Raw genomic sequence first — 117,787 nt, forward strand, 5'->3', positions numbered from 1 at the left:
TCCTCGCAAGGGTCGTGGGGGACTGGAGCTAATCCCAGGTGTCATCGGGCGGAAGGCGGGGTACACCCTGGACAGGTTGCCAGACTATCGCAGGGCCGACGTATCGACAGACAACCTTTCATGCACACAATCACACCTAAGGGCAATTCAGAGTCACCAATCAACGTGACCTGCATGTCTTTGAAAAGTGGGAGGAAGCTGGAGACCCTGGAGAGAACCGGGCCAGATTGAACCTGTCACATCCACACAGCATACCACAGGATGGTGCCAGGTTGAAATGCTGCCAGTCACGCCTTGATGTAAGGAGCACGAGGGTGTCTATATGTGGGCAGAAGGGGCAGAGGATGGGTCCAACAATCCCCAGACTTACATGTGGGAGTCTGGTGTTAATTTCCCATCTGATTGTGATATTTTTTCTGCACCTTACCATGAGCCTCCTTTCCCTAAACTGAAACCATCTGTGCCAGCATGTGCGTTTGTTTGCATTGGTTGCCATGTGCTTTTGTTATCTTAACATAACCATGTGCAGAGTAATCCCATCATGTCTTTGTCTTGATATCACAGTAGCAGCATCCTGGAATGTACAGAGCAGATGCAGAAGGATACCCCATTAAGCACCTTCATAATACAGAAAACTGAAAATGACAGGTCAACCAGATGTACAACCCAAGGAGACACTGTTTGCAAGAAGGAATGGCTCAATCAGCCAATTAGCTTCAGTGTTGCCAACTTGGCGATTTTGTCGCTATATCTAGCAACTTTTCCGACCCCCTTGGCTGCTTAATTAGTCAAAAGTGACCAGCGACCACAGGATAGATGGCTGAAAATTCTGTCGGATTGTGGAAAACATATCAAGGAGGCTCGAGCAAAGTTCATACAATATAAGATCTTGCACAGGTACTACCACACCCCATCGAGACTTTATAGAATGAAACTGTTAAAGGACAACTTTTGTTGGAATTGTAAAACAGAGGTTGGAACTTTCCTTCACTGTATCTGGGAGTGTTCTCTGGTGGCACCTTTTTGGAGTAAAGTTGTTCAAGTTTTGAGTAGCTGGTTCGGGTCAACAATCCCCCTGACCCCAGATCTTTATCTTCTGGGTGATAAAACTCAAGTGCAGAATGTCTCAAAGAGTGCCTTTTCCGTCATTAGCCTCTCGGGAGCATTCCTGCTCCCTTGTTTCCTAGTTTCCCTGGATCCTGGCCGTAACCTTGACTGTGCCTGACCGTGGTGATAGCTGTGCTGATGCCGCGACCCTGCCTTTGGTTGTGCTCGTGCTGTGGCTGTACTGATTCTGTGCCCCCCGCTCGCCCTGATCGTGGTCTGGTCCTGGTTGCGCCAATGCTGTGATCTTGCCTTTGGACACTTCCCTTTCAACATATGCATGAGACTGTTATCATCTCTATCAACATCATCATAGAGAGCAATTACTAATTCCACACCTACCATTATTGTAATATGACATGCATCTGTTTCTATTATTGCTGTGCCCCCCCCCCTCTCTCCCCCACCCTCTCTCCCCCTCTCTCTCTCTCTTTCCTTTTTTTCCATTATTGTATTTCATTTGCTATTTACGACATCTATTGCTCGTCTGTCCGTCCTGGAAGAGGGATCCCTCACTATCCTCTACCGCTCTTCCTGAGGTTTCTTCCTCTTTTTTTTCCCCGTTACAGGGGTTCTTTTTGGGGAGTTTTTCCTTGGGTGATGTGAGGGTCTAAGGGCAGAGGGATGTCGTACACTGTAAAGCCCTCTGAGGCAAACCATGTTTTGTGATAATGGGCTATATAAATAAAACTGACTTGACTTGACTTGACATTATGGTTGGTTTGATCACTGCATCCAGAATTATCTTAAGACTCTGGAAAACGGACAGAAGCCCAAGCCTGAAAGACTGGGTAGATGTAATGATAGAGACAGCATCTCACGAATCTATGCTGTATAGATTAAAGGAGAATACAGAAAATGGGACCACTTCCTGGGACTGCTTTTGGGCCCACATAAGAACGGACCAAGACACTGTGCAGACCCCAACATTACCAGGATCTCCTGTATAACTATATCATAATAATATTGTATTATCCCAGTCACAACATATGGTGTTTTGTGTTTGCTTATTTTTCTCGCTGATTGGATGCCCTGTCTATTTATGTGTCTTTATCCTGTGTTTGTAATTGTTTGTCTGGCCTGTGCAATGTATCCCAGTATTCTCTGCTTTTGTTTTGTTTTGTTTTGTTTCTTTGCATTATTTTTTTCATTTGAAAAGTTAATAAAAACTTTAATGACAAAAAAAAAAAGTGACCAGCGACAAATCTAGCGACTTTTTCTGGTCATTAGGGGAATGATTATGTTGACAAAGCTCTGCAAAAAGCATCTAACACATTCTGTTCCACAGTTCACGATACAACTGAGCTCACAAGAGCCAAGTACACCGAGGGCGGCTGCCATCTCTTCCTCCTCTCCCCTCACACAGCACTCATGCAGCCAGTCTGACCAGCAGCCCCGCAGTCCCAACCTGCAGCGCACTCTGTGACTGCTTTGAGAGCTGCCCTGCAAATAAATCACGCGTGTGCAGCTAACAACCAATCACAGATGATGATTTTGTACGGTTACAGCAGAGACGTTATGTTTCTGTTTAAATATTTACTCTTTTTTAGTGTCACACCCCAAAATCCTTCAAATGGTTCACTCTGTCTCAGTCAGTCTCACTCACACAGACAGTGAGTTTCATGTCCCTCTCGTCCTCTGGCCAAATATAAGCTACAAGACCCATGTTTTTGTTTTGCTCTTCATTCATTAGGTCACTAAAAAAAGAAACGAAAAAAGCTAACATTATAGTTATATGGCAACAAAAAAAGTTTGTAAATACATTAATAGTTAGTTTGTAAACTATCTGGTCAGCCTTTTCTATTAATTTTGCCTCTCTCAGAATTTCATATTATGCAAATTAGTTGATTACATCATCTAGTTACTTCTAGCTACTTTTGGGAGAGCCAATAGCTACTACTACAATAGCAACACTAATTAGCTTTTACAAGGACAGCCTCCCTGACAAGGAACACACTTCGGTACATATAAGCAACCAGATGTGTCATCATACATAGCCTCCACATGTCTTTCTGTCTTTCCTCATCTGTCTGGCTGTCTAATTATCTGTGTGTGTTCTTAGTCTTCGCTATAATACATGTTTTTACATTTGCTCTGCATGGACTAAAACTGTTTTATTGCTGACTGTGAGATAGACTTGCTTCTGTCTTAACTGTGTCCTGTCTGCTGATGCTTATGTCTTGTTGTCTATAACTGCCTTGTTAACTAATGCTGATATCTTTTGCATAACTGTTTCTTGCCTGCTAATTTTTATATCTTGTTGTACATACCTTGTCTGTTGCCTGATTGCTTATGTTCTGTCATGTAGTATTGTCGTTTTCGTGTGCTTTTGATGTACTATATATTTGGTTTAATTTATATTCATGTTTTCATTCATGCTTTGAATTGTTTGCATGCTTTTTTGCCTCTATGTTTCAGTGGCTATTCTGGTTCCAAAAGATATGGCTATATATTGCCACTACAATCATCCTCATCACTACTTATATTTTCCGCTGCCACGATCTCTTCTTTGTCTTTATTTAGTCATCCAAAGTTTTGTATTTATTGAATTATATTCATGTAACATTAGCTAGGCATACTGTTAGCTGACTGTCACAACATGTACAGAATTCCTTTCCTGGATTTCTCCATTCCAGTGGATTTCTCAGTTCTGAGGGACAGGTCTTTCATAAGCTACAACTACTGGAAGACTAAAGAAGTTAGAAAAGGAGTACAAGAATTCCCTGTCTTATGAGTGTTAACTGTTTACATGAAATCCATTTTGAAAGTGGCTGCATGTTTATTTACATTGCAAATGTTGTTTAAATTCTGTGCCCAATTCACATCAGCACTCGCTGGCAGCTTCTGTTTACCACAATGATGCTGCCACCTAGTGGTTTCTTGGCACGCCCTGGCAATATTCATGAGCAGCTTGTAGTATTTTTTTCCATAATGTTATATATCCTCTTGAATTGTTCCCCTTAAATAAAAAAAAATTGAATAAAGAATTTTAATTTGTAATAGAGTATTTCTATATTGTGGTATTACTACTAGTACTTCCTCCAGCACTGCTGCTGTGGAACCCTGGCAGTGAGAGCAGCCACAAAGAGGCACCGGCTTTACTACTCAGTCTCTGACCCACAAGTCAAGTCAGATTACATGTGATTGGATCGTTGATGGCACGTCTGACCTACAATATGCTGCATTCCCATCGCCATCTCCCTGGGCAAAGGTTTCCATGGGAACAAGCCCTTTGCTTCTCTAATCTGTTGTTTTGCAACCCTCACTCATCTGGAGGCAGGCTGGATTCCTTTTTGTCAGGCCCATATTCTTCTGCTCTATTTCCTCACTGAGCTCTCTCTCTCTCTCTCTCTCTCTCCCTTGCTCACTGCCAGTATTTCCTCCTCTCCCTGATTCTCTTCATCCATTCCTGTCTTGAAATAGCTCAGACAGGTCAGCAGAAGATTCTCTGTGGACATGTTAGCAAGTAAATTATAAGCCACAGATCATGGATCATGTGATGTGCAGCTATGTTTTCTTTTTAAAACAACCAGATCTCGCCAGAACCAGTTTCCCACAGGCATTGTTCAAGAAATAGAGACACCTCAAAGTCAACTAATGTTGCAAGGTTTTAATGCCCTTTTTGAGTTATTTAATAGATGATTTATATGATTATGATATGATTTAATAATGAATCTGAAGTTTTACATGTACATTCCTATAATTTTATACCACAACACCCAAACATCAAAGCCATAGGTGGGATCTGAAAAAATGGTTCCAACAACATGAGCATGAATGTGCTATCTCTTCTGCTTTCAGTCTTTCAACCAGATGCTGCAGGGATTTGCTTACATGCTGACACAGGAACATCAATGAGGCTGACACTGATGTGGGCTGATCTTGCTTGCAGTCAGTGTTCGAGTTCATCCCAAAAATACTGAATGTGTTTGAGGTCAGGGTTCTGTGCAGGCCAGACAACTTCTTTCATACCAAACTGTAAAACCAATTTTTTTTATGTACTCAGGGATATCGTCATATTGAAAAAGGAAAAAGACAAAAAAATATGTAGACACCCTGTGTCAGATAGAGAAAGATCAAAGAGGACATTCACATCAGTTGTTAAAAATGTATAAATAATATGGAAAATGGCCAGTAAGTGGAACTTGATTTAAGATTAATTTGACAAACTACATCTGCATTCAATTTAATTTGACTTTAAAAGTAAACTATGCAGGAATGTTTGGGTACTTTTTGTAAACAAAACACTCAGATTAGGCCCCTCCTCCCTACACTGCAAGCCACTGTAACTACTCTTGTCATAGGAACGTTATATATGTTTGTGATGGAAAAGCTGATACTTCAGTAAGCTAAGCTAATCGCCAGCACCTACCTGTTAAATAGATGTAACGTCACTCTTTATTTTCATCTTCTCCTTCAATGCTCACGAGTAAAAGTCAAAATGATCCACTCTCATTTTGTGAACAGCTTTGTTCGCTTGATATTTTGTCTCACTTTATTTGCAGTTTTTCTGCAGTGTTTTCATAGCTCCCTCTTGGATGCATTCTGTTACTAAGTTGGTGTTATCCCTTTATAAAGTCCTGAACTCACCTGCATGCTGTTGTTGGCTGGTAGCTACCCACCACTGCCCAAAGGCTGCAGCCCAGGAACATTCCTCTCTTTTCAAATGTCACTGGGCTTTTTTGCCCAGTGAGAAAGAGGCTTTATGGAGTTTTTCAGGTCACAGTGCACTTTTACTCTGCCTCTGTTACAAATAAAAATGTTCTCATCCTACAGTATGTGATCACATATTGCTGCTTTGCAGTGGACGTACACATCTACAAATCACACTCTTGGTATCCTTCTGCATTGCTCATTACACTCTAAGATGACATTAGTGTGATGTTAGCACAAGCACATAGTGGAATTACGCTACACATGGCTATGTTCAGGCAAAAAAAGCACATGACAACTGACACCGAGACATCAACAAACACACATGCTGCGATGGATGGTTAGGTTTAGAGGAAGGAGGCACATGGTGAAGGTATAGAGTGTGAGAGGTGTAAGGTATGGAAAAAAAGCATCACATTCAGATGGGAAGCGAACGCTAGACTACCCCAATAAAGTCCAGGGTTTGTTGGACTCATCCATCGCCCTTCACACGCACCCAATAGGCACCCTTGCACTTCTTATATTGCTTGATTGCTGGCAGCATGGCAGCATTTTCAATCTGAAGCCATTCTGCAGCATATAATGCTGACGTGACAGGTTCTCAGCTGAAGCTGCCTGTCCATGTCATGCTGTTGCAGTAGTGCTGTCCAGACGTGTTCTCAGTTGACAGCATCCAGCAGTGTACCAAGTGGATGTGAAAGTTTGCTTTTGGAATCAGGATCTCGCGGCAAAAGCACTGTCAAAAGTGACGGATTTGGACAAGCAGGAAATCTGAAAAAAAAAAAAAAAAGTGCTTTCTACTTCTTGTTCCTAAACAAGTGCCTCACTCAATGTTCAAGGACAGGACATGATAAAACTTCCTGAATCGCTTTGTTTTCTCGCTAAGGGACTGTTTTTACACCAAAAGAAGATCATATGTAACTAAGTCCCTGACTGCACAGCTGTCAGTATTTGTAAACAACTGGCATCTCCTGTGTTCTGAAGTCATTCAGTAATTTATTGTGAGTCCATCTGCAGATGCTGAACTAAACTTAAAAAAAGACAAGACTTGATGTGTTTTATTCAGCAGAAATTACCACCACAAGTTCCGTCTGTATAAGGGCTGTAAATATGGTCTGAATAACTGTAGGCCAATTTCCAAAATGTCCTTTCTTTCTTAATTCCTGGAGTCTCTAGTTGATAATCAGCTCCAATTATTCTTTTCAATAAATTTTGTGTTAAGTCCACATCAATCAAGTTTAAAAGTTACACATAAAACTGTCACTTTTATTACTTAAGTTGCAAACTAAACTGTTGACAAAGTCATATGTTGTGCTGCATAAACATGCTAATTTTGGGTGGAAAAGGGGTCATATACAGCAATGTGCAATTTTGGGTAAACAATCGATCTTGTTAGCACTGACAAAGGGGGTTCCACAAGGTTCCATTTTGGGTCCTGTCTTATTCACTATTAACTTATTTATTAACAATATTTCATCCTCTATAAGAAATTGTAATGGCCAACTTTATGTAGATGATACAGTTCTGTATTGCTTTCAAAAACTGCAGACTTGGCTACTAAAATCCTACAACAAGACTTTGACAAATTCTAAGATGTGCTTTTTTAAATTTGAAATTAGTCCTCAATATATGTTATTCTTTAAAGCCAGAGACAGTGTGGACAGTGGTTTGCATATTATCACTCTGCATGGTCATAGACTGAAAGGGTCTCAGACTGCAAATATCTTTTGCATCTAGGATAAACTGTATGTTTATATTTCACACTGACACAGCAAGATATGGCAAATGGTTTGATATCTGTGAAACAGAGCTTATTTTCCTCCTGCTCAGAAGGAGGCAGATATCTGAGATGGTGTTGGGCTATGGTGATATTATCTATAGCCTCTGCATCCATTCATTAACCCTCAGATTTAGTTTCAAACAATATGATGTGACATTATATTTATTCACGAAGCCCTGAATGGCAACATGCCTTTATATGTCACTTCATTATTAAGCTGGTCCCATGGTCTTTCTTCCACTCATAAATAAAAGTTGAATTCAATGTATGACATTATTTTCATTGCGTAACAAACATTTGAATGATGTAGCAGCCTAATACAGTGGCCCTGAAGGCAAATAGTAACAAATATTTCAAAAGCGCAAAATATATTTCACAAAACACAAATAAATTTCACAAAACACAAAAACATTTCACAAAACACAAATACATTTCACAGAACAGAAATAAATTTCACAAAACACAAATACATTTCACAGAACAAAAGTAAATTTCACAGACCACAAATACATTTCACAGAACAAAAACAAATTTCACAGAACACAAATACATTTCACAAAACACAAAAACATTTCACAGATCACAAAATACATTTCACGAAACCGGAAAGGGTAGGACCATGGTACTTGTTTGTGATTGGCTAAACCCAAGTCTGTCCGACATCAGTCATTTATTTCCTGTTTACACTGGATACCGCAATATACATATACGTATGCATACCTATTTATTTATTATCTACATATTTCCACAACCCTTTGCCCATAATGCATACTCTGTATGCTTGCATATAGATTACCTTCAGCTAACAATATATATATGGTGTCTTTTTTCTTTGATATCTTTATTTTTAAATTGCTGTATATAATGCTACTCTTCTTATTTATATCTCTTTTAAATTGCTGTTTTCCTTCTGTCATCTGTGTCTGAGCTGCGGTAATGCACAAATTTCCCCAATGTGGGATCAATAAAGTTTTGTCTATCTATCTATCTAATAGCAGAGCCAGCACAAAATTTCAAGTGTTTACCAGGATGGAAGAAGAGCTTGAGTTAATAGCGCTATACTTCAACAAGGGACATACATATAGTGTGATTCGTGAAGTACTCTCCTGGTATCATGAAATACACATATCAATAGGAACCCTTAAATCAACTGTTTGGATACCGAACAATGTGGATAACTCTTAAGCAGAAACATGGTCTGCGTGTCAAAAGGGAGACTGTCATGAGAATGCTCCGGCAGCTGAATCCACACGGGACCCTGTTGCGGGCAGGTCGCTGGTTTATTAAATTAAAACCTTTAGGATGTGCTGTATCTGGTTGTATGGATGGTTTCTGAGAATAATGTGGCTCAAATGTGGACCAACCAACAACAAAGTGATAAAAAACAACTTTACTGACTGCATCAGAAGTGTTGGTGTGGTTTCCATGAGTCTCCGCACAGACTGTGGGACTAGAAAGGGGCTATGGCAGCTGTACAGTGCACTCTTCGCCATCATTGTAGCGATTATCATGCCGGTGCCAGAAGCCATTTGTTTGGGTCCTCGATGAGTAATCAACGTATAAAGTCTTGGTGGTCTCTATTCAGAAAACAGAGGTTTGTTTTTTCCCAAATGTAAAATATAAGTCAGCTATCCCTTATTATAATGACATCAATTTTGTGCATAACCAGTGAGGTGCTGAAGTTTACTGAATGCAGATTTCACTAATTAAGTTTTATTTTACAATGCACCAAAAGTGAAGCTTTTTTCAATTTCAGGAGCAGGATCACACCTCAACCGCACCTCAATCGTGCCTCTTCCGGCTTAAATATGCTCCTAACCCGATCTTCCCCTTTCGTTCTCGTTATTCTGCACGAGCGCGAACCGACATGCCACAGAGCTGTCCTCTCTCTGTCGACTGCGATTTGCTCACTCACTCATTCCGTATTATGGATTCCATCTCTCTGTCCCCGTCGGATGATGACCTGTTTGGACAAAGCTGGGATGATTATCCTCACCGTCTCTATCACGGTCACCTCAGTGCAGCCCTGTGCCGCCGCGGTTCTCCTGCTCCATCGCCGCAGAGGATGGTGTCCCGACTCCGCCGGCTCGGCGGCTTGCAGTCGGTCGCAGCGTCACCACACTCCAGCGAGGTCTCCTGATTGCCGGCTGCCTTTGAAGATGTCTGACTGGATGGTAGCCAACCTTCAACGGGCATTGAGGGACCGTGGAATACCATTTCGAAGAACTGACAACAAAGCTAAGCGTTTTTGACATTCTGACATCTGAGTGCCATGGCCGCTCTGTCAACATCGGCGCTCTTCCGGGTGACATCATCGCGGCGGCTCCCGGCGTGCGCCATGACGTCAGCACCTCTATTAAAGGGCCAGTTCGTCTTCAACCACCTCTGCATGACCAGCAGACTGTGGTGAATGGGAAGCGGGGACGTGCTGCCTTGGGCAAGTCACGCCCAGGGCTGCGGCAGGCACTTCACCTCGGTCCCGCCAGCTGCGGCGGTCGGGTTTGCCTGAGGCGTCGGCTGTGTCGGCGGTGCCCTCCCACTCCCACCAGCTCACCTCACCTGGGATTCACGATGCTGCGTTGCCTGACTTTTCTCCCTCCTCAATTTGAGCGGCCCGCTCATGGGGCTGGGATGCCGGTGCCACTTCCTGCTCTTCCTGGCCATTCGCAGCAGCTCCGTCCCCTTGGGGCATCTGGCACCGGGGTTCGCCAGCCACTGCACCAGTTCAGTGTCGCTGGGGCATCTGGCGTGGGTTGTCAGTGCCCCCACCGTACCTCCGCACGACCCACGGCAGCCGGCCTTTGTTGAGACTCCTGCCCACGCCTCCCAACCTGTCTCGGCGGGATAATTGGCACCGGGTTGCCATCAAATTTTCCCTCTGATCCCGTGCACCATGTCATTCTGTCCAACGGTTCTGGTCTCCTTTCCAATAGTTTTCCATTGCAGCGGCCTTCGCCTGCTTTCACCCTGGCCACGGCTAATCCTCCCGTCCACCCTCCTGGCACTTTCGTTTCCCGTCCATCTCCGGTTCTCTCCAATCTTCGTACCCAGATTCTTGACGGCACCTTGTCTACAGCAGCCATTTCTCCTTGTCTGACCACAGCCATTTCTACTGTGGTCAGGTTTGCCCGGGGTGTCAGCAATGTTGGCAGCACCCTCCCACTCCCACCGGCTGGCATTGGGATGCCATTGCCCCCGGCTGTACACGCTCGGCAACCACACCACTTCACTCTTGCTGGGGCATCTGGCGCCGGGATGCCGTTGCCCCGAGTTGTACATCTGCAGTGACCTCGACAGTTCGCTCTCGTTGGGGCATGTGGCACCGAGATGCCCAGGCCCCCGGCTGTACGACATTGGCTACTGCACCGGTTCACTCTCCTTGGGGCATCTGGCACCGGGCTGCCAGTGCCCTCTACTGCTTAACCTTGAAGCCTGCAGCGGTTCACTTTTGCCAAGGCATTGGGATGCCATTGCCCCCGGCTGTACATGCTCGGCAACCACACCACTTCACTCTCGCAGGGGCATCTGGCGCCGGAATGCCTTACCCCCTGTTGTACTCCCGCGGCATCCTCAAAAGCTCGCTCTCATTGAGCGATGCCGGTGCCCCTGGCTGTACAGCCTCGGCTACCGCATTGGTTCACTCTCGCTGGGGCATCCGGCATTGGGATGTCTGTGCCCCCTACCGTTCGTCCATGCCACCTACTGTTCATCTACAACACCCGCGGCAGCCAGCCTTGACTGGGGCTCTTGCCTTTGCCTCCCAACCCGTCTCGGCCAGGGCTGTTGGCACTGGGATGCCACCGACTTTTCCCTCTCATACTGTGCACTGCGTAGTTTCTTCCCAGGGTTCTGGTCCCTTTTCTGATCATTTAACGTCACGGCTGGCATCACCTGCCTTCAACACTGTTTCAAGCCTCGCTTCAGGCTGAGAAGCTTAACTGCATATCTTGAACTGATCTCAAATTTTCTCCCTGCCCGGCGTTGCACCAAGCGTCAGCTCCTTTTCCTTGGGTCAACTCAATTTTGCTCTCCGCATCATTCCCTGGGGGTGGGCCTTCCTTTCTCACCTGTTGTGCATCACTTCTTCTGTCCCATCACTCTTAACCTCCATCTCTCTTGTCACGCCAAGCCATGCCAAGCTCTGCTTCTGGCTCTTTCTCCTTTCTGATTGGAACGGGATCTCCTTCTTTTATGACGACCACCTGGCTCTTCCTCAGGACATCGACCTGTTCACTGATGTGGCTCCATCTGTCGGTTGTAAAACCTTACGATGGAAGATGGTTTGTAGGCAAATGGCCCCCAGAGTTGGAAGGACACTGCCAGGTCATATCATCTGCTCTCTTTGAGATCTACCCCATCATTGTCGCCATCATGTTATGGGGCCATGAATGGAGTTGCAAATCTGTCCTCATCTACTCAGACAATCTCGCAGTATTTGATATCATAAATAAAGGTTGCTCCAACTCCCCATCTATCATGCCTTTCTTGTGTTGGTTAACCTGGCACTCTTTCAATCACCAGTACATCCTCCATGCAGCTCACGTCCCGGGCCACTTCAACGCCATAGCTGACTCACTGTCTTGTTTCTCTTTTCAGAAGTTCAGAAGCTAGGCTCCTCATGCAGACGCACACCCGACTCCGGTTCCTTCATATTCAGCCTTGACTTTCAACATCTAAACCCAGCTTTCATGCCCCTGATCTTGGAATCTCAGAACACCATCATCAATAGCCTGTCCCCCGCAACTCTCTCTTCATATTGGTCTGCTTGGAATTGTTTCCACAACTTTCGCGACATGCATAACATAATTTTTCCTTCATTTGATCTCATCACCAAAACCTGCTTTATCATCCACACCCATTCTGTCTTGGGAATTAAACCCAGACAATCAAAGTCTACCTGAGCGGCATTTCGTTTATCTCTAAACTCCTAACCGGTAGTCCTGGCCAGCTCATGGTCACCCCCAGATCACCTCACTGCTCAGAGGCCTCTCATGCCAAGAACGAGCTCAAAATCCTCGTAGACTCCCATTAACCACGCTGCATCCACACCATCCACTCCGGATATAGCATACCTCACGTCAACCAAACTCTAGAGGCAATGTTCATTCTTGTCTTCTTCGGTTTTCTCAGATGCTCAGAATTCACTGCTTCGACCCTTCGATATGATCCACGTCAGCACGCCTGCCTTTCGGACCTTTCTTTTTTCTCCAACGACACCATAGTTTTTTATTTGAAAAGAACCAAAACCAACCAATCTAGCCAACCCACTCCCGTCGTCTACTTCAACATTCAATCAGTTCTAAACCCCTTCCTTATTCTCTCCAACTACTTACATTTCCGGACATCACAAAGCAAATCCCAAGATGACCCACTGTTTGCATCTGAATCCGGCCAGGTGGTTACCCGCTTCTGGTTCCACCAACACTTCCGTCAGGTTCTGTCATTGTCAGGCATCTCTCTCATGCATTACTCCGGACATTCTTTCAGAATCGGAGCCGCCACCTCAGCTTCCCGCAGCGGTATACCGGAACACTTTATTCAGATCATGGACAGATGGTCCTCCCAAGCTTATCACCGTTACATCCGTTCCGACCTAATAGATCTCAAATCGGCTTTGTTCTCTCTCATATAATGCACGCTTTTGGGGGTCTGTCGTGCCCAGGAGCCATGGTGTATTCCCACTGAAGCTTCCCCACTCGCACTCAACCATCCATCCCACAATAATTCAACATCAATATTTATACCAAATTTACATTCATGTCAATAAATTGTCAAAATGATTTCCTATTGAGGTCTGGTCCTTGCTAGTGAAATGCCTATTTAAAGAGAGGTAAACAAGAAACCTGAGGGTCTGTTTGCCACAATAGGGACAGAACATGTTGAAAAGTTTAATAATAATTTGTGATTTTTTTTTTTTTGTTCTGTGAAATGTATTTTTGTTCTATGAAATTTACTTTTGTTATGTGAAATGTATTTGTGTTCTGTGAAATGTATTTTTGCTCTGTGAAATTTATTTATTTATTTATTCGTGTTTTGTAAAATATATTTGTGTTTTGTGAAATATATTTATGCTGTGTGAAATGTTTTTGTGTTTTGTGAAATGTTTTTGTGTTTTGAAAAAATGTTTTTGTGTTTTGTGAACTGTTTTTGTGTTTTGTGAAATGTATTTGTGTTTTGTGAAATATATTTTGCGCTTTTGAAATATTTATTACTATTGGCCTTCAGGGCCACCATAGTCTAAGGTGGAGCACAAAGTAAAATGCTAAAATAATATACCTAAAAATTGGATATTAGCATAGTTGACTAGTTGACTTTTTAAATATATATATATATATATATAAACAATTACATTACAAAAAAGTAAGTAAATATAACTATTAATCTTAATTTATGTTAACATCATATCTAATTGTTAAATTGACTTAAACTGTATTTATATTTATTTAATTTTGTTTTTTTGTTTTTGTATCTTAAAAGTGACAAGTTTAATCAAATGATTCTTTCTAAGTTGTAGACATAACAATAAAATATGACGTAAACATACATTAATAGTTTTATTTTTTCAAGGTAATCGGTTTCCTAGATTTTTCTAAGTAAGATCAACCTGTAACATTTTACAGTGCAATAATAACTCGTTTGATAGACTCGTTGATTCACTTGCAACTCATCCTAAACAAGCAGTTCATTAATAATGGCTTTTTAAGATTACACACAAGGAAGAGCTCTGCAAGTTAACCCCTTCATCAGCATCGAGCCAGCGGCAGTGTGAAGCCGGCGTTGTGCCGTTTTTCCGGCGTGTTTCCGCCCCCTGCCTTTTGGTTTCGTCCAAACTGGTCTGGACAGCAGCTCCTCAACCTTTATCCCTGTACTGCTGCTACTGCTACTGCTGCTGACGATGACGATGATGATGATGATGATGATGATGACGATGTTGCTCTGCAGCTCTGAATGAATCCACAGTCCATGGCGCGCTGCTGCACGGCTGCGAGATGAATGCATTGGCTTTGTACAGTCCAGTGCCCGGAATGACTGTGATAATGGACATCTTATATTTTCTCTGGATACTGCCAACTGTGTGGGCTGTCGAAGGTAAGCCGGTGTTCAACTCTTGTTTGAACGTGAATGGTTGAAGTGTGGTGACGGCACGGCGCGGCGCGCGGAGAGGGACGGGGACACCACAGCTCCATCATCAGTATAAAAGAACAAAAAAATACTATAGTGTGTTTTAAAAGCATTTTACAGCAGAGATGACTCGTGTGGAAAACCGTGAAGCTCTGACAAATCTCGCTGTGCTGTGAGAGAATATGGTTGCATGTTTGTAGGCTCGGCTGAAATAAATCTGCTTCTTTGGCTTTTACTCTTTAATTGACATCATGAAAAGCCGCCGGGGATAGTCATCAGTGGGCTACAGTCGCTACAGTCTCGACTAGCATGAATATGAGGCTTTTATAATAATAATAATAATAACAACAACAACAACAACAATAATATTAATAATAATGATATAATTTCATAATTATTGTTTTAGCTATGCCTTCTGTTATCACTCATTTCGAGTTGGTTATGATCAGTCTTAGGACTATATTATTTTTTTAAATTGACAACATATAGCCTATAAATGCGGAATACAGATAAGCTTATGAACATGATACTGACAAATCTGCAGATTATGTTTGCAACATGCCTATTATGTACGCACCACGTGTTTGTAAAATAAAAGCCAAATAGTGAAGAACAGCAAAGAGAGTCAGTGGCTCTGGTTTGATTTTGGACTGGTGAACCTCCAGGAGTCAAGTACAGTGAAGACACCAGCCTGGCACTGAGCGCGCAGAGACGTGAGAACTGGATATGAAATTTGAGTGGAGATCCCAAAGTTTCCAAAGATAGGCCTGACACATACTAGGGACGTGTATCATACATAATGTCTCTAGAATATTTCCATTTGATGGCATGATGCAGCCAAGAAACCTTTGAATTTGAAAATTTCACTTATTTTTAGCATAATCCTAAATAAAGAGCTGCAACAAGTTGATACAAATATATGTGACTGTTAGACAGTGGAATGGGGTAGGTAACAGTGTTTAAGCCTCCTCAAATGGGCAAAAGGAAAAATGGATGTTAAGAGGCTGTGATGACTGAGACATGCGTGTAAAGGGGCAGCATAACACAGCTCCTCAAATCATCAGCTGACTGAAAAGACTGAAAAATATCTTTCCTGTCTTTTATTTTTGTTTTTTGTTCAGTTTCAATACAATTTTTTTTTCGATTCAAGTGATTGAGTGCCTATGTTTTTTTTATTTTAAGTTTAGTTTTCAATACCCTTTCTTTTTTATGCCATAATGGACTGTCATTGTTTTAGCTCCATGCTTTTGTGATTTCTTTATCTTTCATATCCTTATGGAAAAGCAATACTACATGTACTACTGGAGTAGACCTTTCCATGAAGACCCTGCAGTGTAGGGAACTAAATTTGAGACATATTAATGCAACATAAAAATGTAAGAAACAGCTGGCAATGTTGCTAACTTATTTCCTCGTGAACACTGAACAAAATGAGGGCAGGATATGAAACCTTCAGTGAACCTTCATGTTACTTACACCTGAATAATTGGAAGGAAGTACTGTCATTTAAAATAAAATGAGAAAAAAATAAAAAACAACTTTACTGGTAGTGCTGGTTTCAGACAGAAGTGAACTTCATTTACATTTTCAAACTCTCAATGGCACATTACGCTTTACAGAAAATGAAACACGAAAAGACAAAGCTCTTTATGGCTATATTCAAGACACCGAAGGACTTAAACAGGGTGTGTGGACGGTTCTCTGATTATGTGAGACTGTTCACAGCTTCTCTTTCAGGCTCAGAGCCAAATTGTTTATTTGCCATCATCCGAGGACAGGCTGCTCCAGTGATGATGAATTGCTGCAGGGCTGGAAAGTTTTCTCCATCTTTCACAGCCAATGAGTGTCATGTTATAGTGGTGCTAACAGTGTTGGAGCAGTTAAATGTGCTCATATGCGTCTAAGCACATCAGAGCTGTACTGAATGTCATTTTTTAACTTCAAACCTTCTATTTAGGACTTCAAAAGCCTCAAATGCCTGTCGCCATATTTAATGATGTCATCACCCTGAAAAAAAACAAAATCCTTAATTTGGATGAAGTGATTCATTTGATTAAAATAGGGAGTCTTTTTTATTTAATCAACTCTCTTTAATCATCAGTAAGTCATCAGTTTTGTTGACATAAATACGTGTAGACAGTGGACTGCAACAGTAAGGACATGAAATAATGAAATAAGAAGCAGGCCCCTTGGGCTTATAGTAACAAGAACAGAAATGTCATAAAAATAAATCATAACATTTCAAATAAAATGATTTGCATTTGTTTTAAAACAAATTTGGAATCTGGAATAGTCTGGTACAGACGTTTGGTGTGGCAAACACTCACTGGTTGTGTTAAGAGCGGGGCCGGTACTCAAGATATCAGTGTTAAAATGTTTAGATCACAGGAGTCAGAAACAATCCTGACAAACATGTTACTTGTTGTAAGAGTGGCTTTGGTCATCTGTAAAACAGCAGGGCCGGGATGTAGTGCAGAAATACCAACTTTAAACAGAAACTACAGACATGCAAACACAAAAAAAAAACATAACAATGCAACATTTGAATGTTGATTTACAATTTTACCATTAATGATATAAAGTAAGCTTTGGAGCTTTAAACCATGTGGTACAGCCCTAAAGCACATGTAACACCCCATCATTCTCAAACTTGATCTACATTCTCTGCCAGAAGAAGGCCAAAAATATGTGGACACATATGTTACTAGGGCTGGGTCTAGTCTGAATGAACATAAATCTCAATTCTCCCACATACAAAGATATATTGGACAGAGGTGTTCTTAAGTTTGTGGTAACAAAGTGGAACTCCAATAAGCCAGATAATTCAAAATGCAACACCAGAAGGGTAGAGGCTGTTATCAAAGCACACTGATGCTCATGTGGTCACAATCATATGATCAGGTCCCACCTATGGCTGGAATGTTATGATGTCCACCTCCTTTTGGCCATTTCGTGGGTAAATTTAATGAAGAGTTGGAACAAGCTGATACAGACTCCGGAAAGAAAATATATGACAGACGTCTACTGCTGTGGGTCTTTTGCCATCAATATAGCACATAAACACAAAAAAAAATCATCTTAAAAAAATCACACAAAAAAATCAGAAGGAAATGGGACCAGTTCACCACAGACCCCAAGGTGACAAATGACTGTACACTGTTAATGATGCAGTTTGAGGGTGAAGTGTTCTAAATGTGCCAACAAGCCAGCTGTTATCCAGATTATAGACTGATGGACAGACAGACAGACCGACAGACACATAAATATCGCAGAATAAAGATTATACAACAAGTAGTAAGGTAGTAACAGCTAAGAAATCTGATTGGTCAACAAGACATTTAGAATGTGCTCAAATTAGCATGCCTTCCTCATCACTGTAAAAATTACTCTGCCCCCCCTAATGCACTGCACTAGCAAAAATTACTTAATGGTAGAAATGTTCATCATCTGGGTGACAAGAAGCATTTCAGGGCAGTATCATAATGTAAGGACAACACATTGTCAAGAAAATCTCTGCAGCTTAAGTGAATGTCAAGATTTAATTTTATTGTCATTTCACTGCATAGTCGCATACACAGAATGAAACGAAATGCCGATCCTCACCAGCTCATTGCAGTGTATTTGAATTCTGTGCAAATTAAAAAGGCAGTAATAAATATACTAAAAACAACATAAATATACTAAAAAACCTCAATGCATAAAAACAAACAATATCAGAGTCCAAAGCAAACAGACATTACAGACACACTAGATAGCAACTGAGCTAACAAACATAAAACATACAGCAACACAAAAGTCAGTAACAGATGCAGTTGAGAAAAAAAAAAGTGCAGGTGTTCCATTTTAGCCCATTGACGGTCTAACTTAACGGCGACTAGCCGCCAAGCTGATTCTGTATTGATGGGGGGATGGATCTGAGCATGAGTGTGTGAGTCGGGAGGGGAGGGGACAAAGTCTAGTGGGGAGAGGACAAAGTGTTACGGATGTTAAAGCACACCTCGGATGTAATACCGCTTTATTAGTCAGCAGACAGGGTCTGTCCCCTCCTGATTCAAACTTGCCTGTGTCCACACCTTTGAATCCGCCCATTTCATTGAGTTTGAGTTGACTGATTGTGAAGATAGAGATAGAGAATGTAGCGAGTTGACAGTTGTGTCCGCTATCAGGCGAGATGTAAACAGCTGATCCGTGGTAACAATAACATTGGTTCAGCCTCTCTCTGCCTCTCTTATGTAAGCTTCCACAGACCTGACAGTTTTAACCACATCTCAGGCCATCCAATCAGCACCAGCCTTTCTCTGATCTGTTTCCACTCTCATTCATACACACGGGCTGTTTTTACCTGGAAGGGCACATTTGCAGCAGCAGAGCACAGATGTGGTCATCCAGCAGAGTATCCTGCCTGAGAGTATCCTCCTGGCTGCCTCACAGCTGGAGCTGTACTGCATATAATTGCAATGTCTTGTACCAGTGAGTGCTGTTGCTGCCATTCACACTGTTGTCTCTCCTTGAGACATTTGCACGGAGACGGTGCTGTTGTTGCATGACAGTTGTTTCCTTAATACCAGGAAGACTTGTGATTACATACAGTGAATGGTTTTGAGTGGAAACAGTCATCACCCTCCTGGAGTAATAATAGAAACTTATTAATGGATGCCTATTTTCATTAAATTCTTATTCTAGGGTCTGATGTTACCTAGTTTGAGATATATCTTTACATAGATTAATTTTTCTCATCTTATTTTTTTAAAATAATGTTAGTATTTTAGATTGTTCCAGCAATCTTAACATGCTGGTTAGGTACGCAAAGCATACAGTCTTTTACAACTATAACTATTTCAATTCCCACTGACATCATCACTCATTGATAAGACAAATCTCTTGTAACGACCAAAGGAAATATGTTTAAATGTTATTGATTTTCTGCACGTACAGCAGCCCTAATATTTTCATTCGTGTGGGTCTGCATTTTTGGGACCATCTTATCTCAGTACTGTCATTTGGTTGATGTCATATCATTTGTGATTGTTATATTGCAACCCAACATTCAGTTCTGAGCGCCGTATTGCATATATTTGAACCAGCTTTTATACTGTATTCTATATAATATAACCTTCTCCAGTCAGCAGGCTGTGGCTCTGCAGTAGAGTTGCATCGATTTGTGGTGTTTCCAGTCCAGTCTGCTTTACAAAATTAAACTGGTTTGATTCATGCAAACCGGCTGAACCAGTCACGTTCTGGCAAATTTTAAAGTAGCCTCAGTCATAGCGCTGAATCTAGGGCTGAAACAATTAGTTGAGTAAATCAAATAATTTGATTATTAAAAACCATTAACACTAAAATTGTTTGTCTTCGTTTAATCCAGGGGGATCATAGAGTGCACCATGTTTAGTATGGATGGTTATTTCAGTTCTATTCCTGCTCAAGCATCTTAACTGAAAGCACCCAATCTATGGGAGCGGTCAAAGCAAACCCGACACAACAAAGTAACATTAATATCAACAATAGCATTTAGCATAAATCAGTTTGAGAGCTATAGTGTTTCCCTACAGTGTTACAGGCCTGATGGTGCGCCAGGTTTTTTTTGCCTTGTTTTTGCATGTTTTGTATTTTAGCACTTAAATGCACTAAATTGGCTTTGTTTAGATAAATATAATGTCTTTTGCATTTCAAAAAATCTTTGTCTTATTAAAACCCAGAATGCAATATGGCAGACATTAAATGCACGAAATGGATTTAGTTTTGAGGTTTAGTTTACTATTTTAGTACCAACTGCCCAGGGACCTCTGCAATTAAAGTATAGATTTTTCTAAAGCAAAAGACAATTAGCTGCTTGTTCATTATAAGGGACCTTAGATTGTCATATTTTCTCAACTGCAGCACAGGGCCAAGGCTGGAATCGAACCCGCGATCGCTGCAGCGAGGACACAGCCTCTATACATGGGGTGCCCGCTCTATCCAGTGAGCCACCAGGTGCCCCAGTTGTGTAGCGGTTATTAATAACTACGTTAGAATTTGGATTTTGCACTCGTTAAAGTAAAAGGGGCACCACTCTGCATTTAAGAGAGAATTCAATTTTAAATTATGACAGTTTCAATACATCATCACTTTAATCTCACAATCTGTACCATTTATCCTGTATACATTGACAGTGTTTCCTCTACACTCATTTAGGAGTGGCAGCCCGCCACTCCTAAATCCTACCCGCCGCTCCTTCAAATGTCGGTTTTTTTTTGGTTTTTTTTTTTTTTTTTAATTGCAAATACACCACCGCCGCATCACAGCACAGTCCTGCACTGCGTTGGGTGTCGCGAGTGTTGAGGCAGATAACTATCTTGCTCCGTATCTACTCTTTGGCGTAGATACCACCGCCCCCTCCCACCCCCCAACAGAACTAACTGGTGCCGACGTTAATTAGCTACTCGCATCCAGGCATCAGGTGGGAGAGTCAGAGGAGTGTCGGCTTGAAAATAGCATGCAACTTACCGGAGAAAAGGTAGACTTATTAGCTTAAGAAAACTTATAATAGATTTTATTAGTTAAATAAACATTCGCAAAATATTGATGGCCACCTAAGGTTACGTAGCTTAAGTTAATTGGGCCCGGTGCCAACTCAACTCAGGTTCGCTAACGTGAGTAAACTAATTGATAGCATTATGCGATATACACGCCATGATGTAACTGCTGACTTCATTTTCAGATGAGCTTGTTCAAATATTTTTCAAAGAAGAGAAAGACACCTGATGAGGATGGCGCTAGTCAGGTATCATTAGCCTTTTTACTGACTCAAATTATGATGGTTAGGTAAAAAATTATGTTCACACTTGTAATCAAATGTGACGTGAGTGTAAATTATCTAACGTTAATGTTTTATGTAATCGTATAAGACAAGTAACAGACAGGGAGGAGCAGTGGAACAAAGTGAAGGAGAGCAGAGTACAGGAGGGGGAGTGCCGAGTGAAGGAGCAGGAGAGCAAAGTGATGGTGCAGGAGAGAGAGATGAGAGGAGAGGAGAAAAACATAAAGGGAAACACAGGCTATCAGGCTGGGACCCTAAATGGGTTGAAAAAAAAAAAAAATGATTGTTTCTATTTGTAGGTGAAGACTGACTTGAGAAACAGGCTGCAGGGGGATCACCTTGCAGCATGTATGCTGCTGAGCATCAACGGGCCACCTCTTGGGGAATTTCCGTACAACAGAGCCTTAGAGCTGTTCTACAAAAAAACAAGAAAAATCCATTGTTCTGAGCCTGGGTGCAAACTTTGCCACTGATTACAGCCCCATCAAGAAATTATTATTTATTGTTTTTATTATTTTATTGTTGAATTTTTGCTATTATTTTTTATTTTTACATTCAGCCTTTAAAAAGCGTCATTTGTTTACGCCGCCACGTAAAGAGGAAACACTGATTGATCTTGTTTCTCTCATGAAATAATATCCACAGACAACGACTTGGCGATAAATGAAAATATTTTATTTAGGCTAAAAAAATGATGAGTAAATAGAGGAAGTAGTATGACATACAAAGGACAATGAACAAATGAAAGGGAACCTAAGTGATGTATGTTCAGGTGATGTAAATGATTAATTATGGATGATAATGGGTGGAAATTCGTGACTGTCTAAAGCATGGATGCGTACTGAACGGTAAATTAGACTTTAAAATTCGGCGTTAAAGCTTAGCTATACGACATCAACTCTGATCACTAGAAGATGTTATTCTGCCTACTTTTACCGACATGATTAGACTTCTCCTGGGAGGTCCAGGTCGTCACTTCACTCCAGGGGAGAGCTGTGGCGCGTCTTCCAGACGAGGTGACCTGCTGAAAGGCGGCAGCGGCGGCGGCCGGGCAGGTGGAGTCGGTGTGCGGCGGTCTTTAACTAGCCTCAGTGTCCGCCTCGGCGAACCGGTAAAAGTCTTTAAACAAAGTCCTTAAGGGCAGGCAACGGATGCTGATAGTTTGTGCAGCAGGTGTTGCTTCTAGATCTATGACAGAGTTGACGGCGAATGGCGGAGTGTCTGGAAGAGACCCCATGAGACTGTTATCTCTAATGGCATCTTGAGCAGGAAAGCTTGAAAGGGTGACACTTTTAGTGGCTTAAAAGCAGAACGTGTTTTGCAGATGTCCACAGGGAGTCTCAGTAAAGTTAATTAACAACCCTCTGTTGGATGCTTTGGGTTTGTAAAACAGTGTCTCTTGACGTGTCCCCCACTTGCGTAGGGAAAGTTGAGCTCTGGAGTTCCTCAGAAATTGCATTTTATTTTAAGTACAATTTTGGCTTCCCTTGATTTTCGAAACAAGATAATCGCAATAAAATGATTTTGTGCCACATGATGGGCCTACCAATGTTGCTTTTGCTTTGTCTCTTATTTTTTAAATAAAGTGCTGTCTTGCTTAGTGAATGGGCTTGGCCTGTCCTTCCAAAGTCCATAAAGAAGTTTCAGTGCAGGTTGATAACAGCAAGCCATGACGTACTGCCTCTGCAGTTGCTTTAAAAACCGGATCTCATTTGGGTTCCAGATTGTGTGCACAGTGAGAGAGTGCATGAGTGACAACGAGCGTGAGCAGGGAGAGCAAAATGTGACGGTGACGGTGAGGTTAAAGCAACCACAGCAGAGAGAATGAACAATGCAGTGTGTGATAGTTTGAGGCTGTTAGTCAGTGAATAAATGCTAAAACTTCTTAAGCCCTGAGCCAAGCTTCCCTGTCTAACTTACCACCTGCTGATTAGAGTGATGGGACTTAGGCTCCAAATTATGCAAGCAAGGTTTGCCTCCCATTGGAAACTGACCAGGCTCACTTAAGTTGGACTGTTAAGTGGGGTTGGGAAATTAATCTAAAAATAATCAAAACTGACATTCAGAACATCTAACCGATATGATCTTGCCCATGTCGGTTATTTCGTTGTTTTTTTTTTTAAATTCTGTTAATTGTTTAGACTTAGACAACTTTATTGATCCCCGGAGGGAAATTTAGTTGTCACATCAGCTTGGCACGTAAGACATACAGAGACATACACAGAAAAATAAGAAGAATAATAGAAGATAGAAATAAACATAAATATATAAAAATAGAATAAATAGAATGTTGAGGTAGTGCAAAAGAGTACTGAGGTAGTGCAAATGCAGTGGTAAGGTGCAATCTGATGATGGCAAGGATACACATGAGCATGGTAATGATGACAGCAGAATAGGGGGAATATTTAGAGGTGTACATATAATACTAATAATGGTAATAACATCAGTTTGAAGGCATCGCACACATAATAGTAGTGATAGTATTAATAATAGTAGTAATAATAATAATAATAGTAGTAATAATATCCATAATACTAATATTAATAATAGTATCAGCAACATGACATTAGCACTTGACATTTTTATGTCTGATGACCAATGTTATGTATAATATAATATAATAATAATGATAGAATAATTATAATGGTATATATATATATATATATATATATATATATATATATATATATATATATATATATATATATATATATATATATATATATAGTGATGTATAATATAATATTTATAATACAATACAGGCAACGATCCGATGTTATATATTTGTACATATATATACATGATATGCATACACACATACTGCAGTCTGTACTGTTTGGATGTGGAGTGACAGAGTTTAGTCCAGTTCAGTGAGAGTGACCACAGGTCTGACAGAGGTGGATGTGTTGAACAGTCTGATGGCAGCAGGCAGGAATGATTTCCTGTATCGCTCCCTCAGACAGCGGGGTTGGAGGAGTCTGTTGCTGAAGCTACTCTTCAGCTTGTCCAGTGTCTTATGGAGGGGATGGGTGACATTGTCCGTTATTGCCAGCAGTTTTGCCAGCATTCTGTCCTCAGCCACCTCCTCCAGGGAGACAAGCTTAGAGCCAACAACAGACTCTGCCTTCCTGATCAGTTTGTTCAGTCTGTTTGCATCCTTTGCCTTGATGCCTGCCCCCCAGCACACCACAGCAAAGAAGATGGTGCTCGCAACAACAGACTGATAAAACATCAGGAGCATCCTGTTGCAGACATTGAAGGACCTGAGTCTCCTCAGGAAGTAAAGCCGACTCAGGCCCTTCTTGTAGGCTGCCTCAGTGTTGGTGGACCACTCCAGTTTGTTGTCCAGAAGGACGCCCAGGTACTTGTATTTCGCCACCAGGTTGCCAACTCCCACTCCTCTGGCGTGAGTCTCATGCTTTTGGGCTCTGTCTCATGCTCTCAAGACACAGAGGAAAACCTCAAGCCAAAACACTGCAAGAGCAGAAGTTTTGAACAATCATGTAATGCAGTGAACGCCTTTGACTCTAGAGTACAGCTGAGTATTTAATAACCGAGTGGTGTTTCATTATGGCAGATCAAACAGCTGTTGGTCTGACAGCAGCGAAGTGAGACACACTGGCAAACAGAGCGGAACTTCTCCCCACAGCACCAAAGTGTCTGAATGAACAAACAGATAAATATTAAGTGGTGGAAAGTGACTTCTTTAGACTTCTACAGACTACTTTGTTTTAATATCAGGTTTAATCAGACTTTGGATAGAATTATAAGAACCACCAGGACACATTGCTCCGTGTCTCATCAGCCGCCTCGCGCAGGGACAGATATAGTGATTTGGGGGCCTGGGGCCACAGGCACTTTGCCTTATTTTCAACCTTTCTCTAACTGAGAATGTTGGCAGGCTGTTAGCAGCTATAGAAGAAGTAGGCCAAATCAAAACTTTTTTTCCCCAGTAAAATGATGAATGGCATTCAGCAGAAGTTCAAGTCAGAGTCCTGCAGTCAGGAGAGGTTGGCCTATTAGCAGGATATGGTACCTAAATTAACCTTAAGTTTGTTTAAGATGGAGCTTTTAATTTTTATATAATACTGGATAGTATAATAAATCATAATGCATCATATCACACACCATGGTCAAATGAAACTGTGTCAGTGAACTATGTGGGCCAAAACAAACCAAAAAGAAAAAGAAAAAATAAACTAAATAATTGTTCATTAATCGTAATCAGTGTAAAATGTTCAGTGTTACATGGTCTTGGCTGCACCACAAAGCTTTCATTGTTTTTCAGTTCACTTGTATTCAAAGTCAAAAAAAGATATCCAGTGTTAAAAAGAAACATAAGTGTTAATGTTCAGTAAATGTGTAATATGTTAAAAAATACTAAAAAATTACTAAGATAAATACTAAGATTTCAGTTTCAATCAAAATATGTGATTATTAATTTAGCCATAATTGAGCAGCCCTATGAGAAACAGCTGATTCATGAAGTTAAAATAAAGAATTATTTTTTATGAAACCAACTTGTCTGTTGAGACACAGTGTCGTTAAGTTTCACTCTGGATTAATTGCTGAGTCATGTGGGACACCTGGTAAAATTCAGTAAACCAGTCTGGTCTGGTGTTGGGTTAAATCAAACCAGTTTTAATATTTTCACACAAGCCCAAGCCTCCCAGGAGGTAGAGCAGTCGTCCACTTATCATAGGGTTTGTGGTTTGATCCCTGACCCCAGCAGTCTACATGTTCCCAGCAGTCAACTGATACCCAAGGATTAGATCATATCATATAATTGATATTACCTCACACAAACATGAGAAGACTTGACATTTTACTTTGATCATAAACTATAATTTGAACTTATTAAACCTAACATATGTCCTCATTCCTCTGAGATGACACTTTTTGTTGTCCTTGGAAAGGAGCCAGCCTGGCCTCAGTGGCCTTTGCTGACATTTGTCAGTGGAAGGCAGCTATATAATCCAATCAATATTCTGTGGTAGGAGCAGCAAAATGCCCTTTGGCCTCTGGGAGCAGTCATAGAAAACATTGAGCATCACAACAGCCCATGACCCAGTTCTTCACTGGCCCATGGTTGCTTCGCCAAACTTGGGAAGTAGGTTAATGTTTTATTTGTGTCTAGTCTGTTTCCAACTTGTCTAGTTACCTCTCAGTTCAGTTCCTAAGACAATAACCACAGGCCATCTACTATTATTTATTAAACATGGAATCCACACAGGTAGTTGTGATGGTAAGACATGCAATAGTCCTGCCCGTTCTTTGACCATGTTTCCTTGTTTTAACACTAACCTTGCACATTGTTAAGTTGTGGCATTTGCTCCTCCTGCTGAATCCTAATAAAATTAAGTATAAATAGATAAAATGATAACCCAAGATTTGCATCACAATAATAAGGTGAACAGAATATTTATTATTTCATTTTGCATGTGTATTATTTTATGTAGTTGCTAAAAAAAAGTTCTCCAAGAATAATGCATTATAGTTTTTTCATGTTCATGCGACCAGTTTCTAAGTCACCTTCACCTTTTCGCTCTCAGGAGATCAACCACTGTGACGTTCATCTCAGCATTCCAGAGTTATATTTTCCCCTCACAACATTATTTGTAAAATTAACTGATACATATGCTGGGATGTGATTTTGGGGAAAAGAATTAGATAACCTCCTACCTTTATTCTCACCTCTGGTTGGCATTATATTTCCCCAAACGTAAAAGGCTTGAGTACTTCAGTGCCTTTCCCCAACAAGACACTGAAACAGTGAATCTACTGAAGTAAAACTTTTAATGAAGCATAAATCCACTGAAGCATGTTGTCTTTCCCCAGGAGAGCAGTGTACTTGGTCCATGTGACATTTGCCCAGTCAGTCTCTGCACCGATTGTGCTTTCCAGAAGTCCAATGCCATGGGCAGGAGAGAATGGATAGTTAGAATTGGTTATTACAAGGGCTGGGTATTGTCAAGAACCTCACAATTCAATTCAATTTTTTATTTTTGGGTCACGATTCGATTCGATTCGATTCCGATTTCGATTTCGATTTCGATTCGATTCGATATTGATCCAGTTGCTTCGATATCAATTCAGTTATGTGTGTTGATGTCAAAAATACCCAGATAATTTATTCGAATACCTTCTGATATGTGTTCAATAAAGCAAGCATTATCTGTATTGATTTAGAACAAACTGACACCAAACATTATTTTCCCATTACATTATACTTTATTAAATAAAAATTAAAACTCAAATAAATTTTAAGTACAGAAAAGTGCACATTTTTGCCTGAGCTGAACTTAACATAAGTAATAAACATTTATGCAGGATTTGTCAGCCTGTATTTGTGTGTGATCCACAGCTTTAGCGTTAGCAACAGGACAACATCTGCGTGGTGCTGGCTCAAACGGCTACGTAGGTTCGTCGTATTGTTGCAGTGTTTTAATACTTACTCATGAGGCTCACACACGACATAACTACTATCGACTTCGTCTATCCAAACGTCGGCTTTTAATGTTGTTGGCGCTGATTTTAACACATTGCTACTTTGCACCACTGTCGCCATTTTACTGAATAAACAACAGATGTTGTTTGGGGGTCAAGCGGGGCCTCTAAACAACGTCACTTACACTCTGGTGGCACTCACTGTACCCCCGTGGGAGCGGGGCATCATTACAATGGAAATAATAGAGGATAAGGATTTTATGAATTGATATTGAATTGGTGACATATTGCAATGCACTGATGAATCAATTTTTTTTACCCAGCCCTAGTTATTACACTATTAGACAACAGAGAAAACATTGTTTTAGAATGTCCTTACTATGACTTGAGTTGTTAAAAGCTTTTTAAGTTAAGGCCCTTACACACCAAACCTACATTAAAGAATTAGAGGCGACGAAGGCCGACTACATCTCAGCCAAAAAGTGTCATCAGAACACATGTGCACAAAGACTACAACCGATGGCAAACTTGCACATATCCTCTTTGCCTGCGTGAGAGGAAATTAAATTTCAATTCAGTTCAATTCAATTTGATTTAAAAAGCCCATTATCGCAAAACACAGTTTGCCTCAGAGGGCTTTACAGCATAACTCTAAAGCAGCAGGTCGCAGGCTTCTGTAATTGTCATTCAAAAACAGAAACTGGAAGACAGGATGGATTCAAAGTATGTACCTAGCAAAGAATTACGGCATTTGTTCGCTTTCCTAAATTTGTTTCTCTTTTACACTGAGCTGAACTGCCAATCAGAGTGATTTGATTCACTGGTGGGCGGGCTGTCTCTGCCACCAGTTCAACATGAACTGGCCAAAAGAAAGCCACCAAGAGCTGACTAGTGTCAACAGTGCAAACACACTGCAAAAACTGGCACTCCCCAACAGCCTGACATTGACCAAAGGAAGACTGTCAGCTTGATGTGTCAGGGCCCACAAAATACATGTAATTTCAACTTACTGACAGGAGTTAGAAAAACATTCAATCATTTTAGCAAAGTGAAGTTCAATCCAACACAGACCAATGGAAGTTTAAAGATACAAAGGATCAAAACCTCTGAAAGTTTTTAACACCTGCATTAAAAAAAATAAAGATGTTTTATGATGAATCAACAGACACTTGTTCATTTACAACCAAATCTGTGGTGGGCCATGCTCATCTTTGGCAAGTGTCACCCATTAAAGCTTTGTTAATTAACTCATAAAGAGCCTAATTAAAAATATCCAACTTGGTTTGGGCAGTATGTGATATTTTACACCTTTATACCTTCCTGAAATTTCACCAAGGTATACAGTATATGACCATGCAAATGTGCAACGCTAACCCCACTCCCCACCCCACATTAATAAACCCACAATAGAAACCCACAAAACACTAAGGAATGTAATATTCTCTCACCCATTTTCCTTATTAAACATGGAAATACAACTGTATACCTTTGGACACACTTAATTCAAACTCGACAGAAACAAAATAAAACTCACCCAAAGCATCTTGGTTACTCTTGTTACTAATCTAGTTAGTAAGTCAACCGTCCCAATAATCACCATCTCTAGTTTGGTTGAAATAATTCCTAATTTACCAAGTTAGGTGTAAAACACATGTTGTTATTCCCCACGTTCTCTCTCTGCTTGCTGGCTGCTGGCTGTTTACAGTCCTGTAACTTCCTCCTCCACCACTGGGTGTTGCTGTGTCTTTCAGCTCAGCTGTCTGTTTCACCAGTAGAGACCACAGACTGAGCTCTGGTGGTGCATGCTGTGCACTACATACAATGAGTTTAACAATGTAGGGACCAAAACCCATTTTGGACAGATGAAAGTTAATTATCTATAATAAAGGTTTTCTCACCGGAAAATGGCAGGGTAGAGCAGGACACTCAGTGATTGCTTTGAAATACGTTTACTCTTTTAATCATGACACATAGTAAACCTACTGTACGTTGCTTTAATCGGTGGAACAGCTGATAGCATTGAGGATAGCAGGCAGCTGGAGGCTCAAATGCTACAGTATCTTGTCTGTTAGAGAAGAGTACATCATGCCCGTGTAGGCACTGAACATCTTAGCTTCTCCTTAAAGCGCTCTCTCATCTGGTTAAGTCACAGAAAAATAGTAAAACTGTATTTTTGTCAATATGGATCAGGCCTCATGTGGTGATGGACCAAGCCAGAGACAGTACACACTGTGCTCAACTTAGACAATTCTGCAGGACATAGTGTATGTTAGAATGTTTAGAACCCTAACCCTAACTGAATAGCTGCCCAACTATTCTGTAGTCAACAAACTGTTGAAATAAGTCATTTTTAAAAAAACTTTGGAATCATGGCTCTGAATTGCATGTCCAGAAAAATCATCACCGAATACCATCTATAGTTTTTATTGTCCTCAGTTGGTGTTAACAAACATCATCTCTCTTTATTCACATTGCAGAACTGTCCGGAATGTCCAGTGCAGACACTGAGGCTGAACAGGGCACTGAACACTGAGGGTCAAGCTCATTATGTACTAGTTGGTTTATGCTAAATATAAAACAGAGTTTTATTTATCCACTAAAAGGTGAAGAACACTGACTGAAGTGTCTGGTCTTAACCTCTGTACAGAGTGGAGTTTAGACATAGAAAACAGACTTTGTGATTCCAGTGTTAAATATTCCAAACTTTGGAAAGTTCCCATGTTATCAAAAGAGAAAAGCTCTATAGCGAGAAAGTCCTGGGTATTAAGCAGCTGTGGTCTGTTTCTTTCCACAGTTCAAAGACATGCAGGTTAGTTTATAATATCTCAGTAATGGTGAATATGAGTGTGTATGTGTTTCTCTGGTGTATCCTGCCTCTCTCCTGTGCATGCTGGCTCCAGTGACCGGTTGCACCAACGGGCCTTACTGCTGGTCTTGTTGCACCATCTAGGCTTAAGCCTTCCTCTGGCTAAGAGCAGGCGTAAGATTTGAAAGGTTTGAAGTGAAAATCTCAACTGTTTCTACTTATCAGCAGCCTGATACACAAGAGCCACAAACAGCTACCCCTGTCAGCTGTCCTGCTGAAGTCCAGCTGTCAGTCAAACTTAGATATGTCTCTCTTGTGCAGTTCCATTATGTAGAAGGTAGATTTATTGAAATTACATTTGTCCTTGACCCTGCTAAATCTCTGGAGTTGAAGGATGAGTTGATTAAAATCAGCAGCTACATGTTGCTGCTGATGGCATCATGCCATTACTGCAGTGCATTTTTTGATTTTGCATCAGAGTTTTGAGTCCTTTTGGCTGCCGACAAAGTCCACCCATCCAGTGCAACAACTTGGTCCCGGATGTTTGGGGTTAACCATGGCTCTGTGAAGATGTGTGCAGTGCAGTCTCGGATTTCCCGTTGCTGAGTGAGCCTCAATCACATCTCATCCACTTTCCTTTCCTGCAACGGGACATTAACCTGAAGAAGGCTTGGTAGAGGAGCAGCTCTCGGTCCAAGTTGGTTCAGCCCCGCCCTGATGCCGGCTCTCCTCCCACTCTTCATATGGGGCTTCCCATTTCATTTCTCCCCTATGGTGTGACTGGCCATTTGGCATATGCTGTTGGTGGAGATCCTCTCACGGTCTGCTGCATTCTGTCCAAACTCCACACAACCTTTCTCAATGTTGATAAATGCTTCTCTATCATCGAAAAGTCATGCTTCAGCAGAAGGGACCATGGAGTCGAAAAAATAGAAAAATATAGCAAAATATAGCAAAAAAGTAACAAGGATTTGAGGAGCCACTGGCTGCTGCATCTACATGTGCTGCTGTCGCCATAGCAATTAATCTTCTTATCTCAGTGTCTGTAAAAATTTGCTTTTTATTTCTTTAATTCTTCATAATAATGTTGCTGCAAATGATGAATGTTTTGCTTTTCACTGGCAGGACAGCAGAGCAGCGTAAGTGTATCCTGGCAACGTATGTGCTGCTCGGCAACAGCTGTAGTCACTGGCATTCACGTGATCATGCATTGCTAAAACCAGGCGTAATTAGGACTAGGCTGAAGTTTGGTTTGACCATAAGTCTGTTCTAAAGACTGTTCGTAACAAAGGCTTTGTTAAGACCACTTTGTGCAACTGGCTTCAGTCCTTCACAACTCTGAGGAGCTTCAGCTGGATGGATGGGCACATGATCTAGAGACAATAGTAGTGCACTCAAAAGAACAGGAGAAAAAAGAGGACATTTTCTGTTGGACCTCTGTTGACCCACCTCACCTCTAACCTAGGTGCTTTGTGAATGATAAGGCTGTAGTTATCAAGTCTCTGTGTCAAGTAAGATTTTAAATTACTCAGATGGACTCAGATGTCTTTTGTATCACTGCACTGTCATTTGCAAGTGCAGCTAATCAATAGATGCAGATTAGTAATATTTTCTGTTAAAATATATCAGCATTCATTCTCACATTGAACAACCACAAGACAACAGGAACACTGAAAGGACACTGTTTTTCTCCAGGTTTGCTTGATCTAATCTAGACTTGGACTTTTCATGGACTCAACTTGAATGGTCTTGAATACAGCCTTGTTTAATGTACACTAACCAGTGAGGCGAATATGATCTCTACATTGTGGGTAGTGAATCATATCTATCACCTTTACTTGAACATTACAAGTCAGTTACATTCAAGATCAAGTTCAATAATACCTAATTAAGAAGAGTGATCAGAATAACACAGAAAACTGTGTGAGAATGACAGCTGCTGCTGAAAACAGCATAGCAGGCAGCACTGTGACATAAAACAAAGTGAATTTCGCTGTTGTATCCCTGTGGGTTTAATCCAGCGTGGCGTACAGAGCGTGGCACAGCCTACAAGGATTATGTGTGCTGGACTTGGCCCACTCTCTCCTCCTCTTTGCCCTACTTTTCATTGAATCATGCAGAGAAAGGCAGAACAAGAGCTCTCTCTATATATGTACTGCAGGAATGCAGGGACAGATGGAGCCAGTGGGAAGGGGAGGGAACTATCATTGGACAGAAAAAAGAGATACAGTGAGCTCTACAGCATATCAACAGTAAAGGATAATAAGCATTGCACCAAGTTTTAAGGAAATACAACAAATCCATCTCCAGAAGAATTGTTGAGTGTTAATGCTCTGAGTTCCTTAAGCAGGATGTCATATGTGTTGCTATTCAGCACTTCCTTCATGGTCAGTTAAATATCCAGCAGCATATTGTGGTAAGTCAGTTGTGATCAAACTGCAGAGACTCAGGAACTGCCATGACAAATGTCTAGTCACGAAAGGAGGGCAACATATACTAATGCACCCCCGCCCTCGGCAGCCCATGCTGTCCCCATTTCCCTGCTTCAGCGCCCATCACCAGCCAATCCCAGCTCACTGCATTTTCAATGCACAACTGCAGCACTGCTCTTCATTATTAACAAATATATTAACTTGTGTCTTTCGAGCTTCCCTCTCTGATCATGACAGATTTCATGTTTGCTGCAAAATTCATCAGCATTCAGGTAGTACACTGGTGAAGTCACAGGTCCATTTTATCACAAGTAACCCTCTATTGGATGGGACCAATTTACAGCAAAGAGTGGTATGCATTTTTGTGCAAAAAAAAAAAAAAGACAGCACTGGGGCGCCACGATGGTGTCATGGTTAGCACTTTTGCCTCACAGCAAGAGGAACCCAGGTTGGAACGGGGTTCGGTCTGTGGGTGGGCGCCCTTGGGGTGTCTTGGTGGGTGTCTGGGTAGGTTCTCTCCAGGGTTTCCAGCTTCCTCCCACAGTCCAAAGACATGGAGGTCAGGTTGCTTGGTGCCTCTAAATTGCCCTTAGGTGTGACTGTGAGCATGAAAGGTTGTCTGTCTATATGTGTCAGCCCTGTGATAGTCTGGTGACATGTCCAGGGTGTACCCCGCCTTCTGCCCGATGACAGCTGAGATTGCCTCCAGCCCCCCTGCGACCCTTGCGAGGACAAGCGGTTATGGAAAAAGAATGAATGAATGTTTTGATTATTTAAAAAATGCATTATAGCATTTTGAAAAAGGCACTACCCTAACACTTCAATTCACATCAGTTACATTAATGGAAACTATGCTATCTATTGAATTATGATTGATCATGCTCGAAATGATCATTGGTGGTTCTAGCGGGAAGGACAAGAAGTGATGAAGTAGCACTGAATGGAAAGACTCTAAGTACAGAATTGCATTTTGATATGCATCTCCTGTATCTGTATCTTAATTATCCTTCATTTACACTGTTGTGTACAGATGCCATATTGTTTTGTAATCATGCAATTCGTGATTTTATAATTATAGGTTTTGTGAATAGACCTTTGGTCATATTAAGTACTTTCATATTTTGTTATATTTTGATGCTAGTACTTGTATACCTTTATTCAAATAGGATCTTTAACAACCTTTAACTATATCAGAGTGTTTTGATACCGTAGTATTACACTTAATTATTTTAACACATATTTTTTATGTTTGTTAAACATGGTTAATACTGTTTTCCTTAGTTAATGATCTGCCAAATTATTATTTGGTTTTCTCATAAGTGTTTGGTATCAATCAGCAGAGGAGAGCGTCATGATTACAAATATTGAAGATTTGAAAGCCTGTAGTGAACTTTATCAACACTTAAGGAAGAAATTAGATCTAGACAGTTAAAACAGTAGAAGTGATAGAAGGGAGGAATGTATTTTTCCCACTTTGACGGTCAAGCACTACACCCCTTTTTTTCACAGGAGTTATAACCCCCGTGAAGTTGAATGAGTTCAGTCTTTTGGGGTCTTTTGGCTCTTTTGACTTTTTGGGTCTTTTGGCTCTTTGGGCTTTTGCGATGCCTGCTTGTGCTGCAGCCCTGAGATGCTGTGAGCAGCTGTTTATCTACCTTGAAAGAGAGAACTTCTGAAACAGTCCGTGCTACACATGTTCTAAATGACGATTTAGAACCACAGGACTTTGTACGAGAGAGACTGTGAGACAAATAGAGACTTCGAATGAGACGAAGTCTGATAAGCTGTCATCATGATCTCATCTCAGCCACATGAGTTGTCAGAAGATTATCCAGCTGTTTATGGAGTGAGAGAGATAGAGGAGCCAAACCCACTGGAACTACACGAGTGTAACCGTGCTGCCCGTCCAGTGTCCTCACAAAGGCCACACTGCAACTTTCCAGAGTGAACCTTTTCCCTGGCATCAAGACTTCTGGGGAAGGTGAAACGATCTTTCCTGTGCTTTTATGGGGTTGATGCTTTTAAATGATAGGGACACACAGGAAGTGTTAGACCTAGGTTAGGATCTCCCATTAATACAATTATGGGTTATTCTCTGATCAGGCCTCTTCTTTATCTTTTCCTTCAGTGTTTTATGGGATTATTGCCTCTCTACTGTTGATTGATGCTTGACATTGCCTTTTCTTTAATCTTAACTTTTCATCTGCTTGATCATCTTGCACTATTTTAATGCACGTGATCAAGTCCAGATGTCACACCATATTCAGTTCTTCACGGGTTTTCATCCCATCATTGTTATTGTTGCTTCATTTATGAGTTTGTTTTTCATTTGGTCATTTTATTCACTTAGTGTCTTTGCTGTATTCACTTTCATAATTTATCCATACTTATTCTTAAAGTAATTCATTTGTAGTCTTTTAGGAGTAGTTTTGCTGTGTAGCGATTAGTTTAATAAACCTTTCATTTATAATGACACTTGATGTTGTGATGTATGTGTGTATAATTTCAGGTCCCCTGTACACCTGTAAAAAGAAATTAATAGCAAACTTCAAATTACTAGATTAATTTATAAGGTAAAATGGGCTATCGACCTTTCTGTTGTAATGGGTGGTCCGAGGTTTTTAAACTCTAATTTTTAATGTAAACTTATTGTTCCTGATAGCCGAAGTTGAGTCCGATTACTCCACTTCATCTTTATGCCAATTCATATTTCTGAGTCATAATATTGCATTATGGGTTATTTGGTATTGATTTATTAATTATTTAATAATTTTTATTAATTGCTAATTAATTAATAAATCCCCTATTTAAACCACTACATTATCAATGAGTATTTTGTATACAGATGCAAGTATCAATATTTATCGTATTGACCTGTCAATATAAATCCTCAAAGATATAGTCAGCGTCCACACACTGGGAAATTGCAATATTAATACATACACTGTATTTAACTACAAATATTATGGCAGTATTCAGCACACAGGCACTGCACTGCTGAAGGCATCACCAACTGACTCCATTTCTGGTGGTCATGGGCCTAAGTTTCGGCAAAGCTCATCTCTGTCTACTCAGTGATATTGTCCACCCACTTCTGCCGCTGTCTGCCTCGTCTCCTTTTCCCACACACTGTTCCCTAAAGGATGGTCTTAGAGAGCCTGTCAGATCTTTTCATAGCCATACCATCTCAATTTCCACTTTCTCTGTGGTCAGTAGGTCTTCATACTGCCAATGTGCTGTCTGATCTTTTTCCTGACTTCTTTTGCTATGTGGCCCTTGTAGGAGATTCCAAGGAGTCCTCTGAAGTCTTCGTCTCTCTCTCATTTTATCATGAGAGTGCTGGAATGATCATTTTACCCATGATCATCACGTATTGACTAAGTCGAACCATTTTGGTGTCAGTGTAGTTGTGCCAGAACACAAACGCTTGAGCCCCTTGCTGCTGTCCCCTCAGTGGAGCTCCAACACACAACTAAATATACACTGAACAACAATATAAACGCAACACTGTTGTTTTTGCTCCCATTTTTCATGAGCTGAACTCAAAGATCTAAAATGTTTTCTATATGCACAAAAGACACATTTCTCTCAAATATTGTTCACAAATCTGTCTAAATCTGTGTTAGTGAGATCAAATAACCAAACACACAAACAAATATTCACATCAATAAAACAAATGTAGCAAGGGAAAACAATTACGTCAAATAAACTAAAAAAAAAAATAAAATAAAATAAAAAAAAGTAATCGAGCAGCTAAACACATCCAAATGAATCAGTCTGTGGAGCCCGCACACCAATCAGCACCAGCTGCACCCAGGTGTCTTTAGCTCAAATAACCAGCCTCACGAAAACAACGAAAATCCCCACAAACAGACGGAGCCCCTACCAGACACACACACACACACACACACTTGTGTTCCACAATTGAGGGGCCCACAATTTTTTTGCCCTATTGTGGGGTCCACCCTCTCCAGTAGTTCTACAGCTCTGTAAAAAATCAAGCAGGATTAAGAGAAGGTCCTAAATACAATTATCAGTTCAATTTAACAAAATTCAAAACTTTTGTCCCCATGCTAGACACTCATGGGACCCAGTTTCCAGCATTCGGTACTCATGAGGTCCACTTTTACTTACATATGTACATTTCAAGTATTCATATCTTAATGGGGCTCAAGGTCACTATCTGGAGACAATGATACTTTCCATGGTTTGGCCTTAATAACTGATCCCATTGTCTGCATTTTGGCCTAACATTGTTTTTTCTAGGGCTAACCATCAGTTTTTCATGAAATATTGCATGAAATAAAGTATTTACAGTCTGCTTTATCCTCAGAGCAGGAGTGTTTTGTTGCTATACAAGGGCAGCTCCAGACTGTACACATTAAAATCAAAAAGTGATTTGCCTAGTCCATTTAAACTAAATAAAAATTGAAATAGAATTTAATTAATTCAGCACATTAATTCTATATGCCATTATGGGTTGATCAAAGTACGTAATTTTTGTTTAATATTGCAAAAGACAGAGCTAACAGGACAACACAAAGAAAACACAAGATACAGAATAACTACATTAACTCAGTAAGTAACGTTACCTTATCACTGTAGTTGATGCTTTGTAACTACTGAAGTAAACATCCCACAACTATGGTTGATGGCTTAAATGAAAGACAACCTTTGTTTCTTTACATCCTTTACTTAAAATATTGAATTGAGTTATTCCATAAAAATAAGGGCTAATGAAAATACAATGATTTTTTAAGAAAAAAACAAATTTGAAATTTTGTGTTAAAAGGTGATCTTTCAAATTCTAGTAAAAATCGTTTTTTATTTTACTTATTCATATTCATTATGGAAAGAACATGCACATACTGAGTTTAGTATCATACAGCTGCTATTTTCGCTGTAAAAATGCTGCTTTTCATATTATTATTAATTTGGGATGCTGATGCCTCAACCCCTAGCGGGCCTACATCAACAGGTTAACTTACTTGAATTATCCTGTAATACTACAGCATTAAAATGAAGAACTATAATAAAAGGAGTAAAGCTTCAAAGATAACGTTTTCTGAAAGGGTATTTTTTATTATAGGTTTGCTTTTCTTAACTCTAGGTTTATGCAGGAACTGTCAAGTTAAATTCAGTACCTTCTGAGGCATTTAAGTCCCTTTCCAAACACTTTATTAACGGCAATTCCAGTTTGGGTTTTATCCAATTTTCAGAGGCTAGATTAATCAACAAAATGTGTAAAAACTTCACATAGAAAAAAAAGGCCAACTCTGACAACAACCTTAGCCTCAGCTTTTGTGTTCACCTAATAGTTTTTGTCACACACCATTTGATATAAAAGTCCTAAGGAGACCGTCTTCAACATGCTACAACAAGTTACAACAAGTTCCTGATTAACAGTGAAAACTTACATTTTGAAACCATGATAAACTGTTCACATATGAAAAAAACCTTTGGACCTGTAAATATACACAGATGGCACTTTCACTGCTCAGGCCCCAATGGAAAAAATAAAAAACTTAATAAAATGAAAAATCAATCTTGTGTGATGGGTATATGTGTAGGCTATTAGGAAGCTACCAGAAATTAAGCGATACCCCTACAGGAGGTAGGACAAAGCACAACAAAGGATGAAAAATTAATTTTCATTAACATTTGTCCTTCCTCTGGTAAGAGCTTCTCTCAAACGCTAAAGTACTTTTGGGGATCGTTCCCTTAATGTGGTGTTTATACCTCTGATCAATGAAGTGCTTTCACCAGACTTTTCTTCTCAGGCATGAAATTCGATTTTTGATTAAGTATTTGACTGCTTTCCAGTCTCTGTTTCCGAGGGCTTGAGGTTCTGCAGTAATGCAGTGCTGACAGTCTGTTTTACCTGGAACTTGACACATCGCAATGTATTTCCTTAAATGTCTTTCTACTGCAGTACATTCCTCTGTCCAGCTTCTTTTGACAACAGGTTGTTTAGGCATAAAAGGCATAAAAAGAAAACATTTTAGGCTTAAGAGACCCTTGATCTTACTTTGAACTGCAAATGCTAAAGTGTTTTATCTGTCTGTTGTGGCAAGTGTGTTATTCTATGCTGAAGTCTGCTGGGGAGGCCATATAAAACATGAGGATGCAAGGCAATGGGACAAACAGGGTGAGAAGAGCTATGATTGGAACCAGGTCTCACTGGGGGCCTTTTGTGGGACGTTTGTCTTTGTCATGTTTAATGGCTGTTACTGTTTCTGTTGGTTGTTGTAGTCATGTGTTCCAGTCAGGTGATAGTTTATACATTACAATCAGGAAATCCTGCTGTCTACATGTGCCATGTAGTCGGCTTGCAGCTTTCGCTGTCTTTTCCTTTCCATTTGCGGTTGTGAATGCTTTGGGTGAATGGCAATAACACTCAACTTTACAGCATCCATCATTCATACCTATAGCCATTGGGATTTAAATCTCTCTAGCTGATAGCAGCTGAGCTGCCAAACATATGAATTTCATTTTGGGCATCATTAAAGTTTATTCTATTCTATTCTATGGACCTTGAGTGTGTTTGAAATAAAGAATAAAGTTATTGTTCAAGATCACTGTTATCATTCCTCTGGAGACAATCAAATCTCATTCTACCCTTCTACCATTACCTGGAAACCAATCATTACCTTTTTTGTCTCCTTCAAGAAATTGATGGCAAAAATATTTGTTTGCTGCAAAACACATTAAATTCATTGTTAAATAAATAATAAATAAATTCATAAATAAAATAATATGCAACAACTGAATGACAAAGTACTGAGTTAATACCTTTTCATTTATGTACTGCTTGTATTTAAATTATATTTGCATTGACAGTCTACAAGGAGATCAACTTGGTAGTCCCTTCTTTTAAGTCAGTGACTTCTTAGTACATTTTTGAATTTTTTCAAAAGTTTCACATTTCCGCAAGCCTTAAAAAGCGTTGCTTTTACACAAAAGAACCATATTATGACATTCTTCTTTCTTTTGATTTTAGGGATGCTATCTGTAGAAGCTCACCTGTCTTTTTTTGCAGATTTATTCTGGTTTTGGGCATATGCTGGGGAGGTACAGTCTTGCGAGGATGACATAGTGCCCTCATTTTCTGGCCCCTGTGATTCTGACATACTGGAATCTGGGTACAAAGAATTGCACATACAAATATATGAGACAGATGTATCAACTTGAAATATAAAGTAACTGCTGGTAAGGCTGACAAGAGTGAGGTCTTTATCAGACATTATGTTCTTGCCAATGTGACAACAATTAATTTCCTGTGACCAACAGAATAGAACTAATGGTACAATTTGTATATGGCATTTATATCATGCATGATAAAGTTAGTTCATATTATTTCAATTCTACTACATATAGTGGTAGAAAATGTAGGTTTAAATCCCATCTGTAGTCTATTTCTGTGATTTCAATACAGATTTGTTGTTGAAAATATATCATTCGGGAAAACTGATACTGAGTTTACTCCATTCTTTAAATTTTCCAAAAGAGACATGGTTGTAGGGTTTGTAAATATTTATATCTAATAATAGATCATTCATGACCAAACAAAAAAACAATAATATACACATACCCTCCATGTCGTCTTGTGAATACCCCTCCATGTCCTCATCCTCTTGGGAACATCCCTCCATGTCATCATCCTCTTGTGAACATCTTGCTGTATCAATAGTCTCTAAAAAGGATTCATAAAATTAAAAAAAACAATGATTTGGAAAGATGAAACTTTTATGAGCTACCTCTGTTGTACTTTTGTATACTCTTGATTGTCAGAGTAATTTACAGAAGGACAATGTTGTCCTTTTTTACTTTTTTCTATATTAACATACAGTAAGACTTAATACCATTCACATCGATGTTGATTTCATCCAGGCTCAACCCTTTTATTCTCCAAGCCGTCCTTGCTCCAATGACAAAAGAGCCTTGCTTATTTTAGCTAACTGGAGGGTGCTCTCTGGAAGGCGACAATGCTTTCTGTGGACATCAGTGTTATGCCCAAGGAAATCTGCCAGCCGATCCAGTTCTTGAGATTTAGAACTGTTGAGAGGGTAGCAATGTGCTTCCTGAGTTTTGTTGAAGTTAGTGCTTTGGGGTTTTTCAAATCATCACATTCATTCACAAACTGCCTTATGCAGTCAGAACCCCTGAGATAGTGGATAGAAATAGACAATTCAAACAGGAATCCATTTTCATTAAGGACCCCACATTCTTCTCGCTTCTCAATTAGAACATCGAGCGAGTCCCTCATGAGTGGGGTGAGGAGAACTGGAACTGTTCAAAAACAAAGTGTTTGCAAAGCTTCTGCTCAAGTGGTGTAAGAGCCAAGTTAACATCTTCATGTGTTCCTGATATGTTGTTTGACAAAAAAGCAGACAAGGGCATTCTGGACACCTCTCCCTCTCTGCGGCAGTTGAAGAGGATAACTTGTGCTAGGGTCACTTTGGCAAGTTGTTTCCAGTTTGAGGCTGAAACCCTCTTCTTTTAGGGCAGTCAAGTGTTGTTGCTGTTTCTCAGACAGATAGCGATGAAGATTTTGGACATCCTCAGTGAATGGCAGAAGTTGGAGAGAATTCCACTTGGCTTGGTCAAGCTGAGTTAATGCTTGGCTTGCTATGTCATATTTCCAGCTTTCTTAGTAAAACTGTGCAAATTCATAATTCATTCGTAAAAACTGCAAACTGTGTCCAACTTTAGGAGCAAGAAATGGACGTTGATACTGACCCGTATCATCATTGAATCCAGCAAGGCGTTTTGTGGCAGTGACAACCTGATGTTACTTTTCAGGTCTTGTTCAGGTCTTGAGTTTTGTTTGCTGCCAGTACCAGTCTGCCAAGCTCTCTCAGTTTTTGTCGAATAAACTGGTGTTGGCTGATTACCCTCTCATTCTTCTTGAACAGTCTGTAACCATACTCTAGAATGCAGCGGTCTTTCTTAACTGCAACTGCAATCATGTCTGGATTCATATCATTTAAGAATTTCCAGTATGCAAAATCCAACTGGAGCAGGTTCAGCAAAAGCACACAATGCTTGGATTCTTGTTTTTCCTGGTTTAGGTGTCTTACCATGAGGATTGAATTTGCAGACCTGAAAGTGTCACCACATCACTCTTCGTGTGAACAATCCATAGCAGTGCACACAATGCAGAAATTCTTGTCCTTCAGTTTTTTTTCTGTGGTTGCTTGAATGAAACGAGTTTGCCTTTCTAACTCTCCAAAACTTCGGTGTTGTGTTCCCTTATTTTGGATATATTCTAAATGAGTTCTTTTGAAAATGAAACGCTTTTGCAACATCAACCTTATCACTGTGTTTACGTAACAAGGGTCTTGACATTTTCTAAACTACTTGTCCACAATAAATGCAGTGATGTTTCTTGTTTTATCTTCTTCTACCACCTTCTGTCTTTAAGACTGGCTCAACATAGACTGATCCTTCTTTTTCAAGGGGTTGTAAAACCTCCTTGTCAAGACATGGTTGCTTCATTTTCTCCTCATTTACATCAGTTCTGCAAGGTGGAATATTTTGTGTGACTGGACTTAGTTTGGCTCTTACTGGACAACTTGAAGGTGCTCTGACTGGACTCAGTGCGGCTGTCATTGGAAGACTTGCATCTGCTCTGATTGGACTCAATTTGGCTCTTACTGGAAGACTTGCATTTTCTCTGACTAACAGATGTTATTTTAGTCTTCTGTTTAATTTCCAATGGTGATTGAGTGGATTACCAATGAGTGGATTACACAACATGCATTCATACAAAATCATTTGTCATCTTTACTTTAATCTTGCTAGATCTCTGCTGACTAATCGTCTACAGGCATTAAGATGCAAGACATTTAATGGAACGGCTGCGAGGGAAAATGAAATTATGCCAGTGCAACAGGAAATCAAATTCTCTCTAATACTTTGTATGTCTTCCCTTTGCCTTTATGACCACCTCCAATCTCTATGTGTACCCTCTGCATAGCTTTTGTATGCGCTAATGTGTACTTTGAGACCACTAATTTGCTGCAAACACGTTTCTTCACATGGGTAAACAGCAATGATTTGAGTACTTAATATTGTTACAATGTAACATTTTATATAAGTTATCATAGAGAATTAGTAGCCTCTTGGTATGACCGTCATGAATGCATTGTCTAATACAAATCATTCAGATTTGACTAAACAACCGACATTCAGAAAAACTGATGCATAGCAGAATATTTTTTGGTCTCTCCAGGTTTTGAAAAACCTTATCGTCTGATGGATTATTATTTATTAATTATTTATTATTACGCATTAAGAGCAAATAGGAAACGTGAACAGGGTAGCTCCTGTGAGAACAATCTCTGCATCAGCATGTTACTAAATAGTGGGTGCATGCAAGGGCCTTTTCTAGAGATCTGAACAAGTAACAAAGCTAACATATATGGTGCAACAGTTCAGGAAGGGGTATATTACATGTTTAATGATTTAGCCTGAATACCAAGATATACCCAGATGATGTAAAGTAGGGCTGAACAATTAACTGCATTAACTATAGTGAAATTGCTATGTTATAAAACACAATTTTCAAATCGCAGAGGCTGCAATTGTTAAAAATCAATCGAAGAAAGAAAATGAAAAGAAGACAAAAAGATTGGTCTCACAGAGTTTCATGGGAATGCCGATATGCTGACTCAAGTGACTTGCAAGTAGCCGTACACATTGATTTGCACTTGTAAATGGCCTTAGCACCCTCAGCAGAACCTAGCACCGAAGAAGGGACTTAAGTTTCAAGGAGGAGCAGTATCTCAGTTAGCTGGAGCTAATTTAGTTTCAGGAATGAAGACGTTGCATAGAGTCGAGCATTGGGCAAAACGTGCCTTGCTGAAAACAACAAAATTGATCAAGCATTTGAAAAGGACCACAATGCCTTGTATGACAATTATATGGTCAAAAAAACGACCACCATTGATCAAAGTCCACCTGATAGGGATCACTGACTGAAATGTTCAGGAGCATATCTCCATATGAACATGATTCAAAACAACACTGTGAAATGACTCAATATTTTCCAATGAACTCCAATAATGGAGTTGTAATTGCAATTAGACTATTTTCAAATTGTTCAGATTTAACGTAAACTTTGAGTAAGATCCACACAGGAGGGACCATTAAGGATAAGATGACAAGTACATATATGGGCGAGTGTGTAAAGTTAACTGATCCTCATCAAGACTATAATTAAACACCTTCTAATCTTGGCAGTGAAGCTACATCATGGACAAGTCAACATACATAACTTGTGACAGCATTATTTACAGTACTCCATTGCCTGTTGGCTTGCTTCATCTCTGTTTGAAACCTCAGGGAAATTCCCATCTTTTGGGAACGTGTCTTGCTTTAGTGCCACATCTGGGATCACCTGCAATTCAGATAAGACAAAAGAACACACTGAGAACTGATAGTAAAAATGTTTGCAAAGATATTAATGCGTAAATAAAAAGTCAGCTTGTGCTAACTGTTGCTAAAACAACATATTAATTAAAGCTAAGTGCATGCCAGGGTCAGCTCAAAGGGTCTTAATCACTCTCACAGACATTTTTGGGGGCTGCAGTGGATCACATTCATGATAACCTTTTAAACATATAGCACGTCAGAAAGTGCATAATTACAACCATAATAACTTATGATCTGATACTGTCAGTTGTTCCGAATATGATAAGTCACTTACAGTGAGAGCCCCACGGGAGGGCCCCATAAGGACAGGACTAGAAATGGATATGAGTGTAACATTAAGTGGCCCCATAACGACAAGACAAAATATTGATATGAGATTGTTACATAAAGTGGCCCAATACGGACAACACTAGAAATATTTGTGTGATGTACCTTGCTCTATCAGGCAAGATCTGAAATGTGCTTGTTCAGTCTACTGTTCCCTAAATCAAAAGTCTATCACAAGCTCGAATGTGTTACCCTGACTGACAAGCTTCATAAATACTATAATTAAACACCGTCCAATCTTAGTAGTATGACTACATTATGTAGCTATGTCAGCACATTGCATCTGCCATATCTTTTCTTGTGAATATTTTAAACTGTACTATTTATAAACATACACACTCAAAAATAGATATCAGGAGAGCAATGTTAACACTTTCCAACCTTGGCACTTTAAGTACATTGTATACAGGTCATAATAAATACATTTTTAACGTCATTATATACATCATTCCATTACCTGTGTGCCAGCCTCATTTCCATTTCTGTCCTCAGGGGAAGTCTGCCATAGCAGGAGACTGTTTGTTAATCACCTTGTATTCAGATAAAAAATAAGAAGAAATATTTTATTTTTAGTTTATATTCTCAAAATTATAAAAATAATAATAATAATCAAATCCACTTACCTTTTCACGCCATGGCGATTTTGAATCCCCATAATTGTATTCAATTTCAGTGGCTGCCTCTCTGCGCTTCACTGCAAAAAGGGAAAATTGAGGCCTGTCATTGACTACGATTTTTTTGATGATGCAGTTGGGAGATTTGTGGTTGTCATTCACAAGTCATCCAAGAGATCCATCTTCCTTGGATGCATCAATACTATAAGGGACAGGAAAACTATCCATTTACCTTTTTCCCTATTCTGTATCAAACTTTATCAAAGATATACATATTCAGTTTCATTCCAAGAGTTATTTAAAAAACATAGCACATGAACTTTAATGTGTAATGAGAGAAAGGCATTTAAATCTCTTTAAAATGACTTATCGGGTATTCACTGGTAATAACTGTTTAAGAGATTGCCCGTTTTAATTCATCAACCAATTATTCTAACAGTTGTTTCACATCGTAATTTGAATTATCTTAATCTCTATAAAACATGTATCTTTACAAACTTAACACCAGTGACGTTTTTGCCATTCATATTCAAATAGAAATATACTCTGAAACTGTGTAGTGTCTTGACCGACATTCTTCCACTGATATGAGTTCACCCCGTACCCCAAGACATAAGCACCTGCCTCAGTGGGTCACGTAGCAAATACTCCTCCTGCAAAGTTGCAATGAAAAAAACAGTATTCAGTATACTAGTATTCATCATATATACAGGGATATGAATGACCCGATTTCTCTATGTTCATGTAAACACCATCGAAAATACGATTATAACCGGGATAAGTCTTATAACCAGGATACAGAAGTCCAAATACAAATACAAATACAGAGGTCCAAACGCACTCATTGATGTTGCACTGATGCCAGGCACACAGTGATCAGATTACTTCCAACCATTATTTGCTTTGAAAACTACTTATTGTTTTCTTATTAGCCAACCATAAACTAAAAAAATACAATGCAAGAATAGATACTAAGCATGTTATCAATACTTAAATTGATGACAGACATTACAATAATCAAGTGAAAGTGTGTCTGCTCCATATAGCAACAGCAGAGTCACACTGTTGCTCACACTACCTCATGGTATCAGATTTGACTTATAATGTGACAACAGCTGCCAACTAGGCAATGGTGGAGAATTTGTCCAATTATCAAAGTGAAAAGCAAAAGTGCCTATTTGGCAACATTTTGGCTTTAAACTAATGTTACCAGTGAACCAGTTAACATTAATGAGGCAATGTGTAACCTTGGTTTGATGAAGGTGGCAGTATGAGAAAACAACTTATGATCTATACACATAGTAAACATTAGTTTAAGCTTAAGGAAAGTTTGCATCATCAACAGGCTGTATACTTTCTTTTGGAAATCATGCTGCTGAAAAAAAAAAGGTTCTATCATTAGGTATCCAACATCAGATGATCGTAAATATATAACACACAGCCCTCCTTCTTATATCAGGTTGATTTGTTTGCATTAAAGGCTGCATCTTATGTTATCTATCTTACATTAAATATTTTTGACTGCTTCAGGTTTTGTTTATTTGTTTTTTAAGCGTAACTTCATGGTTTATAAGGCTACTCCTGCCATTAGAGTAAACAGTTTTCCTGTGCTCACCACAACCTAAGCATTACTCTCCAAATGATCGACATACCTACATACATCGAAAATAAGAGAAATTTTCTGGTGCCCTGACTCAAGCTGTCCCATCATCCCTGCCACATACCCACCAATGCCAAATAAAAGCCCTCATCCAAAATTTAAGTGCATTTCCCAAAATTTTGTGACATAAGTAATATTTTATCATGATTTGCACAATCAGAACACATTTTTCAGGACAATATTGACCTTTTGAATTCTTAACTGGAGGAATTGTCTGTGATTTTTTTGTGGTGGTGGCTGCCCTTCTATTTTTCTTATCAGTTGCTTACTGCTTCTGTGTACATTCTGATGTTATTTTCATTACAGGTTGATTTACTGCCAACATGCAGACTTACTATCGTAATCAAGCTGTTCAGTCTTGTGTTACAGTTTTCACCCGGTCACCTGTATCTGCAGAGCAAGTTCCTGTCTGTCTACTGCTTTCAGTGTGTCTTTCTTTCCCAAGCCCCATCTCTCTGTGTGGCCTGATCATTTCTCTATTATTTTACTAGAAGAACAATGACTGACTTTGATTTAATTTTGATACATTAATTAGTCTGTTTTTATTACTAGTTTTATTCTCTTTACTTCCATCATGCTGAGCCATAGCATGTGAACAAAAAAAGTGTTACTATATAATAACAATTGTTACTGCAGTAACTGCAGTTACTAAATGTTATATCTTTATGGCCTTATCTACTAAGCTAAAATTACATATTTAGGTATCATATCTATAGCTGATTGTGAGGCTTTGCAAAATTATGACACTTTCAGAGTGACAGACATACTGCATGTCCCCATTTTAGTAAGCTATTTTTAAATAAGAATTAGTAGGTTGCTTCTTTTTCACCATTTTAATTCTATTTAATTATTTTTTATTTTAATATTTGTTCATAAACAGCCACAGCAAGCACACCTGCTTTTCCTTTCAGCTTCCTTCTCCACATACACATGCCTCTCCCTTCACCTCTCTCCCTCTGTACTCTCAACTGTGAACCTGTTTTCAGCAGGTGAGCTGCGTGAAGACCCCAGTCTCATTAATTTAATGATGAAGTCGATCAAACGATCTATTCTAACCTCCCTGTCACTCATATACCACAAATGTATATCACGTGGCTGCCCATTTCATTCATCTGTCGCTGTAGAGAGACCCACACATACAGCGCAATGCCAAAGTTTTGCCAGTAAGGGAGAAAGAAAGGAGGGTCAGGACTGACTAAGCAATTAAACTACCTTTTACAGATTTAAGCATATGTAAATGTATAGCAAACACTTCACAGAAATAAGCTTACCTGTAACCACAATGAGTCTCTTAATCTGCCTGCTGAACACGGTGCAGGGGTTGCGAGGGGTTGCTGCCTCCTCAGTCAGGCACAACAGACCGGACAAATTTCAACAAAAATTCTCTGTGCTGCAGTCATGGATTTGTTGCTGCCTAACAAACAGTCACAATGTTATTGTTTCTTACAATAAAATTTGCCCACCTTGTCAGTCTCCAAGGCACGACGTTGTGAGATGCTACACATTTAGCAACACAGCTAACGTTACAATGCAGCCTCCAATTAGTCGGCAAAACAGCTGCTAAATTGTTGACTGCACCTAGGACATTTATTGGCTAGCGGCTAAAGGCTAGCTGCTTGCGGCTAGCAATAACTAATTTCAGCGTATCAAAAGATAAGATAAGAACTAAGAAGAGTTCAAAACCGGATTATTGGCACATTTTATTTTTATGTGGAGCAGCTAGCAAACTAGTATTAGCAGCTAGCGATGTACAACTAACATTACCGGGCTGCACTAATTAGTATAGCAAGTTGTGGTATAGACATTATTGAGGAGAGGATACAGATAACTTACTTAGCAATAAATATACAGTACAGTACAAATTATTGTTGTGCCACAGTTGCACAAAGCTGGTAGAGAGCAATATACAATAGCAAATAAATAAATTCAAACTCAAATAAAATCAACTTACCTTTCAATTACAGCAAAAAGTTCTTCAAAATGTACATTTCACAGCTCTGGGCTAACATTCTGATGCAGCAAAACACAATCTCGAGAACAATCTGAGTGGCAGCATCTGATTGATTAAAGTGTTACATACTCCTAGGTGTGTATGTGTACAGTAGTGGCATCCAGCAAGCCCTAGGGGGCAACAGAGAGAAAAAAACTTTACACACACTTAAACACTCATGCCCGGTTTTTGTCACATTGTGGGGAAAGTAAAAAAAAAAGCTTTAGGCATATCAGGAGAGGCTCCTTAGCTATATTAAATTCAAATTGGTGGGACCCACAAATTTTAAGGGCCCTACACTGTGAGTGGGCTCCTCGTAATTGGGCCCGACAAAGTAACAATTACAAGGCCATACACACACACACACCATCACCCTGTGACACATATGTACATCTTGTAGCCTCTGACTGTGACTTGTGTTTAGAACAACACGTTCTCATTCCAACTCATCACCCGGTGTCGGTCAGTAAAAAGTTTTGATGTCTTTATTCTATACAACAACAAATAAAAATTAAAAAACATCAAGAGTTAATGTTAAACTGCACTTATTGAACTAAAAGTGAATTAAGTCTTGATTGACGCGCAATAACTGGGCAGCCAGGCATGTTGTGTGTGAAAACAGCATAACTTATTCTACAGCCCACCATCACTCCCAGTTAGAGAATGGGTGAAATCAAAGCAAGGCAGATAGGCTGGGGCACTAAACCCCCTAATCACTTAATCCGCCTTGATAGAAAGGGAAGCAGCAGAGAGCAGCTGGGTGAGAGACGGAGTGATCTGTTGTCACATTTATAAAGAATTCCATCTTAAGTCTGACTGAATCTGAGACTAAAACAAAGTCTTCTGTAGAAATCTGAAAAAGTCACTTTCCTCCGCTCAACTTTTAACTGTTCAGACACTGTGAGGTAACACTGTGCTGTCTGTCTCTGTTACTGTGCGGCGCTGTCAGTCTGCTGCAATCCATCAATCAGCTGTGTGATCAGCAAAATGTGATAGACATAGCATATTGTTTTCATAAGTGCTTGCTGTTTTTAAAAAACAAAAATTAATCTCGTGGGCTCAGTTACTTTGGATCAGACAGGAATGTGCGGCACTCTAGTATCCAAGTGCGCACACAGTCTGTATTCAGGCACGTTTCATAATAACAAAACAATTTCTGTGCATTTTCAGTATTAACCAGCTGCTGCATGTCGGATGTTCAGTAACACACAGGACACAGTGAAATTTTTGGAGAGGTCAAATGTTTTTTCACGGGCACCCATTACTTGGCATTAAGTACTCGGTTCTAATTTGGTTCCCAACCCTAGAAATAGACTTCAGAGTTTAATAATGCAAGAAACACTTTCAATACATAAAGCAAATCACCCCATCTAATAACTGTGCTTCCTGTAATAAAACAATTAACGCTCATAAGTAATTCCTAGGTAATGACTGAGGAATGTGTAAAAGACCACAGGTCTGTGTGACACATTCAGATCTTCAGTATCTTCTCTCCCTACTGTTCCTTCTTGGTTGAGTCTGTGGGAACTGGTAGCGGGTCAGTGCTCATGGCCTCTTTATTCCTGTTTAGCGGCGGCTCTGACACCTGGCTTGCCGCTCCCTCCCTGCTCCTCATTAATGGCTGCTGATACTAACAGAAAGTAAGCAGCCAGAAAAAAGGGGCCACTTGGAAGCAACAGTGGATGCTTGCATTTCAGTCTGACTCTGAAAGCCAATACAAGGCTGACATTTTCATCAAGATAAAATAAAATAATAAATTGTCCATAAATTCATAACTGGTCAAAAAGGTCAGTTCACCTGGCCAATTGCAGTGTGAGGTGGTTGTTTTCAGAACATTACAAAACTTCTGGATGCAACTTTCTGCCAAACAGGGTGTTTTAGAAAAGAGAGAGAGGGAGAGATGCAACGCAACCATTATAACATAACATAACATAACAACTCATGTAGAGGGCTGGTCAAGCTATGAGCAATATTGTTTGGACTTCCTTCATAATTTTACAGAACAAGAGTTCTCAAGGCAGATCTGCTTATCAAATCTGCCTGACTAGTGCAGATCGGCTTTTATTTTGAAAGCAAATTGAAAGGTCTTGTGTGCGTGCCACTGCCAGCTTGACAGACCAGAGTGGCCCTATATTTGTGATATATTTTCTTTATTGTTATTTAATGCCTCAAGCTTTTCAATTATTTCAGTCAGTTTGTTGTTGTTTTTTGGGTGAATATGTCGATATTTCCCTGTGTTAGTTAAAGGGAATAAAACAAGGCTCATTGAGCTGTCAAGAAGTAAGTTTTGCTCTCCCTTCTTCTGCCCAGTTATACCACAATGCTACATATGCACAAAATGAGCCATGCTATGCCAAATCTCACTCCAAACTTTTCTGAAAAGTTGCCAGCCCTGATAAATATTAATAAATATTATTATATTATATATAAACATATTGTACTTAATGTGTATAATAATGTGTATAATGTTTTTTTTTATAAATAAACTTTTTTTATTGATTTTTTTTTGCACACAAATTGACAATAATGTGAAAGCATGTGTAAGTTACAGTGTGTTATGCCCAGCTCGTTCAAGAGCATAACAAAGAAGGGAGGACCACACAGTAACCATTTAAATTAACAATAAATTTATTATAGATAACACAACAAAAGCAAATTATGTAATGTCATAGTGTAATAACAATTGGAAAAACAAAATAAAAACAAGGTAAAGAAATCTAGACACAACACACAACAATACTCAGCTTGGTCATATTTCTCAGAGTACAGTAAACAGGAATATGGTCCATATTGTCAGGGTAAAAAATAAATAAAGACATTATTAAGTGGAATGTTATTCAGGGATAGCATGGAAGGTAAAGGACTACCCTGCCCTTGCATCATTTAAAATTTCCTGGAAGAGCCTTTTAATGTATATCAGATTTTTTCAGTAAATTATTGTACATATTTTATCCACAAACCAGTTTTGATGACTTTCATCTCTTGAGTATTAGCTGGTAAAATTAAAAAAGCTACCAGATCGGCTATGAGCCCGGGCAAAGGTAGCTGAGAGATACTGACCAGAGCTGTAACAGCATTAGACCTGTTAACTGCCTGAGTCGCTCAGTTGTGACAGCTGTCTAAATTGCAGATTGAAGGGGAAATAATATCAGCACACAAACAGAGGGGACACATACAGTATGTCATTCCAGTCCAACTGCCTGTGAGGAAGTGACCACTGACAACCCTCCAGAGCTAACTGCTTAGAGTGAATTGCTCATGCTTGGCCTGTAATATTTTTGTTTGCAGCTCTCTCAAGAACTACTCATTTCAACAACTTCACGCTCAACACTGTGCTTCTTCAGCTCCATGGGACACACCTGTCACCTGCCATGACACAGAGCATGACACACAAGTTGCAGCTATTTGCAGTCAGAAACACTGGTGAAATGCACTCTAGTTGGTGAGAAAAAAAAAACACCAGGGGCAGACTGCTAGGTCTGTCAATTTTGATTAGAAAGCCCATTTTCACAAAACACGGTTTGCCTCAGAGGGCTTTACAATGTTAAGACATCCTTCTGCCCTTAGACCCTCACATCACCGATGAAAAAACTCCTGAAAAAGAACCCCTGTAATGGGGGGAAAAAAGGAAGAAACCTCAGGAAGAGCAGCAGAGGATGATGAAGGATCCCTCTTCCAGGACAAACAGACGAGCAATAGATGTTGTAAATAACAGTTGCAATACAATCATCACAAAAAGGAAAGAGAAAGAGGGAGGGAGAGAGGGGGAATTAGGGGAAGAGATGCACAGCAATAATGGAAACAGATGCATGTCATATTACATTAATGATAGGTGTGAAATTACTTAATGCACTCTATGATAATATTCTGGGTGTTCATAAGAGTCCCATGCGTATATTGATAGTGGAGGCTTGGCTCATAATAAAGGCATGCATCGGCGCAAACAGGACCCACAACACAGGCGTAGCTTCAGGCAGGACCACAGCAGTGGCAAAACCAAGGTTACAGTCAGAGCGAGTGGAGGGTAAAGTATCAGTGCAGCCACAGCACGAGCATGACCGAAGGCAGGATTACAGCACCAGCACAGCTATCACCACGATAATGCGCAGCCAATTTTGCTGCCAGGATCTGGGAAAACTAGGAGACAAGGGAGCAGGAATGCTCCGGAGAGGCAATGGAGTTAGCGTAATGCAGTGAGCATAAAGCAGTAAACAGACATGAGCGTTTTCAGATGGAGAGAGTAAGAGAAGGAAAAGGAGCTCAGTGTATCAGTTCAACTAAAACACAAGAAACTTGTGCTCCAGAGAAGGATAAGTGCTCAATGAAGAACCTAGAGTCACTAATCAGCAATTATGACTTAAGTATAAAGGCCAGAGAGCAATAATAGAAAGAAAGAAAGAACGAAAGAAAGAGGAGGCAGAGCCAAAAAGAAAGAGGAAAGAAAGAGGAGGCAAAGCCAGGGTGGCAGGTCTGAACGGACTAAAAACCAAATGGGCTGAAAGCTCTGCCACCTCCTCCTCCTCCCTGTCACATGGACCGGGATTTCAACTGACGAAAGAAACTTTTGCTCAGAAAAGAATAGGCCAGGCAACTGCCTAGGGCCCCAAACTACTATTAATTTAGAAACAATGGTGAAATGTGTACACCAAATCACTTGCTTGGACATAGCCACTGTCGTTATTGAGAGTAGCATTGATTTAATTAGCAGGTGTATTTTTCCAGCTATTAATGTTTTAAGTTAGTATGGCAAACTTAGACATTTAGAGTTGCAATAGCAGAGCGGTCCTATAGGCAGGTTTCTATTAACCCTCAAATTGGGTCAAATTAAATTACGGATACAAAATAACGGAAACACATCAATTTAGAAAAAAACTCGAGTTTATTGCAAAAACAATTTTATGCTCGCAAGATTCGAAAAAGGCATATTCTATATAAAAATGGAATGAAAACACTTTTTTCGCTTTTATAGCTCATGATGTGTAACACTGGGTGGTCGTAATGTGGCTTTATGGATGCTGTAACGGGTGTATGGAGGACCCAGATGCAGTACAGTACACTTCACTGGCAGTTGGTAATAACTTTTATTAAAACCAACACGAATGGAAAACAGGATACAGACTGAGAGTTCGTTCTTCGAGCTGTGAGCCCTAGCTGTGAGCCCTAGCCCTAGCTCTGGGAATCACACAAAGCGAAGACACGAAGCTTGTACCCACTGTGGCTGGTGACGAGGAAACCCCGTAGCTCCGTGAGCCGACAACACGTGTGTGAGCGTTGTCGGGGATCGAGGGGAGAGGTGGTCGAGGGCAGGCAGGGGTTCGGTTACCGGGAAGTCCGTCCACGGAAACAACAGTACCAGCAGGGATCAGGCAGGAGAATCGTCAAAAAAGAACAGAGAGGTCTTTATCAGGGAATCCGTCAGATTTCCGGAATGCCGAAACTTAGCACGTGGTCGGGGACAGAAGGCAGGTAGGTTCACGAGGAGTCAGGCGAGGAGAGCAGGTCGGGGACAGGCAGAGTCGGCAACGGATGATCTGTTTGGAGAGTGCTGGAAAGACATGCATGCTGCAGAGGACGATCTGGGAATGTGTGTGTGGGCTGGAGTGTCTTAAATACCGGGTTGATTGCTGATGAGCTGCAGCTGTGGGGAGAGCAGGCTGCAGCAGTGGGCGGGGCTTGCAGGTAGAGCAGGTCAGAGGAAGGTGAGTGGAAATCTACTGGCAGTGAGGGGGAGGAGGATGCAGGAACCATGACAGATGCTAACCACCATTTAACCCAAATAAGAAGTAAAGTACAACGAGATCACATGACATTCTACAAAACATGTGACTCGGTATGTTTGGACGGAGGAAGAGATGGAGATCTTCTTAACTCTTATATAAGACAAGGAAATTACGGCAATATTAGATTGACTTTATTGAGTGGCTGCAATTAAAATAAACCTGTTTTGCACAAATCTGTAATGGCAACCCAGCTATTGACACGCAGACAGAGATTACTTCCTTTATAGTTGGACTAGAATAATAGAATTTGTCATTTTATGTCGACACACCAATGGTGTGACCATGGTGTCTACTTTTTCGCTCTGTTTTTCTATTTTTTCTACACCATGGCCCCTTCTGCTGAAGCACGACTTTTCTATGACAGAGAAACACCTATCGACATCAGGAAGAGTTGTGTAGGTCTTGGACTGAATGCAGCACACTGTGAGAGGATCCCCACAAACGGCATATGCCGAGCGGCCGGTCAGACCAGAGCAGAGAAATGAAACCGAAATCGCCGGACAAAGAGAGGGAGGAGAGCCGGCATCAGGCTGACCCGACTTGGACCGAGATCTGTTCCTCTACCAAAGTTTCTTCTGGCTAATTTCCAGTCGCAGGACAATGAAGTGGATGAGATGAGATTGAGGCTCACTGAGCAACAGGAGATCGAGGGCTGTTTCCGCGCACATTTTGTGGAGACGTGGATAACCCCTTACATCCTAGATCAAGCTGTTGCGCTGGATAGGCGAACCTTGTGGACTTGAATAGACAGAGTACTGACAACGGAAGTTCGAAATGCTTGAGCGTTACGTGACTCATGGAGGCTTCGAATTGCTCCCGGAAGTCTCTGGCAAGCCATTTGAATACATAATATGCAGAGACAAAATTCAAGTTTTTACTAAATAGCAGTCAATAATTGCACTGATTTATAATATACACGGAGGGCATCGTATGTAGTTTAATTATTATATTATTTTTTTAAAGTAAAAAGTGCTAATATCTGTAAATTCATGTTAACAGCTAGGGTTAGATTAGACTGATGAATCTCACACTCTGGAGATTAAAATATGATTGAAAATAAATAAATAAAATATATATGTATATATGTGTGTGTGTATATAGTACTATTATATGTATAAAATAAAATGTAAAAATATAAAATGTATAATTACACAGTATAAATACGAGTAGTAGTAAAAATATAAATATGCTGACATATTTTAGATTTACCTTACCATGGTAAAGGAGCGCTTGTTTGTTGTTGGTTTACCGATATGATAAAAAAATGATAAAAGAATGGGAGTTGGTCCTACTTATTCATCAAAGCACAGAGACAAACTCTTATTTAGGGAATTAAGTTAAACTTAACTCGCAACCTTGGTCCAAGCGATTCTGTCAGATGTTAGTCTCAACACAAGAATGCATAATGAATTTACAATGTCCTGTTTACATGTCCTGTCATCTCAGCAAGGGGGAAAATGAGGTACTGAGAGTGAAGGTGATGAATGACTGTTACTTCGCATGCCTGAGTGACCCCGGGAGGTCATTTAGGTGTCTTACATCCTGTTGTATACTAGATGGGGCCTCAGGAATGTCTATCTCTCATGGCATCTTGAGCAGGAAAGCGTCCAAGGCTGACACTTTTAGTGGCTTAAAAGCAGAACGTGTTTGCAGATGTTAACTGTGGCATTTCAGTAAAATTAATTAACAACACTCTTCGTAAAACAATGTCTCTTGACGTGTCCCCCATTTGTACAGGGAAAGTTGAGCTCTGGAGTTCCTCAGAGGGCAAATGTAAAGACCATGCCAAAGCAGTTATGATCATAGTGGTCACTGTCACTTGCAGCAGTGACAATGTTTGATCTTCAAAATGCAAAATGCAAAATTTGACATCAACAGTAGTAGTTACCAGCAGCCTCCAGCAGGGAGCAATGTCAAAGGTTTGATGCTGAAATATGAAACAATCAAAACTGAGCTGACGGGCCTGAGTGGTGATTTAGATTTAGTGATTCAATAAACAGCATCCATGCACGTTGTGCTTAGAGTGCAGAGAGAAATGAAAAGTTCCTTGTTGGTGCGCATCAGCCTCTTGTAAAAAAAAATGAGTATTACAAAAAGAAACACTTGAAAATAAGCCTCATTTTCCCAAAAAAATTCTCGCCCCAAATAATTTTTTTTTCTTGCCCCCACCCCCCCCCACCCCCCAAAAAAAATTGTTTCTTGCCCTCAGGGCTTCCGTAAAAAAATGAATTGAATGTTCTGTGATATTTTTTCCAACTTTAACCTTCTAATTTTGTTCCCTGCAGAAGTACTAATGGATTCAACAACCGCTACAGCAGAACTGGGCTGGACCATCTACCCATCACAGGGGGTGAGTGGAACGAACTAAGACACTAGAAACATAACACGCAAACAATTTACAAATGTTCTGTTACATTGTGGCAGGTAACTTCATGAGAAAATGTGAATGTCTTTCTAATGCCAGCTTAAGACCTCCAACACATCAGGTCTTTAGGTTGAAATACCTCAAAGGACAATGAGTTATTTGTATCTCATTCTCAATGGAATAACTTCAAATGTTCTAATCTTCAGTTTTGGGAGACCATCTTTTCAGTGTTAAAAAATGTTGATGAAAGTCTCTGTAAATAATTAATACTACAAAGCAAATTACAGTGGTGAAAGAAGCACTCAGATCCTTACTGAAGTACAAGTATCAGTACTACTGTCTAAAGTTACTCAACTAAAAACAAGTCCCAGCTCGTTTTCATTATTTACTCTTTTAATACCACCACTTTGACAGCGCTTTCAGCATATGATCTCATTGCCAAAAGGCCCCTTTCTTTTGCACATGATACACCCTGAATGACATCTGTTAAGAATGCAGCTAGACAGAACCTGTTGGTGTGTTACAATATAAGGATCACAAGAGTGCCTATGGGTCTCCTTTTGTTGTCCATGTTTAGTCTATAGGCTAATGATAATGATAATAATACAAATAATAAAAATGCTAGTAATAATAATGATGATAATAATAATAATCTTAACTCAAAGCAGACTTTCTCTGATCAATGTCACAAAGTACTTCAAGAAGGCAGAAAATCATCATCAATAATCATTTTTTAAAAAAAAAAACATAAACAAGAAACAATTTAGAAAAAAAACCCAATAAAAATATAGTGGGGATTTGCTTTTGGTAGTTCATTATCTCATCATTGTAGTTTTATCACAACAGTCCCATGGCAATAACATCTGCCATCACATGATTATTGAGTCGAGGCTAAGTGCAGAAAAGGAGATTATTAGGACTTATTGGACACAGGGAAAGTGTCTCTTGGAGGGAAACAGAGAGAGGGCGAAAGATTGTTAACCTTGAGTCCTACAATGTTTCTGTAAATTATAAATAACATCCACAGAATGCTACTTCATCACTTCTTGTCCTACCCGCTAGAACCACCAGTGATCATTTCGAGCACGATCAATCATAATTTAATAGATAGCATCGTTTCCATTAACATAACTGATGTGAATCGAAGTGTTAGTGTAGTGCCTGTTTTAAAATGCTATAATGCATTTTTTAAAATAATCCAAACATTCATCCATTCATTAATTGTCCGTAACCGCTTGTCTTCGCAAGGATCGCGGGGGGGGGGCTGGAGCCTATCCCAGTAAGACTGCTCATGAGTGTGCATAGATTATGATCTTACCTAAGAACAAATCCCAAATTTGTGGGTAGGTCTTAAATTTTGGTTTGGTCAAGCACATTGTTGTGTGTTGCAAATAATACATAATCTATGAGGAAAAGATTGATTAAATTTTGTCAAATGCAAACATAGCAGAGAGCAGAGCAAGTCAAGTCAAGTCAAGTCAATTTTATTTATAGAGCTCAATATCACAAAACATGGTTTGCCTCAGAGGGCTTTACAGTGTACGACATCCCTCTGCCCTTAGACCCTCACATCACCCAAGGAAAAACTCCCGAAAAAGAACCCCTGAACAGGGAAAAAAAAAGGAAGAAACCTCAGGAAGAGCGGTAGAGGATGATGAGGGATCCCTCTTCCTGGACGGACGGACAGACGAGCAATAGATGTCATAAATAACAAATGAAATACAATCATGGCAAAAAAGGAAAGAGAAAGAGAGAGGGGGAGAGAGGGGGAGAGAGGCACAGCAATAATAGAAACAGATGCATGTCATATTACAATAACGGTAGTTGTCCAAAGGCAAGATCACAGCATCGGTGCAACCAGGACCAGAACACAAGCAGGGCGAGCGGGGGGCACAGTATCAGTACAGCTGCAGAGCTGCAGTTGCAGCTGCACTCAATGTGTTCGTCGTTTTCTTTTTACATTTGTTGTGTGTTGCTATATATGTAGTTTTTTCTCTTGTCTGTCTTCTAGTGGGAAGAAGTTAGCGGCTATGATGAAAACATGAACACCATCCGGACATACCAGGTGTGCAATGTCTTCGATAGCAGCCAGAACAACTGGGTACGGACCAAATACATCCGCCGCCGTGGTGCTCAGCGCATCCATGTCCAGATGAAGTTCTCAGTGCGTGACTGCAGTTCCATTCCCAATGTCCCTGGCTCCTGCAAGGAGACCTTCAACTTGTATTATTATGAGTCTGACTCTGACACAGCCACTAAATCATCTCCACCCTGGATGGAGAACCCCTGGGTAAAAGTGGACACTATAGCAGCTGATGAGAGCTTCTCTCAAGTTGATCTTGGTGGCCGCATCATGAAGATCAACAGTGAAGTCAGAAGTTTTGGACCCGTTTCTCGCAATGGCTTCTACCTTGCTTTCCAGGATTATGGTGCCTGCATGTCACTCATTGCTGTTAGAGTTTTCTATAGGAAATGCCCCAGTGTGATCCAGAATGGTGCCGTCTTTCCTGAGACTCTGTCTGGAGCAGAGAGCACCTCTCTAGTGGCAGCCAGAGGGGTGTGTGTTCCCAATGGGGAGGAAGTGGATGTACCCATTAAGCTGTACTGTAACGGGGATGGCGAGTGGATGGTACCCATTGGGCGCTGCATGTGCAAAGCCGGGTATGAGGCGGTACAGAATGGTACAGTCTGCAGAGGTAAGGAGCCTGCCAGTGCTGCTTTACAGTTGCTGCTCTATTATATGACACCTCTGTTTTGTCTTCTTGATTTCATGTCACAGCAGATTTTTGCCTTTGGTATTCTGCTTACTGTCTTCTGCCAGATGCAGAACATTTCATTCAGTCAACAGAAGATTTAGTGATGACCACAATGAATCTGTTTTAGTCACACTGGCAGCATGGCTCCAGGAATAAAAATATAGTCCAGATGGACCAGACTGAAATGCATCATAGCAAATATTTGAAATGTCATTCAAATTATGTGCAGACATTTCAGGTCTCCATAGGCATGGGCGGTATCACAGAATTACAGTATACCGAGTATTTAGAAATCTCGACAGTGTGATTTTAAATACAGACGCTCATCTTTCTCTTAACGTCATACTGGAGAGGCTGTATTGAGGAAGCAGTGTGCTTCACATGCCCTGGAGGTTACGCACATGCCACACTGCATGTGTGAGCAATGTGTGTTCACATTGGCAGCGTTTATTGTTGTAGCGCTGCTACAGAGCTCCATGTTGCTGTAACTACTGTATTTCCACAATTAAAAGCACATACTTCCCTCATTTAGGAAGCTGTGCAGCTGCTGCATTGTCAACAACACGATCCTGCAAATGTTTAACAGTAAAATGCTTTGTGTTAAAAACTAAAATGATTCTGTTGACAAAAACATCGTCAGAGGGCTTTTATTTGAAGTAGAAATAGGAAAGGTTAAGTAAAACAGATAAATTTGTATTTATTCATATGTGTGACACATAAAGACATTGAAACTGTAGTAAAGGGTGGTATAAAGTCAATATGGTTATAAAAAGACCATTTTCAGTGTGTATTTTTGCTGAGGATCGCACGCGCCATGCAGAAAAAGTGTAGCTGCTCCGACCTGGTAACAAGGGTGCCGTTTTAAAAAATATCAGGTTCCGCAACATAGAAATCTTGATTTCGGAAAAAGAATTCGGAAGGTGTATGGCTATCTTTCGCTGCAATAAGGAAAATGTATATGTGTGTTAAGTAAAGTGAAGATGGTAAGACAGCCTGCAGATTGTAGTGAGCTCGCTGGCAGACTGACCTGACCTCCTGACTGACAGTGCTATGCCTAGAGCCATGCTGCTAGTGTGGCTTAAAACAAAGCAGGAAGTCTAGCTGTCTATATAGTCTCTATTTTGTCTGTGAATCTGTTAGCAGATGCATTGCTTATTTTTGGCTGACAGGAAAACAACCAAAACTGTCAGCACATATTTGCTGTTACAAAAATGCAATGGGTTTGCCAAATGCTACCAATTGAAATGCTGCACTTTAGACCAAGATGCAGAATGCTAATACAGCTGTCAATTATTGAAAGGTGTTTTTCAATTTTTTAAATTCATTTCTTGTTGTGAGTGCAGACAGGGGAGTGTGGGTGGAGACGAGTGTCAGGAAGGATTTGTAAAAGAAAGGTAACAGTAAAAGTGAAAAGGAAAGTTTACTGTGGTAGCAAGCAGGGCTGGGTACCGAACTCAGTACTTTTAAGAGTGCCAACTACCAATTCACATTGAATGCATCCGTGCCAAATGTCAGTACTTAGGAGTGCATCTGGATTTGAGCGCCTAGTTTAGAAGTGTCCCAAAGCTCCAAGGTCAGTAATGAAACTCTGCAGAGCCACTGGAAACCCAGCGAGGGAGCTCTATGGCTGCATTTTAGTTTACCAACTCACCCCTGCAGCTTGTTCAAAAATTACATTTTCTTTATTACTCAGAAAGTAAAGTACCAAAAAAGGTTCTTTTGTTTACTGGTACCAAATTTAGGGACCAGAAATGGTTCCATTATTGGTTCAAATAGTACCTAACTTCACGGATATGACCATCTTTGTTGCATGGTTTGGAGGCAGTGGCACTGATGAAAAGAGGTAGCAGAGGTGAAAGACTTTTGCTTAGAGCATTTTTCAGCTGGGGCAGTGCTGCCCCCCAGGGGGCGTTCAGAGGATGTGGGGGGGTGCTGGAAGCAATATTTTTAAAAGGTGTTCTTGGGGGCGTTTATGTGTTTCTGCTTTTTGATAGCATTTTAGTGATACATGCATATTTTCACAATTTTATAACTTGCCTGTCCAATCATCAGCTGAAGCTTGTTTTCAATAGGTTGTTTCCACCTCAAGGCAAGACTTGCACGCAGGTTTTCATTATTTACTTTGAAACGGTACGCTCTGGTGCTTCAGGTGCCCATCTAAGTGGAAATCTATCCCACCTCTCGGTGTGGCGCACTAGAGAACCGCGAGCAATTGCTCTACAGATAACGGAGAAAGGGGACTCGAGCACAGCAAAGCTGAGCGGAGTCACAGAGTCCGAAACAGGGCTCTGTGTCTGTCAGACAGTCTAAAGGGGAAACTATAGCACAGAGTAATAACATAACGCACAGCTGACTATGGAACACAACTTTTTTCTCAAAATAGTCTCAAAACTTTATTTTCAGCTTTTCAGAGAACACAGATATGTGGGATATATTTTGAATGTGTAGAAAGTGTGACGGGTTGGACATTTTCTGGACCCAAGTGCTGACACAAGACACCAGACGAGGATTAAGGTGAAACAATAGTGCAATTTATTTACAAAAAGGTGAATGAGCTGAGTGGGGGAGGGTGAGTGAGGTCGAACCGTCCTTTGGTTGTGACGGGAGGGAGAAGCTCCGTGCGATCTCCACTTGTGCTCGCATCCAGTACAAAACCCTTGTGAAGATTTGTGAGGTCTTGAGTGCTCGGATGATGATGAGAAGCGAGCGGGCAGGCAAGCAGGCAGGCAGGCAGGCAGATACACAGACGAGTGAACACCACAATGGCTGGAGCAGGTAGCAAGGAGCAGCAGTTACTCTGAGACAGGAGGCAAAAGACACAAGAACATGAGCAACACGAGCAAACAACAAGAAAAAACTCGGACCAACAGGTTATACTGAGAGGCCGTGAGAACATCTACCACTTGGCAGGAGTAATACTCTGGTCTGAAGCCACTGCTTAAATACTCCACCAGCCCATCAGGAGATTGCCTGCACCTGGTCCAGCCTACGGAGAAACACCATGCTCACATTCACACATACATACAGGTTAGAGCACAGAATAATCAGCAGACAGGGAGAAATCCACACAGAAGGAAGAGGAGGAGGGGCGGCAAGTTTTGAATATCAGCTAAAATCTAGCTAAAACACATATGAACTAAAGTCCAGGGATATATAAATGAATTATAATGAATTAATGAGATTCAGTTCTATTCAGTTTTATTTATAAAGCCCATTATCACAAAACACAGTTCAGTCAGGACCAATTAGTCAAGAAAAACACTTCTTAGCAGCTTTTAAATTTAGCTTTATTCGCAGTTATAAATATTTATAATTTTGCAGTTATTGATATTTGGCAATATGGCTCTGTTCTGGGGTCCCCCTGCCCTTCCACATGCTTACGTGGAAAGTGTTAAGCAGGAACAGCACACGTTCTTGCCCTTCCTGTGCATACAAGAGAAGCCTGAGGCAGGGAGAGCAGCAGCAAAACAAAAACAAAAAAAACCCCACAGAGCAGGCATCAATGACAACAACGACATTGATCAAGTCAGAATGGCACAAAGGGGGAGGTGGGGAGGAGGAGGGTGCATGCTGAGGGAACAGGAAAGAGCAGGCAGGCTAGAGCAGCTTGAATAATGCAGCGCGAGTGAGTTCAATTGAACTAAAACACAAGAAACTTGTGCTCCAGAAAAGGATAAGCACTCAATGAGTATCCTAGGGTCACTCATCAGCAATTATGACTTAAATATGAATGCCAGAGAGCAGTAATAGAAAAAGAAAAAGAAAAAAGGATAGAGGAAACAGAGCCAGGGTGGCAGGTCTGAACGGACTAAAAACCGGATCAGGCAGAAAGCTCTGCCACCTCCCCCTCCTCCCTGTCACACGGATGTACACACTAAAGAAACTAGGGTCACCAATCAGCTATTATGGCTTAAATATAAAGATCAGAGAGCAGTGAAGACTAACACATCTTTGGGTCATCAGATGGGAACCTCCATTCATCAGTGTTTCATCTACACCGAAAAAAATGTTTTGTTGAATGAACATAATTTTATTATGTCAAGTGGTTGCACGAACTAATTTTATCTGCAGCTAGATATTTTTATTATGTTGACTGAACTAATAATTTTTAAGTAAATTCAAATAAATTATTTTATGTAACTCAACTATTTTGAGTAGATTTTACTCAAATTTCCTTAGTAAATCCATTTAAATGTACTAATATAAATTATATATGCTTTTTAAAAATTTTTGTACACTTTCAAATCAATTAAATTGTTTAAATACTATCTATTTTTATTAAGTTGATTCTAATGAAATATTTTTAGCTATCATACATCACACAGAACCACAAAATGTGTTTAGACAACCAACTTCAATATGGTACAAATATTTAACATCTCACATCAGACCAGTCTAATGACCCAAGAATATTTTTCTAACATGAAAAACTGTAAAATACTCAGTGCATAGATAGCAACACTGTTAACTTTAACAGATACATTTATGTTTGCAAAAGAAAAAAATATGTTGCTCTGATTGTGTAAACAACCATTAATAAAGAATAAACTGACACAAGTTAAGTGAAGTTTCCTGATATGCGACAAGACAGAAGGCAAAGCTTGCTCTCAACATGTACAATACTTCTTATAAGACAAGAACCTGTGAAATGCAAAGTGCATAAACAACAATACTTGTTTTAGCTTCTAACCCTTACATATTAAAAGCCTCTACTAAAGAGATAAAACACAAGAAAGCAGAAACCCGCTAATCAGATACTGTCAACCATAACCATAACCATAAGGATGGAATGAACAATATAAACTCTGACACTTTTGTGTAGTGCCCTGATCAGAGACTAGGCAGCAGAATAGTTCTATCCCTGTTACATGTAAAGTGGTAGTTACCCTTTATAGAGTTTACTTTACATCTTTTTTGCAAAAATATACCTATGCCTTCAATTGAGAACATTACCCAGAGGAAAAAAAAAACTTTCAGCAACATTCAAAACCCAAACCATACACAGTAGGCCACATCTGGAAAACAAACCAGGTTGCCTGACTCTGAAATGACAATATTATCGAAAGGCAATGTTTCACCGAGGCAACTGAACTGATAATAAAACAAGTGGCTTTGTTGAGTATCATAAGATTCATTTAAGTGCATATCCTGTCACTCTCTTGGATGTTGGCCTGAAACAGACAAGAGGCGATCCTTCATCACTGCCCTAACACATATAACTACCAGTAAGTTTGTTTGTTGTAGTGTCCTCACCACTATCTGCGTGAATATTTCTATCCTCTACAAAAGCATTTCTCATCTGTGTGGAACTCTTAGTGACGCTGCTTTTGAGATCACATTAACCATTCATTGCACAATTCACAAACACCAAACAAAACATCTGTGGCTGAAGAATTTCTACAGTCCAACACCGATTTTGTTCTTTAGTCCAAGGACTTTGGGGGAAAGCTTTTCCCCATCCATTCCCATGAGTACTTTTTGAATGAATTTGTAATAGTGTCTCAGTTCCTTGGGGTAGGCAGGTTCAATGCGTAGATCACTCCAAGCATCACTGCGCAAGCCTGGGCTGCAGATCCAATGTTGTCCAGGATGATCGCTCTATCAACAGAAATTCCGATGTCATCATGATGTCCAGGATCTCCATTCTCCTTGCCGATGATGTAAATGCCCATGGCCCACTTCTGCATGTCTGTCGGGATGGCATTTCCTTTGATGTCCTGTATATTTTAAGTAAATAGGAGAAAAGGGAAACATTAGAATGCTTTGCCACAAATAAACATTATTTTTTACCATACATTGTACATCTGCATGACAGACATTTTCAGATTTCAATCAGGGCGCTGTCCATTTGTGCATCAAGTGTTTTATGGGCACTGAGTGTTCCAAGGTGTGCTTTTGTGCTTTGATTCTATGCCTGGCTCTATCATATAAGCAACAGGAACAAAACATTTTACTATACTGTCTTGGACAGGTAAAGCAGCACAAGAAACATCACTACATGTCAAAGATTCTATAATGGTGCACTGTAACAGCAAATTATTCTTTTAAACACAACAGACACCTCTGCTGTACACTGAAGAGACCCCAGTGGGGAGCCAAAACTACAGGACAAACAACTTCAGAATCTTAAATATGAGTTACATTCAGAACATTAAACTTACCATATACTCATGGATCAGATGTCCATCATCCTCACCAAGGTAGAGGCAAAGTGCTCTAAGGACTGCTGCCCTTTTTGAATGAACATCACTTGTAGCCTGTGTGAAGAGATTCCACTGATTAAAAACATTTCCAGGCACTAAAGTAATTACAAAAATATTTGAACTTTTCAACCCACGGTTATACTATGAATAACCTTATTCCTTTGATTACAAAATAATTGTGGTGTGGTTACAATATGTGACATGTATGGATGTATAGGATGAAAGCGCTGTGCTAAGCATGGTCAAAAATCTTGCTCAGTGCAGGTGGTGTACATTAACTGTCCCACCAGAGAAAACATGGCTGGTTTTGCTACCATAACATGTAAACATGTAAAACATTTCTTTGGAAATGTGTCTTACATTAATGATCCAGGCTTTACTGAAACAGAATATATTAAAGCACACATGTAGACAACAATGAATGAACAGTTACCTCTTGTAAGATCTGCAGATGTTTGGCTAGTTTCTGGCCAGTGACACCTCCCTTTTTCTGGAAAACTGATGTCAGCTGAGGCTGAAGACTGTCCAACCGTGCCATGAAGGTCGTCTCGAGTGGATGTGTTGTAATTCGCTGAAATTCAGTATTTATCTGTTGCACATAAAAAAGTGGCAGAAGACAAAGAACACTGTGCTCAGTTATTTATGTAATGGTGATTCTTGTAATACACATAGTGAAATCATAACACATAGTGGAAATGCACAATGAAAAGAGGCACACTGGATGGAAGCAAACATGTATTTACCTCATTAATATGGAAAAGTGCAGGTCGTCTCACTTTCATCTCTCCAGCACCTGGACTTTCATGCACCACTTCTTTTCTTCGGTAGGAGAAAGTTTTAGACATCTTCTCTCTTACATCTGATGCTCCGTTTCTTCGTCTGACATCAGTCAAAAGTTCAACTCGCAAGTTTTCCAGACTGTCATCTGTTTCGCCAGTGGGGTGTGAAGGACAATAATTGACCTCTGCCTTTTTAGCTTTCTTTACATTTTTGGCTGGGAAGCATTCATCTCTTGATTTATTTTTCAATGCATTAACAGTCACTTCAGGACATCCAATGTTCCACATCTTTGTCCGGTAATTAGCCATTTTGTATTTCAGGCTAATCACCCAGCTGTAGTATCCACTGGCAGACAGATCTCGCAAACAGGGAAATTTTTGGATGAGCGCCCCTGCTACATCATCTATCTGGTGATTTTGTGGATATGCTGTATACTGGAAAATTTCTTCAGCCAGTTTGTCTAGGATGTTGGACTTCAGCCCTGGTGGAATCTTCAGACTTGTGCCAGTTTCTCTGAATATCTTATTTCCCCACTGAAGCTGAACCTCCACATTGTATGGGAAGCGAGGAATGGTGAAGTCACGGGGCCATGCATGCGTTCTCAGCTCGCTGTCTGAATGGGACAGAATGATGGTGGTGTCGGAGTCAGATGAGAACAATGAGGCCACACTCTGAGGTGTGTGAATGCTTGATGGGCTTGCAGATGATCCAGCAGTGCTTGGAGAGTTTGGCCTTGAAATTGGATTCATATCCAAACAATTTTGCATGTACACAAGCTTAATTGTTCCTCTGTCTTGAATGTCTTGCACTGATGTAATGTTCATGAACTCATTATTGAAGTCAGGATCCATGAATTGAATGCGAAAGTCTCTTTCACTTCCAAATGCATCACAAATTGTTTTGTGCAAGTCCATTAAAGTCTTTGGCTTTCCTGAGTGGAGATCAAGTCTTCTGTAGTCATCCTCTTCTACGATGACTCTTAGCTTCATGGGCCCTGCCATTCTTCAATCTAAATATGAAAGAGAAAAATAAACAAATATTAAAAAATGAATAAACAGAAGAACACATAAGCACAACATGATTTAGTGTGATCTGACCTTGTATATGTATGAATCTTTTAAGTGTCACCATTCGGCGGCCTCCAATCCTGTAATCTGCCAAGGGGTACTGGTCCACGAGGGCACCAAGTTGAATGAGGCAGACTTGAGAGGTTGGACACAACTCAAATGCCCTAAAATGCTCCATATACCAAGCACCAAACTCTTTGACAATGAAACTCAAGTTTCCCTCCAAAACAACCATCTAGACAACTTCTGCAAAGTCTGGCAAGCCACCAGTAGAGCCACAAACAACAACCATGCCCTCTCTGTATGTCACTCCATTGACAGATGCAGTCTAAGTGAGCTGAATGTGTGCAATATCAGGGTATTTTAGTGTCAAAACTTTCTGTACATCCTGATGCAAAATGTCAACAGAGACAGTTGAGACAACTGAGACAGTCAGGCTGCATTTTTTGGTTGTGTTTGACTCCAAGTAATATGCCATCATGACCTGATGTTTCACTGCCAGAGATATGTTTTTGAAGCAGCGTGTGTGACGAACGACCTGTTTAAAAAAACTATGCTTTGCTTCAAATCTCATTGTCCACAGACAAATGAGCGGACCAAAAAATCAAATCATCTGTGGATAATGTTCGACGAAATGATGTTTTGGTAAAAGTTTTATACCTGGAAACACCTCTTGTAGCCTGCATCTGTGATCACAGATTCTTTCCTCAAGGAAAGCAAGTGATTGCGCAGTATGTACTGGTGCAACAACTAAATCCATAATATCCCTCAGGTCCAAAATGACCTGCCAGGCTGGCTCATTTGAGGGCACTAACTGTCCAACCAAAAATGGGAGAAAACGCAAGAGACTCCAATTTTCGTGAGCGTTCCCTCCAATAGTTTTGTTCTGCATGAAGGCCTTTGGAATAGAATGTGGACGATTACTCTTGTCTGTCCATTTGTAAGGAAATTTCAAAATGGACTCATTGAGACTGTCCAGTGTGAAACATTTTTTGGACATTAAATGATTCAGACAATGTGCCAACTGGTACTATGCCTTCAAAGATGTCATGTGCAACATCAGGGGGTAGCCAGTGCAAACGTTGAAATGAGAAAGACATGCAGAGAGAACACACGGCCTTTTAACACCATAAACGTAAAGCCAAATGAATGTAAGACAATGAGGAATGGGAACCAGGCGGTAAATTGCTGAGAGTCCAATAAACAGCACAGATTTTATGTTTTTTGCGAGGTGTGCCGAGCGGATTACAAATCTCAAAATCATCCACGTACAAATTAAGTAACACTCTCAATTGGCCTCCTGATAAAAAGCTGTTTTCTTTAAAGAACAAACCATCTCTGTAAGACCTGTATATCACTTCTGTTCCTTTTTCCTCTGATGTGAGACTACTGTCTAATACTTTATTAAGAATGTGACTGTCTGTGAAAAGCTGGTGCAGAACTTTTAATACTGGAACATATTGCAGTGTTCTTTTGCCTTTTTCATCCAATATATATTCTATGGGCTCTACAACTTTGAAATTGTCCTTGTAGTATTTTTTGCGCTTAAACGATGTTGCTTAGGGACAGCCTTTACCAATTGACTTGCATATGGGATTAGATACACAGAGAGTGGATGCAAGTTCTTAAATGAAAGTTTGATCAACTTGCAGGCTGTAACTACTGAGCGTGTCTTGTATCACATCTGTTGTACTACACAGAGATGCTGTACTCAACAAGTACTGAAGTTCTTTGAGCAATTCATCAACTGCAGCACTTGGCACATGAAAAATATTTTCTAGTTTTAATAATAATGCTGCAAGTTTTTGTTCAACTATGTCTGTCTGATCCTTTGTTTGTCATGGTTCCTGCATTCTCCTCCTCCCCACTGCCAGTGTTTTTCCACTCACCTCACTCTGACCTGCTCTACCTGCCAGCCACGCCCACTGCTGCAGCCTGCTCTCCCTCAGCTGCAGCTCATCTCCAATCAGTCCGGTATTTAAGACACTCCCACACATTCACTCACTGCCAGATTGTTCCTCTGCTATTATGCACGACTCTCCAGCGTTTTATTGCCAGACTTCCTGTTGCCGACCCAGCCTGTTCCCGACCAGCTCTCTGCGCCTGCCACCCTGTGTACCTACCTGCCTTCTGTCCCCGACCACGTGCTTCGCTCCGGCGTTCCGGAAATCTGATGGCTCCACTGGCAAAGACCTCACCGCTCGACCACGACGATCATCCTGCCTGCTCCTCGACGGTACCGTTATTCTTTCAGACTGTTTTCCCGGCTACGGATCCTCTGCCTGTCCCCGACCACGATTCAGCGCTATCCCCGACAACATTCCCACACGTGTTGTCGGCTCGTCGAGCTACGGGGTTTCCTGCTCTCCAGCCACAGTAGGTTCAAGCTTCGTGTCTTCGCTTCGTGGGATTCCCAGAGACATTGTTTGGGCTAACCGCCAGGATAACGAACTGAATATCTGTGAGCTGATCTTCGTTTGTGTTGGTCTTAATAAAAGACATTACCAACTGACTCTGAGTTTTGGCGTACTGCATCTGGGTTCAAACACAACCCGTTTCATTGTTGTATTCAAATTAACATCAGACTGGCTGTTGTCACAGCACTCTGAACCACCGGGCTCTACAGTTTCAGTCACAGAAAGTCCATGGACTACACCATCCTTAAAATCTACAAATGAATGCAAGCTGTACTTCCAACTTTTGTGAGACTTGAATGTACTATATACATTGGTTTTGTATTCACAGCCTTTAAACATACAATTGACTGTCTCATTGTTTTTTTAGATGATGGTTTACATGTACAAAATAATCACGCTCAGTTCCAAATTCACTAAAGCCACACAGTTGGCAGGAAAATGTAAATTTGTCAGAGTGCTTTAAGGCATTGCTATGACTCCTTGACAGGTGTGTCAAAAGTAAATTCCAAGTCTTAAAGATGCATGGACAATCTGGATGTATACACTTAATATGATGGCCACGTCCAAAATGACTATGTCTTTCTCTGTAATGTTTAAGAAGTTCTGAGCGTCTAGACACTTCAGCACCACAATCTTTACACTGCCACATAAACTAGACAAACAAACACAGAAACGTGGAGAAGAAAAAAGACAGCTAATCAAACATTACTTTAAGTGTTTTACAGTCACCGCATCACCAAAAACCTTACATCCAGAGAAAAAAGTACTTTGTAAGCTTGTCACTTGTACCTTGAAAATACTTAATGTGAGGAAATGTAATATTAAAATCCTTTTTCCCAAAAGAGACTAAGGCTGTTCAAACATGCTAATATGGTGTTACTGTCCCATAGGAAAAGCAGTGACATAGAGTCATACAGTACAGGCACTTAAAACCACTACATGTGTATGGGAAATCATGAGTACACCTTATTGGCAACCTGCTGATGATTTTATGAACACTTTTAAAAGGCACAGCATTCTTAGTTTGGCCCATCCTTTGCTAATGACCATGGTGAGACCTTGAGAGACATGCCACACACTTACACACACCTAAATTCGATTATATTCCCTTGGCACAATTGGCAGTTTAATTGATGAAATTAATGTTAAATTTAAACTGATCATTGCATGACTTCCAAGATTAACATGGCAGTAAGGAATCTATTTGTTAAATGTACTTACCTAAAGAATATAAAGGTCCGAAGCTTGGTTGAAAATCCATCCATCCATCCATCCATTTTCTTCCGCTTATCCGGGGTCGGGTTGCGGGGGCAGCAGCCTAAGCCTAAAATCAGATGTGATAAACCTGCCAAGTATTAACACAATATAAAAAACATGTTATCAACATTGTGTCTGTAAACAAATGTTAAGCTTATTATTGAGTAAAAAATCATGAGTGAAAAAGTCTTCATCTCAACTGTGCCTCAGCACGACTGAAATATGCATCAGATGACAGATTAGAGTTAGGGAAAGAAAAGAGATGCCATGTTATTTATTCACTACTAGATTACTTTCTATGTGCTATACTTCTTATAAATGATTATAAATCACTTCACAGCATTCAGATATTGCATAAATTATTAATTTAAAAAATAAACATTTAACTTATTAACATTTTTAATGATGAATTTAAAGAAATTTGTTGATAGTAAATATAGTAAATAAAGTCCCATGTTCAAATAATATGTTGTTGGAACTGCAGTTGTTTCATTCTTTCTGGAGAACATATTTACTGTACAATGAGCAGATGCTCACAAGACGTTTATTTAAAATTAAGCCTTAAGTTATTTTTTTATATAGTTGTAATAAATGTCATGTCCCCTGCTGCATGGCATGTCTGACTAAACACAGTATCACCATGGCATAAAACTTATGCATGCCAGTGTTAACAGGAGCTATCCAGACACCGTTGTTTTTAAAAACATTGATCATGTAGAATGAGTCCGCCTCAGTGGTAAACCAACGATAAATGCAGAAACATACAAAATGAGTGAGCTGCAGCATGTGAGTCGGACGTAGTTCGCTGAGAGACTGACGTGGAGGAGGTAACGGCCGCACACACACACACACACACCTGCTGCCTGTGCCGGTCGCCACACACGACATGGTGTGTATGGTGGACCGCAGCCTTAGCCTCTGCTTCCTCCTCCTCCTCTTCCTCCTCCTCGGCCGCTGCCACCGCCACACACATGTCTATTAACCGAATCAAAGTCCAACCGACTCAAGTTAAACTTAACTCACCATTTCTGATACCCCACCCGGAGCCGAGTTGACTTATGTTTAGCCACATGGACAGCCTAATATCAGGAGCATTAACAAGCTAACACATCCTCACATGGCTAGCTTAACCACCCAATTAAATAGGCCCATAGCTGTAACTACTTGAGTATGTAATCATTTGAATAAAGTAAATAGGGCTTACACCATGGTGAAAGTTAAACTACACATACCAATGATTATTAAAGACTTACGCAAACAATTCGCAATTCAGCCTGTAATGACAGCAACATGCACCTGCAGGGTGTCCAGACTCCAGAGTGAGTAACTGACCAGCACCCCAAAATCATAAAAAGGCGGTATGTTCTTGCGCATGCGCAAACTTCAAAATCCAAACCGGATATGCACAGTTTGGTTACGCTTAATTTTTTCGAGCTACATTTAATTGAATAAAATATGATAGTCATATTTTTGACAATATAGGATGTAATTACTTATATTTATAAGTGGAGTTAAATAACACAACTATTTATATTAAAATATGCTTAATTAATATAAGTAACATTTACTAGGGGTCAAAATCACTTTTTTCAGTGTAGTTGGTCCCACAACACCTCCAGGAGGCTAGGCAGTGAACTCTAGCATCCCAAAGCCACTCCCCTAGTGCCAGCCCTCACTGCTCCTATGCAGCCCAAACAGCCCTGCCACCTTCAACAGACAGATACAAGCTAAACTACTACAAAGCTATCACAGTTAAAAGGCTAAACTACACTAAAACATTGATATCACAGATACAAGGCTAAGGCTAAGGCTAAGCCACGCTAGCCATGCCAGCTAGGCTAGTTATCACATGGCTATCACAGCCTACAGACAGATACCACAGGCTACCACAGATACAAAGCTAAGCTAAGCTAACACATGGCTATCCCACAGGAGGCTAAACTGAGTTAAGTAAGCTAGCTAGGCTGGCTATCACATGGCTATCACAGCCCAAACAGCAATAGCACCTTCAACAGACCCAGGCTCTTTTCATGCAGACTCCAGGTAGTGACTGTGCTGATGCTACCTTCCCTAGCACATGCATCACAATTGCCAATATACTACAACTCACATAAAGACTCAAGCTAAGGGAAATAAGGGTGAATTGGATCAACAAACACACTTACTTGGATGGCAGCATGGTCTCACACAAAGAGACTCAAACAGGCCACTCCCACTCCTAAATACCCTCACATTTCCTGGATTTTCTCCTGAGAGGACTGATTAGTGGATCTCTCCACCTGATCTCAAGGAGTTGTCTGTTCATTGGGTCCCCCTGCGGGTCTCCAGCTACCATTGTTCCTCCTAATCCAAATCCACTGACTGGATTTAACTGCCTCATCTGACATTTCCCTCACTGTCTTCCTCAAACTCTGTCCCCTCACCCCAAGTTCCCCCAGGAGAGAGATAGCTGCTCCAGCTACAAATCCCCTACATCCCACTTCAACTGGGTGAACCCTAGCTTTCCATCCTTTCTGCCCAGCTTCTGCCTGTAAGTCTGTGTACCTCAGTTTCTTCCTTTCATAGGCTTCTTCCACTGTAGCTTCCCAAGGGACTGTAAGCTCAGTGAAATAAACGATTCATTGACTCACCGATCAGTGACACACCCCCCGTGTGTCACTGATCGGTGACCCTCCCCCCACCACCAACAGGATATCTAGACTCTCTTTTTTAAAACTTCCTGAATTCACATGTCTTCTTCTCCCCTCAATACCTGCAGCTAAGCTTCTCAGCACCTGATTATGTTGCCACATATACTGGCCCTGTGATAAACTAATTTTGCAGCTTGACAAAATATGTCTTAAAGTTGCAGTACCTGAACACAATGGGCATGATAGGTCGCCATTTACCCAGAGCTTCAAGTTCTGGGGGGTTGGCAACACGTCATATGCAGCCCCTATCAGAAATATAATGCGGCTCTCCTCCATACTCCACAGGTCCCTCCAGCTAAGCTTCCAACTCTTTACACTTTCCCAATTCAACCACTGACCCTGCTTAGCCTGAGCCACTGCCTTAGCACCCCTTAAAGCCTCCTCCTGCCTACATACCTGTTCCACTTCCAGTTTTCTTCTATCCTTGGAGCCTACTGTATTCCACAGCGGTTTGCCTGGCCCAAGCCCCAAGCCTCCCCAGCCAAACTGAACATTACCTACTATCTCTGCATGCCTCTGCAGCCTCTGTGCCCTGAGCTGCCACTCTTGGGTTCCATTTTCTCCCCTTGGAAGGATTTGAAACCTAACTATTACATCCTTACTCCCGGCTAACAACAACTCTGCCCTAACCTTGGCGCACTTAAACTCCTCTGTTAAGCTCGATACTGGCAGCTGAAGTTTCCCTTTCCCATACAATGCCACACTACTTAGACACCTGGGAGTGCCTAACCACTTCCTAATATATGAGCTAACCACCCTTTCCATTCTCTCCACAACAGATACTAGGACTTCATAGATTGACAGTGGCCACATTAACCTAGGAAATAACCCAAACTGCAAACACCACAACTTTAACTTTCCTGGGAGCCCTGACTCATCTATTCTATCCAGTCCTTCAGCAACATCTTTTTTAAACAACCTGCTCAACATCATTCAAATCCACATTGTACCACCTACCTAGGCTCTTCACTGACTTTTCCCTAATTGGTGGAATTTCCTCATCATCTATGATAAATTTTCTATCATTTAATTTCCCTCTACATAATGAGGTACTTCTAGACTTACTTGGCTTGATTTTCATGCTTTCCCACTTGAGGTCTTTGGTGAGGTCCTGAGATCTTCTCTAATATCCTCTTTGTACATGGCACCATTCTAGTAACTAGCGTCATGTCATCCATGTAAGCCCTAATTGGTGGAACATCCCATGGGACACATCACATTTTGACATCTCTCTCTACAACCTACTTGGATGCCCTGATTATATCTTCCATTGCCATTGTAAATGCCAATGGCGAAATTGAACATCCTACCGTAATACCTATCTCTAGCCTCTGCCAGTCTGTTGTGAAATCTGCCATACTTATACATAATCTAATGTCCTGAAAATATGCTTTCACTAAGTTGACAACTATTCCTGGCACCCTAAATACTCAAAAGCACTCCAAATAAGGCTATGTGGCACTGAACCAAATGCATTAGCCAAACCCAAAAATACTACATGCAGGTCTCTTTTCTCTCTCTTGGCTGCCTGAATCTGGTGCCAGATCATGCTAGTATGCTCAAAGCACCCTGAAAAACCTGGTATCCCCGCCTTTTGCACCATCAAGTCTATCAACCCATTCCTTTCTAGGGGGATAATTTGTTTCTCCCAAACTATTTTAAGATGTTTCCACAAAAACTTAAGGATGTCAGGTGCACTTTTAGCAACCCGGCAGGGGACTCCATCAGACCCTGGGGCAGAAGAAGCCTTTGCACACCTAACCACTTCCTGAACTTCTTTCCACCTAGGTGACCTAACATCCAACTCCTGACTTATCTCTCCTAATGGAGGCATATCAGGTGGAAGACCCCCACTCCTATTCTCCTCTAAGTCTGAATAAGTCTTTCTCAAATATTCTTCAACCTCTAGCCTTGTTGCGCTAAGTTGCCCCCCTTTTTCCCGATTAAACAAACCTTTCACAAATTTAAAGGGGTCCCTAAAAAAAGCTGTCCTTGCACAGTTTTTTTATCTCCTCTTTTTCCTGAGATGCTCTGCCTTCTAAGTGCTGCTATCCTGTCTCTCAATTCCTCTTGCAAAACACTGATTCCCTCCCTCTCTTCATCTGTAGCCTTTTCCCACTGTTTTCTTAACTTAACTTAACTTTCTCTTTGCCTTCTAGACTTGCCTACCTGTACTCTATTTCCCCTCTTTCTGTCATGCACCCCAATCTCTCTGCGCCATATGAGTAAATCACCTCTCCCATATTTTCTAACCTCTCAACCACATTTCCTCTAAGCGCACTTAAGATTACCAACAAGTCACTGTTAACCGTTTCCCACTCTTTACTATCATTTGCCCTTGGCCTTCTAACTCTAGCCTTCTGCTCCATGGTTCTCTCTTTGGCTGGCCTGCTGACCTCAGTGTCAACTGCATCCCCTCTCACTACCTCCTCCTCCTCAGGCGCAGTGTTACTGATAACCTGCGAACTGTGGTTTTCTATTTGCTGCTGGACATCACCCGACTGACTCATTAAGTGAATCAGATTCTTAGAAGCAAATCAGCTGGCCATCAAGCTGATGAGGGCTTTTATGATATCAGCTGATATCAACAGTGGCAGCGCTTGACTCCGTGGCCTGCCTGAACTAATGCTATGCTCAATTTTGCCTCAGAGGGCTTTACAGCATATGACATCCCTCTGCTCTTAGAAGCTCACATTGTTTAAGGAAAAACTCCCCTAAAAGAAACCTGTAATGGGAGGAAAAAAATGCCAGACACTTCAGGAAGAAAGACTGAGGGAGGATCCCTCTTCCAGGATGGACAGACGTTCAATAGATGTCGTAAATAACAATTAAAACAGTAATGACAAAAAGGAAAGAGAAAGTGAGAGAGAGAAAAAGAGAGGGAGAGAGGGGGAGAGATACACAGCAAAAATGGTAACAATAGCATATCGTTAATAATAGTGACAGACGTAAAATTACTACATGCACTTTATGATAGCATGTGATGTTATATTCAAATATCGTATGTGTTGATAAGTGTCCCATGCATATATCAATAGTGGAGGCATGACACATAATAATGGCAGTAGAAGGTCGCGTCAAGCAGGACCACGGCATCTGCACAACCAAGGCCCGCAACACAGATGCAGGTTCAGACAGGACCACAGCAACAGCACAACCAAGACCACATTCAAGGCGAGCTGGAGGTACAGCATCAATGCAGCCACAGCACAATCCAGGCGCAGCCAAGATCCAGGAAAACTATGAAACAAGGGAGCTCCAGAGAGGCAAGCGGGTTAGTGTAATGCAGTAAAAAGATGAGCGATTGCAGATGGAGGGAGCAAGAGAAGGAAAAAGGAGCTCAGTGTATCATAGAAAAGTCCCGTCAGACTAAACCTTTGTCAGCCTAACGAGGGGCTGGTCCAGGCAACCTTAGCCAGCCCTAATTATAGGCTTTATCAAAGAGGAAGGTCTTAAGTCTACCCTTTAAATTGGAGACAGTGTCTGCCTCCCTGACCGAAACTGGAAGATGGTTCCATAAAAGAGGAGCATGGTAACTGAAGGCTCTGGCTCTCATCCTAAATTTGGAGACTTTGGGAATCACAAGTAACCCTGCATTTTCAGAGCACAGTGCTCTTGAGGGTTGGTAGGGAACTATGAGCTGTGACAGATAGAACGGAGCCTGTCCATTCAGAGCTTTGTAGGTAAGGAGGAGGATTTTAAATTCAATTCTGGATTTTACAGGGAGCTAGTACAAAGAAGCTAAAACAGGAGAAATATGATCCCTTTTCTTAGTTCCCATTAGAACACATGCAGCAGCGTTCTGCACCAGCAGGAGAGACTTCAGAAACTTATTGGGGCAACCGGATAATAGGGAGTTACAGTAATCCAGCCTAGAAGTAACAAATGCATGCACTAATTTTTCAGCGTCTGTTTGAGACAGGATATGTCTAGGTTTCTGAGGTGTTGGGGGCCAAGAACAATAACTTCAGTTTTGTTGGAATTTAACATCAGGAAATTGCAGCTCATTCAGGCTTTTATGTCCTGAAGGCATGCTTGAAGTCTAAATAACAGTGATCAGTTTCATGTGGCTTCATAGATAGATACAGTTGCATATAATCATAACAATAGAAATTTACAGAGTGACTTCTAATGATGTTGCCTAGGGGAAGCATATATGAAGTGGAAAGGATTAGTCCAAGTACAGAACCTTGTGGTTCTCCAACACAGACCTTAGTATGCATGGAGGATTGATCATTTATATGAACAAACTGGGAACTATCTGATGCATATGATTTAAACCAGCTTAGTGACGTTCCTTTAAGGCCAATTCAGTGTTCCAGTCTGTGCAGTAAGATTTGATGGTGTCAAATGCAAGCACTAAATGGTGCGAGGACCCTCTCTACCCATCATGTGGGGTACAATTTTGATGTCCCACCATAAAAGAGGAAATTGTTGTAACTTTGGTGTACATTTTCTAATCTGCCTGAAACTTCATAGGTTTGATAAGAGTCTCTGAACACAGTCCTTAACACATCTCTATGACAATATTCACTTGTCATAACAGCGCCACCTACTGACAACAGGAAGTAAGCTTTGAGGGTCAGTTATCATTGGATTAATATGATATTTACATGGTTTGGTCTACAAATGTTGTAAACAAAGATGACATGGAATTTGTCTCCCCTCCGCTGTCACCTAGTGGCCGCTTGAAGTACTACACCATGTGAAATAGCTCACTCCAGGGTCCAAACTCTCTGCTTACATTATCCGACTTTCACAGAAATAAACAACCGCTTCAGTTGGAGTCACACCAGCACCCCGACATAGGTGCTGGTGTGAGGGCCCTTTTATCACTGCTTGCAGCATAATTTTATCATTAAAGAAACTCATAAAGGCATTAATACTGAGGGCTAAAGGAATACAAGGCTCTATAGAGCTGTGACTCTGAGTCAGCCGTGCTACAGTGTTGAAAAGAAACCTGGGATTGTTTTTATTTTCCTCAGTTGACGATGAGTAATGGTTTGCTCTGGCATGGTGGATGGCCTCTCTGTACGTTTTAAGACTGTCCTGCCAGACTAAACAGGACTCTTCCAGGTTGGTTGAACGCCAATTTCTCTCAAATTTTCAAAATATTTGTTTTAATTTGCAGGTCCAGGGGTTAAACCATGGAGCTAACTTTCTTTGTTTATTATTTTCTTCTTAAGAGGTGCAACGGAGTAAAGAGCTGATCAAAGTGAGCCAGTAGCACTATCAACAAGACAATCAATTTGAGAGTGACTTAAATTAGTAAAAGCAATGAGGGGCTTCATGCTGTTTTTAATGAGATTACTTCTTTAAACAAAGGACACAAATGAGGACTGAAGAGAAGATCATGGCTGCATGTGTGCTGACTCAGCAGAGATCACATCCAATAAAAAAAGTTGATCTACAGGAGAATAAATATTTGAATGCAAAACAGAAGGCCTGGGAGTGTTGCTGCAATATATGCCATTACATTTTGAATTGGTACTTGGGGCCTACATATTACTTGGGGTATGAACGTATGATTCGTTTTCAGAGGGGATTGAACTGCATGAAAAACAAGAAAAAAAACGTCTCATTTACTTGTTTACTTATTTTAAACTATTAAATGAGAACTGAATTTTAGAGCCATTTTTTAATTATCCCGTGTTTGGTCAGAAACCACAACTAAGAAAGCGAATTTCAAAATAATGGTCAAATTTTGTTTATGTCCATTTTTTTGTGATTTCATGGAAAATAATGAAAAATGAAAATGGGACGGTCACATGGGTAGGTTCCTTACATGAATATCAATCATCTCTGGTGTTTTGACAGAGATCCGTCGAGGCGTTATGATTTGATGAATTATTACAATTTTATGACCATGATATAAGCGCATCTAGGGCTGCGGAGAGCGGAGAGATTCGCATATTAATTCATGAGATGTAACCCCCCCCCGAGCCCAAATGATAATGATATTAATTATGGAGACCCCCCCCCCACACACACACACAAATGCGTAGTCACAATTGTTTGATGTAATTTTGTGTGAGATGGAATGAGTTTAAATGCACGTTTGTAATGCTTTTAGATTTATGTATTGAACTGTAGTTACTGGTTTAGGCCACCAGAGGGAGTATCTCCTGAAGTGAGTGCTACGGCAGCATTATGGTCATTATTCCCATTATTCACTGTAAAGGTTTCTATCAAAGTACATTGTAAAACTATGTTACTAAAGGTTCTATATGATATTATAATATATTATATATTAGATATATTATTAGATAGGGACCGGACAAAGTGTAGCTCACTGGACCCCTTCTGATGAATACAAAAAAATGGTTCAAAGTTTCCCTCGCCCGGACGCGAGTCACTGGGGTCCCCCCCTGGAGCCAGGCCTGGCGGTGGGGCTCAATGGCGAGCCCGAAGAGGCGACGTGGGACCTCCTTCCCGTGAGCTCACCACCCATTGGAAGGGCCAAAGGGTGCTGTGTGAGTTGGGCGGCAGCCGAAGGCGGGGACCTTGGCAGTCTGATCCTTGGCTGCAGAAGCTAGCTCTAGGGACATGGAATGTCACCTCTCTGGTGGAGAAGGAGCCTGAGCTGGTGCACGAGGTTGAGAAGTTCCATCTAGATATAGTCAGCCTCACCTTGACACATGGCTTGGGCTCCGGAACCAGTCTTCTCAAGAGGGGTTGGACTCTCTTCCAATCTGGAGTTGCCACTGGTGAGAGGCGCCGGGCAGGGGTGGCAATACTTACCGGCTTGGTGACTGTATGTTGGAGTTTACCCCGGTGAACGAGAGGGTAGCCTCCCTCTGCCTTCAGGTGGGGGAACAGATCTATGGTCCAAATGGCAGTTCAGAGAATCCACCCTTTTTGGAGTCCTTAGAGGGGGTGCTGGAGAGTGCTCCTTCTGAGGACTCCCTCTTTCTGCAGGGGGACTTCAATGCTTATGTTGGCAACGACAGTGAGATCTGGAGGGGCGTGTCCATATGCACACTTGACACCCAAGGCCGCAGTTTGATGATCGACTTTGTAGTTGTATCGTTGGACTTGCGGCCGCATGTCTTGACACTTGGGTGAAGAGAGGGGCGATCACCTGGTGGTGAATTGTCTCTGATGGTAGGGGAGGACGCCGGTCAGACCTGGCAGACCCAAACACATTGTAAGGGTCTGCTGGGAATGTCTAGCAGAGTCTCCCGTTAGAAGGAGCTTCAACTCCCACCTCCGGGAGAGCTTCGACCATTGAGTCCATGTTCCTTGCCTCCATTGCTAAGGCGGCCAACCGGTGCTGTGGCCATAAGGTGTTCGGTGCCTGTCGGGGCGGCAACACCCGCACCCGTTGGTGGACACCAGCATTGAGGGATGCCGTCAAGCTGAAGGAGTCCTATCGGGCCTTCTTGGCATGTGGGACTCATGGAGGCAGCAGACAGGTACGGGCAGGCCAAGCAGAGTGCAGCTATGCTGGTCGCTGAGACAAAAACCCGGGCGTGGGAGGAGTTTGGTGAGGTCATGGAGAACGACTTCCAGACAGCTTCGAAGAGTTCTGGACCACCATCCAGCGTCTCAGGAGGGGGAAGTGGTGCTCTGTCAACACTGTATGGTGGGGACAGGGCGCTGCTGACCTCGACTCGAGACATTGTGGATCGGTAGAAGGAAAACTGCAAAGACCTCCTCAATCCCACCGACACGCCTTTCGGGCAAGATGCAGGGCCTGGGGTCTCTGGGGTGGGCTCTTCCATCTCTGGGGATGAGTTTGCCAAGGTGGTCAAAAAGCTTTTCCATGGCAGGGCCCCGGGAGTGGATGAGGTCCACCCAGAGTTCCTTAAGGCCCTGGATGTTGTGGGGCTGTCATGATTGACACGACTCTGCAACATTGCGTCGGGGCAGTGCCTCTGGACTGGCAGACTGGGGTGGTGGTTCCTCTTTTTAAGAAGGGGGACCGGAGGGTGTGTTCCAACTATAGTGGGATCACACTCCTCAGCCTCCCTGGTGAGGTCTATTCAGGGATACTAATGAGTAGGGTCCGCCGGACAGTTGAACTCCGGATGTGAAGGAAAGAAAATGTTACTGTTACTGTGTAGATAAATAAGACCAAGTTTTTTGTGTTCTGATGACCTGAAAAATAATGTTAATCTGAAGGTCTTTAAATAGAAAGCAGTTACCCTCTGACTATCAATATGTTACTACTCACAGAAGTGACAGGGTATAGTCAGTATATGTCAACAGTCATGGTAAAGCCAATAGAAGAGCTGGTAATCTTACAGAAAAACTAACCATGTATTCGAACAGGTAACGTGGGAGAGCTTTAAAATGTGACATTTTAACTCATGAATTGCTGGAGGGATCAGGAAGTTGGACACTTTAGAGCTCCCAGAGCCATGAAAATCAAAGACAGCTATGTGGTACGCTGAAAAATGGGCCATTTAAATCTCTCTTATTTTTCACTGACTTCAAGCTCACCCAAAAAGTGATGAGAAAAGAATATTCCCTCAAGGAATTTTCATAGTTTAATCAAACAAAATCTTTTTTTCAGAACACAGAAAAAAACATTGTTATGTTACATTGTTAAAAAAGAACTCAACATTAAAAATTTCAGTTTGATTAAATTATGAAAATTCCTGTAGAAATTCATTGTGTTGCATTCAATTACGAGTGTAAGTTAAATCGATGATAGAAATGGGTGGTAAAATAGACCTTGGAGTAGCCTAAAGGGGAAACGGGTATCAGTGCAGTGTGTGAAATCCTGAAGGTCAATTTTCTTTATGGTTGTGAGGTAACCATGTTTGATTGTTGGAAATAATGAATTATGGCAATAAATTCAGATCAAGGTATTTCAAGACATAAACACCCTTCTGGCCAATAGTGTAACAATCACTTATTGGCAGCTGAAAACTACATGTAAGCTAACTTTCTAGTGCCTATCCATTATTACACACCATAAACTGTATATCTGGGATAAAATGAGTCAGTCAAGCTTAACTGAAATGATAAGGTCATGTACTTTTAATTTCAATAGGTATGATATTAACCTGTCTTGTGTTGTTTTTTAATAAACGTGCATTTAAACTCGGCCCTTCTCACACAAAATTACATCAAACAATTGTGACTACGCATTTGTGGGGGGGTCTCAAAAATTAATGTAATTATTATTTGGGCTGGGGGGGGGGGTGCACTCTAAACATCCCCCACATCAAGCTTGTTACTGTCTTGACTTACCAGAGTCACTACTTCCTGGTTCCATGATAGGATGATATTCTGTGTTGCAACTGAGGAGCAGAGACACCTGTTGAAGCTTCAGTCAGGAAACGTTTATTACGAGCACTCAGGTCGACACAGGAACGAGGGAAACATGCAAGTGACCGTTCGACAACGAACAGAGAAAACACAGTGGTATTTATGTATTTGTTATGACGTAGATGGTTAGGATCAAATTCTAACATGTCAGGAACTAAGGTTCTTCTAAGAAGTGAGGAATGTGTTTGTGTTGCTAAATCTGCTGGCACTGGTCCATCTCAGGTATCTATGGTCAACTTACAGGCATTAAGGCTTCACTATATATGGGTAGTTCTTTACTTGAGGTAGACATAGAGTATAATGTATGCATAATCCTAAAATACATACTAACAGTTCCCCCTTTTTCTTTTTATCTTTTTTTTTCCTTTTTCCTTTTATGTATCTTGATACTCACTACACTACAATAACTAGCAAATTAAAACATCATGCATAATAACAGAGACTCCAAATAGGATGTCACTACTGTCAACCATCACTTAGAATCTTTAGGTTTGTCCCATCCTCCCTTAAGGCGCGGTTTGGATTCCTCTCCCTCCACTAAGTTCCGAGGAACAGAGACCCAGTTTAATTTGAAAAAACCCAGACCTCCCTCTTTCACCTATACCTTCCCAAACTAAAGATGAGGGAATGGAAATCGTTCCTTCAGATTCTTCGTATATGGAGCGGCAGCCTCCTAAGATTGTCAAAACATAAGATTAGCGGTAATCAGACATCATCATGTATTATATGTATGTATTTGATGAATGTTGCTCAGTCCACATCATCAACAGAATTGTCAGAATTGTCAGAAGACAGAGATGTGGACTCAGAACGATCCGGCTCAGGTGGGGGGTATATGTTTATGTTTCTAACCGGATTTTGTATCATGGTCATGTATGTGAGAGAAGAAACAGATTTCAAAATCAGTGCACAGAGAATAGGAAAACAGCAACATACTACTACACCAACTATGAAAACAATACAGAATATGGGAGCCCTGATACTCAAAAGCCATGCAACTGTAGGGTTTCCATTAAAGAATTTAGTAACTGCATCCCATATCTGTGAATTGCTATGACCTGCTGTAGCTCATTTGTCACTATTTCTCCTGATAATTCCTTCCTGTATCTCCTGTAAATTTCTAATTGCAACAGTCAGATTACCTAGACCTTCTGACTCTGAGGGAATATATGTACAACATCCCTCACCTACAATTGCACATACTCCACCTTGAGAGGCAGTCACAGCATCTAAAGCAATCATGTTGTCAATAGCATATCTCCGAAGTAAAGATAATTCACTACCAATAGCATGGAAACCCATAAAGGTAGTATTAGCGACTAAAGCTACATCACGTCTTGTCAACGCTATAAGATTATGATTAGCATAACTGAGAATGGGTGTAAAGCTGATAATCACTTGGCAGCGCGAGTAGCCATAATCCACTGGATCAGTATTTTTGAGATGTATGTATCCCATTACTTCAGACAGTTCTCTCTTTTGTCGTGAGGCGTTTTCATGACTTGGCAAAAATTTAACAGGTTCAACTATGTAGGTAATGTCATTTAGAAAACATAACCCACAACGTCCCTTAAATAGTGGAGGTAAGTAATTCCAGACATTCATTCCACAACACCAATGAAAAACTGGCATTATAGCAGTACCTAATTTTGCTAATTGGGAGTAATTTCCTAAAGAATCAACAGTGTGACAGCATTGAGTTGGCTCCAGGAATCCTAAATTTTGACCTTTTTGTATTTCTAGTGGCAAACCATTTAAACAAACATCAAAAACAGCTGAGGAATTAAGTGCAGCTGAAGACAAAATGTTATCAGTAGCTAGATCGGCTGGTAAAATATGTTTCTTATAAAAACTTGGCCAACCCATTAAAGATGAATAGTGTTCTGGAACATTGAGTAGCAAAAATTCTAATAATAGTAATATTAGAATAAATTACATATTGAATCATTTTATGCAAAACAGCACCTATTTTAGATACCATGGCCTTAGTTTTCCCAATGTAAATATTGTTAGACCGAATTACAGGTCTACTGAAGAATGTAGACTCATCAGGTGCTATTAAATCAGGATGAGTTTGAATCACATACTGATAGGCCATTACACACAATGAAGGTAATCCTTTTGGACCTTCAAGAGGTATAGCTACCATTGGAAATAATTCCTGAGTTGACTGTGGGAGTAATGAGCAGGCATAACAAGATTTTTTGGTCAGTCTACGTACCTTTGTCATAAGTGAATTATATCATAAATTAGAAATAAAAGGATGATTAGCGTCTAAAGATAAATCAAATTCTTTTTAAACCGAATTATTATCATTTTCTTTTATTGTCAATTTTGGATCATATCCATCTGGTAATTGAGAAGGCCATTTAATTGTCTGGGGAGGCTCTTCCCGTTCTGTTTGCTTCCCCACAGTTTCAGTTTTAGGATTAAACTCAACAGTCGTTGGGATCCAGTATGGGGAACAAACCCCTTGCCAATTTGGTGGGATGAAGGTGTATACTTTGTTGCCACAAAGCCAAATAACATGCTCTAAGGCAGAGAAAGGTTAGTTAGAAAGGATATCCAAATCATACGAGCAATACGAGCCATGAGTATAACCTATGTTATGCTGTATAATTCCTGTTATAGCACGCACACATACTACAGGTGGCTTCTCTTGGGCAGCTTTAAGTATAACCGGCTGAAAATCCTGATAAGCATCTGAATCTAAGTGCACAAAAAATTTAGCTCAGGCTCAGGTTCCTCCACATGGAGTTACAAAAATCGACAGACGGTCTTTCAGATAAAGCGCTTAGTACTATAATTTGAGTTGTTAAAATTTCATCTTCCGTAGATTAATAATTTACTTTCACATTTACAGATTGAGGTTCTATCTCAACATAAGTAACGTTGTAAATATAATAGGATTTAGTCACGTTAGGGGTTAATGGGTAATACAAACACTGCATCTCGAGATTGGTCACAGGAACATGTTCTAGCATACCAACCTTTAAAAAGAGACCAGATATCTTCCTTAAACTTCATACCATGCAATTAGTTTGGCTGTTTGATTGTTGTTTGTATGTAAGTGTTAGCATTCCATTACTTTGAACATGGTTGTTGCCAGAACTATTACCCGTGTGACTGTTATCGTCAGAAGTTATAAGTATGCATCCAGTTATCATACAACAGATGATAATACTAAAGGTGATTATGGGATTAATGAGGTAAGAGTGTGCCAAAGGATATTTGTTTTCCTTTCCCTTTTTAGCTTTCTTAATTGCTATCTTTATCTCATGAGTACTAGTGATTAGGCTGCAGGGATCAGTGTTGTCAGTGGTAACAGTGCAGCTGGCATGTATCCATTGTGGTTGACCCTTAACCTTCACTGCAGTTCTAGTTATCAACGGAACTTGCATTGGAGGACTATAATGTGGTTCTCCACCAGTAGGTTTCAGGCTATGAACCAAAACGTAGTCTCCTGGTTGGAAGGCATGTGTGGACTTCTCAGCTGGCTTGAAGAAAATCTATCACCTGCTGAGAATATTTTGAAATAAAACAAAACAGATGTTGAACATAATTTTGTTGCGCTTCTTGAAGATGTGTCAAATTCGAAACCAATTTCTTGTCCATTTGGACACCCAGAGGAAAAGGGCGGGCCATTAAAACCTCATGCAGTGACAACCCAATAGTTGTATTAGGCATTGCCCTAATTGACATTAATGTTAAAGGCAATGCTTCTATTCAGTTCATTTGTCTAGATTGATGGATTTTTAGTAATTTATCTGTTATTGTTCTGTTTGTTCATTCTACTTGTCCAGCACTCTGAGGGTGATAAGGAATATGAAAATCCATTTGATTCCTAGAATCACATGTTCCATTAAACATTTAACTACACTTTGTGCATTTTCTTTTCTGGTAGGAAAGGCGTCAGGCCATGTTGAAAACCTATCACCAATAACCAAAAGATAAGAAAAACCTCTACATTTTGGCATATGTGTAAAGTCAATCTGTAACAATTGGCTTGATATGGAGGAACATTCAATAGCCCAACATGATTTGCGTGCAATGCCCATAACTCTGAAGGGACCGAAGCTAATATAGAAGGAGGTTTTATCATCACATCCTTAGCTTCTATGCAAATTTGAAGTTTTCAAAAATTTGTCAAAGTTTTGATAAAAAAAATGTGTTGGCTCGAATCCATATGACCAATGACAATATTATGACAATATAATTTTTGTTTTGATCCTCATTATCTGGGACTTTCTCAAGGTATTCAAGGCAAGATTTCAACAAATGGTTAACATCCATGAAATCTGTCAGTCAGTCAGTCATTTTCTGTAACCGCTTGTCCTCGTAAGGGTCACGGAGGGGGGCTGGAGCCAATCCCAGCTGTCATCAGGCAGAAGGCGGGGTATACCCTGGATAGGTCGCCGGACTATCGCAGGGCCAACATATAGACAGACAACCATACACGCTCACAGTCACACCTAAGGGCAATTTAGAGTCACCAATCAACCTGAGCTGCATGTCTTTGGACTGTGGGAGGAAGCTGGAGACCCCGAAGAGAACCCATGCAGACACGGGGAGAACATGCAGACTCCGCACAGAACCCCAAAGGACCAAACCCCGTTCCACCCGGGTTTCGAACCAGGGACCCTCTTGCTGTGAGGCAACAGTGCTAACCATGAGGCCACCGTGCTAACTTTTCCATGTGGCCACACAAATAAACATTGCAGGATTTCTCGTTTTTTCTCATAATCAATTTTATGATCTGAAAAGGGTGGATCTACAGGTTTCATATTCAAAATTTTAGCAGCGACAGCCGCTTAAGATGCCAATCTTAATTCCCTCCACGGTAAATAAACTAGAAACAAAATCAGTGTCAAGTAAAATAGACGCAGACTTATAGGACAATTTCGTATTGTAAGTGATATGAACTTCAATGCCTTCAAGTGAACATCAAATGGTTGCATTGAGCTTACTCAATAAATCACGTCCTAATAAAGACATAGGAACAGTGGAACTCACTACAAATGGATGTTGAAATTTTATTTTATCTAAGTCAACCTGTAATGGAATAGACAATGGTTCAGTTTGTGGGACACCATTGATACCGACAGACTGGATGGATTGTTTACTTTCAAATCTTTTTCTCTTAAACATGAAATTGTTGCACCAGTATCTACTAAAAATGGGATCTTTTTCCCTGATACTTGCAGATTTAGTTGTATTTCTGAAGGTTTATTAGAAATATGAAAATGTGGAGCAGTGACTATAACTTTACAATAACCATCCAGGTCCCACTGTCGGTTGTCCTATTTTTCCCATATTGAGTTTATTGGTCTATTCTCAGAAGGAAACTGTTGTCAGTTTGACTCAGTTACTGTCTGTCGCTGTCCATAGGGAAAGGCATTTCTTTGTGGAGTTATCCTATTCCCAGGTTGAGGGGAGCCGTAAATGTAAGATTGCATTGCTTCTCTGTTCACTGTTTGGAATTCCTCCTGCTTTCTAAGATTACAGTCTCTAGCCCAATGGCTGGGTCTGAGACAATGACGGCATGCGTCTGTCTCGCCTCGCAGTCTGTTACCCCTCCTTCCACGAATAAGGCCTCTTCCTCTATTGGGAAATTGGTAAGGAATTTGTCCATATGCAGGGGGTCCTCTCATGCCCAAGACATTATGTCTCATCTTTATACCCCTGCCTCTGGCTGGAATTTGCTGGAAGGCTACAAATTGCTCTTCAGTCACTTGGAGCGCTTGCTTTTTTGGATCACTTTGTGTGAAAAGTCCTACAGCATCCAACTCTCTTATTTTTTTCAATAAGGCATTAGGGCTCAAGCTTCAACCTTCAACCTTCCTTCCTAGAAACTCACTGGTTTTTATCTGACGCGTGCTTATAGGACAGGGGCCGCCCTGCGGTCTACCTTCCTTCCCATAACACCATTTCCTTTATTTTAATGCGTGCTTACAGGACAGAGGCCGCCCTGCGGTCTACCTTCCTTCCTGTAACACTGTTTTAGCGTGTGCCTTTCTAACACTGCTTTTCGGGGCGTCCCACTTTCCACATAATATAAATTCACGAGTATTAAAAGTTCAAGTAGGCTTACTTATTTAATGGTTAGCAACTTTGGTTTTTGGGGTTCTTTTTTTGAAAGTTTTTCCTTGGGTGATGTGAGGGTCTAAGGGCAGAGGGATGTCGTACGCTGTAAAGCCCTCTGAGGCAAACCATGTTTTGTGATAATGGGCTCTATATATCAAATTGACTTGACTTGACTTGACTTTAGTACACCAGCAGCATTGTAGCAACTCCACAATTGTTGTGCTTTCTTTCAGTTTAGCCTCTTGCCTGTTTATGGCTATTTGATATTGGAATGATGCCATGTGTTGCCAAGTTGCAGTCAGCATGTGTAAGAGGCACTTTGCTAAGACTTTGCACTTTGTTGTATGTTGCTTCATCTCAGAGTCAAATGATGTGGAACTGACACCTTAATGCACTGAATAAATACATAATTGCTTCTTTTTGCCATTTGAGGGGTATTTTTTCTTGTCAAGTTACAGTAATCATGAATATCATCAGCCAAGTACTGTGATAGTATTGTATTAAGAGTTACCCTGTGATTCCCATCCCTAATGAAAACTGAATTATACAGTCTGAATCGGGTGTTTTATGCTGAGAAACACATGCACAAAGTACAAATTTAGTGTACACTGGTACTTTATTGCTATACTTGAGGACCTTTTGGACCTCTTTGGCCAGCTTTAAAAAAAAAGATCTACTCGGACTATGATGATCTGATGAGATTTTGGTGGTCAAAGGTCAAGGTCACTGTGACCTCACAAAGTGTGTTTTTGGCCATAACTTCAGAACTCACACATATTATTACAAAATGTTCACATAAATGTCTAATAGAAGAAACAATGAACTGAAATTGCATATCCAAAAAGTGAAAGGTCAGCCTCACTGTGACATCATGATGTTCTGCAAAACCTTTTTTTTATAGCAGTTATTCAATGTCATGTCTCAGGGACAGAAGGAGAGACATTTGGTCATATACTGAATTGGTGACACTAGTTGTGGTGCCCATCTTGAAACTGTGCTGATAAGATCTTCTGTACTGCTGGGTAGACAATGTGTCGAAGATCCACACTTAATAAGTTGTAGCCTCCTTGCAGCAACATTTGTAATTGAAGCATTGTTTTCTGTCATGGTGACATATGAGTCTGGACAGACATAGATGTAAACTATTACTGTAACTTGACAGGTTCACAGAGGCACACAACCATGATTTGATTATTCTAGTTAAATACTGGAATTAATTATTTTTTGCCCTTATCAATTATCACTTTTAAAGTTAACAGTGGGGAACAGTAATTGTCTATCATTGTGTTTTATAAAGCGAAAAAAAGAAAAACATTTATTAAATACTACAGCTTCCTTGCGTCCTTGCTTTGTTCTTTGTTGTCTTTTGTAATCCCAGACAGTGTCCTCAGCTCCACATGCTCTTATATGTGTGAGACTCTGTGGACAGCAGAACAGACAGCATCTAAGGGAGTCCCAGTACATGTCACTTTGATGTGATGACCTTTAGGTGATGCAGATGTCAGACAAAATAAATTACTCTTTGGGGAAAATGTTGAGATTAAAAAGGTCAGTCATAGTATTTTAGGATCTGGCCAATACTACTTGGCTGTTATATGATATAGAGCTGACTGTTTTTTCCCTTTCTTTCTCTTGTATGGTATACCATGCATTTTGTTTCTAATTTTGCTGGTCTTGCTTATTTTTTCTGTCCTCCCTCTGTTCTGTGTGCCTTCTGTACCTCTTCCCCTGCTGTTTATCTCCCATACAGCTTGTGTATCAGGTTTCTTCAAGACTGCACAGGGAGACCACAAATGCCTGCAGTGCCCCATCAACAGTCGAACCACCAGTGAGGGAGCAACTAACTGTGTCTGTCGAAATGGCTACTACCGCACTGACTCCGACCCTCCACAGATGCCTTGTACAAGTAGGTATACAGCAAATGTCAGGACAGCACATTTGAGGATAGCAGCGTGGTTAGTGATTCAGCTGTAAATTTGTCCTCAACACTCGCCCTGCAGAACAAGGCCATCATCACTGTGTAATGTGCACACACCACAGTGGAAGGGTCCCTGCCCACCTGCCCGTAACCTTGGGAGAAGCACTCACTAGGCCATCTCGCAAGGCGTTTCTGGCATGGAGCCTTACCAGCCACACCATCAAGAAAACATATACAGCTGTTCAGCACGTCTGATAGGGGCCATGCATTGAACATGACATGCAAACACACAAAATGGGCAGACCAGATGCAATTTTGCCTCCCTGTCCCTGTAATGGGGTGGAGGACAACATGGATCCAACTGTAGTATTCTCTACCTGAACAAACTCCCTGTTTCCTAAGCAACAAAGGGGGGATTTGGCTTACTGAAGCAGCAAGCAACTGGGGTGCACCAATAGGGTGGTTAGTTCACACTCTCTTAGCTGATGTCATTACAAGCAGCAAAGCTGTCTTGAATGACAGCTTCAGGGAGGAGCGCTCCAGAGGCCAGAAGGAATTCTTCACTATGGGGGCCTGTGTTGAAAGGGTCGAGCCAGCAATGATGCATTCAGAGACATCACCGGCCAACATGGAAAGGCTGAACTGTCTACAAATGCATCACTACCAGCTTTCCCACAAATGAAGAAGCAGCTGATATTGCGTCATTGCATTCAGTCCCTTCTGTATTTTTAGAGATCAGTGAGGGAGATACAGACACATTTTATGTTTTTCAGAGCTGCTGTATAATGTGATGTGAAACATGTTAGACTATCATGCAGGAATGGTGTTCATAAATGAACACAGCACTATGAAGTAACCGGTTAAAACCACGGACTGTATATAAAGATGGACGACACTCCCCCGCTAACACCCTGCGATGGTAATGTCATTGAATGTGCGCAGTAGCGATATCTGCGGTGGGAGAGTTCCCACCAAAACAACTGTCTGACCAACCGTGACCAGCTCCATTCAATGCGAGTGCAAGAATTACCTACAAAGCTCTGAATGGACAGGCTCCATCCTATCTGTTGCAGCTCATAGTTCCCTATCAACCCTCAAGAGCACTGCGCTCTGAAAACGCAGGGTTACTTATGGTTCCCAAAGTCTCCAAATGTAGGAGACAGAGCCTTCAGTTACCACGCTCCTCTTTTATGGAACCATCTTCCAGGTTCGGTTAGGGGGGCAGATACCGTCTCCACTTTTAAGGGTAGACTTAAGACCTTCCTCTTTGATAAAGCCTATAATTAGGGCTGGTTAAGGTTGCCTGAACCAACCCCTCATTAGGCTGAGATAGGTTTAGTCTGCTGGGGGGCTTTCTAGAATACACTGAGCTCATTTTTCCTTTTCTTGCTCCCTCTATCTGCAAATGTCTTGTCTTTTTACTGCATTAGACTATCTTGGTTGTCTGTCCAGAGCATTTGTGCTCCCTTGTTTCACAGTTTTCCTGGAACTTGGCTGCAATCTTGGCTGTGCCTGGGCCATGGTGATGGCTGTACTGATGCTGTGACCCAGCCTTTGGCCGTGCTTGTGCTGTGGCTGCACCTCTGGTTCGCCTTGATTGTGATCTTGGTTGTGCTGTTGCTATGGTCCTGTCTGAGGCTGCACCTGTGTGGTTGGCCTTGGTTGCGCAGATGCCGTGATCCTGCTCAACGCAACCTTCTGCTGCCATTAATATGCGTCATGCCTCCACAATTAATATAATAATAACATTAACTTTATTTGTAAAGTGCTTTTCTAAACCAAAAAAGAGCGCCCCTTGCACCCACAGACCACCACCTCCGAACAAGACGGCTGGGGGCAGGATCCCTAACAACTGTGTCATGAATAGTGGTGTTGAGCGCTGCAGTCTGTTTGACTGCCTGGCAGCTACCTCCATAAGACTGTATAAGAGGAAATCTTTCATTTTAAGTTCATCAGAGAGCTGCCTTATGTCTCCTTTTACCTCATAATCTGCCATTATTATGCGTCATGCCTCCACAATTAATATAATAATAACATTAACTTTATTTGTAAAGTGCTTTTCTAAAGCAAAGTTACAAAGTGCTTCACAAAACCAAACCATACATTACACGAGTCTAAGGTAAAACAACATCAACCCTGTTTAAACATACATACATACATATTACATACATATTACATTTATACAAAAGTTATACAAATGCCTGATTGTATAAGTGTTTTTAAAAGTTTTTTTCTTTTTTTTAATGAGGAACTGATTGGGCTGCTTTGATGTTCATGGGAAGCTTATTCCACAGTTTTGGGGCTAGAACTGTAAAAGCGTGATCCCCTTTTGTTTTTTATCTGGATCTTGGTACATTTAATAACATTTGATCGTTTGATCCAAGAGGTCTGGGAGCAGAGTAAGGGGCTAAGAGTTCTGAAATGTAAATTGGAGCCAGACCATGCAAGGATTTAAAAGTAAGTAAACAAAATCTTAATTCTGAATTCTGTAGCGAATGCATTTTGGATAGTACTGGAGTGATGTGTTCCCTCTGTGGAGTGGCTGTAAGGAGACTTGCTGTTGAATTCTGTACCAACTGTAAGTGGTTAATTGAGGTATCATTCAGGCAAGTAAATAAGGAGTTGCAGTAATCTAAGCGGGATAAAATGAGGGTGTGGAGAAATTATTCCACTATTTTGTTCAGCATTGGTTTAACTTTAGCAATATTTCAGATTTGTACGTAGCAGGACGGAACAACACCCTTTATGTGCTGACTGAAGTTTAGATTGTTATCAAAAACCACACCCAAGTTTCTAGCTGCTTGTTGAGTATTAATTGTTAGTCCTTGAAACTGGGGGATGATACTGTTTGAAATGTGATCAGGACCAAAAACCAGGACTTCAGACTTATTTGTGTTGTGAAATTGTCAATATTAACTTTGAATTCTCTGTTAGATAAGTAGAGAGCAAACCAGTTAAGAGCAGTTCCACTTAACCCAACTCAGTACCTGAGTCTGTTGAGCAGTATGTTATGATCAACTGTGTCAAAGCCAGCGGTCAAGTCCAACAAAATAAGGACAGTGTGATTCCCTGAGTCTGCATTCATTAAGATGTCACTGGTTACTCTAAGACGGACTGTTTCTGTACTGTGGTTCTTTCTGAAACTAGATTGGAATTTGTCAAATATGGTGTGTTCTTGGTTTATTTCTAACAATTGCTTAGCAGCTACCTTTTCTGCAATTTTTGAAATCTAAGGTAGCTTTGACACAGGACGACAGTTAGAGGGGAGTGTTGGATCTAAACCAGGTTTCTTTAGCAGAGGCTGGATACAGGCCTGTTTGAAGTAATCTGGGACCAGACCAGAAGAAAGTGATGTGTTGATAATACATAGAATCCAAGGGGCGATAACCAAAAACCTCTTTGAAAAACCTTGTGGCCAAAGCAGCTGGAGCATCAGCTGGGTGGACCGGAGCATCATCAGCAAAGGGTGCGTATTAGTTTGAGAGGCTCAGGTGTGGAGGTGAAGCAGCACCAACTGAGCGCCCCTTGCGCCCACAGACCACCACCTCCGAACAAGACGGCTGGGGGCAGGATCCCTAACAACTGTGTCATGAATAGTGGTGTTGAGCACTGCAGTCTGTTTGACTGCCTGGCAGCTACCTCCATAAGACTGTATAAGAGGAAATCTTTCATTTTAAGTTCATCAGAGAGCTGCCTTATGTCTCCTTTTAGCTCATTGATCTTTTTATTTGCTTTCTGTCGTAAGATACAGTCCTGAAAGATCATGGGTGGCATGACTTGTGTGCTTAAATCTCAGATAACATGAAATCCAACATGATAACATGAAATCCAAACATCCGGCTAAAATCCATCTGTTTGAAAGATATTGTTTAAAAACATTTAATATATGCAGTGTGAACCATAAGAAGAAGGACTAAATTCAGGAAAAATAGATCATCAGCTGTTTGAGGTCGTGATCAGCTGATGGACACTTCGGATGTGGAAATGACGGGTCCTGAAAAACAGGAGACAAAAAACTCTGCAGAAAATGGTATCGTTGGTTAAGTGACTAGAAAAGACAGGCTTTATAGATGGCAGTTTCTTGTGGTCGGAACCTACCGGTGAGAGCCCAACAAACTGGGCCCACTGCGTTGATCTTGCGCCGGTAGGTTTGCGCTGGTGTGGTTTCTCTTATAGGCTTCACCCTCCGATTTATAGAAATCCAAACGTCCGATGACTAAAATCCTTCATCCATTACAATGTCGTAAATAAAACTAACATCCATCTAAAAGATGCACTTTTGGAATGGACTTTAAAACTGGATAAAAAAACGTTTTACTACTGAGCCTTTGACCGAGAGACACACCAAGACAAACAAAACGCTACACATGGGACTCTTATCAACACTTACGATATTTGCACATAACATCACATGCTATCATAGAGTGCATTTAGTAATTTTACGTCTGCTACTATTATTATATGATATGCTATTGTTACCATTATTGCTGTACTTCTCTCATCCTCTCTCTTTCTCTCCTGGAAAAGGGATCCCTCCTCATTCTCTCTTCCTGAGGTTTCTACCATTTTTTTTTACCCCCGTTACAGGTTTTTTTTTGCGGGGAGTTTTTGCTTAGATGATGTGAGGGTCTAAGGGCAGAGGAATGTCGTATGCTGTAAAGCCCTCTGAGGCAAACTGTGTATTGTGATAATGGGCTTTATAAAGAAAATTGAATTGAATTGAATTGAATTGAACTGAATTGAATTGAATTGAATTGAATTGAATTGAATTGAATTGAATTGAATTGAATTGAATTGAACTGAATTGAATTGAATTGGCTGTCACAGCTGGCAATCATGGCGGAAAAGCCCCTGTTTGAAGAATTTAATAACTCATTAAAACAAATCTATCATAAAAACAAACAGTTGAACAAACATCAGGGTGATGAGAACTACCATCAGTGACAGAAACTATGTTTGGGAAAAATGTATTTGGCGAGTTACTTTGGCCTATGACCATTCACTAACATGGAGGGCCAGGCTTTATGACCTGTACTGCAGTCAGAAACTAGGGGGCGATTGAAAGTGAAAAGATTGGGGAACTGTCATGTTGTCCATCTTTATCTACAGTCTATGGTTGAAACTGGTTAAACTAGCATGAATCCTCTGACAGCTTGGCAGTTTTTATCACCTACTGTAGAGCCATCCTGTCCTGAGACATACACGAACCATGCCATTTTCTGGTCAGTATGCTTTTGATTGCTCCTCAGACTCTCAGGCTCTCAGTGACAGTAATACCAAGGAACCTATAGCTGTTCACCTGCTCCACCTCAGCTCCACTGATGTAGACAGTCTTTGCATCCTTCTTTCCAAAATCAACAATCAGCTCCTTGGTTTTACTGACATTGAGCAGTAGGTTGTTTTCTGTGCACCACTCTGCAAGACTGTTGATTTCCTCCCAGTATGAACTCTCATCGTTGTTTGTAATTAACGATGGCAGAAAAAGATTTAGCATGTCCCAATACAGAGTATGTCAAATGCAGTATGCCAAAAATACCAATTTTATTGTTCTATTACATCTGGTTGGTTTTTGCTTTACACAAGCCAGCATGCTTTACTGTCTATTCTTACCCAAAATCCTCTGTGCAGCAGCAGATACATCACATCTTGACAGCTGGTTGACAGCTGATTGACAGTTGACAAAAGCTCCAATGACAGACAGCACATTTACAGGACTGATGACCAATCGGTAAATATGAATATTAATCACAGAGATTACCAACAACAAAAAAGGTAAAAATAACATGATAGGAATGTTTAACATTTAAGTCGCAAGTAACAACAACAGAGCTTTCCTGGTTGATGTGTGTCTCTCTGAGATTTATTTGATCTCCACAGTAATGGATATGTGAGAAAAGGGGGCAAAGATCAGGGCTCAGTGATATGAGGAAGTAATATGTCCTGATTGTGTGCATACTGCATGCAAAACTACATACTTTGTTAGGGCAGCTGCAGTAAAAGGAAAAAAATGTGACTCAGAACGCAACCTATCTCAGCCGCACATAGCAAGAGCCTGTGGCAGCCATCACTCACTCATCACTCTAGCAGCTCTTTGTCCTGCAGCAGTGATAGGTCAAGACTCCCTGCTCCTTGACCAATCAGCTGACTGCAAAATCAGGTGGGCCACCATTCTCCTTGCAACCCTACACCCTGAGAAAATCCACCATATCTACAGCCAGAGTTCTAGTCTCAAAGCAGCTGCCAGGATTGGCAGGCTACACTTCTGCTTTATTCAGATTGCAAATGCATGCAATTTTTTTTGTTTGTTTGTTTTTGTTGAGGTTTTTTTGCAATCACATGAAAAACATCTGTCATCAAAATATTCCTGATCTGGATTTTTGCTTTTCTTTCTTTTTTTTTTTTTTATCTTTGCGTCGTTGAAACTACGGGCTATTTTGCCAAACACTACACACTAACACAAAGCCTTACAACAAACCAGCAAAGCCTTATACGTCACCTTGAAAACAAACAGTTCTTGCAAATCTCTTCAAACTCCTGTAAAGATGTGTTTTTGTGTCAGTGCAGTTCACACAAACCATCATTTAAATAACCACACAAAACCCCACACACATATAGTAAAAATAAAGGACACCTGTGGCTTTTTCTTTCTGTGTGTGCAGGGCACTGCAGGTTGTACATACACACAGTTATCCAAGTGGGTAAGGTATGGAATGTATATTCAGAACATAAAACACTATCAATACACATCAGGGGAAACGTTTTGTTGTTTTTTTTGTCAAAATGTTCTAACATTCCTCAACAACATTAGTGCAGTAGAAGAAAACAATTTGTGCTGGAAAGAAAAGAAAAGAAAATGTTGCCTTCTTTGTGGGGTTGGCCATAAGCCTTTACACATGTCTCTCTGCCCAATATTGCCCTCCATTGTTGCCTAGATGTTTACCTGTGTCCTATTTACAGTGCTTAAGCTCTGATTCCTAAGTGAAGTAATTTTCTAAAAGTGTTTTCACATGTGTCAATGTGGAAAGGCAATTGGTGAAAAAGTGTTGCAATGTTCACAGTTCTGCTTTAAGTGTTTTATCAAATAGCACTGAGTGTAGAGCAGAAAAAGTTCATTTAGTTTGGCACACTTGGTAAATGCATTGGCTTCAAGTGTTAATGGTTTCAGAGATAGTGCCTCAAGAATTACGGTTTGTGTTTAAGCATTCTGTCAGTGTGGCTCAGGTGGAAGAGAGAGGAGGTTTGATCCCAGGCTCCTGCAGTCAACATGTCAAAGTATCCTTGGGCAAGATACTGAACTCCAAATTGCTCCTGATGGTTGTTCCATCAGTTTGTGAGTGTGTGTGAATGGTTAAAAACTGAGCAGCAGGTGAAATGTTGTACGGCAGCCTCAGCCACCAGTGATGGTTTGCACCCAGAGAAACCCAGTGGAGACAGGTAGCTGTAGGGAGGGAAAGTAGAAGCAAACAGCCAGTATAAGTACAGTAAAAGCAGAATTTTCTTCTCTCCCTTTCTCTTGCAGCTGTTCCATCAGCTCCACAAAATGTCATCTCCATTGTGAATGAGACCTCTTTGAGGCTGGAGTGGAGCCCACCACAGGAAGGTGGTGGCCGAGAAGATGTTGTCTACAACATAATATGTAAGAGCTGTGGCAGTGGACGGGGTGGCTGCACCCGCTGTGGAGACAATGTGCAGTTTGTCCCACGACAGCTGGGACTGACTGACACCCGTGTCCAAATCAGTGACCTACTGGCTCACACCCAGTACACCTTTGAAATACAAGCTGTCAACGGAGTGTCTGACCAGAGTCCTTATTCACCACAGTACACATCTGTCAACATCACCACAAACCAGGCTGGTGAGGCTAACCAAACATTTACGTGGTATAACTTGATCATGAGTCTTCTCAGCAGTTTCACTTTTAGTTATAATTTCAGCAGTGGTCTCAGTAGCATCCCTGCCTGTCTTCCTACAGCTTCTAATTTTGTTTCACCATGTTTTATTCTCAGCACCATCAGCAGTGTCCATCATCCACCAGGTGAGCAGAAGCCCTCACAGCATCACTCTGTCCTGGTCCCAGCCTGATCAGCCCAATGGAGTGATTCTGGACTATGAACTCCAGTACTATGAGAAGGTACAGTATATTAATGCTGATGATGAAGAGGCCATCACTAACCACAAAGACAGGCTTCTTCAGTCTTTTCCACAATGGCTCATATTGACATCATGACTGCTGATTTGACAGTAGCAGTCTTACTATGCAAGTGGCTCATATTTCTACAATTTCTACAATTTCATTTAGCAGACGCTTTTATCCAAAGCGACGTACAGCACAAGCAAGAATTTAGACTTAAGGAAAAAAAAAAAAAAAAAAATATGATGTTGAAGACAACATCATATAAAGTTCGAAATGATTTCAGGAATCCCCTCAAACACATTATTTATTTTTTGATTATTCTCTAATTTAGAATTTCTGTTGGGTGTTTCAGAACCAGGCAGAGTGGAACTCGTCTCTAACAAGGAGTCAGACCAACACCGCAGTCATACACGGCTTGAGGCCTGGCACTATCTATGTCTTCCAGGTTCGGGCCCGGACTGTCGCTGGGTTTGGACGCTTTAGTGGCAAAATGTACTTCCAAACCATGACTGAAGGTGGGATAGCAATAATATTTACTGGCCAACTGAAACTGCAGTAGCCCCAGTAGCTTCCTAACTGGTAATTGAGCCATGGATCACACAATCCGTATTTGAAAATGAATCACAATTGTTGGTTATCTGCCTTTAACCTGTAGGTGAATACAACTCCAGTATCCAAGAGAAGCTTCCCCTCATCATCGGCTCCACTGCAGCAGGAGTAGTCTTCATCATCGCCATCACTGTCCTTATAATTGTTTGCCGCAGGTGAGCTAATAATGTTGCACTTTATGAAAGGCAGTAACACTGACATGAGTTTCCATACAAGTACCAAACACCATGTATTGTTAAAGGAGTATTACTTGATGGTGTGTTTTTTTTCCATTTCAAGCTGTCAGATTAACTAACAAATGATTTTAAACCACACAGTAATTGTGCCATTAAAACAAAAAAATGAACTAAAAGAGCCCAAAAAGTCCTGAAGAATTGAGGAGATGATGCCAATTCTCTGTTGGTTCATGACTGCAAGTAACCCCTGTCACATTACATGTAGTCTCACAAAGGTAGTAACAGCTTCATACTTTGTTTTAGCACCGTGCCAATGCTGGACAAAGGTGTAGCTAAAAGCATCATGATCCTGCACTAACTAAACTAAAACTAACTAAGCCATAATGCCCTGTTTTGTTTTGTTTTTTATCTTTAACCATTTGAAACCTGGGTAAATAGGCCTGATTTCTTTTTAATAAAAGGGAATAAGGCAATGAGCAACTTAAGAATAAATGACCCAAAAACTAGTAAAAGGACAAGAAGATTACCTGAAAATTAGAAAAATCAAACAACCAAAAAAAGAAACAAACAGGATAATTTAAAAAAAAGGTTAATGACCAGAAGCAAACTGCTACAACAACGCTATAACATTTTAATTATGTCCAAACCTGTAATTTTATTGTAATATTAATCCATAAAATAATTCTAAATATATAATAATAATAATAATTAGAAATATAGTTCTCAGGAAGATTTACCTAGCTATATTATATATAATATATATATAAATCTACAAAAAATGTTTGCAGTTTGCAGGACATTCTTTGCCAAGTTGCTTATTGCCTTTGATTTCTAAAGAAATAAAACCAATTCCCTCCAGGCTCAAACATTTAAATACTAGATGCAGCAACTGTGTCCTTGAAAAAAGTGTCAGGCGATAGAGGAAGGAGAGAATTCCAATTCCAGGTGGCCAGTGGCAGGCCTATATGAACAGTCTGCATCCTTTAGCCAGTCTGCATTACATGTAATCAGTGAATAAGTGCTAATATAGAAATGTTGATGAATGGAGAGCTGAAGAATCCACCAGGGGCAGATAATGTTAAAACACCTTAAAGGTGGTAATACATCTGGCAACATATTTAACATATGTTGCTCTGATCTGAAGAAAATACATTATCAGACACTAGAGGTTTAAGATGCCAATTGCCCTTACCTGTTCTTTCTGTGAGCATTATCTATGCCACATGAGAACATGTTAACCTCGTCCCTCCGTAAAATGGAGCAGGTAATAATCCATATTCTCATCACATCAGCATTGTTTCATGTGCACAACTCTAACAAACCATGGATAAAAGCACAGAACAGCACAAATTCAAATTACAAATAAAATTGCATGGAGCTGTTTTGATATTGCTACCACACCCTACTTTCACTTTTTAACAGTCTAAATGACAACTGTGCACAACCAAAATAATAAGCCATGCAAGAACAAAACTCCATCAGACATAAATGCTTCTCTGTTATCCAACCTCACTGTATATGCATTTTCACAAAGCAATCCCAATGCAGAGTCTACTCAGTCTACTCCATCCATGTCACCTGGTTTTCACCAGTGGATGTGCACAGTTCATGTGATCATGGCATCTCGCGACATACAAGCTTCTGTGTCTTTGTCTCCAGCAGGAGAAGTTCTGACAGAACAGAATCAGAGTACACAGACAAACTCCAACATTACACCAGTGGTCACAGTAAGTAACACTTTTTACTGTGCACAGGATGTTGTTATTAGAGAGACTCACAGCCTTAGCAGGGTGGCAGGTTTTGGTTTGGAAGAATATGTAAAAACGTAAGTGATCTTTTTGCTCAATGCTCATATGTTTCAGTTTGTACTATGCATAGCTGTTGTTGTCTATTCCATCTCTCTGTTGAAGTGTCACCAGGAATGAAGATCTACATTGACCCCTTCACGTATGAAGACCCTAATGAAGCAGTCAGAGAGTTTGCCAAGGAGATTGATATTTCCTGTGTCAAGATTGAACAAGTTATTGGTGCAGGTACGGAAAAATGGTATCAGGCATCAGAGAAAGCAGGTTTTCATAATAGGACAGTTTCCAGTAGGCGTACTTTTTAAAACTCTTCACCAGGGGGATGTATACTTCTGCACTGAGTCGACATTGTTCCTAATACATAGGTTCTGCATAGATATGTACCTTAGTCCTCTAGCCTACACCGTAGTCTGTGCACCTGCCCAGAAATGTAATAACAAATGGCGGCGACACAGACCTCCTGTTTTCTTTTGTGAGCCGAAATAATTTCCCTCAGTGGAATGATACATTAGATTTACACACAAACACACCTAACCAGTCCCCCTCCTCTTACCTACATCTAACCAATCCAACCAATGAATGCAATCAGTTCAAGACAGTCAGATGGAGAGAAGGGCGGGTCATTTCTTCGCTAACATAGGATTCACAGATTGCTCGGTAAAAACAGCATAGGCCAATTGTGAAGGCTACAGTTTAGGCTCTGTGTGGAGTGTACACACAACTATAAATGGGTCTTCAGAAATGACAGTGTTCATCAAAGTGTTTTTTGTTTCTGAGACCAGTGTTGTTTAATACCCCATTTACCCCACGCTACAAAAGCAGTGCTACAAAAACCGTGTTACAAATGCAAGCAGGATGACAAGGTGCTGGGTGTGTTTTTTTCGGCAAGCGCTGCTGGTTGCATTTTTTTTTTTTCTGAGTGCCCAGAGTTGAAAAATATTCAATTTTGGGTAAAAACGCTGCGTTTGTCACAGTCACTTCAGACAGTCCAGTCACAGTAGAGGTAGGACAAACAGCCGATGATGAAAACAAACATCTTACATGTACAAGTGCTGAATGACAACAACAACGGAGGAGAGATATGTTAATATGCTCTGTGTGTGTGTATATATATATATATATATATTTATATCCCTGCATGATTCAGCCTTTCCCTCATTCAGAGCAGGTACTCTACCTTGTGCTGACATGTTCCATTGATATTGCGTGTCATTGCAATCAGATGCCCCAAATCATCTGAGCTGAAGAAAACACTGCGCCTCTAAAACACTCTCTATTTTGTGGCTGATACAGGGCCTGTAGTATTATTTCTATCAAGATTATGTCAAAGGAAACTGATTGTGGTACTTCTAGTTTAGTTAGTTTGAATTTCTTTTTCTTTTTTACTCTTTGAAATACTAAAGCACTAACTGCAATTTTTGCATTAATTTAATTATTATTTATTAATTAATTTAACGTTATTTCTTTAAATCTGCTTTAAAATAAAAAAATAAAAAAAACAATCACTTTCCACTGACCTCTCCTGTCTTCCTGTCAGGTGAGTTTGGGGAAGTGTGCAGTGGAAACCTCCGGCTGCCTGGGAAGAGAGAGATCCTGGTGGCAATTAAGACGCTAAAGGCAGGCTACACAGAACGCCAGAGGCGGGACTTCTTGAGTGAAGCATCCATCATGGGTCAGTTTGACCACCCCAACATCATCCATCTGGAGGGGGTGGTGACTAAGAGCAGCCCCGTGATGATCATCACTGAGTTCATGGAGAATGGATCCCTCGACTCCTTCCTCAGGGTAAACACACTCTGATTAATGTCTAAGTTGCCTCCTAGACACTGACCATAATTTCCCTTCAAAGCAAAACACAAACTAGAAAGTGCTTTCTGAGTATGATTGGAGGTCTGCGAAAGGCCCTAAGTGCCTTTATTACACCAGGCTCAGCTCTAGGGTCAGTGAGATCTATCTGGGGTCTGAGGCCATGCTAAATATTGCAACATCAACAGAGGATGTATAAATAAACAGTCATTATTAATTCTGTTATTATTATTGTTACATTAAAAAATATGTTTGGTTGTTTTAAAGCCTCTGGAAACCTGTCTTGAAATAGTAAGAATGCACATATTAATTAATTAATTAATTAAATTACTAATTAATATCAGTAGTAGTAGTAGTAGTAGTATAAGTTCAAAAGATTTCTTTTTGAGTATCTACAAATCTGAGAATCTACAATATATTTAACTCTGTCACTGAATGGTGAGTTTACAAAATACTGTAGCGATATTACTTTAGCATACAGTTAGCATAACGTAGCACATGCAACATGAGCTGAAATGCATCCATTTGTTATCAAAACTATGAATGCAATGATAAACTATGGCATAGTAGGGTTAGCTGACGCTACTACCATATTGTTAATTTATTCTTATTAATTTATTGTTTTCCCATTGGCCACATCCTTACTGGTGTTGATCTGTGTATCTTTGGTAAAAGCCAGCTAACACACACAAACACTGCGTGCTGCACATAGAACGTTACGAGAGCTGCAACCTTGTCAGAATGACATCGCCACGTCTGGTAATGTAACATCTACACTGATGAAAGGTGCACTGAGGGATTTCAGTTAGGCATGTATTAGTGTCAAGTAACACCTGAATTTGAAGTTTTGATTGACTTCATCCATATTATGGATTAGGGATAACCATGTCCAAATCAACCCAGCTTCTGGAAACTGTGAAAAACCTTAAATGACAATATTTCAAATTTGGATTGAGGTTCATGTCAGATACTTTTTGCTTTTTATTATGCATGTAAGACGCTAAATTACATATTTGAAAGGTTTTGGGTGATTTGGGTTCCAGAGGCTTTAAACAAATATTCCTACCAGTGTTTTAGAAAGAGCAGCTAATAAATGGATGGATGTTATCAGCTGCCACTAAATGAACCAATTGGCTAATGTTATGTATTAGGGCCTAAATAACCATCAGCAGGGCTCTTTGTGAGCCCCCCAGAAATATAAATCAAGCATAAGAGAATTGGTGGAACATAGCAGAAACTCACTGAGATGTGTCTGAGCAGCACAGCTGGAGCAGGGAGAGGAGTGGGGTCGTCAGACATGACCCAGTACTTTAGTGGCGATTGAGCAACATGAACCAGCTTACTTAAAAGTTTCGATCTTGTCACCTCTAGTACACAGTGCTGGCTCTGCAGGTTGAGAAGCTGTAGGGGCATCAGCAGTGTCTCCCAAAATACAAGCCGTTGGCTCAAGTGTTTATTTTCTGATGACACCCATCTCATTGAGGTCCTTGTTTTCAGGTGTAGAAAAATCCTCCACCTCAAGCGCATGACTACTATAATTATTTTGCTGCTGACAGGCTATTGCTGTCCTTGCTAATGATGTTTGCCTTGGCTCATACACCAGAACAGCAGTCTGGGGGCTGTACCACCAAGCCAGTTCAGCAGAGCCAGTCTCTCTTGACTGAGCTGCTCAACAAACCGTGCATATGACTACCTTCTCCTTTGAGAAATATTAAAATTTATTGCCATAAAAAGCAACACTGTTGCTTCAGTTAAGGTGAGAGAGGAATGAGAAAAGAAAATTACTATGATTTCTTGCTAAAACAAACAAGTCAACCAGACCTGTGACCATCTTTAAGGTTTGTGTCAAATTCCCATCTCATTCCTGACAGGCTTACAGGCCTCCCCATCTGATCCTCTGGTCAGGACAGAGTGCGGTGACATGGCCACCAACTCTGGTACTCACTAATTCAGTAGGTGTTTACCATGTCCACAGTCCTCCAAATGAATTCTGCAGTCACTCCCTCTGTAACCAAGCCACCACATCAATTGCTATTCAGTGAGTCACAGATCACAGAGCAGCCATCCCAAGCTTTCTGTAGCCCAACCGTACATCCACTGTGCAATAGTCAGTTGTCTCTGTATCTTCAGGTAAGGGGAGATCCATGGGAATCCTTCAAGTAGCCTTCTCAACACCACAACTATCATCCTGCTCCACTGTTCCCACCTGCCAGTCAAAACTCATTTCAGTGTGCATTTGAGAGAACAATTTGGCTTGATTCTGGTGCTCAAGGAAAGTCACATTCCATAAATAATTGAAGCAAATTACAATTTCAGACTTTTTATTTTTAGAGGAAAAAGTCAATGCAAAAAATTAATAGATTTAGAAAACATATTTTTTTAAAAGCTAGGGAAAATATCTGTAGAACTGTATTTATAATTATCTTTATTATATTTTTTTTTTTCTTTCAAAATTATGTTTTTAAGCAATCTTTTCAGGCCATTTCCTTTAATTTTATTTATTTTTACTATTTAATTTTTGCCTTTACTTGATAGGACAGGTATAGTGTGAAAGGGGGAAGGAGAGGGGATGGCAACAAATGGTTGTGTGTTGGAGTCAAACCACAGCTTCTGCAGCACATGCATAGCGTTTGTACATGGGGCACACACCCTACTTTTCTGCTGTTGTTTGTTATTCTGTGCTAATTTTGAGGTAATTTTCTCTACTTAAAAAAAAAAACTCAACTAATTTTTTGCTATTTTCTGGGTCATTTCTGTTCAAGTTGCTAATTGCCTTCTTCACATATTTTTGAAAGAAATCAAGCCAAAATACCTAGGTTTTAAAGGGTTATATACATTATACATTGCTTATCACATTATCACAAAGACCAAATATTAATTTGATGTTGTTTCTTTCTTAAAGCAAAATGATGGGCAGTTCACAGTGATCCAGCTGGTGGGAATGCTGCGTGGCATAGCAGCAGGGATGAAGTACCTATGTGACATGAACTATGTCCATCGAGACCTGGCAGCTAGAAACATCCTCGTCAACAGCAACCTGGTGTGCAAAGTGTCTGACTTTGGCCTGTCACGCTTCCTTGAGGATGATACTTCAGACCCCACCTACACCAGTGCTCTGGTCAGCCTTTGTCACGGACTATATGTCTTATCTGACCATGTTAGAGAACGGACTAAAAGTCAGGATTAAAGGGTTAAAAAAAGTTATATAAATAGAAAATGACATTTAATAAATCTAAAAGCTGAATAATGTTAGATTACTCTGTAAATTACATGGTGGATTAAGTTAAATTACTTTAAATTTAGAGGCAAAACAGGAAATGGGTGTTACGATAAGTCAATAAGTTTGTAAAAAAAAACAAAATAATATTAATAGTAATAAGTAAAGTAATAATAAAGCAATGAATAAGTAAAGTAAAGTAATAATAAGTCAATAATCAGTAATGGAATACTTGTCTTTTTTCTTTCTGTCCACTGCGTCACTGCTGACCTTCACACTTGTTTCTTTCCAGGGAGGGAAGATTCCCATTCGGTGGACGGCTCCAGAGGCCATTCAGTACAGGAAGTTCACCTCCTCCAGTGATTGCTGGAGCTATGGCATAGTCATGTGGGAGGTGATGTCATATGGAGAGAGGCCCTATTGGGACATGAGCAATCAAGATGTGAGTAAAGCCCTGTAGAATAGCCAGCATTCACATTTTCGGACATATCACAGAATTGTCATAGAGAGAGGTGATACCCTCTTTGCCGCTTTGCAGTGGAATTCCATGTCTATATATTACGTTTAAGGTATCTGTCTTTGTCTGCTGTTTACATTCCGGGATGGCACTACCGTGATGTCAGCACATGCACATGGTGAGATGATGCTGCTTGTGTTTATGCTAAGACAACACAAGCACATGAAAACCAACACCAGAACAACAGAAAAATGTACATGCTGGCACAGATGGTCAGGATTAGGGGAATGCTCATGGTAAGATGCAGAATAAAAACATCATATTCAGAAGTGAACACCAAACTCCTGCATAATAGTCCAGGGTTAATTGGTCCCATCCACCACGCCTTTCACTTGCCAATAAGCATCCTTGCACTCTCTTTATTACGCCATCGGTAATGGCAGCATTTTAACGTGGCGCCGTCCTGACGGGTCTCATGCAGACGCAGCAGGTTCCGTCCAGCCATCTGTCGGCATATGATAACACTGCGCCGCGTTCTCATCTCATAATATCCAGTGGCATTTCATGCACACACAAATGCATCATGATCTTACACCAAATGCACACTCAAAGCGACAATATTTTACGAGTTCAGACTGAGAATGGGCTGCATGGTCACTTGAAAAGTGACCATCTGTTAACTTCTGTGACTGTGGACAACTGTAGTTTGTAGTGCTGATGAACTGAACTGTGGGAAATATCCCCTGTGCTTTGAATCTACATTTGTTCTGTTCTGTTATTTCCTTTTTTATATCAAAAATTGAATTAATATTGAAATTTAAATTATTTTTTAAAAAGTAGAATTAAATATTCAATTCAGTCTTAAAAATGTAATTTTAAACTCAGTTATTTTAAAATGAATGAGTTAAATGAAATGAAACAATAGAAATTATAATAATTAAATTGTCCATCATTATCAAAAACACCCTTTACTACATATAAGAATATCAATATCAGTTTATTTTTTTAGTGTGTCATTCAGTGTGTCTACTACAGAAACAGGTCCAGATTATATTATGCCTGTAGTTTAGAACAAGAACAGGAAAAGGGGAAAATGCTAATTAAGCTCAAAACACATAAAAAATCACCTCTTGCTTTTGTTCTAAAAAAATGTTATCTAGTTAAATACTGGAACAGAAGATGTAAACAGTTGGTTATTGGTCAACATAGCTTTATGCTTAATATAGGCCTGGGCAACACAGAAATATTTAAACGATGTTATGAGACTAGATATCTTCTTAGATTTTGGATATCACAATATCATTAGTGCTGTTTTTTCTTGGGTTTTTTTAAAGGCTGCATTACAATAGTGTTTTTTTTTTTTTTTTTGCTGTTTTTTCTGAACTTACCAGACTGTTCTAGCAGCTATATTAATTGTCTTTACCCACTTAGTCATTATAGCCACAGTACTGATGATTATTTATCTGAAATGTAATTGTGTTTTTATTCTGTGAAACTTTCAACAGTCACTTCTACAATATTGTTACAATATTGATACTGAAGTATTTATTCAAAAATATAGTGATATTTAATTTTCTAAATGGTAAAATTACCCTGCACTTGTATAGTGCTCTACAAGTCGTTTGACCACTCTAAGCACTTTCACACCACGAGTCACATTCACCTGTTCACACACACATTAATTCATTGGTGGTCCAGGCTACTGTACAAGGTGCCACCTGTTAATTAGCTTTTGAAAAACTCATACGCACTCACACATCGATGGAATAGCCATCAGGAGCAATTGGGTTTTTTTTTATCTTGCCCAAGGACACTTTGACACTTTGACTGAAGGAGCCAGGGATTACTAGATGACCAGCTCTACGAGCTGTGCCACAGCCACCCCAAGTGACTCTTCTATGCACTGGTGACTAGCAGGCTTTTTACTACAACAAGAAAAAACCTTAAAACAACTCTGGTTTCCCCTTTCGTCCAATTCCAGACCTACCACTGCACTTAACAGAGTAGAAACCACTCTTGCCAAAGTAACCCAAACAAGCCATCCATCTGTCCATTGTCGTCTGCTTATCTGAGCCTGGGTCGCGGGGGCAACAGGCTGAGTCAAGTCATGTCAAGTCAATTCAGTTTTATTAATAAAGCCCATTATCACAAAACACAGTTTGCCTCAGAGGGCTTTATAGCATACAACATCCCTCAGCCCTTAGACTCTCTCATCCTCTAAGGAAAAACTCCCCCAAACAACCCTGTAATGGGGGGAAAAAATATTAGAAACCTCAGGAAGAGCGACTGAGGAGAGATCCCTCTTCCAGGACAGACAGACGTGTATAGATAGATGTTGTAAATAACAATTAAATTACAATAATGACAAAAAGGAAAGCAAAGCACTCAAGGTGTCCCTTTCCCTATAGCAACAATTTCCAGCTCCTCCTGGGGGGCCCAGAGGTGTTCCCGGGCCAGGTGAGATATGTAATCCCACCAGCATGTTCTGGGTCTGTCACGGAGGCATCCCACCAGTTGGACATGCCCCACGTCTAGGTGCTTAGGAGGCATCCTTATCAGATGCCCGAACTACCTCAACCTCCGGAAACTCATTTCGGCTACTTGTATCCACGATCTCATTCTTTCAGTCACTAGCCAGAGCTCATGACCATATGTGAGGGTAGGAACAGAGATGGACCGGTAAATCGCAAGCTTTACCTTCCGCTCCTTCTTGACCATGACAATCCGACGCAACTCCTGCATTACTGCAGATGCTGCACCAAACCACCCATCCATCTCACTCATGAGCAAGACCTCGAGATGCTTGAACTACTTTGCTTGAGGCAGCAACTCTCTCCCCATCTAGAGGGGGGAATCCACCATTTTTGGTAGAGGACCATGGCCTCAGACTTGGAGGTGCTGACTCTCATCCTAACTGCTTAACACTCACCGCCCCACTGCATGCTGGAGGTCACGTTGTGATGAAGCCAACAGAACTACATGATCTGCAAAGAGCATAGATGCAACTCTGAGTTCCCCAAACCCGACCACTTCCAGGATCAGTGATAAGGCACAACCCTGGCAGAGGCCAACACCCCCTGGGATCGTGTTTGAGTTCATGCCAAGTATGAGGACACAGCTCTCACTTTGGTCATAGTACATACAAACCCAGTGCCCCGTATTCCATCAGTACCCCCCAAGGGACTCCCCAAAGGACACATAACACACATAGACTGGATGGGCAAACTCCCATGACCCCTCCAGCGGGCTCACAAGGGTAAAGAGCTGGTCCACCCACGACCAGGAATTCTGATTCTGATTCTCCTGAATCCGTGGTTTAACAATCAGTTGGAGCCTCCTTTCCAGCACCCTGGAGTAAACTTTCCCAAGGAGGCTGAGCAGTGTAGTACCCCGATAATTGGAGCCCACCCTCCAGTCCCCCCCTTTTTTTAAAAAAAAAAAACAAGCCCATTTTCCAAAATATCAGTTTTATCAAATATTAAAGACATCATATCACACAAGCTATGATGTGGTTTACCTAAAAAAGTAGTTAGTTTAGTTAGTTTAATTTGTGGTTTTGACAGTGTATTTTATCTATGGAGTGTAGCTCTGGACAGAATCAGGTTCTAGTCATGTTCTGAGACTAACCATTAGTTAATATGTAAATTCTTAAAGGTAATCAATGCCATAGAGCAGGACTACAGGTTGCCACCACCCATGGATTGTCCCAGTGCACTGCATCAGCTGATGCTGGACTGCTGGCAGAAAGACCGCAACAACCGGCCCAAATTCAGCCAGACTGTCAGCACCCTGGACAAGATGATACGCAACCCCAACAGCCTCAAGGCCATGACACCACTGTCATCAAGGTAGGAAAATGAAACAACCCTCATCACTTTATATTGTGAATGACCTACACCTCTCACAAATCAGTTTTCTCACAGACTAATATGGTCTTTTGTCTTCTTTCTGTCTACCAGTGTTCACTTACCTCTGCTTGATCGCACCACTCCAGACTTCTCCTCTTTCAGCACAGTGGATGAGTGGCTGGAAGCTATTAAGATGGGCCAGTACAAGGAAAACTTTGCCAATGAAGGCTTCACCAGCTTTGATGTGGTTTCTCAAATGACCATGGAGTATGTTTATTTATACAGCATATATATATGTATTCATACGTATCAATAGCCAAGGCATTATGTTTTTTGGGTTGTCCATACGTACATCCATTCTTGTAAACGCACAAATGTTCACTTGGGATCTAGCATGAACGTGATATCTCAAAAACACTTTGATTTCATAAAGTTTGGCCCAAATATGTTAATAGATTCAAGGATGAGCTGATTAAAATTTTGTGTTCAAAAGTTAAGCTTATTTCTGTGAACACAATATCTTTAGATGTTTACTAAAATTTGGCAAAAACAACTAATTAGAATCTTTTTTACAATTCCGTGAACACAGCGCAGGCAAAACTCATTATGAGTTGTTTGAGTCATGGTGCTAATAATTGATCAGTTTATACAGTCAGAGCTGATTGGATCAATGGATAAGAGGAAAGGCAGAGTGCAGAATAATGGTGCTTTCACACCTATCCTTTTTGGTTCAGTTATAACGAACTTAGGTCCATTTGTGTGGTTTGTACAATTAATTTGAGCTGGTGTGAAAGCTATTAATTGAACCCTCTGCTGAAAAGTGGGTCTCGGTCCACTTCCACTAGTGCAGGTCGTTTGTGGTGTAAAAAAACAAACCAAAAATTTCACAAACGCATGAACACTGAGACAACAAAAAGGCTACGTGCTGGACAAAAGATAAAACAAGAGAAGAAAACACAAAGTCTGCACACTAGATTATTGAATTGCTTTGTTTTATCATTATTGTCTATGATCTCCTATACATGACCATATCTGGACAAGAGCCTAAAATTGTGGAGGAAGGGCAGTGGATCTGACCCACAGAGTGCTGCAGTGCCTCATAGACAGCCGATCACCCAAACAGCCCCACTCTAAATTATGTAAAATACAAAATGAATATGGGTAAATTATTTAAAAAAAAAAAAAAAACATCTCCTGTACAGTTGCTGTTCACGTTACAGAATGTCATTAATATTTTTGTCATTTATAATGGTAAATAGTAAATGGACTGTACTGGACTGCACTTTTGTAGTCTTATTGACCACTCAAAGGGCTTTCACACTAAGATAAGAAAAGACAAACTTTATTGTCTGTCCCAGTCAGTGACAGAAATTCCCCTTTGACAAGGCTCCAACAAAAAAACAACACATTATTAAACACACTTAAGACATTCAAACTCATAAAGTACATACATTAAAAAGCAGCAGCAGATAAAAATATGTAGTGGAATTTTTTATTTCATTTTGTTCAGGGTGGTTATTGCAGAGGGAATAAAAGATTTTTTGGGCCAGTGGGACTTTGTAGCATCTGCCTGAGGGCAGTAACTGGAAGGAGTGATGGAGGGGGTGAGAGGGGTCCTTTGTGATCAGGGTGGCTTTCCTAATCACAGAGCGGTTAAACAGTTCAGAGAGAGGAGTTTGTTGTGAACCAATAATTTTGCTGGTCTGATTTACAATATGGGAGAGTTTAGTTTTGTGTTTGGTGGAGAGGGAGCTGTCCACCATTACATTGTCACATTCACCTATTCACACATACATTCACACCGTGGTGGCTGAAGCTACCGTACAAGGTGCCACCTGCTACCCAGTAATCATTCACACACACTCACACTCCGATGACACGGCATCGGAAGCAATTCAGGGTTCAGTATCTTACCCAAGGATACTTCGATATGTTGCCTGGAGGAGCCGGGGATTGAACCAATGACCTTTTAACATACGTTACCAATAAAGCTAATGTTCCCCTTAAAAAGCAGGAAAATTCTCCACCATTCTGACTTTAGACCAGGTTTTTGTTGGCAAAAATTGCTTTCTGCTGCTTAAAAATAGCAATACTCAAACAGTGTGCCTGGCCACACATCATTTTAAAACCTACATGGGCACACAGATGGGTGTAAATGCATTTGCTAAAGTTACTCAAGATAACTGACAGCAGGCTCTCACTGCCACCTCTTCCACACAGTGACATTGACATTCTAGATTTTTACTAAGACGCAGCAGTGCACAGTGCTGGCACCAGAGTTGTTTCTGTTAACCATTACAAATTATCCACAAACCTTGTTGTGAGCAGTAGGAATTATTTTCTTTCTGCCTAATTACACCTGCCATTTGCTACTTACACAACTTGGCGCAGGAAGTGAAAATGACAACCGTGTTAGTCTAAAGCTAACAATAACAGCTGCACTGTGCTGTGCACTGCTTTGCACCAGATGTAAGACTCTCTCTTCAGTACTATGATATGTCTTAATGAAATGGCAAGTTGGTAAGGGATTATGAGGGGGTATTGAAATTGGTCAAGTGGATTGGACAAAAGTGTTCCTTACTTCTGACACATTGTCTTTAGATGTTAGAGTGTCAGACTTCAGTCTTTCAAATAAAGTAGTTATTATAAATGCATCAATATGCACCTCACTTAAAACATTCACTTAACACTTTCACCTGCTTAACACATACAGTGATAACTTCTGATACTGCATTGACTGTTCTATCACACTATGAGTTCTTACTGCACTTGATTGTTGATGTGTGTACAGACGAGTATAGATATTTATAATGCATTATAAGACCCATCAGTCAACCTTTAGTTTACAACTAGTCAAGAGCATCAATAAGATACTTAACACTTGTCCAGAGGGATTTCAGTTGTTGGTCTTGTGGTACACTGAGATGAAACTGACAGAGGGTTTCTTTTCAGGGACATCCTCAGAGTGGGAGTGACGCTGGCCGGTCACCAGAAGAAAATCCTTAACAGCATCCAGTCCATGAGGGCCCAGATGAACCAGATCACTTCAGTGGAGGTGTGAACTCACACGCCAGGAGTACACATGCTCTATTTACAGTAGGAAATTCAGCAGCCACCAGCCCTGCATTCTCCTGAAACCCTCTGAGGACACAGGCTGTGACTTCAATCCAACCTTAACACCATCCAGAGGTTCCTTCAGTCTGCAGCACTGCACAGACATTTGGTAGTTTTCTATTAGCTGCTGTATGTTCAGGTAACAATCATGCTCTAGGGCTTGCTGTAGAAGTTGACCATAACCAGAGCTATCTGAACACAGTCTTTAAACTGCTCAGTTCATGTCTATTTCATGGGACATTGGAATTTTTTTAGGAAATAATAATAACCACAGTTGACTCCACTACCATCAAGTTAAGACATTTAGTGAGAAATCCTTTTCCAAAATTGGCCTTGCACTTTGAATTTTTTGTACAAGACTCATTGCTGGGAATGACAATGAAAAACAACAAACAACTGAACTCAAGTCCAACTCTGATGAAGAGGCACCTGGAGTTAAAATATTAGTCCTCAAATAAAGTTTGTTGCCTCAAGTCTATTTACTCCAGTATGCCATGGACCTAATCTCTAAAGCCTCTCCTGATACAAGATTTCCCTATTCGGAGAGTACTGGACAGGCCTGTTATCCCTTGTGAGGCGGCTAATGCCTCTTCCTTTAACTAAATTCAACCTATGGTATAACCTGAAAGGTTCTGTATGTAACTTTTGGCATTAAAGCAAATTGCAGTTAGCATCCTCGACATCTGTGGCTCAGGAGATAGAGCAGATCGGTCACTAATTTGGTAGGTTGGTGGTTCAATCCCTGGCTCCTCCAGTTCACATATTAAAGTAGTCTTGCTCAAGATAATGAACACGGATTGCTCCTAAAGGCTGTTCCAGTGGGGTGTGTGTGTGTGTTTAAGCTTGGTAGCAGGTGCCACCTTGTATGGTAGCCTCGGCGCTGTTGTGTGTGTGTGAGTGAGTGAATCTGACATGCAGTGTTGAAGTGCTTAAAGGGGTCAGATGACTAGAAAAGCACTAGAGAAGGTCCATTTACTATCCAATAAGACTGAATGTGATTGACCAGCAGTGTATTGATAGAGTGCTGGAGAAAAGATTTCAGTAAAACTGTCTAAAACTATTATAACTGTCCACACAACCTTCGTTTTACAAGTCCATCCACACTAAAATGCAAAAAAGACCCCAAATGCTTGCCAGTGTTACCTGTCTTTAGTAGTCTCTCCTTGCCACAAAAGTAGCAAAGTGTTACATTACCTTTTCCAAACCCGCTGATGGAAGTCATCACCATTCATTTCATCACCATTGATTCCCCTTAGATATAGGACAGTGGAGCTCACTCAAAGACTCGAGTGCTGATCCAGACATGTTAAACTTTTCTGTCATTCCTCATCAACAACAATTGCACTCTGTGTCATCATTAGCTGGTTGAACTAGGCCTCATCTAAAACTAATACTTTCACTCATTGGCAACAAAAACATAATGTACAATGTATTTAGGTGCTTACTGAAAGCTGGATCTTACTGCTATCTGTGTCACACAGTGATACAGGTCTTCTTGATTTTTACTGAGACAACAGTACACTGATTGATTTACTTAACTATTTAAAGTTATCCAAAGACCCTGTGTGAGCAGTTTCTCAAAAGAACTTTTTAAAATTTCTACAGGACCAGGGCAGCTGTGGCTCAGAGGTAGAGCAGTGTGTCCTCTAATTGGAAGGTGTGCACTGCTGCCTCTCAGTAAAAATCTAGAATGCCAATATCACTGTGTGGCAGAGGTAGAAGTAAGAGCCTGCTGTCAGTTATCTTAAGTAACTGGGTCTGGAAAGACACATTGCTGTTGTATTTTGTTATTTTTATGTTTATTTTGGCACTTTGAGCACCACAAGCTGTGCCATCTAGTTCCAATATATTGGAGAAAAAGTAGATATCTTTACGGCTGCTATCTTCAAAACTCAGAAACTCACTCCAAAATGAAAGTTCTGATATTGTAACCCTAGTTCTACTAGACCCTAGATAATAATTCTTTAATCACAATCACACATTTGCACACTAAGAAAAACATAAACGTAGTCAGCAAATAAGGATGTGCCTGCCCGAATACGTGCAGACCCCATAGTACAAAGGGAGGTGGATTCCTGTGTCTGACATCCTACACCTCTTTAGCAAGCACCATAGGATCGACAGGGCCCCTAGGTAGAGGGCTCCACCTGTGCTAGTGCAAGGGTTACAATATCACAGGGGTATTCAATTGAAATTCAAAGGGATCCAGTTGCTAAAATTCCCTCCCAGCAGAGGCCCGAACCTCATACCTAAAATCAGAATCACGATTTACATTTTTACCTCGATTATGATAAATGAATGGTTATTTTGCCTTTTCTGTGGTTTGCTTTTTGCCCTCATAGTTCACTGACACAGTTTCATGTGACCATGGTGTGTTGGAGTGTAATAAAAATATGATTTATTATTATTTGTTAAACTTTCCAGCATTATATGAAAATTAAAAGCTCCATCTTAAACAAACTTCAGGTAAATTTAATCACATTGTGCTGATAATAGGCCAACCTCTCCTGACTGCAGGACTCTGACTTCAACCTCTGTGAAACTTCTGTGCTATTAATAATTTTACTCAGGAATTAAAAACTTTTGGGTAGGCCTACATCTCCTATGGCAGCCAACAGCCTGCCAACATTCCCAGTTAGAGAAAGGGTGAAAATAAGGTCATGTGCTTGTGGCCCCAGGCCCCAAAAACATTACATCTGCCCCTGGTAATAATAATGAGAGCTCAGCACAAGAAACAGAGCAATGTTGTTTCTAAATAAGTCATCCAAAATCTGATTAAACATGAAACTAACACAAAGTAGTCTATGGAAGTCTAAAGAAGTCACGTTCCACCTCTGCAAATGTGTCTGTTTCAG

General features: G+C 40.6%; 2 protein-coding genes across 3 annotated transcripts; one reads left to right on the plus strand and one right to left on the minus strand.

The window, feature by feature from the left end:
- Positions 1-14,184: 14,184 nt before the first annotated feature.
- Positions 14,185-117,392, plus strand: ephb2a (eph receptor B2a). Of its 2 annotated transcripts, none has more exons than XM_088082697.1 (16): positions 14,185-14,626; positions 57,236-57,300; positions 59,327-60,011; positions 91,599-91,754; positions 99,286-99,621; positions 99,773-99,897; positions 100,253-100,415; positions 100,556-100,664; positions 102,348-102,412; positions 102,596-102,718; positions 104,028-104,275; positions 107,199-107,414; positions 107,806-107,955; positions 111,625-111,818; positions 111,930-112,085; positions 114,771-117,392. In XM_088082697.1, exons 1-16 carry the CDS (start codon positions 14,527-14,529, stop codon positions 114,877-114,879), a joined length of 3,000 nt encoding a protein of 999 aa, XP_087938823.1. In that variant the 5' UTR covers positions 14,185-14,526; the 3' UTR covers positions 114,880-117,392. The 2 variants fall into 2 exon arrangements, with proteins under 2 accessions (XP_087938823.1, XP_087938822.1); XM_088082696.1 differs by having other exon boundaries at positions 14,186-14,626; positions 102,345-102,412.
- LOC148188799 (uncharacterized) lies at positions 66,811-70,138 on the minus strand. The gene has a single exon (XM_088082698.1). It carries the CDS (start codon positions 68,053-68,055, stop codon positions 66,952-66,954), a length of 1,104 nt encoding a protein of 367 aa, XP_087938824.1. The 5' UTR covers positions 68,056-70,138; the 3' UTR covers positions 66,811-66,951.
- Positions 117,393-117,787: the final 395 nt, after the last annotated feature.

This window comes from Plectropomus leopardus, chromosome 9 (assembly GCF_026936395.1).
Source record: "Plectropomus leopardus strain MGB_pleo_1.0 chromosome 9, ASM2693639v1, whole genome shotgun sequence".
NCBI classification, from domain to species: domain Eukaryota; kingdom Metazoa; phylum Chordata; class Actinopteri; order Perciformes; family Serranidae; genus Plectropomus; species Plectropomus leopardus.

Coding starts and splice junctions, on each gene's coding strand:
- ephb2a (XM_088082696.1), top strand. CDS start 14,527: ATGAATGCATTGGCTTTGTACAGTCCAGTGCCCGGAATGACTGTGATA. Junction 100,665..102,344: donor CTTATAATTGTTTGCCGCAG/GTGAGCTAATAA, acceptor CTTTGTCTCCAG/CAGGAGAAGTTCTGACAGAA. Junction 102,413..102,595: donor ACATTACACCAGTGGTCACA/GTAAGTAACACT, acceptor TCTCTGTTGAAG/TGTCACCAGGAATGAAGATC.
- LOC148188799 (XM_088082698.1), bottom strand. CDS start 68,055: ATGGCAGGGCCCATGAAGCTAAGAGTCATCGTAGAAGAGGATGACTAC.